Source organism: Cannabis sativa, chromosome 4, assembly GCF_029168945.1.
Source record: "Cannabis sativa cultivar Pink pepper isolate KNU-18-1 chromosome 4, ASM2916894v1, whole genome shotgun sequence".
In the NCBI taxonomy this organism is placed as follows: Eukaryota; Viridiplantae; Streptophyta; class Magnoliopsida; order Rosales; family Cannabaceae; genus Cannabis; species Cannabis sativa.
Window position 1 is genome coordinate 77715744 of NC_083604.1, and position 120483 is coordinate 77836226.

The 120483-nt window shown below is 31.2% G+C and overlaps 16 protein-coding genes across 23 annotated transcripts; 8 read left to right on the plus strand and 8 right to left on the minus strand.

The window, feature by feature from the left end:
- The first annotated feature begins 6053 nt into the window (after positions 1 to 6053).
- LOC115714088 (dehydrin Rab18-like) lies at positions 6054 to 7060 on the plus strand. The gene is made up of 2 exons (XM_030642621.2): positions 6054 to 6443; positions 6563 to 7060. Exons 1-2 carry the CDS (start codon positions 6183 to 6185, stop codon positions 6797 to 6799), a joined length of 498 nt encoding a protein of 165 aa, XP_030498481.1. The 5' UTR covers positions 6054 to 6182; the 3' UTR covers positions 6800 to 7060.
- A 9463-nt stretch (positions 7061 to 16523) lies between these two features.
- Positions 16524 to 18198, minus strand: LOC133037395 (uncharacterized). Its single transcript, XM_061114588.1, has 4 exons — positions 17524 to 18198; positions 17239 to 17430; positions 16826 to 17151; positions 16524 to 16746 (listed from the first exon to the last, which is right to left on the minus strand). Exons 1-4 carry the CDS (start codon positions 18025 to 18027, stop codon positions 16608 to 16610), a joined length of 1161 nt encoding a protein of 386 aa, XP_060970571.1. The 5' UTR covers positions 18028 to 18198; the 3' UTR covers positions 16524 to 16607.
- Positions 18199 to 18223: 25 nt separating this feature from the next.
- LOC133037175 (uncharacterized) lies at positions 18224 to 19693 on the minus strand. Its single transcript, XM_061114026.1, has 3 exons — positions 19627 to 19693; positions 18610 to 19472; positions 18224 to 18512 (listed from the first exon to the last, which is right to left on the minus strand). The coding sequence occupies exons 1-3, from the start codon at positions 19691 to 19693 to the stop codon at positions 18231 to 18233; spliced, it is 1212 nt and encodes a 403-aa protein (XP_060970009.1). The 3' UTR covers positions 18224 to 18230.
- A 1003-nt stretch (positions 19694 to 20696) lies between these two features.
- On the plus strand, positions 20697 to 21854 carry LOC115713016 (uncharacterized). 3 transcript variants are annotated; one of them, XM_030641482.2, is made up of 3 exons: positions 20697 to 20764; positions 21159 to 21385; positions 21529 to 21854. In XM_030641482.2, the coding sequence occupies exons 2-3, from the start codon at positions 21218 to 21220 to the stop codon at positions 21736 to 21738; spliced, it is 378 nt and encodes a 125-aa protein (XP_030497342.1). In that variant the 5' UTR covers positions 20697 to 20764; positions 21159 to 21217; the 3' UTR covers positions 21739 to 21854. The 3 variants fall into 3 exon arrangements, with proteins under 3 accessions (XP_030497342.1, XP_030497341.1, XP_030497340.1); XM_030641481.2 differs by lacking the exon at positions 20697 to 20764 and adding an exon at positions 20780 to 20971; XM_030641480.2 differs by lacking the exon at positions 20697 to 20764 and adding an exon at positions 20781 to 20971 and having other exon boundaries at positions 21174 to 21385.
- A 49-nt stretch (positions 21855 to 21903) lies between these two features.
- On the minus strand, positions 21904 to 24877 carry LOC115713015 (uncharacterized). Its single transcript, XM_030641479.2, has 7 exons — positions 24180 to 24877; positions 23891 to 24033; positions 23514 to 23785; positions 23255 to 23409; positions 22748 to 23010; positions 22603 to 22665; positions 21904 to 22499 (listed from the first exon to the last, which is right to left on the minus strand). Exons 1-7 carry the CDS (start codon positions 24436 to 24438, stop codon positions 22242 to 22244), a joined length of 1413 nt encoding a protein of 470 aa, XP_030497339.2. The 5' UTR covers positions 24439 to 24877; the 3' UTR covers positions 21904 to 22241.
- A 13795-nt stretch (positions 24878 to 38672) lies between these two features.
- LOC115714960 (uncharacterized) lies at positions 38673 to 44177 on the plus strand. Of its 2 annotated transcripts, XM_030643725.2 has the most exons (18): positions 38673 to 39154; positions 39477 to 39547; positions 39973 to 40064; positions 40163 to 40201; positions 40314 to 40373; positions 40545 to 40619; positions 40719 to 40784; positions 40963 to 41005; positions 41098 to 41143; positions 41701 to 41794; positions 41882 to 41934; positions 42073 to 42157; positions 42252 to 42354; positions 42427 to 42519; positions 42949 to 43015; positions 43116 to 43182; positions 43340 to 43393; positions 43785 to 44177. In XM_030643725.2, the coding sequence occupies exons 2-18, from the start codon at positions 39484 to 39486 to the stop codon at positions 43932 to 43934; spliced, it is 1251 nt and encodes a 416-aa protein (XP_030499585.2). In that variant the 5' UTR covers positions 38673 to 39154; positions 39477 to 39483; the 3' UTR covers positions 43935 to 44177. The 2 variants fall into 2 exon arrangements, with proteins under 2 accessions (XP_030499585.2, XP_030499586.2); XM_030643726.2 differs by lacking the exons at positions 38673 to 39154; positions 39477 to 39547; positions 39973 to 40064 and having other exon boundaries at positions 40157 to 40201; positions 40314 to 40398.
- A 1119-nt stretch (positions 44178 to 45296) lies between these two features.
- LOC115725583 (uncharacterized) lies at positions 45297 to 49616 on the minus strand. Of its 3 annotated transcripts, none has more exons than XR_009687516.1 (8): positions 49396 to 49616; positions 48980 to 49076; positions 48848 to 48898; positions 48713 to 48754; positions 48359 to 48478; positions 48195 to 48251; positions 47663 to 47748; positions 45297 to 45792 (listed from the first exon to the last, which is right to left on the minus strand). XR_009687516.1 is itself a non-coding variant. In XM_061114589.1 (7 exons), the coding sequence occupies exons 2-6, from the start codon at positions 49068 to 49070 to the stop codon at positions 48196 to 48198; spliced, it is 360 nt and encodes a 119-aa protein (XP_060970572.1). In that variant the 5' UTR covers positions 49071 to 49079; positions 49396 to 49615; the 3' UTR covers positions 47277 to 47748; position 48195. The 3 variants fall into 3 exon arrangements, 1 of the variants encoding a protein (XP_060970572.1); XR_009687515.1 differs by having other exon boundaries at positions 48980 to 49079; positions 49396 to 49615; XM_061114589.1 differs by lacking the exon at positions 45297 to 45792 and having other exon boundaries at positions 47277 to 47748; positions 48980 to 49079; positions 49396 to 49615.
- Positions 49617 to 56243: 6627 nt separating this feature from the next.
- On the plus strand, positions 56244 to 57974 carry LOC115715120 (peroxidase 72). Its single transcript, XM_030643933.2, has 4 exons — positions 56244 to 56633; positions 56760 to 56951; positions 57063 to 57228; positions 57371 to 57974. Exons 1-4 carry the CDS (start codon positions 56406 to 56408, stop codon positions 57784 to 57786), a joined length of 1002 nt encoding a protein of 333 aa, XP_030499793.2. The 5' UTR covers positions 56244 to 56405; the 3' UTR covers positions 57787 to 57974.
- A 2520-nt stretch (positions 57975 to 60494) lies between these two features.
- LOC115714598 (uncharacterized) lies at positions 60495 to 62321 on the plus strand. The gene is made up of 2 exons (XM_030643342.2): positions 60495 to 61268; positions 61899 to 62321. The coding sequence occupies exon 1, from the start codon at positions 60713 to 60715 to the stop codon at positions 61265 to 61267; it is 555 nt and encodes a 184-aa protein (XP_030499202.2). The 5' UTR covers positions 60495 to 60712; the 3' UTR covers position 61268; positions 61899 to 62321.
- A 4762-nt stretch (positions 62322 to 67083) lies between these two features.
- On the plus strand, positions 67084 to 70708 carry LOC115712150 (folate transporter 1, chloroplastic). Of its 2 annotated transcripts, none has more exons than XM_030640393.2 (11): positions 67084 to 67338; positions 67462 to 67538; positions 67631 to 67707; positions 67982 to 68075; positions 68226 to 68319; positions 68936 to 69009; positions 69207 to 69320; positions 69775 to 69846; positions 69933 to 69953; positions 70032 to 70099; positions 70421 to 70708. In XM_030640393.2, the coding sequence occupies exons 1-11, from the start codon at positions 67215 to 67217 to the stop codon at positions 70548 to 70550; spliced, it is 945 nt and encodes a 314-aa protein (XP_030496253.2). In that variant the 5' UTR covers positions 67084 to 67214; the 3' UTR covers positions 70551 to 70708. The 2 variants fall into 2 exon arrangements, with proteins under 2 accessions (XP_030496253.2, XP_030496254.2); XM_030640394.2 differs by having other exon boundaries at positions 67087 to 67338; positions 69210 to 69320.
- A 1635-nt stretch (positions 70709 to 72343) lies between these two features.
- On the minus strand, positions 72344 to 74334 carry LOC115714283 (uncharacterized). The gene is made up of 4 exons (XM_030642927.2): positions 73806 to 74334; positions 73524 to 73706; positions 73171 to 73409; positions 72344 to 72733 (listed from the first exon to the last, which is right to left on the minus strand). Exons 1-4 carry the CDS (start codon positions 74085 to 74087, stop codon positions 72481 to 72483), a joined length of 957 nt encoding a protein of 318 aa, XP_030498787.2. The 5' UTR covers positions 74088 to 74334; the 3' UTR covers positions 72344 to 72480.
- A 502-nt stretch (positions 74335 to 74836) lies between these two features.
- On the minus strand, positions 74837 to 77181 carry LOC115714654 (probable ubiquitin-conjugating enzyme E2 16). The gene is made up of 6 exons (XM_030643404.2): positions 77016 to 77181; positions 76782 to 76885; positions 76381 to 76483; positions 76185 to 76248; positions 75501 to 75589; positions 74837 to 75317 (listed from the first exon to the last, which is right to left on the minus strand). Exons 1-6 carry the CDS (start codon positions 77043 to 77045, stop codon positions 75222 to 75224), a joined length of 486 nt encoding a protein of 161 aa, XP_030499264.2. The 5' UTR covers positions 77046 to 77181; the 3' UTR covers positions 74837 to 75221.
- A 5438-nt stretch (positions 77182 to 82619) lies between these two features.
- Positions 82620 to 87440, minus strand: LOC115714984 (D-2-hydroxyglutarate dehydrogenase, mitochondrial). Of its 2 annotated transcripts, none has more exons than XM_030643759.2 (15): positions 87260 to 87440; positions 86774 to 87111; positions 86442 to 86543; positions 86227 to 86274; positions 85915 to 85985; positions 85452 to 85570; positions 85084 to 85179; positions 84894 to 85003; positions 84653 to 84733; positions 84243 to 84343; positions 84010 to 84118; positions 83576 to 83681; positions 83265 to 83350; positions 83064 to 83189; positions 82620 to 82937 (listed from the first exon to the last, which is right to left on the minus strand). In XM_030643759.2, exons 1-15 carry the CDS (start codon positions 87360 to 87362, stop codon positions 82848 to 82850), a joined length of 1686 nt encoding a protein of 561 aa, XP_030499619.2. In that variant the 5' UTR covers positions 87363 to 87440; the 3' UTR covers positions 82620 to 82847. The 2 variants fall into 2 exon arrangements, with proteins under 2 accessions (XP_030499619.2, XP_030499620.2); XM_030643760.2 differs by having other exon boundaries at positions 86774 to 87057; positions 87260 to 87439.
- A 2742-nt stretch (positions 87441 to 90182) lies between these two features.
- LOC115714068 (CDK5RAP1-like protein) lies at positions 90183 to 93374 on the plus strand. Its single transcript, XM_030642602.2, has 3 exons — positions 90183 to 90711; positions 91012 to 92069; positions 92663 to 93374. Exons 1-3 carry the CDS (start codon positions 90425 to 90427, stop codon positions 93172 to 93174), a joined length of 1857 nt encoding a protein of 618 aa, XP_030498462.2. The 5' UTR covers positions 90183 to 90424; the 3' UTR covers positions 93175 to 93374.
- Positions 93375 to 104061: 10687 nt separating this feature from the next.
- LOC115714852 (3-epi-6-deoxocathasterone 23-monooxygenase CYP90C1) lies at positions 104062 to 116189 on the plus strand. The gene is made up of 9 exons (XM_030643620.2): positions 104062 to 104871; positions 107713 to 108037; positions 108285 to 108434; positions 108886 to 109176; positions 113990 to 114085; positions 114216 to 114294; positions 114388 to 114494; positions 114618 to 114745; positions 115827 to 116189. The coding sequence occupies exons 1-9, from the start codon at positions 104519 to 104521 to the stop codon at positions 115918 to 115920; spliced, it is 1623 nt and encodes a 540-aa protein (XP_030499480.2). The 5' UTR covers positions 104062 to 104518; the 3' UTR covers positions 115921 to 116189.
- A 1169-nt stretch (positions 116190 to 117358) lies between these two features.
- On the minus strand, positions 117359 to 119762 carry LOC115715007 (uncharacterized). Its single transcript, XM_030643786.2, has 3 exons — positions 119402 to 119762; positions 118931 to 119052; positions 117359 to 117810 (listed from the first exon to the last, which is right to left on the minus strand). Exons 1-3 carry the CDS (start codon positions 119652 to 119654, stop codon positions 117646 to 117648), a joined length of 540 nt encoding a protein of 179 aa, XP_030499646.1. The 5' UTR covers positions 119655 to 119762; the 3' UTR covers positions 117359 to 117645.
- Positions 119763 to 120483: the final 721 nt, after the last annotated feature.

The window sequence follows — 120483 nt, forward strand, 5'->3', positions numbered from 1 at the left end:
CAAGTGCTAATCGAAGAACACATGGCCTTCTTCAAGCAAAGCTGTACGCCTACAACAGAGGCATTACAACGGCGACTCTACAACTAACACAGTAAACATAAAGCAGAACTCGAAGAACTCAAACACTCACACACCCAGAAGTCTCTAAGTGCGAACCCAGAAAACAAACAAAGTAAATGTAAGCATGTTATTATCTAAAGATGCAAGAAACTTACAGTTGATTGTTGAACTGGGGGTACTGGGAATGGTTGAGTGAGAGTTGAGAGGCACTGGCAAAACCGAACACTGGAAAATTAAAAGAAGTGTTTAAGTGTTAAAGCAGTCTGTGCTACTTCGAGAAATTTTCTCTCTGAGAAATTCGAGCAGAAATGGCAAGGAATGGAAAGTAACCGAAATGAAGGAAAGGTGGTGGCTTTATAGGCAAAAGTGCATGAGGAACAGGCGTCTTCACCTACCAATCGTACGGCGGGGGAAACGCACGATTCGAATTCCCAAAAGATCAACGGGCTAGATCAATCTACCATTAAGGCGGTGGAAACGTTTGAGTATCCGTCTGACACCATCAATGCGCCGCATCAATCATGGGGCGTGAAACGAATCGACCTCTGCAAAAGTGAATCACCGCATTTAATGCCATTATTAGGCACACCTTCACGCGCCCCCAAGTCGTATCATAAGACCGAGGAGGCGGCTGGAAACATTCCTGCGAACAAGCATATTGTCGCATTAAATAACATCATTTAATGTGCCCCCACGCGCTCGAGGCTCGAGCTAGGGAAACGAGGGGCCAACTGGAGACACTTGAACAAGCCTTGGTTTATTTTTACTAAGTAAACAAGGCTTGGGGGGTAAATGTTGCTCCTAAATTCGCCCAATATACGTGGACCAGTCAAGAGGGAACACGTGGATCAGATAACTTGGAAAGATTTGCTAAGTCTTTTTATGCCACCAGGAAGCGCTATTAACATGGGTCCCGGAGGAGACACCCGGAGTATAAGCTACTCCCGGAAGCTAGTATAGCGTGAAGGCTCTCCGGGATGTGTCAGGTCTCTCCCGAGAAATCAAGTCGCATTTAATGCTGCATGGGAGGAAGCGTGTTGGGACTGTAACACGCAATAAAGTCTGACGGCACAACCCCCAAACAGCAGCGCTACAGTAATGATCATTTAAGTCTAGCGACGGCTACTCTGCGAAGAGTCACGTCAATCATAAGACGAAAAGGACATTCTCCATGAAAGCCCTACAACACCTAGGGATTTGACCATGCATCACCCATGGTATATTCATCGGAAATGCCCAACTTTATGGATACTTACAGATACATGTGTAAGAACAATTCTAGGGATTACCCCACCAAAACACTATAAATACCCCCTCAAAGCTCATTTAATGAGGTGGGAGAATCTTGGTTGCAAAAGAGCAAGAAGAGAAAAACTCACCAAGAACACTCTCTGTGTTTAAGGAAAAAACATTCTCTCAAGTGTAAAATCTGTATTAAATACATCCATTAATAGCAGTGGCTCGTGGACTAAGGCTCATTAACGCCCCAACCACGTAAAAAGTCTTCATCTCGCTTTCTTACAGCTTATTATTAAAATATATTTTAATAGTTGCCGAAAATCTCGGTCAACAATTACTAATACATATATATATATATATGTATGTATACTATACTAACCAAATTATATACTACAATTAAAATATATATACCATGACCATTGTATATAATAAAATAAAAACTAATTAAATATTATTTAAAATAAATAATCATACAATCAAAAAATATAAAAATAATAATTAAATATATGTAGCATGGTACATTAAAATATTTTTATTATGCTAATAAAAGTATATACCACTATTATACATATCATAATAAAAAATAAATATCATCTAAGAATAATAATATACCATACAACAAAATAGAAATATACCGTACAACAAAATCTATATACCAACAACCCAAAACAACTCATAAAAAATTAAAAAAATTGACATAACTTTAAAATAAAAAAGATTTTAACAAAACTAATATAGATATACCATAATGTTTAAATAATTTGCTTCTAATTCTAAAAAAAAAAAAAAATGAAATAAGGACATTTACTAACATAGTCTTATGATTTAGGGTCATTTACTATATTTTTTGGAAAAGAGAACATAAACTAAGGGTCTGATTGGTTTCTAATTTGAATCCAATCTTTTAAATTTGAAAACATAAAATCTGTGGGCCCCATGTAAATCATTGATTGGTACCCTATTTTTGAAAATAAAATTCAAATTCAGATTCTAATTTATAAAAGTAAAAATGAAAACACCAAAATAGAGTTTTCTTTGTTTTGAGATACTCTATCCAAAAACTCTAAAAACATTTTCTCTCTTCTCCATCAGCTGCCGCCTCCTTCTCCATCCACTGCAACGCCTCCTTCTCCATCAGCTGCTACACGCCTCCTTCTCATCTTCTTCTTCTTCGATTCTCACAGTGATCTACTCCGAAATACAAGGTATACTCTTCTTCTTCTCATCTTCTTTTTAGGTGTATATTTACTTTGCCATTTTAGATTTTTTTTTTCTGCTATGCCTCTCAAAGAAGAGAACTTTTTCTCATAAATCAAAAGCACAGAAAGAAAAAAGCTCTAAAAATCAAAAAGCTTTTCTGTGATTTTGGAAAAAAGAAAAAAAGAAAAACTTGGAAGTAGAAATAAAATCTATTTGAAAGATGAGAAAGGATTTATTTATGAAGAGAGAAAAATAAATAAAAGAAAAAGTAAAGAAAGAAAAAGAGAATGTGAAGAGAAATGGTGGTAATAATTGAAGTATATTAATATGTGTTTGTGAGAATGTGAGTGTCAAAGTCTTTGAATCAAACTTATTTTACACAACAATATAGCTATCTAATAGGCGGTTTGGTTAGGACCAATTTAATAAAAATATATTGAGAAAAAAAAAATAAAGATGACTACTTTTATTGCTTATAAGTGAAGATGGAATATATATATATATACATAAATATAAGTGAAAATGATTTGTGGAGAGAATGTATAAGGATATATTGCTTAGGGATGATAATGTAGAAAATGTGAGAAATGTAAGTATCAATTCAACATTATGTCTTTTTTTTTTTTTATATATAGTTGGATAATTAGATCAATCATATATATGAACATATATATATATATATTTATTTTATTGTAAACACACAATAAATAGACATTTTTTGGGGGTTTGTTATCATACATTACTATTTAAAATTAAACTGTTTTCAAATTCAGTTAAACCAATCACATATTCTGAATTTGTTATATTTTCAAATTCTGTACCAATCACAGATTTATAATTTTAAAATTCAAAAACAGTTTACAAATACTGAACCAATCATATTTTCAGAAACATATTTTCAGTCACAGTTTTCAGATTTTCATTTCAGAATCACAGTTTTTAAAAATACAGTTTTCAAATACTGAACCAATCAGCCCCTAACATACTCTTATGATTTAGGGTCATTTACTATAATTTCCCATCAAAATAAATGGAGTGTTGTCGGCATGAAAGTGGGCCAAAAGTCATAGTCCAAACCGGTCAGAGAATTGATTACTATGCCACAAAAACTATCACATTATCATCAATATCATATTAGATCTCATCGACACTAACATAACATGTCTATATTATCTTTGTTTTTAATCTCACTTGACAGATAAATCTAGAAGAGTTGTTTCGGATAATACACATATATATAAATACTAGTGTTTCGCCACCACGTGCATAGCACATGTAGGAATTGTGTGAATGAATTTTTTTTATTTTGTATAAGATAATTAAAATAAAATAAAAACTATACATTTTTTTTAAGGAACTATAAAAATTAATTTGACTAAATATAAATAAATATTAGTTATTAAAAAATTAGAACAAAAATTTTAAATGAAATCTAATTTAATGAAATTAGATTATTAAAACAAATTTATATTACTTTGTATGAATACCTAATAATAATTATTATAAAAATAATATTTTATATTTAATTAAAATTGTATTTATTTAAAGATACTTTTGTTAAGCATAACAATAAAAAAAACATTTAATGATTTTTCTGTTTCTCCTAAATTAAAGAAAAGAAAATAAAAAAGAGAAAGAGAGAAAAAGTATTTATATTTTTAAAAAAAATTAGAACTGATTTGTAATTATGTTTTACAATATATAGATAAAATTTAAAAGTTCGGAAAAGAAAAAAAAACAGGATAAAATTAAAAATAAAGAAAGAAGTAATTGTTAGTCAGTCTCTTACTTTTTCACCATATTATAAGAACTAAAATTTGATAAATATAACTACATGACAAAGGTTTTTTGCCTTTTTCCTTTCTAAGCACCTCAAAAGGAAGAGTTTTATAAAAATGATTGATTCTTATTATATATAATAACTATATAATAAAGAGATATACAGATGAAGCTATAGTAAAATTTAATTTACACAATTTAATTGTATTCAATTTATAAAGTATAGATATTCGTATTTATATAAATATATTTATTAACATATAAAAGTAACCGATTCAATCTATTTACATATATTTATATAAAATTTTAAAAAATTATAGGCTATTTCTACAGTGTATCCCCTAAAAAGAGTGCACCACTACATTTTTTTATCTATTTCAGCATTTAAAAAAAAAATTAATCTATTTTTTATAATTATGTACGTTATAGTTATTTAAGGTATTTTGCAAAATTTCAAAAAATTAAAATAATTTACAATATATAGAAAGCAATGCACATAAAATAAAAGAGTTACGAGTGCAATAAATTATTTGAACCATATTTTCGATATGTTAAATTTTTCTAAAAGTCTCAAAATTTTGTAAGATATCTTAAATAACTACAACGTACACGATTTTAAAAAAAATTGGACTAAATTTTTTTCCCAAATACCAAAATAGATAGAGATATATCTGTATATTTCTTTTTAAAAGAGTGTATGGTAGAATTTTTCAAAATTATATATACCATCACTATTTTATTGTAAGAAAATTAGCCATTTAAAAAATTTAATACGTATAATATAAATATATTTTAAAATTTAATAAATGAAATGTATATTTTATACTTATATATAATTTTTCGTCTAGATACAATTTAAACAAAGTATTTTTTTAATATATAATTTTTTTCTTCTTTTAAATTTATTATTTATTATTTTATTTTTGATTTATTGTTAGAGATTTAAAATAATAATAATTTATTTTATTAAATTAAATTTAAGTTATTATACCGATTAAATTCGATCTAAAATATAAAATCAACAAAATCAAATACATTATAGCAAAATAATACACATTAAATTGGTCGTGTCCAACTTGAAATTGTTGAAATAATAGGCATAAAAAAACTTTAAGTTGGATTGCATATCATTGGGACCATGTTATTTCGGAAACGGATAGTTTGGTCTGTGTCCAAGCTATCAAAAGTAATTTTTCTATGGCTTCCCAATTTGGTCTACTTGTTCAAGATATCCCTAATTTATTTTTAGTTTTCTCATATATATATTAAATTATATTTTATTAAACGATCTGAAAATAAATTGGCTCATTAGATTAATTAACAAAACTTATGATTTTATTAAAAAAAAAATACACATTAGATTGGATATCAATAATATCGATCTCCACCCACGCGGCTTATCGATCCATCTTATTGAAGAAATCGCTCCTCGTTACCAATTACATCAGGAAGGCTCAGATTACGATAGTAATCCCAATCAACGACTCTGAATCCGCCACATATTTTCAGACAAATTTCTAACCATCGATATTTATACGCCCACTTATTATTAACATTATCTAAAACGAAAAGAAAGAAGTTTCAACTAATCCAACACGGGTTATGTGTCACCACCAGCTTTTAAGGGTCAAGACAAAGACAATGACCAATCTTATCGTGACCGACCTCAAATAACAAGTGTCAACACACCCACTTCGCCACGTGTCAGCCAAACCGACGTGTATAGTATTACCATAATAATTACACTTTAAATCGAACGTGTAAGAAGCTAGAGACATGCACGTAATTGAGCTCTTGAAGCCTATATATAAAGAGCCTAACCCAACTCAAATTTCAATCCATCACACTACAAAAACCACAAATATAATCATAAAATATCATTTTTGTTTTAAGAAGTTTGAAAAATGTCTCATTTGCAAAACCAATATGGGGCTACTACAGTAACACCCCAAACTGATGAGTATGGGAACCCAATTCAACATAGCACTACTACAACAGGTGGCCATATGAGTGGAGGCCATGGTGGGGCCTACGATACTACTGGTGGTCCTACCGGAGTTGGTTACGGTACCACTGGTGGTACTGGCACTGGCACTTTTGATACTGGTCTTGGCGGACACCAGCAACAGAGGCTTCATCGATCTGGAAGCTCTGGCTCCAGTTCTGTAAGTATCTTTAATCTCTTTCTTTTTTCTTAAAATAAAAAATTCTGTATTAATTAAATTAAAGTCAGATATATATATTATATATTAAATAATATTAATATTTTGATGATGTGATATAGTCTGAGGATGATGGGCAAGGTGGAAGAAGAAAGAAGGGACTGAAACAAAAGATAAAGGAGAAGCTGCCAGGTCATCATGATGATCAAGGTCAGCAGGGTCATGTTGGTCAAACTTATGGAACTTCAACAACTACAGCTCCCGGTGTTTATGATGAGACTGAGCACCATGAGAAGAAGGGAATTATGGAAAAGATCAAGGAAAAGCTACCTGGTGGTGGTGGTGGACACCATGAATAATAAATATGAACAAAATACTAGTACTTCAACATCTTATATATATATTTATATATATAAAGTGTGTTTGTTTGAGTTATTAATAATGATGATCATGATCGGTGTGTGAGTGATGAGTGTGTATGCATATATGTATGTATATGTATATGTATTGCTTATTCGATCGTCTGTTGTATTACCCAGCTGTAATAATAATATATATGTTGTGCTTTTATTATTATTACGTTTGATCAGTATTAATATATATACAACTGATTTCGTGAACCTTTCTCTCTATTTATAAGATTAAGTTTATATATATATAAATAAAAAAAAAAAAGTTTACTTTAGTACAACAAAATTGTCAAATGACTAAAATTATTAATTATTTCTGTAGTATCACTAAAAAACTGTGATAAAAAATATTAATCAGAAAAAATTATAATTTGTTTTTTTTTTTGTTTTAATTTAGTAAAACTAAATCAGTAATATTATATTTAAGTAATTTTATATATTTAATTACATAAATTTATATTTTAATTAAAAAATTATTAAAAATAAAATTTATGGCATTGTTCGTTGTAGTTTTAATATCATGTAAATTTAAAAAAATGCTCAAATAATTTATAATTTTAAAAATAAATTTAAAATTTTCTAAACATACTTAAAAGATTAAAATATTAAAAAAATTTATTTTTAACAATGAAAATTATTTAAAATGTTAAGAATAATATTTTAATTATAATAAATATTGCTATAATTTTTTTAAAAAAATATTTTATCATTTGATTTTAGACATAAAAATTAATTAAAAATTGTAATAAAAAATTATAATTAATACTATTGTTAAATTATTTTTTCGTGACCTCAGTTTAATATTTTTCGTTTGTCGGTACCCTTAATTGATTTGACAGTTATATATATAAGAGGCTCATTTTTGTCCTTTTGTTTTATTTTTTTCTATAAATATTAATTTTGTAAATATTATTCATGGGATCTCATTATTCATTATCGTTTTTTTAGTTAAGTCATATGGGATACTTATATTTTAAAGAGTATTTAAGTTTAATTTTTAATTATAAATAAATATTTAATTTTAATTTTCAGCGGTAATAATACTAATTTATAATGCTTGAAAAAATTATTCATAGTGCTTCTTTGTATATTTTTTTCTTTTCCTGTCATTTTTTATAAATACCTAGAAAAATACAGAAGTGATGAACGTAACAATGAAAAGGTTAAGGAATGTGAAGTAGGGATATAAAAATACAAAGCTGTAGTGTTAGTTACAATTAAGCATGTGTAAGAAGGATGAGTTGGAGTGAAAGACTGAAATGGATTGCCTAATTAATAAACACTTGTATTTAATTTATGATAAGATAAGATCTGCACGTGTGGTGGAGAATTTTACACCAGTCACCACGTAATTGTTGGCAGCAGCAATTTGAGGGTGTACTCTCATGTACAAGGTGGTCCAGAAGTTGAAAAAAGTGAAAGAGATATGTTATAGAAAGATCTAAATTAATAGGAAGAATTTTGATGATATTCAAGGCTGTACCAGCATTTGGTGGAATGTCAGCAACAATTGAGTAGGGATATCCTTTGAGTGCGCGGCTAGTTGATAAGGAAATGCAACTCAGACAAAAGAATAATGTTAATACTCACAAGGTGTTACTATCATTTTTGCAGCAAAAAGTTAAGGTTAACTGACTTAAACATGGAGATATGATAACACTTCCATGTTTTTATTACTAAAAATTGGATTTTTCTGACAATGCCATGAAAATGTGAGAAGTAAGAGTGGACGAGAGAGAGTGTAACGTCCCCGCTTTAAGCTTCCATTGGGTCCTTACACCCACGGAATGAATGGCTCTTATACACGAGTACGTCACTTTGGATGCTTCATGGACTAATGACTGACCCTACAGACCAACACGAGTGTTTCCAGCGTGCTTTGTCCTCACTCACACGCTTCTTGGGCAAACTTCCCAGGAGGTCACCCATCCTTGAAATTGCTCCAGGCCAAGCACGCTTAACTGTAGAGTTCTTTCGAGATGGGCTACCGAAAAACAAGATGCACCTTGTTGATATAGGTAGTACCAATCAATCCATTTAAGCTCTCTTTAACTGTGTAGTCTCATACCTACACAATCTCAGAATCATCCCACTTGACCTTCCCCAGGCGGTGTGGGATTGCACAGCTTATCCGGTGTTTCCCCTTACGGATCACGGGACTACTCACTGTCACAATCACCCCCCTTACGGGGTCCGACGTCCTCGTCGACCACACTTCCGGCTGGGTCAAGGCTCTCATACCATTTGTAACGTCCCCGCTTCAAGCCTCCATTAGGTCCTTACACCCATGGAATGAATGGCTCTTATACACGAGTACGTCACTTTGGGTGCTTCATGGACTAATGACTGACCCTACAGACCAACACGAGTGTTTCCAGCGTGCTTTGTCCTCACTCACACGCTTCCTGGGCAAACTTCCCAGGAGGTCACCCATCCTTGAAATTGCTCCAGGCCAAGCACGCTTAACTGTGGAGTTCTTTCGAGATGGGCTACCGAAAAACAAGATGCACCTTGTTGATATAGGTAGTACCAATCAATCCATTTAAGCTCTCTTTAACTGTGTAGTCCCATACCTACACAGTCTCAGAATCATCCCACTTGACCTTCCCCAGGCGGTGTGGGATTGTACAGCTTACCCGGTGTTTCCCCTTACGGATCACGGGACTACTGACTGTCACAATCACCCCCCCTTACGGGGTCCGACGTCCTCGTCGACCACACTTCCAGGCCGGGTCGAGGCTCTCATTACCATTTGTAACGCCCCCGCTTCAAGTCTCCATTGGGTCCTTACACCCACGGAATGAATGGCTCTTATACACGAGTACGTCACTTTGGCTGCTTGATGGACTGATGACTGACCCTACATACCAACACGAGTGTTTCCAGCGTGCTTTGTCCTCACTCACACGCTTCCTGGGCAAACTTCCCAGGAGGTCACCCATCCTTGAAATTGCTCCAAGCCAAGCACGCTTAACTGTGGAGTTCTTTCGAGATGGGCTACCGAAAAACAAGATGCACCTTGTTGATATAGGTAGTACCAATCAATTCATTTAAGCTCTCTTTAACTGTGTAGTCCCATACCTACACAGTCTCAGAATCATCCCACTTGACCTTCCCCAGGCGGTGTGGGATTGTACAGCTTACCCGGTGTTTCCCCTTACGGATCACGGGACTACTGACTGTCACAATCACCCCCCCTTACGGGGTCCGACGTCCTCGTCGACCACACTTCCGGCTGGGTCAAGGCTCTGATACCATTTGTAACGTCCCCGCTTCAAGCCTCCATTGGGTCCTTACACCCACGGAATGAATGGCTCTTATACACGAGTACGTCACTTTGGATGCTTCATGGACTGATGACTGACCCTACAGACCAACACAAGTGTTTCCAGCGTGCTTTGTCCTCACTCACACGCTTCCTGGGCAAACTTCCCAGGAGGTCACCCATCCTTGAAATTGCTCCAGGCCAAGCACGCTTAACTGTGGAGTTCTTTCGAGATGGGCTACCGAAAAACAAGATGCACCTTGTTGATATAGGTAGTACCAATCAATTCATTTAAGCTCTCTTTAACTGTGTAGTCCCATACCTACACAGTCTCAGAATCATCCCACTTGACCTTCCCCAGGCGGTGTGGGATTGCACAACTTACCCGGTGTTTCCCCTTACGGATCACGGGACTACTGACTGTCACAGAGAGAGAGAGAGAGAGAGAGAGACGAGGACGATGGTCGTGGTGGTGGACCGGCGTCGACGATGGATGGGCTCGTGGACCGTTGTCTACGAGAAAGAGAAATGAGGACAGAGTGGCTCATATGGTGGTTCAGTCACAGACAGAGGGTAGAACGAGAAGAGAGAGCGAGAGACGTTTGAATGAGATCTGAGCAAGATTAGGGGTTTTATATTAATAGGGGAATCCTTAAAAGTTTTAAATCGTCGGGATGCCCTTTAAAACCTCATTTCTTTTTTTGTTTTGTATCTCTTTTATTAAACTATCGAAAAAAGTACACAAGTGTTTAAAATTGTGGGAATAATCTACTATAGCTATAACTGACAGTTTTAAACACTCAATCAATTTTATATGCAACTTTCAAAAGAATTGAAATAAAAATGCATACAAATTAAAAGTTCAATTGTAAAATTCATAAGTAGTTGAGTAATAAGATAATATTAGCAATCTCTGTAATTATTAAGATAAAGATTAGAAAAGTTTGCAACTATAAATTTAAATAATTGTTGAGTTGATTGAGTATAACCGACTCATATTATTTTTTGGCTAATTAGTAATATTTCCCCTGAACTTTGACATGTAGTAAATCGTGTCCCCTAAATTTTTTTGGCCATTAAAAATTCCCACGAACTATTGACATTGTTAAATTTAAGGACTTTTATCTAATTTCATTCAATTTTACTGTTTCAGTGATTGTTTATGTACTAAATGCTCCCTAGACTTTGATATCTACCAAATCATGCCCCTCAAATTTTAATATGTACTAAATTATGCCTCTTGAACTTTCATCCTTGTTAGAATTTTTTTACTAAAATTAAACAAAAGTCTTTAAATTTAACAATCTCAATAGTTCGGAGGGAATTTTTAACGGCCAAAAAATTTCAGGGAGTACGATTTAGTACATGTCAAAGTTCAGGGGAAAAATTACTAATTAGACCTTTTTTTTTTTTTTTGCCTTCAACACCTAAACTATTATAAATAGGTGAAATTATGTAAGAAAAAAATGATCAATATCCCTCTCTAATTCAAATCTCTTGTTTTCTTTGTTTCACTATAAATTTTTCAGATAATTTTCTTGCAAAAAAAAAACCCTATTACACCAATCAGTCCAATCATGAGAGAAAAAGAGGAACTAGAGAAGGAGAGAAATCAAGGTATCAATAATTTGCAAAGATACACAAATCAATTTTTCGACCTCAACAATTATAATATACATTATGATAAAACAATTAATTTTTTTTTTTTTTAAAAAAAAAGAAAGAAATGATAATTTCTTAGTGATAAAAACGACAAAAGTAATAGGGAAATTTCAATTTTTGACCCTAATAATACAACCTATATCAAAATTTATACCCCTTTATAATTTGTACAAATTTAGTCCATTAATTACATGAACTTCCCATTTTACCCTTTTTTTTAAAAAAAAAAATAAAAAACAAAAGCTAAAATCTGAAAGTGTATTTCTCTCTCTCTCTCTTCCCTCTTCCCTCTCTCTCTCGTGCACCACTCTCTCTCTAGGAAAAAATTTGAAAAATTTATGAAAAACCGAAGCTGAAATCCGTCCCACACGATATTATTTGCTGTTGCATGGTTGTTTCTCGGTGGGTGTTGGTGGAAAACCGAAGCACAATACAACATCACTCAAGAATCTTACACCATTATAATGGGTAAGTTGCATTTTAAGCATTTTGTTTGACTTTATGTAGTTTAAAATTGTTATACGTGTGTTTATTGTTGGAACTGCTGTTTTTTGGTCTGAAATTGTTGAGATCTGGCAGATCTGGTTTTCAGTCGATTTCTGGGTTTTCCAGTGTTATCGATGATATGTCGATGAAATGTCGATGGTTTGTCGATGATTATGGAGGAAAGGTCAGTGACGACCATTATCGACGTTATGTCGACATGATGTCGACATGTTATCGACATCATGCAACCAACTTTGGGATTAACTATTTGTCGACATTTTGTCGACAAACATGTCGACAGAATGTCGACAACAAGCATTTTTTGTTGTTTTTGAGAAGTTATCGATATTTTGTCGACATGATGTCGACAAAATATCGATGCAATGGAAAAATACCGTAGATAAAACATAAACATAACATTGACAGAAAATAAACTTCATTAAAAATAACAAAAAAAAAAAACATAAAAAAAAAACAGAAAATAAAAGTTCATAAAAATTAAAAAAAAAACATTAAATAAAACCCACAAACCATAACATAAGAAATTATTTTTTTTTAAATTCTTTGGCTTGTGGGTGAGCCTTGCAATACTTGCATAATGTTCCAGGCTTCACCGGTTTACCGTTGAAGATGCCCAGTTTGCAACGACGGCATCCTTCGGGGAACCCAGGTGGTGGAGCCGGCCATTCGCCAGTTTTTGCAAATTCTCTTTCAAGTTGCATGAACCTGAACTCGTTACCGTTTCGCTCTCTTTCGAAAGCTCGAGCGGCGTCCAAAACTTTCTGCATTGCAGGAGTAACTTCGCCAACATCATCCTCCTGCTTCAGCTCCTCAGGAGTTAGGATGGGGTATTTGCCGTTCTTTCTTGGGGCCATATTTGAAACTTAAGAGAATAAGAGAAAATTTTTAAGAGTAAGAGATAGGTAGAATACAAGAGCACTTATGAATAAGATTTCCCTTTGCTTTTATAGAGCAGTAAAAATGTTGGGAATGTATGAAAATTTAATGGTCATTAAATGCGTAACTGTACAGGGAAAAACGCATGAAATGGCGTATTTATCGACAGAATGTCGATACTATGTCGACATCTTATCGACAACATGCCAATTTAGTGTCACTGCTACCACATTTGTCGACGACATGTCGACTTCATGTCGATATGTTGTCGATAGGACACGTGTCTGACATGCAACGTTTCAGTTGAGAAGGGTTGTTGGGAACGTATGTAAAATTTATTAACATTTAATGTGCAACCGTTTCTATTGTCGATATAATGTCGATGGTATGTCGATAGTATGTCGATGACGAGCATGGTTGTTTTTTTGTCGATTGTATGTCGATATTATGTCGACACAATGTCGACAATCAGTGCCCTAATTTCTGGTATTGTGCTTCTCGACATTATGTCTATTGATATCGATGGGATGTCGATGTTTATTTTTTTTGGTGTTTTTTCCTTTACTCACCTTGTTTTTTTGGTTTGCAATTGCAGGAGACAAAGTGTTCCTTGTTGTATCGTACGATGGTGTTTGGTTATGTGAGAATTATAATTGGATCTACAAAGCAAATAGCAGCTTGACGTTGACAGTTACAACCGAGACAACCCTACAAGAACTGCGACAAATTTTATATGAAGAGTTGGAAGTTGATCCGGTAGCGTATGATTTAAAGTTGGAGATTTGTTCCTTGTACATGAAGGGAAAAATGGTTGCGCCAGAGGTTATTAAGAGAGAACGCCAACTGAGAACGTTTTTAGAGATGAGGGCAACAATGTCAAATACAGAGTTTATGCCATTATTCGTGACCAAGGTGAGAAAAGTTGGGAATTCGGAGCCTACGCCGCCTACTAATCCTCTCCCTCGGAGTGTGGTAGGGTCTTGCGTTCCCGAAACAGATGTTGGGATTGGTGTGAATGAGGAGGTTCCGGCCAATTTAGAGGTTCCGACCAATTCTGATGTTCCGACCAATGTAGGGCAAGAACAAGAAGCGACAGGATTTCATCAGTTTGAAGAGTTCGATACACCCTTCTACAATAACGATCCTATTGTAGATTTGAATATGGACGATGAACATGATTTGGCAGTCGATGAAGCCGTAGCGGGACCATCGTTGAGGTTAGAGTGTGTACCGAGTAACCAAGGTACACAGCGAGAACGACAACCTCGTAAAGTGAAAATCGCACTACACTCGGAACTAGCGTAGTCGACTGTGCGGGCGAAGAACATGCTCGTCATGCAACGTTCTCAACGTTCTCCTCTTTCGAAGTTTGTACCAAGTTCAAAGCTCCCATGTGGACAAAGGAAGATATAATGGAAAATCATGAGCTAACTACTTGTTTACAAAGTAAGGAAGCAGGGGTGATAGAGCTTGGTAATTTTTATGAAAACAAGGAAGAACTGAGACAAGTTGTGGGTAGGTTTGCCCTTAATAACAATTTCGAGTGGATGGTGAAGAAGTCATCCCCTGATGTGTTGTACGTTACATGCAAGGCTCCAGATTGTAAATGGAGATTGAGGGGGAGGAAGAAGATGCATTCTGACAACTTTGAGGTCACTGTATTTCACAATGAACACACATGTAACTTGAATGCGAGACGTTCAGATCACCGTCAAGCAGCACCATGGGTAGTTGGCCACCTTATTAAGGGGAAGTACACCCAAGACGGAACTAAGTACAAGGCTAAAGACATACAGAGGGACATGTTTGACAACTACGGTATCAGTATGAGTTATGTGAAGGCGTGGAGGTGCAGGGAGATGGGACTTACGTATGCTAGGGGTACGCCTGAGTTTTCATACATGAAGCTTCCTGGGTACTTGTACATGCTGGAACAGAAGAACCCAGGTACCATTACTGACTTGTACTTAGAGGATGAGCGGTTCAAGTACTGTTTTATATCACTCGGTGCATGTAGAAGGGGCTTTTCTTTTGGTCGTCCTGTTTTGAGTATCGATGGCACCTTCTTGAAGACGAAGTACGGCGGTATAATGTTAGTTGCTGTGGCATACGATGCGAACAACCAATTGTTGCCGGTTGCTTATGGTATCGTTGACAGTGAGAATAACGACTCCTGGACGTATTTCTTACAGAAGTTGAGGGTAGCAATTGGCGTGGTTGAGAACTTAGTGTTTGTGTCAGATAGGCATCAAAGCATTGATCATGCTGTTGAACTCGTTTTTCCCGAAGCAGTCCATTGTGCATGCTATCACCACATTGTTATGAACGTGAACGCCAAATTCAAGACTGATGCTTTTCACAACCAAATATATAATGTTGCTTACGCATGGTCGAAGACTGAATGCGATAGAGAGTTCGAGAAGCTTAGAAAGATGAATCCGGCGATCGCTGCATATGTGGAGAGTATAGGGTTTGAGAAGTGGGCTCACCCTTATTGTTTGGGCGATAGATACAACATCATGACGAGCAACGCTGCTGAAAGCTTCAATAGTGTCACAGAAGAGTTCAGGAAATATCCAATAACTACTTTGGTTGAATTTATCAGGTTCACACTCCAATCGTGGTTCGCTGATCGCCTCGAAAATGCTGACAAATGTGCCACCCCTTTGGCCACGCTCTTCGAAAAAAACTTGGCAAAAACTCATGAAAATGCAAGGTACAGGCGCGTCCAACGAAATGGAGCCAATTTGTATAACGTTGGTAGGGGACCTAACGGTGAAAGAGGTGGTGATGTGAATCTAGTTGAAAAAACATGCACCTGCGGCGTGTTCACGTTATTGAAACTCCCTTGCCTTCATGCATGTGCCGCGGCATTGAAAACGAACACAAGTGTGTACACGCTTTGCTCACCTTATTATTCAAAAGAAACGTGGAGGAAGATTTACGATGATACCATCAATCTCGCTGGTGACGAGGATGATTGGGTTCTCTCAGAACACATCAAGAATATGAAAGTTGGGGTACCTGTGGAAAAGAAGCCTGTAGGTCGTCCAAGAAAAAGCAACGCTGGAAGAAGACGGGAGAACCGTTTCCCGTCTGGTGATAAAAAAGGTTCTGTACCACGAAACTGCAGCCGCTGTGGTGCTTCAGGCCACAACAGAGCAACATGCAAAGCCCGCATCTGAGGCGTCTTGTACGTATTCGTTGGGAAATTTGATATATTGTAATGACGCATATTTTGTCATAGTTATTTTTGTTGAGGTTGAATATTTTTCAAATATTTTAATTATTTTTAGGTTTAATAGTTATTTTTGTTGAATAATGTTGATATTTTATATTTGAAACCACGTATAATTATCAAAATTTGAACGAAAAGAAAATCTATATATACATAACTGTAATGTTAATTACACAAAATATACAATGTCCCAATAATTAAAAATATAATCAGCCGACATTTTGGTAAAATAAATCGACACACCACCGTTGACGAAACATGGCTATCCGGTCTGGCGTCACATCGGTCAATCCACGCTGCATCATGAGATGCTCCACATACTCAATGGAATACACGCCACAATCACCACTAAATGCAAAATAAAATGTAAAGTCAGTCTAACGTAAAACATATTTTAATACTATAGTACTTTTTTATCGCTATGTACCTGGTTGCTGACTTCGGAACTAAGTCGTGAGTGGCTCGACTCGCGTGCATTTTTGGAAGCACCGCGATGTCACCGTTAGCTAACGCCACGATCTGGTTGTTATGTGGAAATTCCCCGGTTGCAAGGATTAGCGAGGGCAGCAGTTCTGACCAAACCTTCAAGATGGGTTCCATGGCGGTCCAATGACAGACGCTGGAATCACAGTCGTAGACATTAATTTTCCACAGCTCTATGTCCACTTCAACTGTGACCCAGTGTCTTGCCGTGGGAAGGTGCAGAACGAAGTAAATAAACTCGTTACCCCTCCATCTCTCAAAGACTTGGGACTGTAATTACAGAGAACAACGAAACAATTAACAAACCATAATAATCTTCCCAAACAATTAACATTTAAAATCTTACTAAAACAATACCTTATGAAACCCTGTGCAGTAGTCCAGGATATATTCCTCCCATTTAAAGTTTTTCCTCGGACCCTTGTGGCTCGTCCATGCACTGCTGATCATGGCGGTCACGAATGTGGAGAGAATGATACCCTTCTGAGGAAATGTCAGTGGATAGTCGGTGCGTCGCCTCCTCAACATATGCATTGCTGCATCTATATGCTGCATATAAACGGAATGTCGCTTACACAAAAAAATATATTAATTGCACATAAAGTTGTAAAGTGAAGTAATATTATAAAATACTTTACTTACGTCATCTGTAAGCCATTCCTTTGGTGTGAGCATTATCCAAAAGAATCCTGGACCGTAATCACCACTTCTCAAATCCCGAAGTCGGTGGTTCGGAATGAGTCCAACACACCACTTTCGGAAAGTGGTTAACAATTTCTCGTCCGGTGGCTCCAGGGGATCAAAAGTCGAAGATGGCCTATGTCTCCTCTTCATCTCCGTATAGTCACCGAACCATACAGGAGGCTTTCTCTTCCTCTTCCGACTCTTAACCACTGCAGGTTGTGCCTCTATGGACAGAATCTCACCCTGCGACTCGGTGTCATGTACATGGATAAGAGGTTGTGCCTCGATCGGAGTCGCTGGAGCTCCCTCATAAGGATCGTAATCGTCGGGGAAGACCTCATCCTCTTCTACTGGGGGTGAAGCAGCTGGTGGTGGGGTAGATGGATCTGCTGGGGCCTCCGGTGCTGAAGCTGTCGTTGGCGGACGATTCAACATGGCCAATATGTGTCTGAGCTGCTCCATAATTACGTTCTGACCACCCTTCAGCTCTACATGGCTGGTCTCGTATGCCTTCTTCAGCTCGGCCTGAGCAGCATACAGACCCTGAGTGTCAGCCTCGATCCTATCCAACCGAGCCACTAAATCAGTGTACTCGGCACCCCGAACGCCTGATGAAGATGGTGCACTGGGCTGAGGTTCGAACCGGTGGCTCGAAAAAATATATATCAAAAAAATACGGTAAGCATACGATAATTCCACAATGTAACAAATATCACAAAACAAAAATAATAAAAAATGAAGACATAAAAAAAAGTTCCAAAAATTGGTACCTGAGTGTCTCTTTCCTGAGTGTCTGGGACCTGAGTTTCTGGTACCTGACTACCTGCCTCAGCCTCTGTGTCATCCACAGCATCATCAACCAGGTTCTCCACACCATCGTAAGAAATTGTCCTCACAAATGCCTCCTCCTCTGTCCGTGGAAGGAGCCCCTTCACCACTTCCAGATTCTGTTTATGGTTTAACAAATATCAAAATAAAACCATTTAGCATTTATTACAAGCATTTATGTTAAATAATTATTCAGAACATAAGTGAAAATCATACCCGTCTAGAAAATAATGCGCTGACGTCTTTCTTCCCAATATCGCCTTTGCTCGTCCGGCTAAGCATCCTGGGGAACCGAATCCCGTGGTTCGTGCCATACCTCTTGCCAACCTCCAAAATGGCCTCGTACGCCCAATATTGGACTGCAGGTGCGAAGCCATATGCTGTGTATTTGCACTCGTGCTGAACATCCGAACTCAGCTTCTTCTCGTAGTTGGCCTTCTGTTTCAACATGTCTTTCTGAAGCGAGTGCATGAGTCTGGCGAATGAGTGCTTCCCCCAAGGAATCCGGAAGAAGAACTCGAGGTCTTCCACATATCTAATGATGTGAGGCGTGATCAGCGCGTTGGCCTCGCGGCCCAGAAGCACTGACTCCACAAACAAGCACAAGCCGAGCTTGTACAAGTCTTCCGGGTTCTGGCAGTTTGTGAACTGAAGTTGGAGTGCTTCTGTCTTCACACTATCAGACCGGTTGAAATATTTGTTGATCAGTCGGTCTGACCCCGAGCGCGCGACCTGCGCAGCCTTCTCCTCTTCTGTTGGCCCCGAGGAGAAGTCCAAACCCGTAATGAGTGCAAACTCCAGCACCCCGAATCGGACCTCCTTCCGACCAACATAAAACCTCATCCTCAACTCCTCCTGAGCATCCACTTTCATTTTGTGGAGCATCAGCTGGTGAAATAACACCGAGGAGAATGTCAGTGGTACGGCATTCCAGAAGCTCCCGAAACGGCTTTCCTTCGCCGTGTTGTTAAGGTTGAACTCCTCAAACCGAGCTTTAATTTTGGCAAAAATTCCAGTGCCCCTATATGTGACGCGGCCAGTGAAATGCTGGGTGCTGGAATAATGAGTCTGGGAGCCATCTGAAAAAACAAAAACCAAACAAATTTAAATGTCAAAAAAGTTAAGAAATGTCGACATAACATCGACATCATGTCGACATTCTGTCGACATTAACAAACATTCATAACTGGTCGATAAACAGTCGACATACAATCGACATTCTATCGACATTACCATAAGAGCATTGACAAACTACCAACATCGACAAGTTATCGACATACAGTCGACAAATCGTCGACATTATACCAACAAAATGAACTGGGACTTATAATCGACAAACTGTCGACATACAGTTGACAAATTGTCGACATCCTAACAGTAAACTTGCAAAAGAATGAACTGCAACTTATTATCGACAAAACTATCGACATACAGTCGACAAATTGTCGACATTCTAGGGCAAAACTACACAACATCAAAACAATGGTAAAACCATCGACAAGTAGTCGACATTACGTCGATAACCTGTCGACAACAATGTTCAAGCACCAGATACCTACACATATCGACATCCTATCGACATCCTATCGACATTTCATCGACAACTAAGTAAAAACACAGAAAACACCATTGAAACATATCCAACACATACAACATGCAACTATTGACATCTAAATTCGCATATACAATCTAAAACACACAAAATCTGAAGCACATACACAAATTCGCATTGAAATTTCTAAAATTTAAACAGAAAAAAACTTACCTTTTCGTGGTTCAATGGTTCACTTCAGTGAAGTTCAGTGCTTCGTCGTCGTCGTGGTCCTGGATCGTCCTCGTCGTGGTTCGTGAGGGGTTGTGGGTTCGTGCTCGTGAGCAGAACAGAGAGAGAGAGAGAGAGAGAGGGGAAGTCTGGTTTGTGGGTTCGTGAGTGTGGGAGCGGGTTGTGGGTTCGTGAGGGCTTGTGGGTTGTGGTTCGTGCTCGTGAGGAAAACAGAGAGAATGAGAGAGAGAGGGAACGTCTGAGAGAGGGAAATGTGGGGGGGGGTTCGTGATCGTGAAGAGCGAGAGAGAGAGGGAGCGTCAGAAAGAGAGAGGGAACGTCTGAGAGAGGGAATTTTTAATTTAGGGGGTATTTTAGGAAACTTTTAAAATTATAGGAATAAATTTGTACAAATTATAAAGGGGTATAAATTTTGATATAGGTTGTATTATTAGGGTCAAAAATTGAAATTTCCCAAGTAATATTACCAATCTTGTATAATAAATATAATCTACTTAAAATTAGTATCATTGTTTGAATTGAAGTCATACAACTCGTAACACTAGAATATCAAATATACTAAGTGAAACTTTCTATTAAATACACTTGGTAAGAAAAACTTTCTTATATGCCACGTAAGTTAAATAAGTAGAGTGATAAAATTCCATATTGTTCATGTGACAAATCACGGTCTCCCCATTTCAGAAACCCCAAACTCCTAAGACAAACCCATCACTACTCCTCACCAAGTCCAACTACAAAATCCTTATCAATTCTTGGGTCTCCTTGAGTTTTGTCTACCCATTATTCAACCTTGTAAATATCTTTGTCTACTCCTAATTTAAATGTTTTTCTACTTTAATGGCTCAGAAATGACATTTGGATATAATGGCATTTCACCTGTTCGATGAAATGCCTCACTCACAATTATATATGCTTCGTAATATTTACATGATTGTTATTGTTAGTTACTGATCAAAGCACTCATTTTTATTCTTTCTAGTTTTGGTTTTTTCAGGTTTACTGTCTGTTCAAGAAAAAACAAACCGAGTGGGGGACATCATGTTTGGGACTGCAGTAAGGTATTTTGCCACAAAACCAAAGCCAAAAATGAAACCCATCGAGCTCAAAACCCCACCTGAGCAGACCCAGACAATCACAAGAGTCATCTTCGACATTGTTAAGGAGCATGGCCCACTCACTATTGCCCAAACTTGGGATCACGTTAAGGTATTTTTTGCTTTATTATAAACTTAAAACTGTTGTCTTTCATTCTATTTTTGTTTACTTTTTCAATACAAATCCTCAATATGGGGGTTAAGGATTCTTTGGGTCTCACTCTAAGTATCCCAAATTTGGTTTTTTATTTTCAGGAAGTTGGGCTTAGAGGACTGACGAGTAAGAGACATATGAAGATAGTATTGAGATGGATGAGAGAAAGACAGAAGCTCAGACAAATATGCAACCATGTTGGACCTCACAAGCAGTTTCTTTATACAACTTGGTTCACTAAACACAACACCACCACCACCACCAACCACAACAAAACAGTAAATGATCCTCCAAAACCCAAGTCTCTTTGAAACTTATCTACTATTTTTGAAACAATAAAGACTCTTGTTAGTTGTTACACACATTATATGTTTAAACTTGTTGTTGAGTGTTTGAATTTTGAATGTAAATTTGGTGTTTGGTGTTCGTTGTTTGATGCCACAGTACAGATTACTAAGAAACCAGATGCTTTGACATGGCTTTAACTTTCAAAGCACATTATATATAAAAATAAATAAATAAACCAATTCCACAAAGCAGAAAATTACAACAAAAACAAATGTCTACTTAGTCAGTCAACGCTATGCAAGAAAAATTTGTGTTACTTGTAGTTGCATCAACTCTTCTATCAACAGGCTACTGTCTTTATCTCTTTATATGTACATCATGTACAACCCTTTCAGTACAGATAAGAGTAGCCAACATGAAAGGACGATAATGGTATATCTGATTTCTCTGTATAATAGTTAACATTCCAGATGAATGAAACTAGTAGCATTCACCAGTCACCACCACTAGAATTAAGGGAAAAGAGTTAAGAATCTGTGTGGCTCTTCGACCTGCGCAGGACTTCCTTCAGAACAGTCGCAATTCTATCTGCCATGTGATGTTCTAAAAACCTCTCCTTCACCTTTTCGTAGCCTCTCTTCCCCATCGTAAGCCTTCTCTCGACATGGGTGGCAAGCTTGACTATATTTTTTGCAAGAGGAGTAACTCCTTCCTTTCCAGCAGGGTGTAACAAACCCGTTGTTCCGTTCACTACAATCTCTGTGGTGCCTCCTGCTGCAGTTCCCTGATGATTTTGTTTTTTAGGAAACAGGAAAAGGAAGTTAAATTGTTAGAAAAGTTGATATACTTTCAGATATGACAAAAGCTGCAAGTGGCAAGTCCATTACCAGTACAGGAAGCTGAAATGCCATTGCTTCAATGGTTATCCTGCCAAAACATTCACCTCGTGCCTACACGCATTAGAGTAAAATAAGTAAATAAGAAGATAAAACCGCAAGAGCTAAAATGATGCTACAAGCATAGACAGACTACCTGAGAATTTTGAACAAGAACATCAATTGCAGCTAAATATGGAGCAACTGTCAGAGTTTTGTTCACGAAATGAACACGATCTTGAATTTTCTTCTGAATTACATAGCTACGTAGTTCTGATTCGAACTTGGTCTGAGCATTCATGTCGCTTCCCACAATTACGGCATGCATCATTGGCACCTGCAGCTTTTTCTCTTGAATCATTTGCAAACTTTCGTAGAAGGAACGCAGAAATAGATCCTGCCCTTTTCCACGCGAAACACCTGTATTGACATACTATTAGTACTAAGTACTAACAACACAAATCCAAACTAGCAACAACAATAACCTTTAACATCAAATAATATCACTCTAGCCTTCATGTTCAATTGTGCAGAAGCCAAATTAACTACTAATGTCATCAACAAGACTATTTAAATTTTGTAACTTAACTAGTGTCTTGATCAAATTAACAGAAGTATGTTCTATGGCAAAGTAAAATAAGTGCTGTCAGTTTGGTATGCATACTGTTTATGATGGCAAAGACTATATCTTCACTTCGCACTCCAAGGGATTCCCGGACGTGCTCACGCAGAACCCTTTTCGCTACACGATCTTCAGCGACATCCATTAGTTCCTTGCTGTTTCCAAGGTGAACAACATATGTATGCGGCATTTTGATCCTGCAAAGAAAATATGATCATCTAACTATTGTTTCACCATTGATAAAAAGGAAAAACTACTAAGAGAAATTCGTTAATCCAATCTTAAACTATTTTATATGAACCTCAAACGCTCTCGGGTCCTGTTCTGCCAATATTCAGCCGTTACATGGGAATCAATCATAGCACCAGAAACTAAAGGCAGATGTTTGACATAATCTAATTTGAAGTAATGTCCTCGCATCTCATGGATCCACCATAAGACTTTCGGGAGAACACGGCCAACATGTTCCTTGAGAACTAAGTCTAACCATTTCCCAGAAACAGCAGTGTTCAAAACAACTAAGTCAGCTTTCAGAGCTGTATCCACAGCTTCTTGACCCCTTGCAGAAAACACCTAATCATACAAAATTACATAATAAAAAATATAAAACCAACTAACTTTTATGTCTAAAAAAACAGAGACAACCCTCAAATCAAAAACCATGTTTGAAATCATTACCTGAACTCCTCTATTCAACATCTTATGCTCTAAACTGTATACCACTTCACCTGTATCAACTGGCTTTTGAATTGTAACCCAATAAACTTCAGCACCAACACTTCTTAACAGAAATGCTAACTCCATCAGCAATAAAGGTCCTCCTGTAAGAACAGTAACCCATATATAAATATATATATCTATATATGTATATATAAATACGAAAGTCGTCACCTTTCCTAAGAACAAAATCATAAAACGAAAAACCCATAAAGATAAAACGCAAAATGCCAACGAATCGAAAGATTACCAGAAAGAGAGAGCTCATGGGAAACCAATAAAACCAGCTTAGATTTCATAAACTTAAGTGGGTTTGGACTAGCTCCCACGATGAAATCAGAGTAGGGTACCGTACTGGGCCTCTTATCGACGACATCAAGGTTCCGATCGCAAGTATCGAAGGCGGCTCTGATAAAGAAGGCGATCAAGGTAGAGACCGAAAGCATGACAAGGAATGCCAGAAGCCACCGCTTCTGCGAGGCGACCCAACCAACAGAGTGTTTGGCCATCTGTGAGAGAACTCGAAAACTGAACAAAGCTTCCTCCCTAAACTGAGTTTCCGCATTCTAGGGTTTGGATTAGGGACTGGAAATGGTGAGTTTTACACATTTGGCTAAATGGGGTGGTTTGAGATGAAAATGAATGACGTTTCAGAGAGTTTTGGGGTTAAAGATGGAAACTTTGCATTGCATTTGGGTAGAGACAGATTAGAATATATTAAATTTGATTGATTTTGATTGAACAGAGGAAGAAGAAGAAGATGCACCAATTTCAATTGGGTTGAGATTTAAAGGGCAAGGGAAGGCTCAGTGGTCGTATTCTCAGAGAACGAACATTCCTCTTTAGTTGAAAAGATGACAATTTTGTGTAATTCCATCATTTTATTTTAACTTTTTTTTCTTTTTCTTTTGTTTTTCTCGCTGGAATATTATACTTTCGGAGAACACTTTTCCTTTCTTTTCTTTTTTCTATTGTAATAAATATAAAGAAAAAGAAAAATGCTACTATTTTCTATTAAAATTTTTACATGAAAAATCCATTTTACACAATTTATTACAAAAATATTCCTACACGTCTACATTAACTTTTTTACTTACCATGTTTGTTTTATTACAAAAATACCACTTAGTCATTTTTTGATGCACATACACGTGTGCTATCCCCATCACTCATCAATCAAATCTCACTCTCTTCCCTCTCTTTTTTCATTTTCTTTCAATTTCATTTTCGATTTTTCCTTCTGTTTCTAAGTTGTTTTAAAGATCAAGTAACCTCCATTCATAAGCTTAACCACCCATTATTGATCACGTTTTTTCCCTCTCGTTTATTATTCATCCACAAAACTTCAACTCCCACTAAGCCCACAATTTCTCAACTGTTTTTCCCTCTCAGTTTCATTTTTTTTCAAATTTATTTATAAGATGGCAATCACTCGTTCATCATCATCGCCTTCTCCAGTTCTCAAACAAAAATCGAAAATGGGCAAGAAAACTTTGGCCAACAAATCCAAGGGTAAACGCCCGATCCTTGAAGACTATGATTCTGATTTTGATGCTCCACTGACCAAGCGTGGGAGGCCCCATTCTTCGAAGAAAACGAAGCTCAACGTGGAGGAGCACACGGTTCCAGAAATTTCTGGGAAAAAATCTTGTGCCTCTTCTGAAGATCGAACTCAGGTTGGTTTTAAGTTTCATTATCGTTTCCCCCTCTTCCAACATTTACACTTTCCCCAGATTTTGGCATTTTTTTGTTCATTCTGCTTTGTGTAATTTTAGGGTTTCATTTGCACATTTCGTTTTATGTTGTTTAATTTTTTAGTTCTTTATTGTTGGTTTTGAACAATTTATTTTGTTATTTTCTGGGTTTGGTTTTTAAATTTGATTTTGTTTTCTTTATTTTCAGTGTTTTTTTGTGCTTTAGGTTCTGTGTTTTGTTTTCGTTTTTAGTGTGTACAATCAGTCGTATGTAGTTTCTTATTATTTTTTTTATAGTTTAATGTTGGTATGTTTGATGTGTTTTCGATTTCCATTAGGTTTAGTTGTTTGCTGTTATTTTTTAGGTTTCAAAACGATTTTCAATGAAGACTCTTTATTTTTGTATAGTTGTATCTGTTTTGTAGTTTGTTTGTTGTTTGTATATAATTTTATTGTAGTTTTCCTATTGTATTACTCACTATTAATAATTTATTGTGTTGTTATGTTTGATGTGTTTTTCGATTTTCTTTAGGTTTAGTTGTTTGCTGTTATTTTTTAGGTTTCAAAACGATTTCAGGTCTTTGCTGTTTATTTTTGTGTAGTTGTATCTGATTGGTAGTTTGTTTGTAGTTTGTTTATAGTTTTATTGCAGTTTTTCATCTTTGTTTTATTCACGATTAATAATTTATTGTGGCCATTTTCGTTATGTTGCAGGTTTGGGACTACAAATTTAGTCCTTCTGATTTCGATAGATCTAAGTGTGTATGCACTAGTGTTTTTTCCGTGATAGATAATATTAAGAACACTTTATCTGTTAATTTGCTTTCTATGTTTCGTGAAACTCAGTTTGGCCATTTTCTAGATATGCCTGAGTTTGTTTTTCATCCGCAAGTTGTACATAGTTTATTACTAAGGGAAGTTTTCCAGCCCAATCCTAAAGAGTTTTGGGCTAAGGTTGCTGGCCGTTGCATACGGTTTAGTGCCGAGGAATTTTACTTGATTTTTGGAATTGATTGTTTCGGTGATTGCAACAAGTTGTTGTTTTCACAGGAAACAAATCAGTTGGTAGAAACCTGTTTCCGTGGTGTAAAAACTATTGACCACAAAACCATTGAGGATGCTTTTTTGGGTAGTCGGTGGGGTTTGGATGAGTCTCTTGGTTTGAAAATGGATGTTTTGTATTTTATTCAGTGTTTTCTTCTTAGCAATACTCCTGATAAAGAAGTATCTAGGTTTGATCTAGATGTTGTGGATAGCGGTCGGTGGGACGAGTATTGTTGGGGTAGGGAATCATTTGAATTGACAATTGATTCATTCAAAGGTAGAATTCAGCATGGGATTATTATGAAAAATAGGAAGGCAGAGAAGGGAGGCCAGTATGATGGCTGGTATAGGGCTTTGGGATGTCCTTGGGTTTTTACGGTTTGGTTTTATGAATGTTGTTGTTAAATGCTAAAATACTACATATTTTATAGTGTAAAAATACAAAATAAAATTAATTCTTTATAATATTTTCATGAAATTAATACAATATATTTTTATATTGAAAATAATTTATTAAAGATTAATTTTATCTTTGTTTATAAATAATAATTAGTATTTATGGCATAATAGAGAAAAGAAATAAAAAGTTAAGAAAATGCATTGTTTTTATTTAAAGAAATATAAATTAATTAGATTTTAAATAAATATTTTCATTAAAATTATTATGATATATTTCATGTTGAAAATATTTTGTTTGGATTTAATGTTGTTTGTGTTTGATTGAAAAAAAAAATAGCATTATTAAAAGAAAAGAAAAGAAATAAAAAAATGACAAAAATAAAGGCCAAAGCTATAAAATTGGTATTTTTGAAGCCCAAAAGAGAGCACAAAAGGACAAAAGCCCTATTGGCCCTCTTCTTCTTCCCCTGCCGACATCAGCGGCACGTGGCGATCGCCCATTGGCTCGGCAAAAGCAACAGGAGCAGCAGCTCCATTTGGCCCTCTCTCCCTCTTCACGCGCGTGTGAGGCACACGGCCTCACCCTAGCCGTGTGTGCGCCTCACGCCATGCCCCGCGAATGGGCATCGTTCGGTCCGTCTCCTTCAGCCACAAAATGCAATTTTTCTCCTTTATTCTGCAGCCGACACGTGGCACCGACTCATCAAAGGCAGCCAATCCGACAGTGCCACGTGTCACTCCGAATTAACTTTTTTGAATTTATATTTTTACCCACATGCAATTTGTAATAAGTTTAATTGCGCATTAGTCCTTTTACCCTTCTATAAATAGAAGCTTAGGTTTTTAGAATTCAGTTACAGTTTCAGAGTTTCAGACAGAAAAATCCAGAGAAAACGCTCAGTTAGTTTACCGCTTTTCTTAGTTAATTTTCTTATGGGTTTCTAAGTTCCCTTATTGTTAAGGTGGACGATGAAACCTAGTGTATTTAATTAAGTATTTATTTTTATTTTGATTCTCAGTACAATATATGCTTATGATTTTCGCTTCTTAAAATAATTTTCTTTCATCTTTAATATCACGTATTTTTGATAGTTAGAAATTATTAATGCTTGGTTCTACATTTTATTAAAAATAATATTCTTTGATTTTTTGTATTTACATTAAATTGTTTCACATTTAATGCTTAGAAGTTATAATTTTAAAGCGAAGGAAAATCTATTTTTTATTAGAAAATAATTGGTTTGATTACTGGTTAAATTATGAGAATCAATATAAACATAAATATTTTTATATACACTTAAGTGGATTTTGAACCCTTAATAATATCCCAAATATTACTGAAAATATCTGTTACTGTCATTTTTATTGTTTAAATATTTTATTTTATTTTGTTACCAAAAACCTCACCATTTTCGGAACTAGGTTAGAGTTTTATTAGCTTAGATTAAATAAGTATTTTCTTCGATTTCACGCAATTCCCATGGGTTCGACCTCGTTCTTCACAATCTCCATACTACAATAAAGATTCATGCGCTTGCGAGTTGATAAATGTAAAACTACCATTTCGGTACACGACAACTGTCCTGCTATGGTGAACTCTTTTTGTAAGAGAGTTTCATCTTCTATTCCAAGGATTCTGAACTGGAGCAACACCATTGTCACCAAAAATCCAACTCTTCGAGACTTGAAGGGCAAGATTTTTGATTTGCCGTTGGACAAGGTAATTTACAGTTTCTTTACTGTTTCTTTTCAGTTTTTTTTATGTTGTTAATTTTTAGTTTTTTCAATTGTTTTAATATTTTTCATATTATGTTTAATTATGCTGTTCAGTTGAAGATCAAAAACATGTGTCCTACTGATGAAGAGAGGCAGAAGCTTCAACTTGACGGTTTATTTCTCGATGAGTTTATTGATGACCGTGGTGTAGCGAAACAATCCTTTGAGAGTGGGTCATCTTCAAAGAAGTCTGATTCAGCGGATATTGATTTGATGAAATCTAAGTTGGAGATGGTCATTTCGAATCAATCATCATTGGCCGAAGACTTCATATCCTTTAGGTGTTTTGTTGATCTTAATTTCAAGTCCGTAATGACTGTAATTAAGGATATCCAGGAGAAGGTTAATGCCATTCATCGTCGTCCTTCTGATGAGGTATTTATTCATATTTTATTGTTTAGGTTTTTTCATATTTTTTTTAAGTTTCTTTACTGTTTCATTTAAGTTTCATTTATGTTGTTTGATGCAGGGAAAGTCATCGGATGAATTAGTAACTCAAGATTCTGATGATGATGGTGATGATGATGATGATGATGATGATGATGTTGAGGATGATGAGAAGCAACTGCCTGATCCAGAAAATATTGATTCCGACTCCGACGATGGTGGTGAGTTGGTTAAAGTTGGTGGTGATGCTGATGATGCTGACAAGGTTGTTATTGATGTTGCCCCTGCTGATGTGGATCCATCTGAGGCTGTTGGAGGGAGTGATAAAAATGCTAAGGATGTTGAGAAGCCAAAGGGCGATGAGTCTCGATTGAAGGGGGACGATTTCTTTGATGGGTTAAGCCAGCTTGAAATAGATGATGATCAAGTTGTGTTGGCTGGCTTGGAGGCTGTTGGTAAAATCCATGTAAGTGTATTTTTAATTGTTTGCAAGAAAATTAGGTTTCTTTTTGGTTGCTCAATAGTATCTAGTTTGTTTTGCAACTGTTTTAATGCATTCTTTCTTTTTTAGGTCCCCGCACCCAATCCAGATGTTGTTGGTCAAAAGTCAGATGCCCTTCATACTGATGAAGAAACTAAGGACACTGTCTCTGATACACTTCTGTTGGATAAGAGGAAGCGTGCTCCGGCCTTGAAATCTCCTTTTGTTGATTTCGGGTCTGCTGATGTGGGGAGCACTCCAATGGAGCTTATGTCCTCAGGTTCTCAATCAACTGGGGATGATAGGGATTTTAAAATGGTGACTTATGTGAAGGGTCTTTATGCTCTTAATGATGCGTTTGCTGATCCTGTATCTCCCGAGATTGAGGCAAAATTTGACGCTTGGATTGGTGAAGGATTTCTTAAACATCCAAGGTGACTGTTTTTATTAAATCTATTTTTGTATTATGTTTTATTTTTCAGTTTTATTCTGGTTTTAATGCTATTTTTTGTTGTATCTTTGTTGTTTTAGGCATTACAATTGTTATGAAGATGGCGCAAAGAAATTTACCCCGGGTTTTAGGCTAGGTGTTGATTATGTTGAGGATAAAACTTGGTTTTATCATTTGGCTACATGCGACATGTTTATAAACGACTCGGTAAAGTTTCCAATTTCTATTGTAGTTATGATAGTTTGTTTTCAGTTGCTTTATAAATGTTTTTAAGTTTTGATACTGTATTACAGTTTTTTAACATTTGTTCAACCTTTTCATTTGTGTTTCTATGTTGTTTTTTTTTCAGCATATGAACACCATATTCTATTACCTTCGGAAAAAAGGTAAATATTCTTCCGCTGTGACGTTAAATTTTGCAACAACTGATTGTCTCTTTGATGATTCCATCCAAGCTTTGTACCACAAATATAACAAAGCCAAGTCAATGAAGACTAAGATGTCACACATTCACGCTGCCCACCCAATAGCGCATTACATCCGAGGTATGCGCATTCCCTGTTCCAAGCCTTGGTATGAAGCCGATCATGTGTTATTCATCATCAATCTAAGAAGGGAAAGTCATTAGGTGTTTGGTCGTCTTGACTTGAATGAAGGGATTCTGTTTCTGTATAATTCTTTGAGGACTGCGAAAATGAATGCTGCAGCTAGGAATGCCATGAAGGCTTATTCTGTGTTGCTGCCTTTGTTTTTCAATTTACTTGGTTTCTGGAAGAATAGGTCACATGCTCCTGCTTCAGGTTCTGACCCTACAGCTCCCTTAAGAATCGTGGAGATTAGTGGTCTGCCGTCTCAGCAGAAAAAGTGAGTGTTTCTTTTAAGTTTATTTTATGTTGTTTTTTAGTTTCTAAACTGTTTATTTTTCTTCTGTTTTTATAGTGATTGCGGAGCATATGTTGCTGCATTTGCCGAGTTCTTTATCCACGGAAAGGATGTCCCTGCGGACTTTGATATCGAAGTTTATCGTACCCGGCTTGCTGCACTTTTCTTCTCATATGGCCAAAGGAAAATTGATGAAAGCATTGATAGCGAGGATGAGAAGCAAAGCAAGTCTTCTAAGGCATCTAAATTGAAAAAATAGGATCTTTTATTTTGGTGACTATTTTGTGTTATTGGTTGAATCTATTATCAGACAATAGTTAGTGTTATTGGTTGAATGTAGGTATTATATTTGATTTTATACTCTGGACCTGGTTTAAAACTTTTAGGATATTTGACATTTAGTCCTTATAATATGTTTATTGTATAGGTCTGTATTTCCTAAAGTTGTTTGTTTTGTTTAATTGTTCAAGTTTTTGTATACGGTCGCTCAACTATGGAGAAACTATTAACCAACTGAATACAAACAATGTTTTCATATTTCTAAATTGTGCTATGAATGTATTTTTATTCTTTATTTTTCCATTACTCCTTTTTCCTTCATTTTAGTTATGTTTTATCAATTCTTACCTAACTGCTTTTAAAACTGTAAAGAAGAAGTCATTCTGGTACTTAATATTTTCAAAGTGTCACAACTGTAACAAAACGATTTTGCAACTATTAAAAAACTGTTTCAAATTTCATTAAAATGAAATCCCATGTATTTAGAACATCACAGATCAACCTGTTTGAATTTGCACACAGAATTAAATAATTCAAATATTTCAGATGTATCTATTTTATTGCTTGATTGTTGCATGTCTTTCGATTGTGTCCGTGTTAACCACATTTGCTGCACCTGTTATGTTTTTTTGTATCCCATTCAGATAAAAACCTTCGTTTCCTTGGTCTTCCAGATCTTATTTTTTGGTTTGGTGGCAGAACAATGATATCTTTTATGTTTTGTGGCACATCCCATGTTGTGTGATTGTGTACCGGATATGTTGAGCCGCTGTATGTTTCAAGTCATGTTCTTGTGGTGTAATAACCTGAACAGTAGTTGTAAACATTCAAGTTCATCTCTTTTATAACAGTAAGTGCATGAGCACACGGTAATTCGTCAAGTTGGAATCTGTTGCAACTGCATGTTTTCTCCTTGAGGTTGATGACCCATGATCTGGTTAGTTCAACGACTTCGAACATGGTCTCGTTTATTGGTTTTACCTGCGTATTAAGTAAATTTATAAAATTATTATTATGTATAACAACGACAACCAAGCTATTAAGAAACTATAATGCAATTACAATATTAAACATTTCATTACATTTTCTGTCAATGAGTCCACAAAGTTGTCGACTAATTTCTTCTCTGTTGTAGGTGTTAAAAATGTTGTTATTTTCTGTGTTTTTTTTCCTGTTTGTGTATGTCCATTGTTGTATCAAAGCTCTCAATGACTCCATCAGTGTTGTGATTGGTAGCTCTCTAGCTGCTAAGTTTGCTGCATTTAGAGATTCAGCAATGTTTGAAGTCACAGTTGAATACATGTTGTTTTTGCAGTGGTATCTTGACCATTTGTGGTATCCAACTTGTTATAATATGGTCTGACACAGATGTCCAAGTTGTCCAACTCGCTCATATGGTATTCAAATTTCCTCTCTGTGTATGCTCTGGCTGCAGCGAAGAATGGTTTATCCAGCTTGCTTGCATTCTTCTTGAAGGTTGCTTTTAGGTTGCTTAACAGGTGGTATACACAATAGCAATGTGTGATTTCTGGAAATACTTGACAAACTGCCTTAATTATGCTCTCATGTCTATCTGAGATCAAGCACTGTTCCTCTCTAATCCCATATGTTTCTCTTACTTTTGTGAAAAACCATTGCCATGAGTTGTTGTTTTCTGAATCCACAACAGAAAAAGCTAGTGGAAAAATGTGCCCATTTGCATCTTGTGTACAAGCAGAGAGCAATGTACCTCCATATGTTGATTTAAGGAAAGTTCCGTCAACAACTATTATAGGTTTGCATTTCTTCCATCCTTTTATTGAAGCATCCAGTGCGACAAACAAGTACTTGAAGCTGTTGTCATCCTCTGTTTGCATGTGCACTATTGTTCCGGGATTAGTTTTTTGCAACATGTGCAAAAAACCGGGCAGCAGCTTGTATGATTCGTTGGCTTTTCCTCGTAATTCTTCTTGCGCGTGCTCTTTGCTTCTCCATGCTTTCATGTAGTTCATTCTCACCCCATACTTGTGTTTCATTTCTCCTCTGATGTCTTGTGGCGTTTGAGTTGTTTTTATGTTGGTAAACCGTGGCTTGATGTAGTTTCCAATCAATTTCGTTGTAGCTTGTCTTTTGTCGGCAAATCTTATGTTTAGATCACAAGTGTGTATCACCTTTCTGTCGTACTTTCGAATGATGAATGACTTTGTTGGCCCGTTTCTGGATGCTGTTAGTGCCCACTTGCATTTTGGATCCAAACAACAAATCTTGTATGTTCTTGCACATGATTTTTTCACTCTGAATTGGAAGTTGTTCCTAATTGCATAGAAACCAAGCACACTCTGCAGTGTTTCTTTGTCTTTGTATATTTGTGCTTCTTCTATTTCAGGATGTTGCGGATCTGTGATTAGTAGTTCGTCATAATCTGTGATTTCTAGTTCCTTTTTTTTGTTGTTTTCCAGTTGCTCAACCATCTCCTCTGCCACAAGTTTTGCATAGTCCATGAAGTCAAAACTTTCTCCCCCAAATTTCGGTACTGTAGCTTCAATTGTATGTTGTTGATTTGTTGAGTCTTCTGTTGTTGCTGCATTGTATTCGATTGGTTGGAAGGCGCTTGTATGTGTAATTAATGAATTGTCATTTCCCAAGAATGATGCATCGATGGTTGTTGTTGGGTTGTGGATGACATTCACACACAATGGGTATGTTGTGAAGTCGGGGTCCTTCAGTTTGAGTTGTATGTAGATATGCAGGCTTTGATCATCCTTTATCCTCAATGGTTGGTATTCTTCCTTCACTTGATATTTCAGTTGCAAAACAGTGTTTTCTTGGTTGCACTCCAGGACATCTTTGAGTTTCTGTTGCAAATCTTCATAGTTAGAATTGGCTGAAATGTAATGTCCACTGGCTTCATAATTTTCATAATTCATTCGATCATCGAATTGTCCATTGTAGAAGACTAGGAATGGAATGTCTTTCCTTTCTTGTGTTTTTGCAATGTTTATTAGTCCGAGGCAACGAATTTTAAAACTGGTTTGATTCTGTTATGAAATAGAGTACAAACTTACTTCTATCTCTGTCCCTTTGTTCAAGCATTGTATTTCCTGTCCTGATTCCTGCTTTTGCCATTTTTTTGTTGTTAATAAACTACAAAGAAACGAGAATAAAACTATTAAGAAACTTCATTAAATTTTTGGGAAACTAACCATTTCTCAAACTGTTTTGTCCTCTATCTTTTCCAAAATAAATTCCTGCAAAAAATGTAATGAAACTATTATTAAATGATTATGCAACTGTAAATCAACTTAAAAACCACAATTCTTTCCTCAAAATTACATAGTTCTTACTCATTGTCATTTTTCATCATGTTTATTCGAATCAGATCAATTTCCAACTATTATAAAACTAATTTGCTACCATTTACATAAATCGTACCTTCTATATATGCTAGCTTTTGGTACTCGTCAATTGACACTTCTTCGTGATTTGTAAACCATTTTAAAACGATATTGCAACTGTAAGGCAACGCAAAAAATTAAAAAAACCCTTATTAGTATCATGTGGTTCCTTAATTAGAATCAGTTCTTGTTTTTTGTTGTTAGAATATGACTTTCCTGTTGTAAACCGGTGAATCAACCAGAATGCAATTGTGTATGACGTATATCATTGTTGAAAAAAAAATTCATTTCATACCTTTTTTTGGATTTCAGGGGGGAGCTCCAGATCTGTTCAATACAGATTTACATTGCTTCAATCTGGATTTTCGACGCTCGTTTGAGTGATATTGCACGATTAAAAACCGAAATCAAATGTTTAATTTTAGTTTCTCCACGGTTTTCTGGTCTTTTTTTTTTTAAAAAAAATTTATGTTCAGATCCTTGGATTTGTTCGTTTCCTATCGAAATTCGCCAGAATTGATGGTTGTTCTACGCTCGATCTGGTTTCATTCTGGTTGCGTAGCCGACTGCATTGATGGAGGTTTCTTCATCGTCTCCGTTCGTGACGTGCGGCTGAAGGTATAGGTGAGGTGGTATTTTTGTAATACATTCGTAGTGGGCTGTACAAATGTTGATTGGGCCGGCCCACAGTTTTTTTTGTAATATTTTACCCTTTTTGGAATTTTCCTTTTTTTTCCCTTTTCTATTTTTGTAAAGACAATGAAATTCATTTTATATGGAAAATTTGAAGAGACAAGTACACTGAGTGAGATTTATATTTGTTTTCAATTTTTTTAAAAATTTATAAGAATAATATTATAATATAATAAATATTATTATGAAAAATTTAAAAGAAAATAATAATTTTAAACATAAAAATTGATTAAATAATATTTTAGACCTGTGTTTTGTAAAAGTTATTAATTAAAATAAATCCTGTATTTTTTAAAACTAAACTGATTTTTGTCAAAATAAAAAATCTGATTTATAGATATTATGATAAAACTGATTACATTTTTGTATCTATTCGGGTTAGAAATTGTCTTAAAGTTAGTTATATTAAAAAACAAAATTATTAAAAATTGAGCGTAGAGTTCTATTTTTACTATTTTGAAAAATATAAGGTCCATTTTATCATTTAATAAAATACATAATCTAATTATTAACTTTTGCAAAATACAGAATTGAAAATAATATGTACTCTTAAAAAATTATAATGAACACCTTTTTATTTGAAAATTTATTCCCAATTTAAGATAGATATTGATTTTCTATAATAAAGAAGGACAAAAGTACTCCTAAAATTGAAAATATATTCGATTAAAAAAAGTAAAAATATACATTAATATTTAATATATTTATTCCTCTCATAATCTTCTATCAAATTTGTTTTTTAAGTATATTTTCAATGAGTTTTTATTAGGGTTAACTTCACAAATGAACAAAACCAACAAAAATACGGTTTCACGGAATTTTAAATATTTTTACGATTTTTTTGATTTTATTTTCATAAAATACAGTCTTTTTATGTTGAAATTTTGTTCATTTGTTGTTAATTTTTTGTTATATGTATATTATTTTTTGTTGTTTTTTTGTTGTTATTTTCATATTACTTTTATGTTGTTTTCTTGTTGATTTTATGTTATTTTCGTGTTATTTTTTGGAAAACCGTAAAAATGTAAAAAAATATTCTTTGAACGTAAAAATGTAAATATTTTACAAAAAATGGTACTTTATGTAATTATTCATTTTTATTAAGAGACGTTTTCAACCTTTCACTACATGTATCTTAATTGGGTAAATACCATTTTGGACCTTGTATTTTGCAAAAGTTATCAATTGGACCCTGTGTTTTGTTAAATGACAAAATGGACCCTGTATTTTTTAAAATAGTACAAATAGGACCCTGAATTGATTTTTAAAGTTTAATTATAATCCGATCTAAAAGTGCTACGACAAAACTGTTTACATTTTTTTTGTATCCATTCTTATTAGGAATTGTCTTCAAGTTGGTTGTATTAAAAAAAAGTTGTCAAAAATTAAGTTTAGGGTCCTATTTTTACCATTTTAGAAAATACAGGGTCTATTTTGTCATTTAACAAAACTGAAGGTCCAATCTATAACTTTTGTAAAATATAGGGTCCAAAATGGTATCTACCCCATTTAATATAAGTCATTTCTTATTGATTTTCAACACACTAAATTGGTATAAAATTTGACTATTACTAATAATAACAAAAAAAAAAAAATAATAAATAATATTAACAGTGAAGTTTTGATGGGGTAATGAATCCAAAAGAGGTTCATTCCTGTAAATTGATTATTTTATTTTTGTGATTTGTGACTTGTGAGTACACAATGAGATAAAATAACTCAAGAAAAAAAAAAGTGATAAAATTAAGCTTCCAATAAATAAGTTAAAGCTTAATTATTTTACATATTTTTTACCTCAATGCAGGGTTGGCTCAAGGGTAGAAATAGTAAGGGCCACGATTAGGGCCGACTCTGAAATTTAGTGGGTCATAGGAAAAAAATATTTTTGGGCCCTCATTTAGAAAAAAAAATATGGTATTTTTCAAAATTGATAAAAAAATGTATAATTTTAAAAGGGGATAAATTTTTTTAGGCCCCTGAGCTAGGTGGGCCCTAAGCACAGGCCTAACCCGCCTATACTCAAGGCCGGCCTTGGCCACGATGAAGCCCCTCACTCAGGCCCAAAAAAATCATTTAACAAAAAGACTCTAAATTTATTTTTTTAAAATACTATATTTTGTAATTTTACTATTATTTATTTAAAAAAAATTATAATGATTTTCTAAAACAAATACTTAACTTATTTAATATTTTATTAAAAAAAAAAGTTCAATTATATTTTTAAAATACTATATTTTAGATTTTTCTCACTATATAGTATATATACAAAAAAAAAAATTTATAAATATTTTCATATAAAAAAACCTGAATTAGATTTTTTTGGCTTAAGACTCTCAATTGGCTTAAGACGGACATGTCTCAATAAATAGTGTTTAGCTAAATATAAAAACAACTATTCATTGAGGTAAAATTATTTTTTTATTATTTGTTTAAATGATGTAGAGAAAAAATAGAAAAATTAATATGTGTTGTGATGTAAAAATTTAAGATAAAATAAATAAAGTAGAATTTTGATAATTTATTTTAAAAAATAAAGTAAAAAAATTATTGGGAGGGCTCTTAAATATTGTTGAAGCTAATTTGCATCATCCTAAGAATACTTGCCATCATCCTTAATGTTTTTTTTATTATAATTGTAAAAGAGTGGTTACAAAGTTATTCTTTACAAAATATAAAATTTCTCTAAGTTATTCTCTAGAAAATATAAAATTTCTCTAAGTTATTCTTTAGAAAATATAAAATTTGCAAATAAGGATATAGAGAAAGAGAAGTATTAGGGCTCGTTTGGAACGCTGTATTAGGTCGTATTGTATTGTATTGTATTATATTGAATTGGATTATATATCATATTTTTATATAATACTATGTTAAACTTTAATTTATACTAAAATATTATATATTTAGGTGTTCATAAAAGTTAATACCACATATAGTTTTACATAAAAATATTGCATAAAATACAATTCAATATAATACAATACAATACAATACAATACGACCTAATACCGCGTTCCAAACGAGCCCTTAATGAAAAGAGTAAGATATATGAGTGTCCAATATATCCTTATTACCAAAACTCACATCACACTTTTTCTAGAAAGGGAGGCATTAATAGTTTCCCACTAACAACAGTGCTTTATTTTACTGTTTTGAGTAATAGCTCTGTCTTGTTTCAAGTGTGGTGACACAAGTCATGATGAAGATGTTTATTATTGTCACAAAATGACAGTCAAATAAGTTAGTATGAAAAAGAAGTGACTTTGCTTAAAGAATTCACTATTCAGGAATGATGAGGACAACTCTCTCTGAGGATTTCTGTAAAACCACCAATTTTCAGGCCATTAATGATAACATTTTAATCTTCCCAAAGTCCTAAAACTTCAACAAAACATAATTTTTGATTAGACGATGAGCTATTCTAGTTCGATGAGAGTTTTGCGCTAATTGCATATTTTTATATTGTAAATTCATAGGTGATTCTAATCACTATGTAAAAAAAAAAAAAACTTTAAGTCTCTATTTGTCAAAATTTAGTAGTTAGGGTCCAAAATGCAAATAAGGCACAACACTCATAAAATTTTCATGTGAATTACGCTTTTTCAATTACTCGTGTCTGTTCGATTTGGTCTTCTTCTTCTTCTTCTTCTTCAAAAATCAGTAATCACGTTTCTATCTCAAAATCACACAGAGAACCTAAAGCTGTTCCAGTTGGGTTTTCCTCCGCCCAACTCACTTCGCCGCTTCTCTCTCCGTCATCCTTACCAGGTTACAGCTTCTCTTTATTTTTCATTTCCACCATATCTTTTGATTAATCTATTACATGTATGTATGTATGTATGTATAGAAATGTAGTACTGAGCTTAGACTTTTGTAAGTGAAGTCAATTTTTGTTCCCCAAAGCATAGATATGATTATTTGTTTATGCTGGGATTTGTTATAAATTTGTAATATTCTAATTTGGATTTCAGCTTTTGTCTTTTACTTTAGATCCGAAAACCAATCAATTGCGGTCTTTTTTGTTCAATTTTTGCTTAAATAATGGGGGAATATTGCTGAAGAATTGTCTTCTTTTACAATTGATACATAGGAATCAAATGCAGAGGCTTAAATGCTGTTTGAGCTCTCATTCTTTACATTCCTGGTTTGTGATAATTACAGGTATAATTTCGCCCCCTTTTTTTCTTCTAATTTTTATGTAAATTATATATTGGGTGCTTCTACAATGCACTCTAAAAAAATAGTGCATCTATGCATCCCTTACTGTTTCGACATGATGAAAATTTTTAGTCCAATTTTTTTTTTCATTTCATATGGTCGTATACATTATAGTTATTAGAACATCCTGTTATTTTTTTTTTTTATAAACCCATCCTGCTAAATTTTACTAAGACTGAATTTTGTCTTCGGCATGTTAAATTTTTCTAAATTTCTCAAATTACTATCAGACACAACTATGAAAAAAAATTGAATTATGACGAAACAGATAGGGCTGCATGAGTACATCTCTTTTAGGGTGCACCATATAATTTTCCTTATATATTTGTTATGTGTATTAAGCTCTTTTTTCCTGCATTATTGTTCAGCTATTATATCACAGGCGTTCAGAGCTGCATCGGTTGTGATTCCGAGTTCCAATTGCTACGTTATCAACAACTCTAGTCGAGTTGTGGATTTTGTATCCTTTTTGTGATTAATACTAGTTATGAATTAGAAAACATTAGCCTTCAATGGACTTTTTTCTTGTTAAAATTAATTTCCTTAACTGCAATTCAGACAAGTTGGATTGGACATCCTTTTGAATATGATGCAGAGGTAATCTTCTTAAATAAATAAAACCATTTTATGATAATGAAAATTCAGTGTGAGATTTGATATGTGCAGATGACTTATGTTATAATGCTGACATAAGAGTTTGTCTTGATAGGGACATGGCTCAGACTTGGTAGTTCGATTTTGCAAAGATGTGGAAACTAGATCACAAACGGTAGTCAATGTCACCATGTTCTCATGTACTTTCTTGTTTTTTTTCCCTTCTTTATATGAGATTATGTAATAATTTATTTAATCTAAGAACAATGTTGTTACATGCACACCTCGTTGAATTTCAGTTCTGTGAACACTTCTTTCTTTTTTATCATTTATCATAATCATGCAGGGATACGTGGATTTTGGTCGCTTTGATAAGTTTAACTATTTTGTTGCTGGGGCAGGACATGTTGACTTTGTTCAAGTGAGATCTTTTTGTTTCTGAATCGTACTATTCAGGAGATTCTTTTATATAATCTGAAAACCTGATTGTCTTAGCTGTCTCAGTTTCTCAACTTTGTAGGGCTTTTACAATGGAGACCTGAGACAGTGCGAGGACAGTTTTGATAAGATGGGACGAACAGCACAGGTTGGTTTCTTGTCAAAGACCCTCTATGCAGTCTTCCCCACTCTCACCCTACTCGCACTCAAAAGAAGGGAGTTGGGGATGATATGAGAACATTGTTCAGTTTTTTATTTTTTAAAGATATTGTTTTCCCAGTATTCTGTGCTCTCAGCTCACTAGTTTGTAATTTGCATTATTTCAGGTAAATGTCATATGCGGGGCTTGTCCAAATGGAAAATGTGAAGGTTTGTGAGCTTATTTATTTACTACTATCCGGTTTGCATTGTCTCTTTATCCATGATTTGTCACTGATTTTTACTATATATCATGTTTTCAGGTTTACCTGGATGCATCTGCAATATCTCTTATGAATCTACTTGCAGGTTTACTCAGAATGCCTTGATTTTCATTTTTATTTGAAAGACCTCTTAAAATGAACATATAACGAGAATGCATCTCTGTTCGAGAAAGCTTAAAATAAGCTGTTTTTAGCTTATATAATTAAAAAAAATACACTTCTGAGAGTGTTTGGGTAAAAGAATAAAAAGACCTTATTGAATTTTGAAGACCTTTTTATAGAACCTAGGATTCCTAGCTTATGAAAAAAAAAAAGATCTTATTCTGAAGCCATAAGAGTAGCAATACTTTTGCCAAATAAAGTATGTAGGTCATATCAACCAATATTATAGCTAGCAGAGATGTAGGGGAAAATAGAAAATGTGTATGTACTAGTATAATGCCAAGCCATCTTCTATAAAACTCCTAATAAAACTAGATTTCAACTGAAGAAATTCATTCGTAGTTTCTCTCAATTAGCTTTGAGAAACAAAGTAATGCTCAGAAAAAATGTTCTTCTGGAAAATATGCCAGTAAGAGTGATACATGTGATATGTTTTAAATGTATTGATCTAATGAAATTTTATTGTTCATAACCTCTCAGAGTTTTACTTGATCTTGCCATTCCATGTGGGGAACCAGGTCCACGAGTATTTAAAGGCTTCACAGTTGGCTTCCATCCACGAACATGGGAAATTGTGAGGATATGTTTCATTAAATCAGATATGTATTTTGCTTATCAGGAAAGAAAATATGACAAAAGATTACATTTTATGAACATGTAGGTCAATGATGGCATGACTCAACTGGGTTTTGAAGAGTCTCACCACGAGTTCGGGTATGAAAACTGTACCGTGGATTGATTTGCTTTCTGCACCGTTCTCATCATTGTTTCTGTCTCAGTTAATGGAATAATGGTGAATTATTATGCTTCACATTCATTAAATTTACTTCCAACACTTCCTGAATTATGCAGCTTCGCAACTGAACAGGCTCATGTTTCCCTATACATGACTGCAATTGCTTCCCAATCAACTTTGGTGCAGAAACCTATTGTCAAGGTAGTTTGGTTCCCATAAGCTAGTATTTGAAAAAAAAAATTAGCAATTGAATGATATGTTTATATTTAATCTCTGTTCAAATAACAATAATCAGGTTTTCCCTGACAATGGCCTTGAGGTCAGATTATCAGGCTCAGGAGCTTCTGGAAAACCTCCCACAACTTTGTCACCCACAGTGTTGGCTATAGATTGGAGATGTAGGGTTCAGTTCCTTCTGTGCTATCTATATTCATTAATATTCAATATAGTTCTGACTTTTAAATTATCAGGTGAGAAGGCTCGTGATAGTCCATACAAAGTTAATGTCACTATCCTGGTTGAGGGTTATGAACCTGTGCAGTTCGTTCTTACTAAAATGTGTGGTATGTTCGCATTCATTGTGAAAAAAACTGCTCTCAATAAGCTTTACAGTCTTCTAATTCATAGCAAAGTATTAGCAGCAGTTCAAATTGTGTAAACATGAAGAGAAAGTACCGATTTTAGTATACTGACAGAGCCTATAGATACAATAAATTAGTCCTTTTTTTCTATACTACCACAGCCAGTTTTTATTGTTGGAGCATCCTTTACAATACTGGAATTAATCACTACTGCCATTTGCACAATTATATTGTTCTTTAATTGCTTTGAATGAAGAAGGCGGACAATTGGGAATGAAAAATAAATTGTCAGCTTAGTGGCAGTAGAATTATCAATTATATGCTATTATATCAAAAACCATTTTCATATTTTACTTCAACTTAGCTCCATTCCCCAGATGATACTTTATCGGTTTGTTCAAATTTTTACAGAATTCAGGCAGGATCAAGCTGGAGATGCTACAAGAGGATGGGCTACATTTGGAATTTTATCCTGCATGTATGGCCAATTTTATATTAAAAAATAAAAGTTCATCAAATAGTTTATACTAAAACAGTTAATGCATGCTGATATTTCTGTTTTGAACGGCTTGTGGCAGATTCATAGTCTTATCAACTCTGTTCTGTTGTGGAGGGTTTATTTATAAGGCTCGAGTTCAACACCAGGTAAGCCCTTATCTTTTACTTCTTTATTCCCTTTGTAAAAAGCTTCATTTATTTTATTCTTCTGTGGAATGTGGTCAGTGTTTTGGGTTCAGACCCTTTTATGTTCATTTGCAATTTAACCAATAAACTTTTTTTTTCTTTTAATAATCATATGCAGCGTGGAACTGATGCATTGCCAGGCATGACAATTCTATCTGCCTGTTTAGAAACGGTTAGCATACTTCACCATATTATAATAAGGAAATTTTATGGTCTCACTTGTCTGAGATTTTAGCATAGTTGGTATTACTGATTTTGTTCTTGAATAGGATAACCAATAATGTGCCTAAATCTCAGAATATAATCAATAATACTAAAGTAGGTTACCAAATTTTGGCAACAAAAAAAAGGGGTATTATTATTGCAGAGAATTAGAATGAATGATTGAATGAAAGATCATTCAAGTTCGTTATGTGATAATATATAGTATTTTATTACACAATTTATTAGGGGTCAACCTTTGTCACCCTGGTAGATCCAATTTCAAAGATTTTGACTAGCTTACAAAATCAAAGCTTAGATTATTTCAACAAAGGTAATTTTTTTTGTTGGTGTGAAAATAGGTGAGTGGAGGAGTAGGGCAAGGTTACACCCGAACGGAAGATTTGAATAACGCTTATGCTAGTGAAGCTTCATGGGAACGTCCTCCTGTCCCCGCCGCTGCCCAACAAGGAACGAGAAGACAAACCGAAAGGAAATACGGTGCAATTTAAACTAAACTACTCAATAAGAAAATGATTCAACTTTCAACAACCTTATTCTGTTCCTTTATGTAATATCTAAACTCATTTGAGTAGTTCTTGTAGTTGTAGCCTTTGTTGCATAGCCTAGCTCATTTGAACTCAAAATTTTCACCAAAGGTTTTCTATTTAAAAATATATATACAGTAGAACCTCTATCCAAGAATACACTTGGGACCAAGAAAATAATATTCTAATTGAGAGGTTATAACTAAATAGAGTTACACTTGAAAAAAAAAATCAAAATATCAAAAAATATCAATGTAACAAAAATACCAATAAACAATTCTTAATACTATATTATATTAAAATTATTTTCGAGTACATATAATATTTATATATGTACTATAATTTGAAAAAAAATTATTAATTCTACATAAGTAAATTTATAAAATATATGTATATATTTTTTTAAGATATAATTATTCTTATATAGGTATATTTTATTAATACGAGACTTAAAAAATGTATAACTAATTATAATATAGAGGTTATTCTTATTTATAATTGGCCCAAATTGGGACTTCATTTTTTTATAACAAATTAGAGGTTATTCTTGAATAGAGTATTCTTGAATAGAGGTTCTACTGTATTATAGATGCTTCATTATAGGGTTTTTGAGCGACTTGTATTGTACTCTAAATTTGTGGTGATTTTTTATTGGAAGGGAAGGATATGAAGTCTTTGAATTTACAAAACAAATTTACTCAGAAATTCAATTAATTCTGCACCACGTAAATTTTTAACAAATTATTTTAAAATTCACATATAATTATGTGGCTTTAGTTTAAGGCCGGCCCCAAATTTTATGCACTCTAAAAGCTCATTTGGTATGTCCATATTATATTACATTAAGTTATATATATATCCATTTTATATAATACTATATTAAATTTTAATTTATAAAATATTATATATTTATATACCTATATATATACAATTTAATATAATATAAAACAATGTAATGCAGTGTACTAAACTAACCCCAAATGGCTTCATTATATCTATTAACGAGGTTTCACGTTTTTTTATTTTACAATTCTCACCCAAGAGAAGAAATATTATTGTAATAAAAATATACACTGATGCGTTCATTGATAATATATGTAAAAAAGGAAAAAAGAAAATCAAATAAAGTGTTCTTTTGACAAATTTTTATATATACACTAGGTAGGAGTTACGTGCCGAGTCACGTAAATGCTAGTTTTAGGTGAAGTTTACTTTTTTTTTTCCTTCTTATTTAGATTGTATGTGAAGGTATGATTATACGAATGATTTGTTTTAGCAAATTAATATTTGTGCTATTATAATTGGTTGGTAAAATATAATTAGGTATATATAAATCAAAATAAAATGATACTTATTATTTACTTCTAGAAAATTGGGTACATGAAATACTTGCATACGATACTCCATGTAAATCCGTAGATAACAAGTCAATAGAAAGTGAAAGAAGCTCGGCACCAAGAAAAGTCTTAACACTAAATAAAATAAAATTACTGTAAAAGAAAAATGGCAACTTCTGCCTAATCTTCCATTGGTTCAACTGCTTGAATGGTGAACTGATTGTACTTTGAACTCATTGTTCGGTTTGAATCTACGTACAACTGAATTCTCCATTTTTTGGCTGATAATTGCCTTGTAGTTTTTTGGACAAACAACTTATACAATGAACACATAACTTATACAAATTCCAACATAAATGCTCAAAAGACATGACACAACATCAGTGAATTTGAGAATAATATACTGACCTGAAAATAGGTAAATTGACTTGAAAATGTTTGACACCCTGTGACTTGGTGATGTAATTGGCTTTCCTTCTTCTTCCCTGTAAATAAAATTACATTATAGATAAGTTGAACTATATGGAAACTAAAAGAATTGAGCTGAATGGTTATGATAGATGCCTTTCATTGTAAAGGGAAAATAGTGTGGTTGTCCCAATACTAAGAAAAGATAATTGTCAATCTCAAATTATATGATTGCTAATACATGACTTCTTCCTATTACACAGCCATGATATAACACTCTTAATAAAAAATGGCAAACAACATAAGAGACAATATTCTATTATTATATCTAAATGGATATCAAATACGGTAAGTCTCGTCCTTTTCTTGGTGTTTATAAACGCAACAATTATTTCAAATTCACACGTTATTGTCTGCAATTTGTCCTATACGATCCTTGACTATAATTTTTTGTCAAGAAGTAGCCATAGGATATCCATTATCCAAACACAATCACACACATTGTTCTTCTTCTTCTCCTCCTCTTTTCGTCTCACTCTATCTTCTAATATCATGTTGTCGTTTTCTTATATAGTCGTACATATACATAATACATTGCTGAAAAAATTAATGGACCAATAAAATTAGACTCATAATTCTCTTTATTATATTAATTCCCTCTCTGTTTCTCTAACCACTCAGTTTCTTTCACTCTCTCTCTCTCCCTTTCTCTTACGAATAAATAAATACCCACTATATCTTCGTCAAGTAGTCTCACCAAAAAAAGGAAAAAAAGCAGAAAAAAAATGGAGGTCTCATCTGTTTTTTCACTTAACAAAAAAAGTTCCAATACAAAAAAACAAAAATTCCCACCATATCAAAAACTTAAATTTAGGATCAACCATAAAACAAAAACAACCAGAAAACAAATTAACATAAAGACAGCTACAACCAACAACAACCCCACTTTAACCGCCTTTGTTTGGATCTAACTCTAGTGCTCAGAATTTAAAACGAGAAACTGACCGAAGCATGAATTAGAAAGAAGAAACAAAACAATGGAGCAGAATTTAAAACAAGAAAGCAAACACGATTTAATAGAGTACGGATAATTATATTTTATATTGTTATAATGTTTTGGTTCCTTGCTCATTTATTATAACCATATTAATAATGGAGGTTTTAAACATAATTTCATTCATACTTTTTGGCTGTAATGATTTCGTTTAATAAATAAATTATAAAATCGTAAATACTTAATTTGAATAGAGAATATTTTACTGTATAATTATTGTTTACAAAATTTAATTTATCTGAGGAGTTTTTAAGGTAAATGGCGAAACAAAAACTTTGTTAGAAATAGATAGGTATGTACTGTGATTCTTTTTATTGAATTACAAAACAATATCAGGGAAAAAGGATTATCATAGATTCATAGTAAACTAATTGAAACAAACCATTGAGGTCAGCACTGGTGGGTCGAATATAAAACGAGAATTATAAAAGGAAATTACACTATATATCTATTAATGTTTACTCTTTCTTTCAAAATTTATTATGTTTACTTTTTTTTTTTTTAATATTTGTACTAATTTTACCCCAACACAGAAAGACCGAGTCTCAGTTGTGTGTTTTTTTTTTTAATTTTCTCTTATAAAAGGCAATGACACACTCAGTGAGTTAGGCAATAATATAACTCAGCAGACTGGCCATCAAAAATACTTACACATATATAAACAAATTATTATTATTACTATTTTTTTCACAAAACAAATAACTTTAAAATATAAAAGGGCAGCAAAATCAGTACCCGCGCAATTGAAAATTCTAGAAAAATTGCAATAAACTTTAATTACCAGCAAACATAAAGTCAACGAAATTGGAAAGAATCCAGCAAATTTGAGAATAGAGTAAAAAGACGATAAGGTGTTGAGAAGTAAAAAGACAATGAAGACAGAGTACTCTTACCAGTACCAGTAGAAAGACAATGAGAAGAACTTGAAGTTGTCGAGGCCACGGAGCGAGTAAATTGGAGTGGAGGCTTCAGGATTGACCTTGATTGAGAAAGAAGAGGAGAAGACGATGATAAAGAAAGAGAGTTTTAGTGTTAGTTAATTAAATCTAAACATTATAAATATGAAAGTGAGATTATTAAAAAATTGCATTACAGTGAGATGGAATTCAGACCTGAGAGCAAATCTATGGAGAGAGGAGAAGAAGAGATGAGCCGGCAGTTTTAATTAAAAATTGCATTACAGTTTTAATTAACAATTTTCAAATTAAAACTGCTTCCTTATTTCATGATATTTATGAGCATAACTAAAAATATTCAGTTTCTTAAAAAAAAAATAAAAAAAATAACAATAATTTAAATAACATTCAAATAACTTTTAAATAGGAAACACATGTATATTTATATTTATTTAATATACACGTATATTACTTTAATTCAAATTCATATTTAAACAAAAAAAAAAATAACAATGAATACGTATATTACTTTAATTAGCAGTACGACTGGCCTCAACGATGTCAAGAAACTCAGAATCCTTGTGACCTACAAATAAGTTTAAAACAATGAAACCAATATGAAATCAAATTAATCGCAAATGTAAAACAATGAAGAAAGAACAGAAAGCGTATTGCTATTTCTGATGCTCATACCTTGAAGCTCAAAAGCCCAATCTCCTTGACCGATCTTCCAAAGAAAACTTTTGTCATCTCCACCCCCAGTTGCTACTAACAAGGCATCTGTTGGGCTGCAAGCAACCGAGTATAGCTTGTCTGCACACATAGTTGTCAAGGAAATTATGTAATATGCTCAGCACAATCATACCCAACAATCTTCAGATACATAAGATTCAACATATTGCTAAGTTAAAAAAAACATGGGAATAAACCATAAGACTAACCACACCAAACCCATCATAAGTTGCACAAAAGACATTATGAAACTCGTAAAGGGAATGAAGTTTCATTAACAAATGAAAATGAAGCAAAGAAAGTAATATGTATTACCAGTATGACCCGTGAATATGTGCATAGAATCATCAGGCTCATCTGAAAAAAGAAGAAGAGAATACACCAATCAATTCAACTTGGTATCAAAGCCATTAATAATAGACTTTGACATTCCTAAATTTGTAAGCATACCAGCCATTTCAGCTTCAGAGGCACCCTCTTCATCGTCCACATCAGGAAGGTCTGCATGGCATAAAAAATTAACAAAGGTAATTATGCAAAAGAGATAAATTTATATATATATATAGAGAGAGAGAGATATACCTTCATCATCTACATTAATTTCCTGGAGAATGTCAGACTCATCAAGGAAAACTTCACCATGATCATCATTCTCATTCTCAGGATTGTTCATCTTCTTCTGCTGCATCATAGCCAAACAAAGTCAGACTCAGTCACTTAACGTAAGCATTCAAAATGATCAGAACTAACACAACTAACACTTCAAAATGTCATTGTGGAATTATATCAAACACTTAATAAGCACGAAACTAACACATTTCAGTGAGGAATTTAATCAAACACTTTACACGCACAAACTTCATCACAACAGAAAAATCACAAAAACAAAAAATCTGTATTGATTACGCAAAAACATATTTGTTATGGAAAAAAAAATAAACACACAAAAATCTGTACTGGGAAATAAATTAAGCACTAAACTCAACCAAAATACTCACCAAGAATCCCTAATCTTTTATCAAAATATTCTCAACGATGACATTGAAGACTTTGGCAAAAGGGTTAGAACGAAAATCTTGAATTTAGACGAGAAACCAAGATATATAGATAATCTCAATAAGGCGATTACGTGAAGCAAAGAGCCTTATAGAAATTATACAGGCTTGATTGAGCAAAAGGTCTTCACGAAACCCTCTAATGAAAACACAAAAAGCTACGATTGAGATGAATTTTTTTTTATATATATATTTTTATAAGAAAAAAGTTAACGGCGTTAAAAGAACCCGTTTAAAAAAAATAAAAATTATTTATTTTTGGGGTTAAAAAAAATAAAAGAATCGTTAAACCAAGAATTCCCGTTAAACCAAGAATTGCCGTTAGATAGGCACTTTTAATATATAAAGATATATATTGAATAATATATATTTTTTTAATAATCTATTGTGGTTGCTCTACTAATATTTAATTTTATTCAAAGTGTAAATGTGTATTTCAATTTTTTAAAGGATTTTCTATTGTAAAAATAAATACTAATATTTCCTTTTAGAATTTTTTTAACATTCAATTACTTTTGAGCTTAGTTTTAGATTTTTTTTTGGGGGGTGTAGGCGTGTAGCATCACCTTAAATTATTTATTTATTTATCATATATATATTTTTCGAAATGGATCATCTATAAATATATATATACTAGTAAACAGTCCGCGCTTCGCGTGCGGTAATTAAATTATTATATAAATATTAATTAAACAATAAAATTAAAAACTAAACAATCCTTACACAAAATGGAGATCTAAATTAATAGAAAGAAAGCAATAAATCTATAGAAAACTCATCATATGATATCAAAACAACTATGATCACCGTATATCTCGTTACCACTGTATTTAAAGTTGATGTGATCGCCGTATCTTACTTGTAATCATTTTTAATACTATTTCTAATAGATTTGTTCTATACATAAAATAAATCAAACAATAATCGATATAGCACTTACTTAAATTATGTGAGGGGAGAAAGGGGGTGATAAACATAATTAAGTTTAATTTTTTTTTATTTATTTGGTATATTAGTTAATAATTTCTTTTATGTGAAAAAAAAATTGCATGTACATTAATTTTTTTAATACATATATATTTGTTTATTAGTTATTATGCAGAATAAAAAATTAAAAAATGATTGACAAATGTGAAAGTTATTTTTTTTAATAAAAAAGTAAAATTATTAGTCACAAAGTAAAAAAAAATTACAAAAAAAAAATTATAAAGAGTTTAATGGTAAAAAAGACTCTTACCAAGAGTATGCTGAGTATTGTAATGGTCTTCAAGGATCTTGGGATGATCATCAAAGAAAATATCAGATAGAATGAATTGACCACATGATCCAAATTTTATATAATAAAAATTTAAAATAATACATAATGAAGGTTATTGGTGCTGCCACGTCACCTCTTAACAAAGAGATTATATATATAGATTGTCGTGCTTGTATATTAAAATCACCCATAATAAAAACTAAAAATATAAGTGTGTTATGTGTATCTTTTTGAGAAAAAAAAAATACTAAAATAATTATATAGAAAGGAAATATATAATAAAGAATAGAGAGTATCACATGAGAATGAGAAAGAAAAAATTACAATAGCCTTTTAATCACATTTCATGAATCTCAAGAGCCTATAATTAAAAAAAAAAATCTACATCAAATAATTTATGCCAATGAACAAATCATGAATACTTTGAAGTCATCAATAACAGCAAAGTTGTCGAATTATGTCTCCAAATAATTATGGAAAAATTTTAATGAGGGAGAGAAAGATTAAGAATCTATCTATTTATATTTTTATATATAAATTAAAAAAAAAATAGAGTGAATATTCACAATACCAATTAAAAATTAAGGTCGCTATATAGTGAACATTAAAAATACTATCGTTGACAATGAAATTCGATTAGTAAATAGGATAAATGGAACATTACCATAGCATGCTCTCTTCACTTTATAATGCATCTTTTGATCAAATTATAAATAAAAATCAACTAAAGCATAGAAAAACACCATCATCACTATTATCATAAATAATAAATCAGATCCAATACTAACGTAACAGAAATTTAGTATACAAAAAATATCACTGAAATATAAAAGGAGGTACGGTATCAAATCGCAACTTTCCAAAAAAAAAAAGAAAACAATATACATAGGTTTAAATTTACATAAAATATCATTGAAATATAAAAGAAAGTACCTGGAGGTGTGAAATCGTAACTTTCAAAAAAATATATGTAGGTTTAAATTTACATGTATTTTAAAAATTAGAAAATGTTTAAAGTTAGATATTTAATTTTTTTTCTTTTAATTTATATAGAGAAAATAGAAAATTTATTATTTATATTTATAAATTTAATAAAAAAAATAAAAAATTGAGAAATTAAGGAGAGAATAAATAGAATTATTTAAAGCAATAAGTCACCCATGAATTTCTCATAATTAAACTATTTTATTTTTAATATAAATAAAAAGTGACCATGAATTTCTCATAACAAGAATTCTGTTATATAGGCATACTTTATATAGAATAAATATATATATATATTACATTATAGTAAAATGCTAGTTAATTTTTCTATTATATGACATTATATATATAATTATAAACAAACAATAACTAACTTTGAAACTATCAATGTCCATACGAATTTTATGAAGAAACAATAAATATAAGTTTTATTACATAAAAAATATATTTCAAAATATTATTACTTCTATTTTTTTTTTTCAAAATAATTTTAATCTAAAAGATATTACCATTTTTTATTAATTTGAATAAAAAAGTCTTGATTATTTTCTTATAAATTTATTCGTTATTTAAAAGATAAATTTTAATTTTAAAAATTGACTAAGAAAAGGCTAGGGGCGGCATCATTTATGTAATTAAATTAATGTAAATTATTTGACTGCTATTTTTTTTTATTTAACTTTGTAAGGTAATATGTCAAAGACCCTTGATTCATAAAATTCAGATTAAATTATACAAATTTCTAGTACGCGTTGCATGGAAATGATAATTAATTATATGTTAATTTTGTCGTGAAACTTATTTGCATTTAAAAAAATGATTAAGTCAATCAAACGATGTAAGCATCATTATCAAAAGCTAATATTAATTAATGGTAATATCTTTCAAAAAAAAAAATTAATGGTAATAAAAAGTACGAATAATAATTAAAAAAGCCTCATCAAAAGGGAGATACCAATTAATATTCTCTTAACTTAATCTTTCTCTCTTGCAAATTAAGATAATAATACCCTCTTCTCTTGTAATTGAAGAAATAGAGCCTAAAAAGGAGTACATTAGCTCTCCTACCCCACCAAGATTTTTTATATAATTTTTTTTATATATAAAGTCATTGTTAATTAATTTTTTATTTTTTAAAATTAACCTAATTAATATTCTCCTTTATCATGTTGTAGAATTGTATTTTTCCCTATGTCCCGACACACACAACAGATACCACCTAAAATTAATTTATTAATTAATTACCATGTTTTTAGATTGGGAGGAATTGAAAATGCAAAGGTCCATGCATGCATAAAGCCAAAATGTAAAGTTGATTAGAAAGTTTTTTCATGAAAAAGAAAAGACATAATTAACATAATCCCTTGATAGGGTGTATCATAATCATATCAAATCCCATTTTGTTGAGTGGACAACACTATAGAATTTGTGGAAATTAGACCCCATAAGAAATTCCTTTTCACATTTTGTCCACAACTTAATTATTTATGTTTAAATATATTATTAGGGATATGATTTTGTCCCGTAATGTACTTTCACAGAATGTATTCCGTGGTACATTAGATGGGTCTCAGGGTACATTAAATGAGTGTCAGGGTACGTTTCTACTTTTTGACCCTAATTACCCCTAGATCAATCTCAGCCGTCAGATCAAATAACTCCCTCATCTGACGGCTGCCGTACATCACGGATTACAATCCGTGAAAGTACAATAACGAGACAAAATCATATCCCTATATTATGGGGTTACATGAGACCTCAATAATAAATTTAACTTTATTATATTTTATTTTAAAATAATGTATATAAAACAAGTGAGTGTACTACAAATGTAAGACACGAACGATAAGAAATTCGGGGATGTGTCCCTCGAAACATGTGCTAGGGGTGTTGGGAGAAATTCCCTCGCCAAGTTAGAAATGAAGAAATAAGTATAATTTAGGAGCCCGTTTCGTACGCACTAAAGCGAAGAGAGAGACTCAGAAAAAGAGTGATTAAATGAGCCAATATATAGCAAACCAAAGGATTTATACAAGGAATCTTGTTCAGACTAATAACTAAATCTTATATTAAACCCTTCATACATATTACATCAAATAGTGTTACATATTACATCAAATAGTGTTAGACACCTTAGATACAATTCTTTGTTTTACCAATAAATATAAACCTGGTCAATATATATTCAAAATTAGGTAAAAACTTCAATTAAATTATTTATATGGTTAATTCAAAATTAACTTGATACTTTGTTACCTCTATTCATTGATTAAACGTGAGTTTTTGTTTGACAAGATATAATTTTTAAATATCAAGAAATGAAATAATAGAAAACGTAAGCTCATGAGTCATAATTTTGTTTGGCTTATTGTACTACTAAATAATACACACACCAATATAATTATGACGAGGTCTATAAGCATTTTGCTTAGGAATAACACAAACTAAAATAACTCTTTCTTTGTTTGACGAAATAATAATAAATTAATTTTGATCAACGACTTAAAAGGTAATTAATAAACAACGTAAAAAAGAAAAAGAAAAATGTTTTGGCAGTACATACATAGATTGATTCAATTTTTGTTTTTTTTTTCTTTTGAAGGAGATTGATTCAAATTTTTTTTATAACTGCCTCTAATATATGATACGAAACCGACACAAACACAACTTGGTACGGAAAAATAGGAATTTGGACAAATACAACACGATACTATAAATTGGCATGACATGACACAAAAAATAAACTTAAACATGATATGGTACGATCCGAAGACACAATATGCAAGTGCAAATGGACTAACCAAAAACATAACACGTTAAAAATTCTAATAAAAATAATAATAATACGTTTGTATTTACTAATGATATTCAAATTATAATCATTCTAATTAGTTTTTTTTTTTTTTATGATTATGTGTAAAATATTATTAAATAATTAGATAAAAATAATTGAAATTATAAAAAATATATATATATAATTATATAAAAAATAGTTGAAAAGTGAAGCACAAATTCGATCTCATATTAGAAAACGAGCTGACTCGTTTATGAAAAACGGACTAACACGTATAAAGCACGCGCGACACGAATCCGAATACGGTACAAAAATATGGACTTACAGACCATGCTGAGATTACCCTTTAAAATATTAGCACAATACGACACAACTTATATTATCACAAGCTTTCCAAAATATGAACCAGGTTGGGCCGCACGTATTTACCGCTGCCTCTATAGTATTATTAGAGAGCCAAAAGTTCATTAGCAAAATGCCTGTTATTGATGTAATTCATCAAATATGTGCTAATTTAATAATTGATTAAAAATAACTAACAACTCGTAAGGCCTTAAGCAATTAGTGTCTAAGGGCTTGTTTGGAACGTCGTATTAGGTCATATTGTATTGTATTATATTATATTAAATTGGATTATATATCATATTTTTATATAATACTATGTTAAACTTTAATTTAAACTAAAACATTATATATTTAGGAGCCCATAAAAGTTAATACCACATATAATTTTATATAAAAATATTACATAAAATATAATTCAATATAATACTATACAATACAGTGTAATACAGCGTACCAAATAAACCCTAAAAGTAATGATATATGCATTAAAATATCATACACAATAATAACTTAAGTTTAGACAAATATAAAATGTGATTAATTTAAAAATAATCACAATTATAATCTTTTAGCATTGTTATTAAGTATTTTAAGATACTCAATACTGTACTAATACGACATGTTGTATGTAATTATTTAAATTTTTTATATTATTTATTAAATTAAAATATGTAAAAATAATATTAAATTACACTAATAATATAACCAAAATTCTTAGCATTTCTCATAATTTGTGGGTGCCCAGAATATCATAGCTACTCATATAATTTATACATATCTTTTTACATATTCAAATGAGCATTTCCAGGTATTATATACAGTAGGCATTTTCCTAGTCAATCATATGTGATTATATTGTTATTTTGTCAACAGAGCAGGTGAATCTGTCTGCTCCCACTGGGCACCTTTTTAAAAGCTTTGACTATAAATTTACAAAATTAACACATCAAGAAATGGAACTAGTAAAACATTATAAACTAATAATAATAATAACAAAATTATTGATCATTGGTAATATAAACTTTGGTACTTATCATATCCACACGTTACCAACTTAAAAATTCAAACATTCATAACACTTAGTAGTACATAAATCTTCTATTATTGCTCTATTAATTTGTCGAAAAGACTTTTTCTCACTCAAATGATAGTAACAATAGACTTGGTTTTATTTACCAAGCACTTCATTTCTGTTATTTATTTGATACTTTAATTTCAAGTTAATTTTTTCTTGTTATTAATTAAAAAAAAAAAATTGGTAATTAAGACATCGTTTTGGACTAGTAAACCTTAAGCATGGAAATTTCTACCAACTCCAACCTGCCTTACAATTTGTAACGTTATGCCATATTAGTGTAAAAGTTATACTTAGCTATCTAACAACTCCTATTCTCTGTTCTATTCTGTTTTTATTTTTATTTTAATATATCTCCATAGACTTCTTCTACAAACTCATTCCTATAAATACCCTTTGAGCTTTTCTTTCAATATCATCAAACCAAGTCTTCACATCTTCTTCTTCTTCTTCTCTCAATCAAGTGTTTGTGTCCTTAGAAAAAAAAACATTACATTATGGCTAAGTTTTCTTTGAGTCTTTTGTTAGCTCTTTCTCTCCTTGCTTTTTCTCCACTTTGCTTGTGTCACAAGTATCAAGGCGGTTATTTGTTCCCTCAATTTTACGACCACTCGTGCCCTAGAGCTCAGGAGATTGTTAAGTCGGTTGTAGCCAAGGCCGTAGCTAGAGAGGCTCGCATGGCGGCTTCCTTGCTTAGGCTTCACTTTCACGATTGTTTCGTTAAGGTAATTATAAATGGTCGTGTTTGGCTGAACTTCTGCTTGTGATTTTAGCTTTTCTTTTTGAGAAAACTACTAACTATGTATTGTGTAATGTGATTAATCAAACATTTTCATGTATTTTTTTTTCAGGGCTGTGATGCATCATTGTTGCTAGACAGCAGTGGAAGCATAGTGACAGAGAAAAGATCAAACCCGAATAGGAATTCGGCTAGAGGATTCGAAGTACTCGATGAGATTAAGTCTGCACTTGAGAAAGAGTGTCCCAACACTGTATCTTGTGCTGATATTTTGGCTTTGGCTGCTAGAGATTCTACTGTTATTGTAAGTAGTTTACTTTAATTTGTTTGGCATAACAAATATTTGACTAGCTTTAGTGTGTGACATAATTTTGGTATGAATTTTAATTCTTTTTTTTTTTCTTTTGCTTTACAGAGTGGTGGACCCAATTGGGAAGTACCTCTTGGAAGAAGAGATTCTAGAGGAGCTAGTTTGAGTGGCTCAAACAATGATATTCCAGCACCAAACAACACTTTCCAAACCATTCTCACCAAGTTTAAACGTCAAGGCCTTGACTTGGTTGATCTTGTTGCACTTTCTGGTACATATATACACTTTCTTTCTTCACTACTTTTTATAACACTTTTCTCAAGGCCTTTACAGTCTTTTCAACATTTTTACTACATTATACTATGTTGCTGCAACATGAAAATAACGTTAATTTCTGTTAACACTGTTAACAGGAAGTCATACCATTGGAGATGCTCGTTGCACGAGTTTCAGGCAAAGACTTTACAACCAAAACGGGAATGGTAAACCAGACTTCACCCTTCACCCAACCTATGCTGCACAGCTTAGAAACCGATGCCCGAGATCCGGCTCAGACCAAAACTTGTTCTTCTTGGACTTTGTTAGCCCAACAAGATTTGACAACACTTACTTCAAGAACTTGTTGGCCTCAAAGGGTCTTTTGAGCTCTGATCAAGTCCTTGTGACAAGTAGTGAAGCATCTAAAAAATTGGTCATTCAATATGCTGAGAACAATGAACTCTTCTTTGAACACTTTGCTAAGTCAATGATTAAGATGGGAAATATTTCTCCATTGACTGGTTCAAGGGGTGAAATCAGAAAGAACTGCAGAAGGATTAACAATTACTAGATCAACACAATTAGAATCACATGAATTATTATGTTTTTTTCTTTTATTTTAAGTTGTCTTTGTGTTATCTTTTATTTTGATTGCTTCTTTCTTTTTCTTTTGTGTGTATTTCTTTGAAGTTTCAGAGTGTTTATTTGGTAACAATTTGAATAAGTGAATAAATGAAATTGAATTTTTAAAAGTGAATACATTTATAGTTTTTTTTATTATTATTATTTACACTAATCTTTTTCTCTCTTACTTTGACTTTTTTTTTTCTTAGATAAAATGTTATTATATTAAATTAAAATAATAATACAATAGTCATTAGAGTAGGTGTAATTCCTCTATCCAAATATATTCTTTATCCACGGATAGAGCATACTATACTAAAATATGAGCAAAAGTATTAGCAAATCGAAACACATGAGAGATCTGAACTCCAAGAAAATTAGATATGAGAATATAAATATCATGAAGAATACTAAGAAAATCAGAAACACTAAACTTAATAGAATGCAATCTTTTGACCACTAGAAGAGAGTCCGTCTCAATGTAGTGAATAGGTATATTCATGTATTTTAGTCATTGCAAACTAAACATAAGAGTCAGTTCTTTTTTAACTTCAGATTTGAAACAACCAGGATATGGTCTTGACATTGCAGCAACTACTTGACCATGAGAGTCATGCAAAATTGCTCCGAAACCCGATTTGTGATTAATAGCATCAACATCAGCAATTATTGTTATTGTTATCTTTATTTTTATTTAATTATTTATTTATTTCTAATGAAAGTTGAAAAGGACCTTCATATATGCAATCATGTTTGTAAGGAAAGAAATATATATTTATATAATCAACAACCATAGAAAGATCATGTACAAATAATGGACACTGTGATGACAGACTAAAATGTAGGAAATTTAGTCTTTTTCCAATTTTGCCCTACACCAACATTAAAATAAATTAGTAAACCAAGGTCACTTTCGACCTTTGCCAATTCCTAACTTTTCAAAGTCAGCAAGGTCAATACGACCTCGTTTTGGCTTTGGCAAAACCCAAAGAATCGAGAACCTTCCCAATCACTTTGTCTCAGCCTTAGGTTTTCCTCGAAACCCTAGCAGAGAGTTTCTCTCTGAGAAACTCAAAGCCAACCCTCAAACAACCCAGAAATCCCAGATCAAACACAAACACAAGATCAGATCTGACTAGATCTGATCTATCCCCAAACACACACACAAACAGAAAGAAATTAGGGTTAGAAAACACCAGATTTTTCCCGAAGTTCACCAAATAAATTGGCTACGTCTCCGTTGAGCTGCTCCTCAGATTGAGAGCTCGATTCCACTATGAAAATGATGTTCAGAGTTACAAGGATGAGATTCCAAGTCACAGGTATGATATTCGACTGGTAATCTCTTGATTTAATACATTTTAGTGTTTAATCCCTCTCTCTCTCTCTCTCTCTCTCTCTCTCTCTCACTATACTAACTCTCTGATTTTTCTTGTGAATGTGTGAGCTTCATCTCCTTCTTCTTCAAGCTTTCAACCCTTGGATCTTGAAGAATATCACTCAACCGTGTCTGGTTGTGACTGATTGCAGGTATATATAGATCTAGGGTTTCTGATTTTTACTTGTAATAGTTAGTTACAGAAATTAGTTAGGTGTGGATTATAACCTTATCCATTCTAACTAATTTCTGTTAGGGTTTTTAGAGGCCGAAGGCCAAAATAGGGATTTGCATGTATTTACTGTTTTGTCCTTGTAAATAGTTCATTATCAGTGTAAGTGGAGGTTTACTTCAACATAAAATAATTTAATTTTATTAAAGGGAAAAAAAAAGACATTTTTCTTACTAAATTAAGTGTTGTTAGCTGTTTGTAACATACATTTTTTATTTTAAAAAATATATATTATCATCTTTTTCTTTCTTAAACTGAAAAATAATATATTTTTTTAGTGTGAAATAAGAGCCACTAATTTTTTTTATATAATATAGTATTTTTATTCAAAGAAAAAGAAAATATTATTACGAAATTCTATAATGTACCCCCTTAAAAGGGATATATCGATACATCTCTATTTGTTTTAGTATCCAAAATAATTCTTTAGTCAAATTTTTTTTCATGGTCATGTAAATTATGGTTATTTAAGACATCCTGCAAAATTTTAAGAAATTCGGAAAAGTTTAACATACCGAAAATTGCGTTCAAGCAGTGTGTTGCACGCGTGACTATTTTATTTTATACGCGTGTAAAATAGATTGTTTGAACATTGTTTTCTATATTGTAAATTATTTCAAATTTCTCAAAATTTTGTAAGGTATCTTAAATAGCTATAACGTACATGAATATGAAAAAAAAATTAGACTAAAAAATTTTTTAGTAGCGAAACAAGTAGAGGGTGCATCAGTACATCCCTTTTAAAAGGGGGTGTATTGTAGAATCACCCAATACTATTTTTGTCAAATAATAAGGGAAAACGACAAAATAAGGGAAGACCTATTTTCTCACGAAACGACATTAAGAAGGATAAAGGACAATAGTTTGGACTTTTTTTTAACAAGGAAAAGAAAGACAAAACATATAAAGGGAAACAACAAGAATTTAAAGGAACGACAATTATTTAGTGAAAACGAGAATAATTTTTGAAAACGACAACAATAGACAAAAATATGTAAACGACATAAATAAAAAAGCATAGACGATAGTTTAGAGAAATTATCTAATGGGTTGGGCTAGGAGCCTAGAACGAGCCCAAGGCCCAAGTCCATGACCGGTCCTCGTTACCTTCCTCAACTCACTCAACTCACCGTTTAGGGTTTATGTCAGAGATCGGTTTACAGACCACCTGTTCTAACCTTCAAAGCCATGAATGCATCACCTTCACTCACCTTCAACAATCCCACTGCTACTATCACTGCTTAATCATAATCCACATAAAAAATGAGGTATTTCCGATTCATTGCCCCACAATTTTCCCGATTTAGTAAAACCCTAAACCCCCAAAACCCCAACTTCCAATGCTTCAGAACCTTACCCTACACCACGGCCTCGCCGGAGATAAGCCAACCTACGCCGGAGCGAGTTTCTGCGATCGCGGAGGAGATCTCAGGTTTGACGTTGCTCGAGGTAACGGACCTGACGGAGGTCCTCCGTGAGAAATTGGGCGTGAAGGAGATGCCGACGATGGTGATGATGATGCCTGGAATGGGATTCGGTGACCTAAGGGGCGCTGGGAAAGGCGGTGCCGGTGCGGCGAAGGGAGAGGAGAAGAAGGTGGAGAAAACGGCATTTGATGTTAAGCTCGATGGGTTTGATGCCGCTACGAAGATTAAGGTGATCAAAGAAGTTAGAACTTTTACGGCTTTGGGATTGAAGGAAGCTAAGGAATTGGTGGAGAAAGCGCCTACGCTTTTGAAGAAAGGGGTTACTAAGGAAGAGGCGGAGACCATTATAGCGAAGATGAAGGAAGTTGGTGCCAAAGTCTCAATGGAGTGAGGTAGTGTGATATTTTGATCAAATCTTTGAAATTTGATTCTGGGTAGTTGTTAGTTTTGGCATACAATGTGATTAGTATCTAATTTGATCATTGTTCATCTCATCTGGTTTTTTAATTGTGGATTAGATTTTGAGTTGTTTGTTTAATTCTGTAGCTTAGCTAATGATCTTGTCTCCATAACTAGCATGTGAGCTTGAAAAACATTTACTTTGGTGCCTAGGTACAATGTATAAGAAATAAACATTAAACACTGAATTAACCAGCATCTTCTAGATTTTTGGGATATTGAAAATCTTATGCACTTGTGCTAGTGTTGCTTGGTCTCTTCTGGGGCATGTTGATGAATGCTGCTACATATGAAATTGGCACTATTGAAAGTCATTCTGTTATCTGCTGGTCTAGTTGGTTCTTGGTTAAAAAACATCTGATTATGGTGACTCTGTTATTTTCTTTGATTCAACATATCATATCTAATGAACGGTACTAGCATTGCTAGAGGGAAACGATTGTTATCTATCTTCTGTTACCTTGTATGAGCTTAGTAGTGAATGTTTAAAGAACAAAAGATGTTAAATTTGTATAGATTATAATAGTTTATTACCTGATTTGTAGTTTAAATTTTTGGTGTAGATTTACAGCAAGGGCAAAAGGATAAAGAACAAGAAGTTCTGAACTTCTGAGGCTTGTACTATTAAAGATGAAGCTGTGAGTAGTAGGATTTAGAGAGGTGATGTTATGCTCTAATAGCCATTTCATCGCCAAGGAATCAGAATTCTCACTTTGGTTTCTTCATATTCATAATGCAAAGCAATCTTTGATACAACGCTTTGCTTTTATTTTTTTTTGTTTCATTGTAACTTTAGAAAGCAGATTTAAGGGTAGTTCACAGTTTTTGAATTCAATCTTTGAATCTAAGTTTCCTGGCCTCAATTATAAGCTGGTTTTTCCTTTTCCATGAATTAATAACTTGGGATTCATGCCAAGTAATTTGTTCTATTTTCAGTAGGCATGTTTCAAAAAAAAAAACCATGAAGATAGCAAAATTTATTGCAATTTGTGTTGTTGTTTATTGTTTCCTCAACCTCATTCGATTCTTTTTTAAATGGAATTTGAATTCTTAATTTGGACTTAAAGTTCAATGATTGTCGTGGTATTCTGTATGTACGAATCGGTAAAAATAGTTCTATAGATTTTAATATAATCAAATTGACCAAAGCTATGATTAAATTTTCACCTTAAAGATATTTTTTCATAATGAAAAATGAGTCACAATATTAAAATTATGACTGACAAAAAAAAAATGTCATGGAAAGATTATTAGACAATAAAATCTTTATATCAGAAAAAAGGACTTGTATACGTTATAGTGATTTAAAGTTAAACCATGCAATTTTATCATGTTGACTAACAATATGAACCTAATTAAATTTGATCAAAGGAGTCAATACATCTACTTAAAAAGTTGATATGATACTACACAAAACCAAGCCCCAACAAGGCAGTAGATGCATGAATGCTCTTGAGATGGATGTTTGGATTTGGAGTGTTTAGGTTGGCAGACAATTATTTCATATTTGTAGAGACAATTTAAAACTTCATTAGATTAATTTTTAAAATTTTATTATAATGTTTGATAATAATGATGGTGTAAATTATTCAACACTGTATCACATTATCGCGGTATGATTTTTGTAGTTTGAAGATCTCGCAGTGTGGTTGTGATTTCTTTACAAAAACCGGATATGCAATTTAGTAGGGGTGAGCAAAAAATCCAAGAAACCGACCAAACCGAGTAAACCAACCGTCCGAACACCGAAAAAATCGACACCGAAAAAACCGAAAAACCGAAAAAACCGCCTTCGGTTAAAATCGCTTTAATATGGTCGGTTTTAGTGTCAATCGCAAACTGACCGATTAAACCGAGAACCGACCGAACATATATATTATATGTAATATATATTATTTTTGTACATATTTAATATACAGTTTTATTAATCTAAGTTTACTTATATCTTTTTTATTTAAAGTTTCAATTATTCATTATTTTATTTTATTATAATTTGATACATTTACATATTACTAGCAAAAAATTACGTGCGAGGCACGTATATTAAATTTTATGTTAGTTTTTTCTACGTTATTAAAAAGTGATACAATTAAAAATAAAATATATATATATATTATTAGTTATTAGGTTCAACATCATTACCCTGTGTTCATTTTTAAGAAAAAAATATATATTTATGAAATAATAATTTATTGCAACGGGTGTACAGGAAAAATTCGGAAAATATAGTATTTATTAGTAGAGTATTGACAATTTCAATAGTAAATTAACTAATTGTATACTTTTTTGTCTGCTAACATTAAGTATTTGATATTTGAGTGGTGAACTCTTATTTGTCCACTTTTCAAATTTTTCTAACACTCTCATTTTATTCTTCCAACTTTCTGTAGTTGGAGTGATGTCCTTAATTGTTGTATATAGTGTAGTCATTTATTGATCACCTGTTTTCAAATAAAACAATAGATATACAAAATAAAATATATAATTAAGCTCATATTAAAATCAATCTCACCTTTCAATATAGTGAAAGGATTTTAAATTGATTCATTCTAATAATTGTGACAGACCTAACGAATAATAATATTATGTTACCTAATAACAAAATAGGAATCTACCAAACAACATTATCAAAATTTATTCCAAGTATAATTATATAAATCTATTACTCATTGAAGTCTATTAGAAACTGTAAAAAGCTCACAATACAAAATTTCACATCAAAAATCTAAAAATGATCAACTATGTAGCAGCAATGATAATACAATAACCAAAATTGCCTAGTCATATACAGTCTTAATTAAAACTTAAAAGAGTGGCATTATTCATTCAAGTTTCGACTAAGTGTTTATGAGTTTGAGTTATAATATTGTGTCCTGTGTTTATGTCCAAATAATATTGTGTGTGTCTGGCTAATCTAGTGGAGAAGATTGAAGTTTTGATTCTCAATAAATAGAATGAATATAAGTGTATACTTTGTAGTAGGTCATTATTGTGTCATTTTTAAGTTAATGTGTCAACTTGAAAACAATTCATTTAATAAACGGAATAGAGGAGTCAATCTGAAAATATTTTTCTACCTTAATAAGTAGAGCTATAGAAAACAAACTTGGTAACTTTTTCAGTGTTAAAAAATTGTAAATGGTTATAAATTTAGAGTAAGTAACTTGTGTGTGGCAGCTGGTTAAAGAAGCCAAAATTGAGGTTATGTATATGCTGACAACTCAGGTTCACATTTCAAGTTTTGTAAGACTATACTCTCTTCCCTGGCCTATTAACAAAAATTTAACGTACACATAACACATGAATATGACTTTCTGCCCGAAACCAAGAGATGATTAGAAAGTAAAAGCACCGCTAGAACTTTCCTTTGTTTGAAGTAATAATATAATAACCAATATCTTTTATTACATATTAATAATTAATTCAAGATGAACTTTCAAAAGTATTTTTGAAACATCGTGGGATATATAAATGCAATACTTTTGTATAATAGCATGTAGCATGTTGTCTTCATTAGTATTTTTCAAATTTTAATATGAAAATTAAAATTATAAAATATAGCTTAAGAAATTATAACTAAGGTTATAAACTGGTAAACGTTATGTTGGAGGCTGGGATTTTTGCTCTAGAGAGAAAAATTTGTTAGATTAAATTTTGGTAGGATTATTTATCTAAAATTAATCAATTATAATTAACGTTTTCTAATCAGAATATTCTGTCAAGTATTAGAATATTCTGTTAATATTTTGACAGAAAAATAAATAATAATATTAAACCAAGAATTCTGTTACATAGCCACATTTTATATATAAAAAAAAAAGATAATATTTTTAAAAAAAGTCAGTCAATAATTTCTCATAAACCAAAATTCGTTTATATAGCCACATTTTATATATTCAGATTTAGATGTGAAGGCAAACAATTATAACCTGATCGAGCCAAAAAAACAAATAGAAAAATTATTTAGCAATATATATATATATATATATATATATATAATATAAAGCAAAAACCCAATTGTATTTTTTTAAATTTAATGAGATTTATTTTATTTATTTCATTATATAAAGTAACCCATGAATTTCTCATAAACTATATTATTTTTATTAATAAACCATTTTATTTTTAATATAAATAAAAAGTCATCCATGAATTTCTCATAAACCAAGAATTCTGTTATATAGGCACACTTAGGTAGAAAATAGATATAACAATCAATTTTATAGATTATAATAATTATTATTGATATTTATTTTAAAATCTATAGAATAATTGTTTTAATAATATTCTACATATATAACCATACATATTATTTAACGTAGTTAATTTTTTAATAATAATATGCTATATTAATTAATTTAAAAACATAGTCATACATATATAATGTGAAAATATATACATATTCTAAAATAATTCTTAAGATAATTTGAGAAAAAATAAAAATTATATATTTTTTGAAAAATATCTTAAGTATAGTTTACATTTAAATTTAATTTAATTTTTTATTATCATAATTTTTTAATTGAATTATTGTTTTAATATGAAAAATAAGAATTGATTATTATTGTTTCAAAAAATATCTTAGCAGTATATGTTTTGAATTTTCATAGCTTCACTAAATTCATGCTCAAACTTTCTTTTTTTTCATTTTGAATTTTGTTGCTAAACTTGAAAATAAGATTTGACTTAAATTGTATTGAGCTTTGTTGTCAAAATCTTCATAACTAAGTATAAATTTCAGAGGTTAAGGTAATTATTTTACCTTACTCAATGAGTAACTTAAAGTATAATAATTAGTTTAATAAGACAAAAGAAAGAATACCTATACTATTTGTACTCGCTCTTTACTCAGACATTAATCGTCTATCGACCTCAAGTACATTGTTGCAAGAAAGCCACTACCACACTATCACTGAGATTAGTCAAGTCAAATACAAATTCAATATGTAACGACAACAATTTATAATAATAATAAAAAAGAATGCACACTATTATATTTATGGGGAACAATAAAAGATTAATCAGTGAGAGTAAAATATATGTCATTATATAATATATATACTTGAGACATTTAAATTCAGTTAAAAGTATAAGATTAAAGAAAACAAACATCAGAATCTTAAATATCAGTTCAAATATTAATGAGATTGGTTTTATTATTATTTTATTATATATAAATAATATTTTATTATTTTATTAAATAAAAATAAAAAGTCACCCATAAATTTCTCATAAACCAAGAATTTTAGTTATATAGGCACACTTTATATAGAATAGATATACACACATTCATAAAATAATACTAGTTTTTTAATATAACTCATTACCATATTAGTAGCACAAATAATTTGAACAAATTTAAAAAAGTTTATTTTACATTATTTATTTAACTAAGAAAGTTTTATTTTTAAATTATATGATATTTGATACAATACTTTAATTTTTTAGTTTTCAAATAATTATAAAAAATTTTAAAACTTATTTTTTTAAAAAAAAAAAAAATGAAGTTCGGTTTGGTCGGTTTAAACCGACCAAACCGTGGATTAAAACGGTCGGTTTTTTTATACTTTTATAATGGTCGGTCGGTTTTTGGATTAGAACCATAGAAATCGAAAACTGAATTTTGAATTTTTTTTGTGTAAAAAACTGACCAAACCGACCGTTGCTCACCCCTACAATTTAGTTTAAAATAAAGAACACAATTCAAACTGCTAGTTCAAATCATATGAAACGACGTCGTCTCCACAGTCTTTTTTTTAGGAAGTTTAACTAATCCAGTTCGAACTTCGAAACATATGAAACGACGTCGTTTCCCATTGTCTCCCTTGACTCGTTAGAATCCGCGCCTAAAATGTTGTGAGTGTCAAACTAAATTTAGTATGGCGGCGTCACAGCCGCAATCAGACCGGTGGCAATGGGAAAACGCCACCGCCGGTGCCCTCGCCGGATTCGCCACAGTCGCTGCCATGCACCCTCTCGACGTTGTCCGTACAAGGTTTCAAGGTATCTCTCTCTCTCTCTGATTCTCCAGATTTAAAACAATTACCGAGAGAATTCGAAATCTGGGTGATTGTGTTTTTTAGGTTTTTGTATTTGAATTTACTTATTATAGATTTGGTTGGGCAGTTAACGATGGGAGAGTGTCCAATCTTCCAACTTACAAGAATACTGTTCATGCTGTTTTCACCATTACCCGCTTCGAGGCAAGTTTTGGTTTTTACTATGTTCTAGCTTGACAATTGATAAATCGGGAAGGTGGTGTATCTTATCTCAGTGTTGTTTTTTCATCTTTCAGGGGTTGAGGGGGCTCTACGCTGGCTTCTCTCCTGCAGTTATTGGCTCCACAATTTCGTGGGGTTTATATTTCTTCTTGTAAGTTCAAGTGTTCGTGATTTGATCTTTGATTTTTTCTGTTTTGGGATTTGTAATCATTATTTCGTTTGGGCTTTCGAGTTTCCTTTGGTTTAAATTCTATCTTCTTTTGTATGCTAAATTAAAAATGCAATCTTTTCATAAACAGATAGGAAAATTTGCGAATCTAACAATATGAAATTGTTATTTGCAAAATAACCATAGAATTTGAAATTTATGGTCGTAAGGACTATTTTTACAAAACACTCAAACCGATTATTTCGTGTATGTGTAGCTACGACAGAGCCAAACAAAGATATTCTAGAAACAGGGAAGGCAAACTAAGCCCGGGTCTTCATCTTGCTTCTGCTGGGGAAGCTGGAGGTTTGGTGAGTCTGAAAACTTATACTGATTAGTAGAATGGAGCAGCCAGAGTTATTTGGCCTTTGGCATTTTGGCAATTGTTTGAGTTCAATTTCTTTATAATTCAAGTATTATTCTGCATCACCAGTTGATTATTGTGACATCTGTTTTGGTAGGTTTGTTTGTGCACCAATCCCATTTGGCTCGTAAAAACAAGATTGCAGCTTCAAAATCCTCTTCATCAAACTCGACCATATTCGGGGATTTATGGTCTGCTTCACATCTTACATTAACTTGCTTGTAGTGTGCACTCATTCCTTTCCCAGTGAGTCATTAACTTTGGCTTTAGAAATAGCAGTCAAATTAAGCTCAATCATTTTTTGTTTTCTTTTTTGTGCACTAAAGCATTTCTGTTTTACTCTAATAAAATGTTTTTTCAACGGTTTATCCATTAATGACTTTTATTTTGATTGTGAATTGGCCTCCCCTTCCTGTAAAATAATAGTATTGTTGCTGGAGTTATTATTTTCTTAGATGACAATGTGTTTTTAAAATTGAAATGGCACAAAAGCATATCAAACATTACTGATTGACTTTTTATTTCCGTAGAAAGATTATTACAAATTTTAGTTCTTTCTACCACAGAACCGTTTACTTTTCTATGATGTTATCTCTCTAGATGTTTAGTTGATTATCAAGCTGTATTGTAAGCATTTTTCTACATGCCTTCGTGTTATTGGTTAGTCAAGTTTGAAAGCTTAAAAACATATAATCACGTGGAACACAGGCTCCACAACTTTAGTGCTTATTTTATGCATAATGCAATAGTTTGGTCTTTGCTCTGGGCATGAGAGCCCAACTTTTACTATGTCTTTTGATATTCCAGATGCCTTGAGAACCATAATGAGAGAGGAAGGATGGAGGGCTCTTTATAAGGGGATTGTTCCTGGGCTTTTTCTGGTATGTTGTTTGATGTATGCTTGCATATCCTTCCCATTGCTCATTTTTTCTGCTAACAGCACAAATGGATACCTACAATTTACAACTGATAAACATGTGTATAAAAGGATTACGGGACTCTAAGGTGGAGGTCAAGAACATTTTAGGGATGGTTTTCTGTTTGAGTATGCTAATTGAATATCTATGGGCTGTTCCAGCAGGTTTCTCATGGTGCTATACAATTTACAGCATATGAAGAACTTCGGAAAGTCATTGTTGACTTTAAGTCTAGAAAGAGCACAGAGAAGTTTGGAAGTTCTGATGCAGTTTTGGTAGGTCGCCACTTACTAAAAAGCCGTGTATAATTGTTTGATATTAGGCTCATATAACAATGTTTCTGCATGGTTGTGAGAAGCTTTTATACAGATTTATATGTGTATAATTAGGCTTTTAGTTCTTTTTCTGGGGGCGTGAATATTTTGTTGTTTTGAGTGCATTGTATTCATGAAGATGCTTGTAAAAGTACGTCTAGCTATTTACGCAGCTGTACCAACTGAAAGTGAGCATTTCTAGCATTTAGGACAACGGGTTCTATTTCATGACATGTAAACTATCTTATAGGTCCTTGAGTTAAGTTATAACATACATTTCATTGTCGAGCATTATTCATTTTTAGTTTTAATTATCAAAAGTTGGAGAGGGGAAATAAGATTCTACTTGAAAGAAATCTCTTTTCATTTACACTTTAAATAGTTCTCACAATCTAGACAATTTCTTTTGGCACAGAATTCAATTGATTATGCTGCTTTGGGTGCATCCTCCAAAATTGCAGCCATTCTTCTGTCATATCCATTTCAGGTCAGCATTTTATCTTATAAGGATGTTTGTATGGCTCGTATTTGTAATTGATCATTGATTCTTATGCTGTCTTGGTCTTTTTTCAGGTCATGCGCTCTCGGTTACAGGTATGTTGTTGAATTTCAAATGTTTGTATCAACTTATGATGCATTGATATATTTGAAGTGTGTTCCTCTCCATTGCAGCAACGACCTAGTAGTGAGGGAATTCCAAAATATGTGGATACTTGGCATGTCGTCAAGGAAACTGTGCGGTAAGAATGAAACAAAAACCTTGCTGTATGTTCTTCTATGATAGTCTGAAATTTACTTTTTTCTTCTACTTTGCTGTATGTTGGATTCAAAGAAACAAAACCCTTTATTGATTGAAAAAAAAAACAAAACTACTATTCTTTTGTTTCTTAAAAAACTCGGAAGCCTGCAAGGCCTGCTCTGGGTAAATAAGTTGTTAAGAAAAAAATGTTTCAGGTCCTTTCCACTGGAAAATGCATTTTGAATTTTACACTCCCCCGCCGCCCTTCTTTCTTTCCCCTCTTTGTTCAATACTGATTCAAACTTCTGTCTCGGGCTTGCAGGTTTGAGGGTGTTCGAGGTTTTTACAAGGGCATCACACCAAATCTTCTGAAAAATGTTCCTGCTGCTTCAATAACTTTTATTGTATACGAAAATGTCCTTAAACTGCTGAAGTTGGCAAGAACAGACTGAAATTATAAGTTAATGTTCTCTACATTCTTTTTCTTAGCTCTGCTTTGTAATTGATAAAGTTAAGAGTATTTGGATTTTTGCCCATGACACAAAATTTATAAGTTCAATTTTATTTTAATAAAGTTATTATCCATACAAAATTAAGAGTATTTGGATTTTTGCCCATGACACAAAATTTATCCTTTAACTAATTGCATTTTTATAGATGAGATGGCATTCCATATTGGTAGGTACAAATGTAGTATTATTTTTCATTCAATTAGCCAAACTAACAAACATGCTTGGCGCTGAGGCGCTGTCCATGAAGGAGGCTTTGAGTTGGATTAAGTCCTGTTGGGAAGATAGCAGGACTGTCCATGAAGGAGGCTTTGAGTTGGATTAAGTCCTGTTGGGAAGATAGCAGGACTGTTGAGGGTTTGTGTCCTACAGCGGTTTTATTGGAGTCAGATTGTCTTGTGTTGGTTAATGCTATTAATAGCAAGAGCCATATTCTGTCTCCTCTTGGTCTTATTGTTTCGGATTGTATTTCTCTTATACAATCCTTTTCTAGTTTTGATATTTCAGTTCAATTTGTTAAACGATCTGGGAACCAAGCGGCTAACTGGTTAGCTCGTTCTTCTGGTTCATGTCCTGATCGTATTTCCAGTAGGGGGTCTGTCCCTTCTGGTTTGGAAGCTATTTTGTTAGCTGATTTGCTTTAATGAAAGTTGCAATCTTTGTTTCAAAAAAAAAAAAACAAACATGCTTGGTAATGTCAAGCCCTCATTTAACATTTTGCTAATGTGAAAGTACTTAAAGAAAAGGAATGTTTTCTAAGCTAGACAAAGAAATTTGCTGTGCTTTCTCTTGCTGAATATAATGGTGACCATCTAGAATAACAACTTCTGTGTTTGGAACAAGACTCCTAAAAGCTTCTCCTTTCACATATTCCCTTGTGCCCCATACCATAGAATTTAAGTCTTATATGTGCCATATTTAAAATAATAACATAGTCTGTATTGACGAAATTGAAAAAAAAAATTACAATTTTACAAATATTAGGTGCTTATACTGCTAAAAAAATTATTAAATTTATGCCGTTTACAAACTCAAAATTTTAAATAACTATACTTAAAAAAATAGTTCTAAACTTGGCCTAGATACATAGAAAGCAAAGCAATTGTCTCCACTAGTGAAAGAGAGATTAATTAATGAGAGTGAGTTTGAATTCAATGTCAAGATGAGAAATTTTACATTATCTGATATGATGACTAGCTAGGAAAGACAAAGACACTATGATTTTATTTTATAAGAGGATTGCTTGCTAGCCAAACTCATTATCTTTTAAGGCATACTTTTTTTGTTGGAAAAATTTCACTTATCGTGTGATTTTAGAACAGAGAAAAAATATATATAAAATTGTTTCTTATGGTATGAAAATATTATGGTCATTAGTTTCAAAAAGTTTATTCATTGAAGATTTGTTGAGGTTTCTCTTGGTGAATAAAATGGTGGACCATGGCCATGCTCTATAATAAAGTCGAAATTCTAACGAACTTTCTCACCCAATTGTAATATAGTGTTCTTAACCTTCACTTGGGATCTCACTTTGTGATATTACACAAATTTCTTGAGACGAGTAAAATATGATGTTCAATTCGAAAGAATTACTTCACTAAACACCAATTAGTTTCAAGTTAAAACCCGTTCCTTAAAAAACTTCTTCTAGAACGTAGTCCTTTCGTACCATTGAATCTCAAAATCAAATCTTTGTTGGAAAACTAATTTTTAATCCGTACAAAAAGCAATAAATATAAGTGCTGAAAATATGAGTGTCACTCCCTTAGAAAGTAAAGTTCATGAACACCAGTTTTTAGCATTGCAAACTAGAGATATTTCAAAGTACATCAAAATATGATAATGATACAACATAATTAAATTCTTGCTTAACTTAACCAACTGAATGTTTTTGAAGGAAAGAAAGTATCTCCTTGTTGACTTGTTGAGGTTTCTCTTGCTGAATAAAATGGTGCCCATCTTCTATAATAACCACTTCAATATCTGGAACATAACTCTTAAAAGCTTCTCCTAGAACATATTCCTTAGTACGATAACTCTCAAAACCAATATCTTTGTCACCAGCTATGAACTTTGTTGGAACTCTGATTATTGATCCTTGCCATGGTGCAAGAAGCTCCCAATTCCTGTTTTTTTGATCATTTTTACATAACGAAATCAATAGCTTTGTCGACTATGTTCACTCACTCAATAATTGATTAGCTCTTTCTTCTTTAACCAATAATATTCAGATATGTAAGTACTAAGTACTAGATTCAAAACAGGTCTCCTGACTATTTTAGAAAATTCCGAATAATTTACTGTTTCAAAAATAAAATTTAAATATTTTATTACTTATATTTTCTCTTAAGAACAATAAGTAATTATTTAAATTTATTTCAACATTCTAAATTATTCGAAATTTTTTGAAAACTTAGTCTTGAAAAATTACAACAAAGAAAAATGATTAGCTTTTTCAAAATTGATTAGCTTTTTCAATGATAAAGTTTCAACCTTTATCAACTAAAAAGTCTAATTTCTTAAAAAAGTTCAAAACTTTGATATATAGATAAGGCATACTTACAAATCCATGGCACGGTAGTAGTTAAGAGGACCAGTAAAACCAGACTCCTCAAACTTCTCAGCAAAGACCTGAAGATCCTCTTCGGTTATCCATGGCGGCAAAGACCAAGGTGTCCTCAAATAATCAATTATCTCAGTATCTGGAGGAGCTACAAAATCATCTTCTGTTATTGTAAAGAATTTCTTCATCACTGTCAAGTAATCATACCTTGCAAAGGCTCTTTCTGCTCTCCCTGGTTCCTAGTAACTCAAAACTCAAAATTCAGTAACAGAGAGTTTCATAGTCCAACCAACTAACCAACTACCTAACTACCAATCCAAGAAAGTCAACTTTTTGAAAAAGAAAAAGGGTACCTGAAACTGAATAATATGACAGCCATCTCCAATAGATTTTCTAAGTAATTCAGTATCTTTGATTGTTGAAGATCTTGGTCGATATGGAATACTTAAAGCTACAAAACCCATTACTCTATCAGGCCTAAAAAGACTCACATGCCACCCTGCATAAGCTCCCCAATCTATTCCAACTAAATATGCCTTTAAGAAGAAAATAAAAATCAAAGCTTTATAATCAGATAAGAAGAAACACATCAAAAAGATCAGATTTTTATAATGTGTTGTGTATTGTTTAAGAACCTTTTCTTGGTGAAAATGGTCCATGAGGCCTATGATGTCACCAGCTAAATGAAAAGTTGTGTATGAAGATGGGGTGAGAGGAGAGTCAGAGTCTCCATAGCCTCTCATGTCTGGTGCCACTACATGGTAACCATGGTTAGCCAAGAAGTTGATCTGATGGCGCCAACTGTACCAGTTTTCTGGGAAGCCATGAAGAAGGATAACAAGGGGACCTGTTCCTTGCTCTGCTACATGTATCCATATCCCATTGCTCTTGATTCTTTGGTGATTTACCTCATTCATGTTCCTCCTTGAACTTAGAGAGAGAGAGAGAGAGAGAGAGAGAGAGATTGTTTAATGGTCTGCTATTTTAAATTCTGTAATGGTGAATTGAATGTTGCATAATAAAAAATTAAGAGGTTGTTGGATTAGATGAGTTAGAGGGCTAGAAGAGTCATGTTGAGAACTTTGACATCATAGTTGAGTGTTTGACTCGCTTTCTTTTCTTGGCAATTTTCAGTCTCATAGAATAAACTCATGTTCAATGTTTTCTCTTTACTTAAATTCAACAATTGTATAAATATTTTAAATTTTTAACCCATTCACCAACTTCTTTAACCGGGTAATATGTTATATTGGCTGACAAACACAATATACTCATTTGTTTTCATTCCTTTGATTAATAGTAAATACCAAATAAACTTTTGAATCCCATATATTACTCTTATACTTTCAAAGAACACATGTATTGGCAAAGAAGGTAAGGTAGTGAGTGAATTCCGGCATTATTCAATGCCCCGGCCTGGGGCGAAGACCCGGATAGCGACCCGTAGAGCTCCATTTTGCCATCCGAATTTTATAATTTCACTCCATTTTTTCAATTGCAAATGGTACAAAAGTTCAAGTTGTGTAGAACTAGAAAATGGAGCAGGGTTTCAAAATAAGCAGCCTGCATATAAGTACTAAAAGCTTTTGTGTTTTTTTCTTAAACACAAATTTAACAGCAACAAAATAAATGGTAACCACAATAAAAAGAGAAACAACACATGAAATGAGGAATCCATTTGCTACCCATTAAGACCACAAAACATAGCAACATACTTACCAAAGAGATGGTTAACCATCTACAAGTACTACAATAGAAAACAAGGATCATGGAATGTAATTTATGAGCTTATATGGCAAGTATCTCTCACCTAGAATTCATCCTTAAAAAAACAAAAGAGCTTGAAGCACAAATTCTTGTTCCTCTTCCTTTACATGTTACCAGGCAGAGATTGCCAATTTACACAAGTCATTGCGAATTCGGGACTTAAGCCCAGCTGTTCAGAATGATAATAATATATTTTTTTTCTTTTACTTTTGCTTGTGTTCACATTCCTTCAGAAAAAGAAAAGCAAACTACCCTATATAACTTGTTGAACAATGTCAAGTCTATCATACTTTATCATCATGAAACCACCACCTCGTCTCTTTCGGTGATCGTCCATTTCTACAGTTCTTTACATAGCGGTCGTTATCTTCAGGGCGTTGCTGCAAGCATAATGTCGAAATAGTCAGAAAGATTAGAACATACATTACCCTGTTACACTCTACCCGATGAGAAACTCGCTTGTTAAAGAAAAGACATTAGAGACATGCCCACCGTTAGGCCAAAAATTATGTCATCGCTTATGCCAAAAACACACCGAAACTTAATTGAAATGAAATGCATACCTTTGCAGTTGAGCTTGACAGCATTGAGAGAATGCTAATACAGATGGAACTAACAGTCATGGCTGGTGACCATGAATCATACAGAATATCTACAAATTTCCAAAATGTACATAAATAAAATCAATAGCTGAATTCAGGTAAAACATATGACAGAAGCAAGGAGAAAAGTTGGGTTAGAAGAGTTTCAATTCAACTTCATTGAAAGGTCCCAACTCAAAAAGTTCCTTATTGAACTGAAAGAGAAAATATTTCATACAATTTTTATATCTAGCTAGCCAATTATAAGACCCAGTGTGGCCAGAATTGCCAACTACAAATCAAGGTTCCCAGCCTAAGACTCAAAAAATATTTCACCCACAAAATAAATCTGTCAGTGCAGCTAAGATCAAAAGAAGCACGGAAAACATTCTATTTGGTGCAGCAATGTACAAACAATACAATCATTAAAACCAAACCACTAGAAAATATAGGGAAAACTGTGATTTCATGATGAATATGAAAACCAAACTGAGAACAAGACAAGTACTTTTGAACAAATGAATGAATGTAAACAATGCAGAAGAAAAGCAACTTTCAACTATGTGACTACATATAAAGCAAAATGGTACACAGATAATTTAACTAAAAGAAAAGACAATAAATGAATAATTTCAGTAACTAGAAGAGAAGCTGAAATAAATTTACCCAAACAAATATGACCATTGCTGTATATATGAGGATGAAGGGGAGCCGGATGCAAAAAAATAACCTGTTCACCCCAACAACAGAAATAAAACAAAGACAACATTCACCAACAACATATGCATAGATAGAAACAAAAGAATGATCTAATTCTACCCAATAGGTACAAATTGCCAAAAGATCAAAGACAGTGACAAACCTGAGGGGCTTCCATTGGATAATGCTCAGGAAAATCAACTTGAAGCTGGTAAGTCTCATTTGAATAAAGGGTTCCTGGAGCTCCATTGACTTCAATCACCCACCTTTTGATCAAAGAGAAGACACACCAACCCAATAGAAATACATGATCAGAAAAGCAATCAAAAACAAAAACTCAAACCCCACAAAAGATAATTTGGTTGAACAAAAAATAGTGAAAAGAAACTGAACAAATAACACCACTAGCATAACAAGTTTCCATTAAATCGAATTGATAAAAATATTTGAAGAGAAAGGCAAAAAACACACCTTAAAGTGTAAAGATTTAAATTTTTTTGCTTCTTTTTACCAAAGGGAAAGGGTAAAAGCACAAAGCCCTAAAGAGAAAAAGAAAAAATAAACCTTTGAAGATTATCGGTGACTTTATGTTTGAAACCAGCGGGAGGATTGACCTGCCACTCCAACAACTCCTTCTGGAGCCGACTGCATGCAATCTTACTCAAAGCCTTGATTCAACAAAAACCCATATCGTAAATCAAACAAAAACATCATAGAAAGCATCACAAAAATCAATTAGAAAAAGATGAGATTTTTATTGGAGCGTTTGTAAATAGATGAAGTAAGAAAAGGAGCAACCTTTCGAGAAGTGGCAGAGGAGCTTGTCATGGTTTTTTCTGTAGAAAAGCACGGTGGTGAGGTGTTTGAGAAGGGGGAGAGAGAAGAATTGAGAAACCTGATTGAGGAGGTGTTGACGAAAGGGACAAAGGGGACCAGGAAGCCACGGTTTCATAACCCATCACCATATCTATTCCTTTTTCCTTTTTTATAATTTTATTTCTTTTTTTTTTTTAATTATTATTATTTAATTAATTAATATTAATTATTGCGTTGCCAATGTGGCCTTTCTTTCTGTCAAGGCAATAGCCCATCAAATAACGACGTCGTTTCGATATAATAAGGAATGGAAAGTATAAGGTATGTTTGGAAATTGAATTTTAGTGAATAAAGAAAATTTGCAGAAAAAATGTGGAGAACAAAAAGAAAAATTAATTTTTCAAATTTGAAATGGAAAATTATATTGAATTTTCTTTACATATCACATATGATTATTTATTTTTTTTATTTTCCAATTTTTTCTTGTATTTTTTTTTATTTTTTTTTCTTTCCTTACCAAAACTTAACTTCTCATCACAACCAAAAAGAATGTTGAAATATTTATGCAGAAACTATAAATTTAATGGTAATTTTTCAATCATTCAAACAGAAATATTAGCATTACTTGTAGAGTCTAGCTGTTTAGAGTTGGTTTTTGCTTTTCCAAAGCAATCCTCTTTTGTAATAAGTTAGGCTCTAGATAATATTGCTAGTTTACTTACTAGTTTTTCAGAGACATTTTTAGTTCATGTTCATTGTACAACCAATAAAATTAGAGAAATTTGAGAAAATATGCTTACATTTGGCAAAAAATAATAATCTAAACTAAAATTAAATTACTATTGACAATATAGGTTTATTATTCATATCTCTCCAAATTATCCCTCTTATATCAAAAACCTCACACACTCTCTCTTTCTTCTATAACATAATTCTAAGCACCTATTGGACCACCATCTAGGATTGTACATAAAATTTTGTAAACTGCTCAACTTGAACAACTCACCCAAATCAGACCGAGATAACCCGACGAAAAATATAAACCGAAAAACTCGACAAAAATATAACCCGCCCAATCTTTATATTGGACGATTGAAAATAATATCAACCTGCCCAATCAACCCAAACTAACCTGACTAACCCGATTAAGAGGAGTTTTTTTGTATATATTTTTTATATATTTATATATATCATATAATTTACATGACTATTTAAAAAATATGAAGTTGAATTTAATATGATTTTTTTTATGGTGGTTGATTTGAACTTTGAATTCGATCCATATATATTTGTCTTATTATTACAATTAACTATAATATAACAATTGAATGTAAAAATTAAAAAATTTAAAAAAAAAAATATTAGTAGTCGATTTGGACGGGTTAACCCGACTAAAACGACTAATTTTATTGGGCGGGTTACTATTTTCTTTTTTTTTTATTGGGTGGGTTGCACTTAGATGTTTGTAACCCAATCTTTATATTGAGTTGAATAAAATGTAGCATAAGCTGACCAAATCGACCGACGTCTTACTTTAAAGTAAGAGGTCATGGGATCAATTTCCCAACCTCTACTTTTTAATTTTTTTAAAAAAATATTTAATGTGTAGTTATAAGGGATTGAACTTTTGACCTCTTAAAGTCTTTTAAAATTTTACCATTACACTAAGCACTAGAACTGTCATTTTTATAATAGTTAAACTATATATATAAGGACCCCAAAATTTGATTTCGCCTTAGGCCCCATATACCTTAGGACCGGCCCTGCTACCACCATCGGACCACTATCAGACCATATCGTGTCTTTATCAACCATCGTACCACCATCGGATCACTATCGAACCTTCATCTCCAACCTTCAAATTACACTACCATCGTACATTATCGAACCACTATCAAACTACATACAAAAAAAATCACAAAAAATGCAAATTTCACCAAAATTCAATTTTTTACCAAAAAATAAACGAAGGATACAAAAAAAACTACAAATCGTTTGTCTGTCCGTTTCACGGTGGTGGTCGTGGGTTGACGACCCACGCACCAGAGAGAACTAGAGAGGGAGGGTCGTGGGTCGTCGGCCACTCATCGGAGAAAACTAGAGAAAAGGAAGGTCGTGGGTGGTGGTGCGATGGTGAGATTGGTGAATTTTGGGGAGGTTTGTGGTGGTCAGTTTGGTGAGAAGGAAACTAACAGAGCGAGAGGAAAAATAAAAAGAAAGTTTTTTTTTTTTTTTGAGCTTTTTGAAATGAGAGGGATAGTTTGGGGTATACTGAAAAGTTGGCACAGAAAACCTACACATTAACTTTAATTTAAGTGATTAATTTTAATCTAATAAATACATATTTAATCAAATTTTCATAAAATTACATAGGTGAATGCAGGGCGACCTTGATCATAGATGGGCTAAAAAAATTCCTTTTAGACGCATATTTTATTTATTAATTTTGAAAATACAATATTTTTTCTAAATGAGGACAAATTTTTTTTCTTTTTTATATAGCCTACTAAAGTTCAGAATCCATCCTGGGAATATTGAATTAGCTTGAATTGAGAATTATTCATTGTCTCTCATTTATATGTCTTAAACTCTTATTTTTGTTGATAAAAATTTAATTTAAAAAAAAAACTACTTTTATTTAAAATTATAAAATATTTTAAATAATTATAATATATACATCATTAAAAATAACACAAGTGTGCACTCCAAAATTTACCTAAAAAATTGTAAATTCTATTTATTTGTATAAAAAATTCTAATTTTATTTATTTGTATAATATATATTTTTTAATTTTATTTATTTGTATAAATTTTTTCTTTGGTCTATCAAACTACTTATTTTTGTATTATTTTGTTTTTACTTTTTTCTTATTTTATTTCCATTACCCTAACAAAGAAATTGGTAAAAAGTAATTTACTATTTTGTCACCGTACACACCTTAAGCTATTAAGTGTCATTTTGGATAAATTAAGTGTAAGGAGAACTTTGTTCTATAATTCGATGTTTTTTCATTTGTTTGATCATTTTTTTTTTTTTTGTGAGATTTATGTAGTTTAATTTCTGTTTGACGTGTAAATACATAGCAAATAAAAAAATAAATTCAAGACATAAGTTTGTTTGGAAATAAAAAAATTCAAGATATTGAGCAATATTTGATATTATGAATAATGGAAATGAAATAAAGGTATAATTATATAAAACATTAATTTTTGTAAAAAACTATATTTTTACATTTAAAGTTATTTATTTTTATATTTTTACAATATTTTATAAAAACACAAGAACATAATAAAAAAACCACATGAAAGTAATAAAAAATAATATATAAATAACAAAAAATCAACAATAAATAAGAAAGGTACAATATAAAAATATATAAAACGATTGTATTTTATGTAAATAAAATTTAAAAAACCGTAAAATTATTAAAAATTCTGCACAGACTGTATTTTTATATTTTTTATTATTATTTTTATATTTTATTGAAATTATCCCTAAAACAAATGAATGTATAAATTCAAAATGATTATAATATTTATTATATGTAGAAATAGTCATCCAGCACTAGAAGGTCCTAATGAATGCTAGTCTTTCTTTTTTTTTTTTTTCCTCTTTTCTTTCTTGAATATATAGGTATATTAGATATTGGTTAATTAAGATTTTTGCCTCTTAAATTTTAATATGTACTAAATTATGCCCCTTGAATTTTTCTGTTCGTTAAAAATTCTCTTTGAACTATTAAGATTGTTGAATTTAAATATTTTTGTCCAATTTCATTCAATTTTACTAATTCGGCAATTATTTATGTACTAAATTATGCTCTCCAAACTGACATCTACCAAATTATACCTATCGAACTTTGACATGTATCAAATTATGCTCCCTGAATTTATCCATATTAGACTTTTTTTACTAAAATTAGATAAAAGTCCTTAAATTCAACAATTTCAATAGTTCATGAAAAAAATTTAACGACCTTAAAAGTTAAAGGACATGAATTGGTACATGTCGAAATTTGGAGGATAAAAATCTTAATTAGCCTTAATAAAAGGTTTATTACGTACTCATAAATATATATTATTAGTATAATTAAATAGTACGTCTCTTATGGTATCTAATAGTAATACCTGTAGATTTTAAGATATAAAAAAAATTAAGTCAATGAAGTCATTCAACTCCATCATAGAAAAATGACTATTTTATAAAGTAAAGAAGCATACTTGATTGAACTGATATAGGTTTTGATTCCATTGTCATAAACCTATCTATTCTCTATGTTTATTTTATTATTTTTCATAGTTGGACCAATTATCTTTTCTCCTAATATTGGCATATCCTTTCACCACTTAAAATGACCACTTTTCACCTTGAAATAACATCACCTTCCATTACTCTCCTTTTGGGTTTCTTTATTGGGTGAAAAAGGCAATAGAGTTCAATGTATAGCTACTTAGTACAGCTATGAAATTTGCTTTATTATACTTGAAAATATTCTAAAAATAAATAATAGAAGCAAAAAAATGAAAAGGGATTGCATTATTTTATTTTATTTTCCTTCTCATTATAAAATAATAATGTATCCATTATAACTTATTATATAAGCACTACTACTAAAACAAAGCATATGCATCTTCAAAACACAGGTGGATTGGTTGGATATTTTAAAAAAACTATTAAGATTATATTTTTTGCATTTTATAGTTGCATGGCATGGCATGTTTAAGTAAAACATAAAGAGAAAGCCAAAACTAAACCCCAAACCCTACCATTTGATTTTTTTTCTTCTGTATTATCATCTCTTATTACAATTTTTTTAATATATATGAGGCAACTTGTGATATGCCCTTTGCTTTTTTTGAGTTGGATGATCTATCAAATGTTCCAATTCCTTCTTATCCAATACCCCAATTGAGTCAAAAGAAAAAGAGGTTTTTGCTTAGGTAGGTATTATTAATATTATGCTCCAAAAATTGACTTGACTTCTCTTCAAAGTATTACTCAAATAAAAATTAAAACTTAAAAATTCTACAGCTATAGCAGACTAGTTTTATAAGCATATTCGAACCTTAATCAATGGAAATGTTCTCGGCCAATTTGTCCAATTGATGTCTTTTTTTTCTATAATGATTCTTTGTCCATTTTCTCTTTTGTCTTATTTCCTTTTCATACAGGATTCAATTAGAGAAATTATTATAAAGTATAAAAACAATGTGACCCTCTTGATAAATACATAACAGAAGTATTATGGAGCTGTCTTCTTATAATTTTAATTACCATTTATTGCAAAATTTGTTTCTAGAATAAATAAATAAATAACTAAACTGACAACATCAAAAACAGAAGAGAAAATTCAATATTTTTGTGTGGACCACTTAAAGGATCTTTACAATCTTATAGGAGAAGAAATTTGCGGTCTTCAGAAAACTAGTTTTTTAGTTCCTTAATAAATGGTCCCCCTATTATTTAAGGAAAAAACCTTCTAAACCATATCTGTCATAAGGGAAAGAAAACAAAATTGATTCTAATACCAATTGCATACAATTCTCATAAACTATTTTGTTTAAGAAAGATAATAACACCATATATTCTAATGCTACCACCAAATCAAATATGGAATTAGAATATAACAACAAGAGTTTTATTTACTAGTAAACACCATTTTAAACTTACAACATGGTTTTATTTCCCACCTGTTATTATATTACATTCATTTCCAAGGGAAAGAAACAATTTTTCATGATAATCTATTGGTTCTCAGTTAGATGAGTAAAGGGTTTAGAGGAGAGAACCAAATTTCTTACTTTTAACTCTTATTAGGTACTCAAGGAGTGTGGTAGAACCTTATATGGGTTAAGTATTCCTTGGGGATCCAGCAATTTCTTTATTGAAGCCATTAGTTGAACCTGTCCAGACACATCATGTGAATAGAGTTGTGTTAAAGCAACTATAAAACTCAAGAAGAATGAGAAAGAAAGGAAAGTTAAGGCATTAACTCAGGTCCTATTTTTCGTAATCCATGAAATACTCACTGTATTCTTTGACTTGCTATAGTAAATCTTGTTAGCCTTCATGAGACCCACTCCGTGCTCTGCGCTAATACTCCCCCGATGTTTAGATGTCCATTCGTAGACAAAAGGTTCTATTTGCGCTAATATCTGTAAACTAATTTATTCACTACTTTGCCAAAACTCAGATTCAGTACAACAGCAACATGGAGAAAAATACTTTACCTTTTCGTCGTACTGAGGAGCTGAAATATTGAGATGCAAATTAGAATCTCCAAGATGGCCATATGCGACTACTTTAGTTGGGGCACCTTAAGGATTTCAAAGAAAATTAAAGTTCAGATTTTAATGTAGTTTCTACGATAACGTCTAGTCAAGCTGGTTATAAATCTTAGAAGCAAGTAATCATTAGATTAAAACAAAACTACTATCTCAAAGTAACATCCTGCAGTGTTGCACTTGCACAGTAGGACCCCTATCCTTCCATTGCACTGTTATTTTTGCTATTGAAAGTAACAACCATAAAGTTTGCTTACCAAGTCTTGTTCGCATCTCCTCTACAAGATCATACATCTGTTCAACAGGTATCGACAAATCATATTTGTAAACGGCCCCTGATTTTTGCAATGCTTCTGGTATACCCTGCATCAATATAGCATAAAGGTTTTTTGATTTATTTATATGTATTTAAAAAAACAAAATCAAAAGAAAAAAAAAAAGGCTCCCTGCCTAGCCCAACAATATTTGGGGACTAAGAAACTATACCAATTGCTATGTAGGTAACCAGGAGCAGGAGGGGTAGTTGCTCTTTTATTTTGAATGCAAAGTACATACGAAAACCATTTTGACAACATGTAATTACAAATTTCTAAGTAATTGAGAAGGAATCATGGCTAACTGTATGTTAAAAACAATGCAATGATCAACCCGTATAATAATCACTATTGACAAGCTGAAGGCAAAATGATACCTCACGTAAACGCCAAAATGATAATGCTTGGTTAATGTCTTGTGCTAAAGCACCATCAGAAACCAAGCCAATTTCCATTGCATGAAGAAGAAAAGCTTCAAGTTTTTCTCTGGAAATGCCCAAACAAAGCAGGAAAATCCTATTAGTATGAACATACCATCTGTTGTAACGAAATTCACGGCGAATAACATCCATTTTTTAAGAGAAAAAATTGCATGTGTAAAGGACACTACTTGTCAGAGGACTCGCTACTGCCTGTTGTTTCAATCAATACGTAGAAGTTGTGCAGTGAAGGAGGCAATGGATTTCGAACTCCTTCCAATTTATTCAGGGCCTACTGTGTCAAAAAAAATTAGTAAGACCCTCACATTCGAAAAAACAAATAAGTGAAAAACAATAATGTAAACTGCCACTTGAGCTCTTTTTATAGAGAAGAAAATTACATTGCAAGCAAGTACTTTGATGCCAAATTACCAACTAGATAGATTGGAGAATGTTATTCAACAATCTTCCTATTACAAATCTAAGCCAGTAACATAAATTATTAAGTGGTACACGAAAATCATGACCAAGAAAACAGAAAAAGAGATAGAACTATCACGGCATGGGAAAAAAGAAAAAAGAAAAACAGATATAAGCTTACCATATCCATTGCTGCATTATCCAAAAACTCAAATGCAGATAGGATCTCCCCAAGCTTCCTCTTTGCTTCTATGAGCAGTTTCTGATATGATAAATTTTGGCAACAAAGGCAAGACAAGTAAGTGAATTCTCAAAATTCCAGCAAAAACAAAAGTACAGATTTAGTAAATTAAGACTTTCCATACTTTGATTAAAAAAGAATGAAATAAGTTGGGAAAACATCAGTATGAAATTAATTATACCTGGCAGCTAAAATAATTTTCACAAGCCAGAAAAGCTATATTAACTGAAGATAGCTTTGGAGGGGTAAGTATGGAAACCTTGGTCACAATCCCCAAGGATCCTTCACTTCCTACATAAATGATAATTAACTTATAATATCTACACAAATTAATTTTTGCTGGCAAAACAACAAGAGGGTTTGGTAAATACCTATAAATAAATGTTTTACATCATACCCAGTATTATCTTTGCGTAAAGTACCAAGCATATCAAGCACATCACCATTTGCTAAAACGGCTTCAACACCTGTTGGAGAATTCAAAAAAGTATAATTGATATATTGTGCCTCTAAGGAAAATAAGATTTTATAAAGCGTACACCAATTATGCTGTGAGATCGTAAATTTTATGGCTCCTCTTAAATGGTTAAGAAATCAAAGTAGATATTCTTTGAAGAAAGAGAAGAACAAAATGAAGTAATTCTCTTTGATGAAAATGCAAAACTCAATAAACAGGAACAAAGTAAACAAATTTTGCACTACCAGAATTCAATACAATTGGGATAAGAACAAGCCTTACCAAGTATATTCCCATGAAGTGATCCATAGCGGATGAGTCGCAAACCACCTGCATTAGTTGAAACATTTCCACCAATCTGGCAGCTACCCTTTGCACCTAAGTCCAGCGGCATAACAAATCTGAATAGAATCATAGGTACTTTAACAATTACTATGCTCAGACTCATTTAAATGCATGCATCATGTCTTATGTAGGAATTATAGTCTTCAATATCACCAAAAACATTTATGAATTATTCTCATTTCTACAAATTTTTATCCAAATTCTTACAACAAAGAAAAATCAGTGGTGACTGATTAAAATGTTTATTCATGCCACATTACTGACAATAAACATATAGCGCAGAAATGAGTATCTCATTTTAACAAGATGAGCATTCATAAAAGTTGATCCTTTCATCATTGTAAAACCAAGTTATTCTACGAGAATTGAGGAGGAGAAAGTTGATGAATAAGAAAATTACCCTTGTGCGTCCAGGAAAGTTATCAAATTTTCCAGTATGCACCCTGCTTCACATACCAAAATACCACTGACCTGAAAAATATACAGTAAAATCACTATATATTTTAGACATATTCATAAAACCCTTGTCATTTTTACATTTACTGAAGAGAAATATCAAATAAGACAAGAATTAACAGTAGAATTTTTTAAAGCATACCACTCAATACTCTAATTACTGAAAAACCACACAGACATGGTTCCAAAAATATATTTTGCATGCATGGTTAATTGGTGAAAATAGGGGAAACTTGAAAATAATTAAAAGATATACCTTGTCAAAAGATATAATTTTATTCATCAAACCAACATTGATAATCACCTGAAAAATCATAATGCAGAGCAATGATTACCGTAGGTTCAGTCTTGAAAAATTTATACACAAGCATACATGTATAGAATGTTTAATTATACATACAAAAAGATAAATATAGTAATTATCCTGTATTCTAAAGGGTAACCAGCAAAGAAATATAAAAAGTACATTACTTCATCATAAACAGGAACACTTCCACCAACAAGGCCGGTATTTCCACCTTGAGGAACCACAGCCAAGCATCTGGAATTACAGTAATTAAGAATTTGAGATACCTGAAAGAAAAGTGGGGCAAAAATCCACAGAAGGCCTTAGTTTGATATAAAGCTAACTATCAATTACAATGTAGACCTTTTGAGAGTTCAAAATCTGGGATTTATAATGCTTTGATCTAAATCATACCAAATGATAAGCTATCAAAAAACTATCCACCCAAAAAGTCAAATTCAAAATTAACGAGTTGTTCAAGATTTCAAATCAAGAAAAAAAAAAAAGAATAAAAAACCTCATCAGTTGTCTTGGGCAGAAGCAAAAGCTTACTTGAACCTCTATACTTCTCCATCCAATCAGTATTTGCAGTCAAAAGCCTATCTTCATCCTGAACTACATTCTTCTCTCCCAATATTCCTTTGAAATACTCAATGTCATCAGAGCTCAACATCGAAAACGAAGGGTTTCTCTCAGGCACTGTAGTAGAAGCTGAGCCAAAACACCTAAACTGGAATCTAACTCCATTTCCATAAACACCCTTTCCCTTTTCAATTGAAGCTCTTATAGGAACTCTGTTACCTGTTAAGTAACGAAAACAATGGTGTAGCTTCCAATTTTGATAATTCCCAGAGCCTATTATAATTATCAACATTACAAAACAATTTCAATTACCTAGAAAGATTATCAGAATGAAATTTCGCATTTTTCAAAATTGTCATGTCATCACAAAATTGAAACGATGATTATGATGAATTAGATTGTATAGTAGTAGTAGCATTACCGGAAACATGCATGGGGATTGGAGTATGAGAATTAGGGTTAGATCGAGGGGTTGTGCATGAGGAGAATCTGAGAAAACGACGACCAGCTCTCCACTTCTCCATTTTCTGGCTTAGACTCACCTCTCTCTCTCTCTCCTTGTTACTATATTTATTAAAGATTGATTTTTTTTTCTTTTTTAAGGGATATAATGCATTATTGATTAGGATTATAAAATGGGATAATATTTATTTTCAATTAGATTACATAATGGATAATATTAAATAAAATAGTAATTATTATTTATGGATAGTGAGCTGTGTTTGTTAATAAATTAATGATTTTTTTTCTCATTTGTAGTCTTAATTGTTTTACACTTTCCTCACAATTTTATTTTGTTGAGACATTTTGGATGAGTTTTTAGTGTCTTAAAATATGTAACCATATTTATTTATTTATTTAAAGAAAACACAATAATTTCATTAAAATGCACAAAACCTGTAAGGTCTCAAATCACGAAACGAGCTTAGAAAATTAGACGACTAAATCTATAAGAAGACATGGTCATCTAACATGTAACACATCTAAAACAAGAGTTGGCTTTGCAAGAGAATGAGCAATAATGTCTTTAGATCTATTACAATGAAACATGAATATACTATTAAAAGATTTCTAAACACGAGAACTATCATTACGTAAAATATTAAATTTATTGTGTTGAATGTCTTTACTGTCCACAGCAAGAACAAACCGTAGACAATCAATCAGAGAAAGTTGTAACAGTCTTGTACCCAAGTAGGGGTACACATAAATCTATTCAACCCATCGATTCAATTATAACCGACCGTCAAGTATTAAATATACAATTGCGATCATATTAGATTGAATGTTATTTTTGAACATCTAATTGGATCTGATTGGATGTTTGATGGTGTATCTAAAAATCTAATACATTTAATATTTAATCGAAGTAATTAATTTTTTCATTTAATTTGGATGAGTAATTAGATTTTAAGCTGTTATAGATAAAGCATATATTAAAATTAACAATAAAAATTTACTTTTTTTTTATTAGGTAGATCCAATCCAATCAAATACATATGAGATCTAAAATATTATATGGATCTGACCCTATCTAAAAAATACTAGGTTTATAAGATTGGATAAACTCAAATTAAACCAATACATATACATGAAATACATCCAATGGATACAACCTATCCAATCCAACATCCAATGAGATCAGATCGGAGGGAAATATCTAATATCCAATATATGATTTGATCGGATCTGGATAGGTCTAAAACATTAAATGTGTTCCAATTAACACCCCTAACCTCAACTGAAGGCAAAAAGAGAGCCCATGAAGCAGAGCTTTGGCCTCTGCGATATAAGGCTTAAAAGTATCAACACTCGAAAAACACACCAAAGAAGAAAACATGATCATTGGGATCCGAAGCAACAACCCCATCCTTATTTCGCATTCTTCATCAGGAAGCCTAGCATTCATAAATAAATTGACCTCGCCTAAAGTCAGGTCTAGTTTGGCAGTGGTCGCATCACTTGGCCCCAGAGGAGAAGACTTATTAGACGAAGATCCAACAACACTAGCATCTTGGTACCTCCAAATATAGTTAATAGCTCAAGGACTGACCTTATTATGTGAGAGAATCTTATGATCATAAACAAAAGTATTACGTCTATGTCAAATGCACTAGCTAAGGACAATGAACTCCTCTAGTTCATGTTTACTCGAAATATCCATACAAGCCAACGAAAGTTCATAAAAAAGAGAGGCGCCCTTTAGAGAATCATGCTCTTTTAGGATTCAATTAAAGCGAATAGACTTGAGCGAAGGGCAAAGCTAAGAAGTATGAATTTAAATGAAAAAAGTGTCAAATAACCCTATCTTGCCTATCAAATAAGAAACAAAGAATAGACAATATAGCACTAGCTTCCATATTATCAAATAACTCTTTAACCAAAGAAGAGTTCCAGCAATCAGAATCAAGCTTGAGATCACTAACTGCTTGTAGATGAGGACCACCCGTGTAAGAATAAGTCCGACCAACATGGTCCTTAGGAATTCAAGCAGCCTCCCAAATTTTTATAGAATCTTTTGAACCAACAAGCCAACGACATCCTTACTTCGAAAGATCACGACCACACAAAATACTCTTTTAAAGGAATGAGGCCCGCTTCAACAAATTTATTTTTTGAATTTGTTGAAAGACAAATTTTAAAGTAAACTAATAGATAAATGCTAAAAAGCATCAATAATGCCTTTTATGGAATACCATTAACTATTTTGAGGCTTTTTCATTTTTACACTTCAAAATAGTTTTTTTTTTTTTTTTTTTTTTTTTTTTTGTATTTTTACGGAATTCTACATAGAAAACCCTATTGCAACTAGCGTAACCTAAATTGCAACAAAAAAATCGTCTTATTGTAACTAGCGCCGCAACTACTTTAGAAACCCAAACCGTAAATTTAAAAAAAAAAAAAAAAAAGTTAAAACACAATATATGGGGTAATTCCCCAACTATTTTAGGTGCCACCTTGTAAATGTGTTAAGCACTGCTAATACTTAATAACAGTGCTCAAACTGATTTGACACAACACATTTTCATATAAACCTAATAATTTACAATATGAGCTTACACGTGTCTTGTTTAAGATATTAACAAAATATATACCGATAAAAATTGACAAAAATTACAAATTTCTACTTACCCACTAACAAAAATTATTAAGTTTATTTGTTTACAAATCTATAACTTTAAATACTTATCTAGCTAATATCTCTTAAAGATATTACAATAATGAAGTGATCCTGCCCCAATTTGAATCCACAATAACATTGTAACAATTAACAAGAGACCACCCAAAGGTAATTTATTATTACAAATATGTACCTCTTTCCATTTTGGTCTTTGAAATTGTAAAGAAAAAAGAATTTTTTTTTTTCTCTACTCTTGCTTAAACGACGACAAACTTTAAAATAAAATTGGCAATGTCATGTCGTTTCTTGATCAAAAGAGTAATGGACTATAATCCGTTTCGTTTCATTTATTCGCTTACAAACGAAACGTTTCCTTTTATCCTTTCTCGCACCGTACTTCTTCTCTCTTATCCAAATGAACAAAACACATAAATCTCAAACGCATGCTCTCTCTTTCTATCATCAATGGCGGCTTCGCTCTCCTCAATCCTGAACCAGCCTAATTGCGGTCTCTTGCTAAAGCTCCACGGAAGATGCCGTTTCGGTCTCAGGCTTCGTAATTTCGCTTCGCATCCAGAGAGGCCTATTTCGCAGTGCTACCTCCGCCGCCGCACGCGGCAAGGAAGTTCAAGTCTTAAACTCTCCCGAAGCTTTTCTTCGTCTCAGTCTCCTCTTCTCAGCAAGCCCGAGACTCCAGGTCTCCACCACTTCATTGCCCAAGCAGCTCTCACATCTTCTGAAGCTCAACAAGAGTGAGTTTTCTACGATCCTATTCGCTGTTGAATTATTCGAATTTAGGTTTAACTTGGACAATTTTGGTTCGTTATAGTTATAATTAGAATTGGGTTGCAATTATTACACTGAGTAACTTCAAAGCAGTGATCTTTATGGCTTTTCATTTTGAATGTTTGTTGTTAGTAAAAGCTTAAAGACTCGAACTTTATATTTGGATAGTAAAAAAGATATTGAACTTTATTGGGATTTTTCACTTGCTTTTATCAGATGATAGTGTATGAATCTTATGCCCACTTTCTGTTTGATTAAATGTCTAGCCATGTAGCAGCTTCTGAAATTTCTTCAAAGGGTCGAATTTATCATGAGACTTATGGGTGTCAGATGAATGTAAATGATATGGAGATCGTTCTCTCCATAATGAAAAATGCTGGGTTTAGTGAAACTGTGGATGTCCCAGAGAACGCTGAAGTGATATTTATTAACACTTGTGCTATTAGGGACAATGCTGAACAGAAGGTTTGGCAGAGACTTAATTACTTTTGGTTTCTTAAGAGGCATTGGAAGAGCAATGTTGCGACTGGTAGGTCACAATCCGTACGTCCCCCAAAAGTTGTAGTTTTGGGATGCATGGCTGAGAGATTAAAGGACAAGATATTAGATTCAGATAAAATGGTTGATGTAGTTTGTGGCCCTGATGCTTACAGAGACTTGCCAAAGTTGCTTGAAGAGGTTGACTATGGTCAGAAAGGGATCAATACCTTGCTTTCTCTTGAAGAGACTTATGCTGATATTAGTCCTGTTCGAATCTCGAAAAACTCGGTTACTGCATTTGTTTCGGTGATGAGGGGTTGCAATAATATGTGCTCATTTTGCATTGTTCCTTTTACTAGAGGTAGAGAGCGGTCGCGCCCTGTGGAGTCTGTAGTGAGAGAGGTTGGTGAGCTTTGGAAAGAGGGTGTAAAAGAAGTAATGCTTCTTGGCCAGAATGTAAACAGTTATAATGACACATCTGGAGATGAGGAAGAAGTTGAAGCAGGAACTAATTGGAACCTTAGTGAAGGATTTTCCAGCAGGTGCAAGGTGAAGAAAGTTGGTTTACGTTTTGCTGATCTCTTAGATCGACTTTCTACTGAATTTCCTGAGATGAGATTCAGATATACATCCCCTCATCCTAAAGATTTTCCAGATGAGTTGCTATATTTAATGCGAGACAGACATAATATATGCAAATATATACATTTACCTGCACAAAGTGGCAACAGCACAGTGCTGGAAAGAATGCGCCGGGGATATACCCGAGAGGTATACTTGGATCTCGTGCAAAAGATAAGGAGAATTGTTCCAGATATGGGGATAAGCAGTGATTTCATATGTGGTAAGGGGTTTCCCATTTTGACAAATTACTATTCAATACTTTGGTAGCTTTGCTAATTTGAGGAGGAAATGTCGTTATCAGCTATTTTAATTGTGATTGCAGTACATAAATATGTTGTATTCTACTTTCTGTGACATCATGAACATAGGATTAGGAATAGAAACATAAACAAGTGTTGGGTAGTTGCAAAACATCTTGTGGGGTTAATATAGCTGTGATCAAAATATCTTGAAAATGATTCTCCCCCATTGGTTTTATCTCTCTTTATTTATCCTTTTAATACAAAAAATTCTCCAGTAAAGGGACTGAACTTTGTAACTAGTATTTTGCTTAAGCTTTTGATGCATGGTGCAACTCAATTCCATTCCTTGTGAATCAAGTGCCTATCTACAGTCGTTATTTGTTCTGTGTCATCGACACTTAGTCTCCAAAACATTCATGTGCCTATCTTCACTCGTGAATCTGTAATATAAATTTTATTGTTTCATACTTCGCCTTCATCAAACTTGGTTTCACAATCTTAGATTCTGTTATATGTAAAATGTATCTTGTTTTCTCGGAGCATTGACTTCATAATCTGTAAATTTCTACAGGATTCTGTGGAGAAACGGAGGACCAACATGAAGACACAGTAAGTCTTATAAAGGCTGTTGGTTACGATATGGCATACATGTTCGCTTATAGCATGAGGGAGAAAACTCATGCAAATAGAAACTACTCTGATGATGTTCCCGAGGAAGTTAAGCAGAGAAGGCTGACCGAACTCATTGAAGCTTTTCGTTCGAGTACCGGTCAGTGTTATGACTCACAAGTAGGAACTCTTCAACTTGTGTTGGTAGAGGGACCTAATAAGAGAGCTCCAGATACAGAACTTATTGGCAAGAGTGACAGAGGCCATAGAGTTATCTTTGTCAGTACTCCAGTCCCTCAACGAGATTGTGATTCAAATGGCACAAGGAAGCCAATGGTGGGTGATTATGTCGAAGTTCGTATATTGAAATCGACAAGAGCATCTCTATTTGGTGAAGCTCTTGCTATTACTAAATTGACATCATTTTACAACATCGAGTATGAAGAAGCTATTGCCTGTGGAAGCAGAAGTTGAGAATCATTTACTTATTGTTACCTCTCTTTACTTAAAAATTTTGCATACTATTCTTTTTCTTATTTTGACAATAGCTGAGCAGATTTTGCTGGGAATTATGATTACAAGGGCATTTCATTTGTATAAAGTTGATTAATTATCATCATGACACAACTTATGGTTAGAAATTGGAGAAATGTTAAAGGTAGTTATGGTGCTTACCACTTTCACAAGATATTATCACTAATACAATTCAATATCGGGTCTAATTTATTTTACTTTAATAATAATTTGAAAAAACCACTGACTATTTACATGATTTTGGTGTTGGGCATCATGGTGCCTAAGAATAGCAAGCAATGCTCTTAATTCAACTGAATCTTTATCTTTTTTCCATGAATGTGAATATGCTATAAAAACCTGTAAATAGGAGAAATTCTCTCTAAGACTCTAATTTCATCGGCTACAAATTTACAAAACAAATATTGGTAGTTATTCAAAATTGAGAATCCAAACGATTTATGTTGCTTAGAAAGTATAGTAAAGTGTATGGTAAAAAAATAAGAGATTAATCTTAAAAACTAATTAGTGAAATTAATGGCTCATAATTTTTTTTTTAATAAAAATGGCTTATAGTATTATAAAAAAACATTGATTATCAGTAGTTCCTAACACCATCATAAGGTGACATCTTGTGAATAATTAACAGTTTTTCATAATTATTTTTAAATTAATATACGAGAGTAGGTGATACATTTTTAAAAAATCATGTAATTTTATTAGCAATCTGCAACCCAATCGGAACATCTTTCCTGTTAGAAACACAATTAGGATTAGAATCAAAAAAATAAGTCAACTAATCAGCTGCTTGATTTCCGAATCGTTTTACAAAATAAACTAAAATAAACTCCTATAAAAAAGATTACAGTATCACAGTTAACATTAAGAACATTTATATTTAGTTTACTCCATTGCTCAAAAGACATAACAGTAAATCTGTTGCAACAAATTCATTCAACCTCTTAGCTTGAACATTTAACTATTGTGCAAGGTACGTAGCTGTACCCTTAACAATCCCTTCAACCGCAGAGAATTTGTTACTCCCAACCACTAACAGTAATTTGATGGCGAGACATCAAAGAACAAAAAGACGAACCAACAACGAAATAAAATAAAACAAAATCACATTATAGAGACAAGACTAATCACATCAACCTAAACAAAAAACACTCAAAAATATATGTCACATAGACAAGACTAATCGCAGTAGCAAAATCACAAAGTCCGATCAAACCACACCTAAGCTTAAGGAGTGCTGGCGGGCCTAATCAGAGAAAAGAAAACCTCAAATGTCTAATTTAGGAAAAGAAATTCTAGCCGACAATATAAAATATTTTAGAGGCGATACTTAATTACACCAACAATAATTTACTATTTGGTTATCATTAAAAGAAAACATATGGATCTATAAAAGTATAAACCGTATTTTAATTAACAAATAGGTTCTCATTATTAGATTATCAACATTAGACCCACACCACAATATTTGTATTAGTAGTGCGAAGTATGAACTTCTCTTACACCTTTGCTTTTAAAAATATAAAATATAAAATTCCTTTTACACTACCCCCACCATGTGTGGATGATAACATATTAGATTTTATATGTATAATATTGAAGAAAAGAAAAAAGAAAAAAAGAATGTATTTGTGTTTTGTATATATTTATTTTCTTTGCTAATTAAAAAAAAAGTGACATTTGTTTCTTTCTCAATATGGCTTGACAAGAATGTTTGCTTCTCTAGTGAAGTAAGAGACATGTATGTGTATATATTCATATAAGTTGGATTGAATGTAAGAAACCAAAACCGCCAAAAATTATGTTATAAGCTTAGAATAGAAGTTAATAATCATGTTGTTGAAACTTGTATAAAATAACTGAAAAAAATGAGAATCTTTACTATTTATGGATTCCTTACTATTTCTTGGTTGTAGTAATTCACATAGGTATAATACAATCTGTGAATCTGATACAATAATAAGCTCAAATGAGTCTGACATTTTTATTTTTAATATTTAAATCTAAAATATGACATATGAATGATTATAGTGCATTGACCCAAGCAAGGAAGCATGATAACTAGGTATATTTAAAATCAATAAATAAATAAAAAGGTGCAACCATAACAAAGTGTCTCTATCAAGAGGGATAATTTTGTTGTGAATAAAGTAGTCATTACATGATCATATTTTTTTTTAATATTTAAATATATATGGAAAATTTTATTGTACACACTATAAAGTTTCGGAAGATTCTTATTTGTTTATCTATTAGAGTTTTTTAATTTGATTTTTTTCATAATAGTATACATTGTAGTTATTTAAGATTACTTATAAATTTAAAAAAATTCTAATTAGTTGATGGTGCTCAAATGTAGTTTAAACAACTGTTTAATTACTACTCATATAAGATAAAATAATTAAGTGTGCGATAAAATATTAAAGTTTTATTTTCAACACTATAAATTATTTGATTTTTTTTAAAAAAAAAATTATAAGTAACCCTAAATACTATAAAAATTTTAAAAATAAAAAGTTTTTTTTGAATGCCAAACAAAATAAGAAGTCTATATTGTAACACCCTTTAAGATGGTGTACTATACTAGTCTATATTCTCTCTATATATGTATTTATATAATTGGGTGAGACCTACCTAACACTAACACCAATACCACATATGAAGGCTCACAATCAAAACTCTTTTAGATGGCTTTAAAGTGGTCAACTAATGATATGAACTAAAATAAGCTTAACAACTTTCACATGCAGCCATAAAAGAAAAATGAAAAAGAAAAAAGCAGAGGAAGAACATGATTGTGTAACTTGTGTTGTGTGGTGTCACCTTATTACAAGATTTCGTCAAAAAGAATGGGCTCACACTTACAAATGATATTAAAAAGAAAATATATAAAGTAATTAAAAACATGTGCATGCATGAGAGAGATAGTGTGTAGCATGATTGTATTGAGTAATCATATGTGGATATATATTATCATATTACATGTGATTGATTACAAAAAAATTGTTACCTTACTAAATAAAGTATTGTTACACTACAAAATTTTTTACTTTTAATTATAACAAAATTTATAATTAAAAGTAAAAAAATTGTAACTAATCATAAATTATCATTCATACATTGTAACTAAAAGTTCGTGGCTAAAAGTATTAGTCACAAAAATTATAATATATTGTGACTAAATGTATTTTTAGTCACAATATTTGTTGTGACTAAAACTAAATTAGCGACAACTTATATCTAAATAATATGTTTTAGTCACAAGTAATTTTTTATGGTGACTAATTAGTCACAAAAAATTTATGTTGTGACTAAAAAGTGTCACTAAAAATAGTTTTTTTTTACAGTGTTATATTTTGTGTACACATATTATATATGTCGAAGGATCATTGCTTAGAGCATTTGTAATTGAGTGTCAAAAAGTGATGTATTATTATATTTTAGTACATTTAAAAAAAATTACTATTCTAATAGTATTTTAAAAAATGTGTTAAATTTAACACAAGATATAACAATATGTCAAATTTAGCTCACAATAAATATTATTTTATAATTTTATTTGTCTCACTTGACTAACAAGCACTAATATAAATAGTTTTATTGGAGTTGACCTTAAGTACTGTTGATCGCGGCAAACAAATTATTATATAATTAGTAGTAATAAAATGCATTTTAGAGTGATGAAATTTTTTTACGTGATTGGGACGTTAATGAGTTTTAGTCCATGAATCATTGGTATTTATGTTGAAGATTATAACAATAGCATAATGCTTAAAGAATTTGATAATGTTTTGGCTTAATCTCCCAAATTCCTTTCTCCCCTTTACAGTGGACATGGAGTCTTATTTATAGGAACATGCATGAGCTTAATTGGGAAAACTAAAGGCCTGTTTTCCTTACAATTCCCTTTTAGATGTATCTGTGAAGGACTGCTTCCTTAGCGTGGAGGGTTCCCCTTCGTAGGCCTGTAGAATATGCTGTTAGGCTAAAATTAGTCTAAGTTTCGGGTCATATTTTCGGTTAGTTTTCACTCTTTGTTTCTAGTTTTAGGGCTATATTACGCTTGATTCTTTTGTTTCAGGTCCTCGGGCATTTAAAGAAAGTATGTACAAGAATTGAGGAAAAATGGTGAAAGAATCGAGAAGAAAAAACTAAGATTGGTGTCGCTGCCTGTTCCAGTCGCGACGGGGAATTTGCCAGTCGCGACGGGAACTGGCAGAAAGTTTTCAAGGATTCGAAGTTGAACTCCCGTCGCGACGGGGGCTCTGCCAGTCGCGACGGGGATCCCAGTGACGGGATTTTTGGGCAGTTTCGTAATTTCACGAATTTTAAAGATGAGAATTGGTTTAAATAGAGGGAGTTCGTGAAAATTAGGGTTCATTCAGAATTGTAACCCTAGAAACAAAGGAGGAGGCTAGAAGAGCCGCTTGTGGCGACCCGGATCAATTGCTTCAACTAGTTCTTTCTCTTCTCTTTAATTTTTCTATGCTATTTTCTGTTTCAATTTTAATTATGGATTTGATGATGGATGTTTTGAACTAAACTCCTATTTAGGGAGAATGATGAATGTTGTTTAAGTTTTTCCTAGTTAATCAATAATTGCCATTCCTCCATCTTGATTGTGAACACTATTCATATTTGTGTTTAATTTCCATGTGCAAGATTGATCACCTTTTACATGTTTTATGTCTCAATTCGAAATCTGAAAAGTGAGAATTGAGAATGCTAAAATTGGATAGTCTAGGTTTTGATGTGAAACGAAAGTATTTACATAGCCTTTGTGACATTTAGATTATTGCTTAATGCTGATTTCATGTTAGTTTTATTAAGAGATTAATTAGAGAGCATGAGATTTAGAACCTAGAAGATCTGAAAAGAGCTAGGTTAATTTATAATCTGTCATTCACTTCAAGAGAAGGATAACAATTAGACATTAACATTGGTAACTTAACAACAGGATTCGTCTCCCTATTCTCTCATCTTGATTAATATTTACTTGTTTCTTTAAGTTTCTTGAATTTCTTTATTCCTTTTGCAATCATAAATACTTTTGATTTACCAATTAGAATTATAAGTATAGTTTAGTAGTAATTAATCCAATTCCCTGTGGTTCGACCTCACTTGCGTGAGTATACTACTTGATTGCGTGCACTTGCGTAGTGATCATAAATTTAGCAACATATGCCCAAAGTAGGTGCTTGGTAAAAAAGGGCAGGACTTGTCCACGACTGATGTGACTATTAATGGCATGAACCGCATATATATACTGGGAAAGAGGCGTGTGAGAAAAGAGAGTGGGAAAATCTCCAAATTTACTTACTTTGTGGGAAACTTCTTTTGTTGATTGTACGAAAGAGATAAGCTATAGTGCTTTTTCTAGTTATGCGCTACAAAAGTTGGGGCCACACACATCAGGGGGATCTGTGAGGCCTTGACCCTCCCGGACGTTATTTTCCTTTTATATTTCACTTGAATAATTTCTCTGGACAGACACGACCCTCCTCGGGTGCCTTCCTCTCGGAGCTAACCATATCTCTTTCAAGAGATGATTACTATTAAGTGCCCTTTGGTCGGGTTCCACTTGCCACTTAGCTAACTGCTCGGGGGCTATGTGTATAGTCTAAATTTTGGAATAACAAGAACTAATAGTGTATAATACTACCATACATAGCACTTTATAAAGGGTAACACTATTTTATAATTTTTATTAAATTAAAGAGTATTATTATTGCACACTAGTGGTACCTAATACTTTCTATATGTGACGCTATAGTGATATTTCTTAAAAGTTATTTTTTTAAATTATATAGGACCCGATACTTAATTACACTATTAACAGTATAATATCGAAAAGAGTGCTAGACACTAACAGTACCTTTTAATAATTTTCTAAATTAAAATAGACTAATTAGAATTTTTATCCCCTAAACTTTAACATGTACCAAATCATGTCCCTTGAACTTTTGTCGCCGTTAAAAAATCCCCATGAACTATTAAGATTGTTAGATTTAAGGACTTTTGTTTAATTTCATTCAATTTTACTATTTCAGTGATTGTTTATGCACTAAACTATGCTCTCCAAACTTTGATATTTACCAAATCATGCCCTTCGAATTTTGACATATACTAAATCATGCTCCTTGAACTTTCATCCATGTTAGATTTTTTTTATTAAAATTAGACAAAAATCCTTAAATCCAACAATCTCAATAGTTAAGAGGGCATTTTTAACGACCTTAAAAGTTCAAAAGGCATGATTTGATACATGTCAAAGTTGAGAGTTAAAAATTTATAATTAACCATTAAAATACGTGTGATTTAATACTTAATTAAATTTTTCTACTTCCGCCTTTTAGTCAATATCAACATATATGACACCAATATCAATATAGGACACCAATATCAATATATGACAATTTTAAATGGTGTTGGATAGTGATGTTGTTTAACATTTGTCAATGGTGTGGAGGGAGTGAGAAATTGAGAATGGTGTACCCAAAAATTGATGGAAGACAAGACGATGGTTTTGGTTTGCGGTGTGTGTCAGAAATAGTAATAGTAAAAGAAGTAGACTAGAGAGAATGAAGTGTAATAAGTTGATATTATTAATAATAATCTTTTTATGGTAGGAGTGCAATAAAAAAATTAATACCAAAACTGACAATTTCGGCGCCCTGGCCCAATGGGCTTCTTTCGGCTCTAGATGGGCTCCTCTCCCTCCCTCCCTCTCAAAAGTCTAAAGATGTTAAATTGATGCATTTTTTATTTTATATAAAATATTAATCCATTAATAATGCATAGTTATTATAGAGTAATATTTAATAATAATTATTAAATTAAATTATGTAAAATCTAAAGAGAAATTACTCTATATACTATTTTTTTAACTTTTTTTCTTTTTCAAATTTACGGTTTAAGTTTCTAAAGTGGTTGCACCGCTAGTTGCAATAAGGGTTTCTGTACGATTTTTTGTTGCAATTTAGGTTGCAGCGCAAGTTGCAATAGGAGTTTCTCTACCTAATTTCGTAAAAAAAAAGCTGTTTTGAAGTGTAAAAATGAAAAAGCCTCAAATCTAAAATTTAATTTATATCAATCACCATATAATATTTTTAAATAGTATTAAACATCACATGCATTTTTAAATATTTTGTATATTTTTTATGTTTTTAATTAATATTCTATTTTCTTAAGTTAATTTGTTATTTCCTGATATTAAAAAAAAAGTAATAATAAAGTGTTGGAATGGTCTTTCCATGGAATGACTATTCCATTTTGAAATGGAATGAAAGACCATTCCAATGTATGGTGAGAAAAAATTTAATAATTTTTTTATTAATTTTTTTTTATGCATTTTAAATTTTATTTCATTCAATTTCTATTCTTATTCCTATTCTCATTCACATTCTTATGTTTTTATTTTTTCTAACCAAACGCCACCTAGATGTACACATTTTTTGAATGGATAAATAATTAGTTTGGTGGGACGATTTTCCATTTTATCTTTTATGGTGCTTAGTCCTTATAATTTATTAGGTTGTTGGACATTGATTTATTAATCGTTTAACTAAATTATTATGTTAAAGTTAGATACTTTAGTTTCATCAAATAATTATTTTAAAAGGATCCATTATTTCAATTATATTTTGGATCTCTATTAAATACATACTTTTTTTTTGCACTACCAATGTGAATTATACATTTTTATATTTATTTAACAAGACAATGTTCATGGTTAGGGTTTGAGATTTGGACACAAACCTAATTTATCCAATGGACCCCCTCGACCCAGACCCGAAAAATTTAGAAGTCTGAAACTCAAGATACAAAAGTTTTGGGTGTCACCCGATTACTATTTTAGCAGGTCTCGAGTTCTCATTTTAACACACTAATGTCATGAATATATATATAGGGACATGATTTTGTCTCGTGATTGTACTTTCACGGAATGTATTCCGTGATATACGGCAGCCGTTAGATGAGGGAGTTATTTGATCTGAGGGTTGAGATTAATCTAGGGGTAATTAAGGTTAAAAAATAGTAACGTACCTTGACCCATCTAATATATCACAGAATACATTCCGTGAAAATACATGACAAAATCTTATCCCTATATATATATATATATATGGGTAAATACCATTTTGGACCCTCTGTTTTACAAAAGTTACCAATTGGACCCTGTGTTTTGTTAAATGACAAAATGGACCCTGTATTTTCTAAAATAGTACAAATAGGACCCTGAATTGATTTTTTGTCAAAATAAAGTTTAATTATAATCCGATCTAAAAGTGCTATGACAAAACTGTTTACATTTTTTTGTATCTGTTCGTATTAAGCATTGTCTTCAAGTTGTTGTATTAAAAAAAAAAGTTGTCAAAAATTAAGCTCAGGGTCCTATTTTTACTATTTTAGAAAATACAGGGTCCATTTTGTCATTTAACAAAACACAGGGTCCAATTTGTAACTTTTGCAAAACACAGGGTCCAAAATAGTATTTACCCTATATATATATATATATATAAATAATCTAGTTTGAGTATTATTTATTAAGTGAAATTTTGAATGTAAGTGGAATTTTTGTAAATCCATGAGTGGGCCTAAACCCAACTCTGGCCACCCGAACCTGCACAAATCCATCTAGCTAGTCAAACATGATATTATTAATAACAGAAGGGTTTAGTTAGTTAGATCAAAAATGAAAGAAAGGCAAGTTTTGTTAAGTACAAAGTCAATATTTAAAAAAATTACTACGACGTTCTGGTAAAAATGAACAGCTCAATGTTAAATTGTCTTTATGGACTCATCAAGAATGAGAATACATGTCAAAAGTTTGTATGCTAATACAGTTGGAGCTATCAATATATATATGCATAATTCTGATAAAAGGCACTAATTTGCAACCAATATTTATATATATATATGGCAATTATAGAGGTTGTGAAAGTAAGCTATTTGACTATAAAAGTTTACTTGAAGATTTGGGTTTTAGACCAAAAGCACTCATCAAAGTGTATTGTGATAATCACAATGCAACATTTAGCAAATAACCAAATCGATCGTTCATGCAAGAACATATAAATGTCTTTTATCATTTTGTGTGGGAATAAATTGTTGAAGATTGAAAAACTAATGATCTTCCGAATATAATGACTAATTTTGTGACAAAATTCAAATTCAAATTCAAACAATTTTTAGATTTGATTAATATTTTGAAAGCCTGAATTGGCTATGGCATCGTTGATCTAAATATTCATAGCTTAGTTAATTGAGGTGTGTAAAATATTATACAATGTCATGAGGTTCAAATCTAATAATACTTTTTTTTAAAAAAAAATATTTTTTATATATATTTCTGAGGGCTCCAAATTCTAATTCGCCTTAAGCCCATACATTCTCAGGACCGACCCTGCATAAAAAAGACTGTATTTTCTGTAAATAAAATCGTAAAAATATTTAAAATTTTATACAACTATATTTTTATAATTTTTTTTTGTTATTTTTGTGTATTTATAAAATAATTCCTATTTTTTTTAGAAATTTCAATAGTATTATTTTATGTAGAAAAACTATACCCGATTTTCCCAATAAATTATTTTTTGGAGCATTATTATTTGACACATTAAGATGCCCAACATCATACCGATGTGGCGACGTCTTATAATTAATTAATTAGCAATTTTTTGTATTTTTTTTAAACCCAATACTAAAATGCACCAATAATAATATATTATCTCTTGTGGTACTTAACACCTTATTAAAATACCTCTTAGTATTTCTCTTTTTTTCATATGGTGATATTTATTGTACTCATTAAAACTCATCTTTTACATTTTCAAGAAAAAAAATAGAATTGAATAATTAACTTAAAGCGCTCTCATCAACTTTTTTACTCTATCTTTCAAAATATATCACTAAAAATTTATTTTTTCTATTTTACTTCAAACTTTTACATTATACTATACATTATTTTCTTTAAAATAAATCACTAAAATTTTACTTTTTCAAAAATTTTAATATATTTTATTCATTTCAAACATATAATATTAATATTTATTCATATTCTAAATTAAAGTTCCAAACAATTAATAAAATATATTTAAAGAAATGAATAGTATTATATAATATAGAGTTTGAATAGTAAATTTTTAAAAGAAAACTTTAAAATAGAAGAGTATAAAACATGATGTAGCATGTTTTTAATTTAGTTCTTTAAATATTTTTTTAAAAAAATTAAAGCGTCAAATGTGAGTGTTTTAAGAGCATCTCTAATGGTATAATTTTAGAAAATGATTGGTGAGGTGGACATATTATGTGACAAAATATTAAGATGCTATACTATTGGAGAGAAAAAGATCATTCTAGAAATTTGCATGAATGTTATGTTGTGTCATTGATGCTATTTATTTTTTTTAATAAAAAAGTGAATCTAAAAATTTATTATAGCTAAAAATCAAATTATATATTAAATAATAATGTATAAGATCATAATTATAGTATTTTTAAGAGTGCTATATATTGAAGTAATTTTAAAAGTAAGAGTGTCAAAAATAATATAGAAGAGAAATAAAATAATATATTATTAATTTAAATAATATGTAAAATTTTAACATATTTAAAGATGCTACCATTAGAGATGCTATAAGTAAAGAGGTAAGAGTGAGAGAGTGAGAGAGAGAGGGAGAGATTGGAAATGAATGAATATAAGTATATTTTGGTTTTGAGTTATTATCCAAAATGGAGTGGAGACAAAGTAAGCAAGCGTGTGGTATTAGTACACCCAAACATGGCCAACTCATTAAATGATACTACCAAAGCCCTAGCTAGCTAGCTAGCTATACCTACAATATCTCCTCAATCTCTCTCTTTTCTCTTTTCTCTTTCTCTCTCATATTCAACATTTATTTTTTCTATTTATTTATTATTTTATTAATTAATTAATTACCATATTTCCTTTTTCTTTTTATGAGCCACCAACACATTCATTTGCCACTTCTCTCTACACATTCAATTCCCCCTTCACCTCATCCCAATATATATATGTATCCCATCTCTTCTTCTCTCTATAGCTAATTTCTCTCTTAATAATCTCTTTATATATTCATAAATATGCCTATTCCTAGCTTAGCTTTGCATGAAGGAGTGAGAAAACTACCTATACATATCATCACTTGCTCTCATTATTTCTCTGAGTTTCTTCTTCTCAAGTTCTTGGTTATATATTAGGGTTTGAAGTGAAGAAAGAAAAAAGAAAGGTCATTATATATAAGTAGTTGATTTAATTATTAAGATGGGTGAGGAATTAGAATACTTATGGAAGGTTATTATTATTATTATTAGGAATTGTAGTAGTACTACTTGTTCATCAGCTTGGTGGTCAATAATAATAGGACTAATTATTGCAACGACGTCGTTTTGGTTGTGTTGGTTTTGGTATAATAATATTAATAATAATAATAATAATAAGCAAGTACTACTTCTTCATCATAATCATATTAATAATAATAATAATAATAATAATAATAATAATAATAAAGTTCCTAAAGGAAATAAGGGTTGGCCTGTTCTTGGAGAAACCATTGAGTTTATTGCTTCTGGCTTCACTTCTCAACCTGTCAGCTTCATGGAAAAACGCAGATCTATGTAAGCTTAATTATTATTATTATTATTATTAATTAGTAAATATTATTTGTGTTAATTAGTATAATAATAATAATAATAATAGTATTTATAATTGTCATCATAATGTATCATGTCTAGCTAGTTGTGGTTTTAATCATATATAGAGAATAATAAATTCTTGTGTATATATTATAGTGTGTGTGCTGTAAAAGTCATCATGTATATACTAATTAATCAGTTACTTTTTCTTTGCTTCTAATATTTTTATAAATTAATGAAGATAATCATCACGTTAATGTTTTATCACGTTATTTTTGTTACTTTACCATAATGATGATGAGATAAGTTTTAATTTTTGAAAAATTGAAAAATATTATTTTTTATAATGTTAATTAGCTTGCATGTATTTTCTTGATTAATAATTTTCTTTAAATTAAATAGAATAATTATTTCATATATGTAATAAACAATTTATATATTTAATTATTATATAAAAAATAAAATTTACTCATATTCTTATTTTATATTCTAATTTTAATATTCAAAATATATTTTATTTATAAATATATTTTTAATATATATGAGAATGTAGAAAAAATGAGAAAAAAATGTATAAATCAAAAAGGAAATATTTTATGTGAAATACATTAATATATTTTTAGATTATTTTCTAGTGCCATAAGAGAGTTGAAGAAATTGATTTTTTTTTTTAAAAGGATTAAATTGATCGAAATTAAAGTACTTATTTCTTTTTTAACTAGTAATTTGTACACGTAGAGGGACTATGTCAAACAGAGAATAAAAACATAAATATATATGATTTATAAAGACAAGATAAGACTGAAAAATGTAAGTAATAATATACTGCAATACATTAACTATTTATTATATTAATATAATACACACGTGTTTGAAAGTTGAAACAATTATATGGCAGAACAAATTTTTGTCCATTATACCCCAATTGTTTCAAACTAAAAAAAAATATTTTTTTTGACATAATAAAATATTTTAATTATCGTAAATTGTTTATAATTTTAAAAAAATTACATATAATTTTAATGAATTATAAAATACATAATTATATAAAAAACTAGACTTAAAAACTCTCTTAAAGGAAAAAATTTGTTTTAAAAGAAGTACATATTTATTATGTTGACACGGGTGCTATATTTTGGCATTAATCAAACTGGTCATATTGTATAAATTGTTTATACGGTATCATATTTCATAAAAAAAAAAAAATATGATTTGAAATTTTTTATAGTGTGATTGTAATTTGTATTTTTGTCGAATTATAGGGTGCGATACAGTTTATGGTTTTAAATTTAATAACTGCAGTTCGAACTACACTGTATTATAAAATATAATTTTTACTCTAGTTTTGTTTAATATTAAAACAAATATATGTAATATGTATATTACATTAATTTTTAGAGACAAATTAATATAATAGATCGATGATTAGTTATATATTATGATGTTAAATTTTTAATAATTTTTTTTAATTATAAAAACTTTGTTAGATTGATTAAATTTTTATTACAATATTTGATAATTATAATAGTATAAATTGCTTAAATTGTACCGCACCACACCATATTTTCACCATGTGATTTTTGCGGATTTAAGATCTCGTACTCTCGCGGTGCGAGTCTGAAAAATTACAAAACTGCATGTGTATTTTGATTTTAAAAAAAAAAAGACTACAATCTATACCACCCACACCGTAAATATTCTTATTTTTAATGCCAAAACAGTTAAAAAGTAGTGTACCGAAACATATTTTATCATATTAAAGTCTTAATGCCAAAATAGTTAGAAGGTATACTGAAAGGAAACATTTCTTCCCTTTGCGAATTAATAGAGTAATACAGATTTTGATGATATTATGAGTTATAAAAGCGTGGGTAGATGTGTGTGCCTAAGTAGGCCTTAGACTCTCTGAAACTCTATTGCGTGTGCAGACAGTAACCACAGCCTATTTATCTCATTCTCCCAATATTTTCAGTCTCCCCATGAAATAAATCAAAATATATTCCCCCATATACTAATAAATTTAATATCTTTATTTTTCCTAAAATAGGAAAAGAAAACATGTTTTCTCTTTATTTTTTATAATATATATAATAATAGAACTTAATAACTACTAATTAATTTTAAAACAAAATTCTCAAAAATACTTATTTTAAACAAAGTTATATTTAGGGGTGTGATTTACAAATCCTCAAAAATTAAAAAAAAAAAAAAGTTTTTTTATTTTTTTATGATCCCAGTAATTGGTAATTAAGGACCAATCCTAAATTAAGAATTTTTTTACACAATACACTAATTTTTTTTTTAAAAAAAATTACAAAAATATATTAACAAGAAAAATTACAATTTCAATTTTGTTTTTTACAAAAATACATTCTTAAATAAAAACAACAAACTCTTTGATTTTTTTTTTGTTTTATAATTTATTTATAATTGATTTATATTTATCATAAGCTTGATTTTATAGTTATTTTTTTGTTTATTTATAGTTGTTGTAAAGTTGATTTTTTTTTTATTTTCTAATTGTTTTCTTATATTTTTTTTTTTTTTGAGAAAATCGTATTTTTATAATTTTTAAAACTTTAAAATTGTATTTTAAAAAAATTAAATTATATAATTGTAAAAAAAAATTAGATGGTAATAATGCAAATAAAAAATATATATATAAAGGTGTTTATGAAAAATGTGTGTACATAAAATATAAGAACTCAAATATAATAAACGATGTTTTTTTTTCCTTAATAATATTTGATGTCTTGTTAGGCAATATTTTACATAGGTATATATATATAATGATTGTTTAGTTTTTTTGGGTAACTAATTAAGGTATGGGAAGGTGTTTAAAACACATATATTGGGAAGAGCCATAATAGTATCAACAGACTCAGAGGTGAACAAAATAGTGCTACAAAACCAAGGCAACACATTCATTCCAGCTTATCCAAAATCCATCACAGAATTGTTAGGTCAAAACTCCATTCTTCAAATCAATGGACCACTTCACAAGAGAGTCCATGCACTCATTGGTGGTTTTCTAAGAACCCCAATTTTCAAAGCTACAATCACCCAAGTCATTCATCATTCTGTTCAACTCAATTTGGCTTCTTGGTCCAACATCCAACTCCTTTACGTCCAAGACCAAGCCCGAAAGGTACACTAGCTCTCGCGTTTTCTCTCCTTCTATTCTCGAGTAATTTCGTATTTTTGATTCTGCTGCTGCTAGTTGGGTAACCAATAAATTTTAACTTTTAGCTCTAAAAAATTCTTTTAATAAAAGTCAATTTTAGTAACTAAAAGCAAAAATTCAGCCAAATAGAACCTATATCTCTATTCTAGAGTAATATATTATAAATCATTTATTCATACAATATAACTAACGTAAAAAAAATTATGTGTAGATTACCTTTGAAGTGTTGATGAAAGTGTTAATGAGCCTTGATCCTGGTGAAGATTTAAACTCCTTAAAAGAAGATTTTGAAGAATTTATAAAAGGGTTAATTTGCTTACCTATCAAGCTCCCTACAACAAGATTATACAAATCTCTCAAGGTAAATATATATCTATATATATATACATATTACTATATGGTAGACTCCTATATCTTTAGGTCTAAAATTTGGCCTATCTCTTAATTATTTTAGAACTACATATAAATTTTAAAAGATTACAGTGTCAAATATAAGATTGACACAATTAATTACCACGCGTAATTTATCATGCGTATAAAAAAACACAATTGCACGTGTAAATATTTAAATTTTATTTTCATTATTATAAATAATTTAAAATTTTTAAAAAATTTACGGTTAATCATAAATAATTATAATATCCATAATTATAAAAAAAAAATTTAAAAAAAATAGGGAGTCCACATAAATATGATTTTAGAAAGGTGGACTATAGTATAAATATATATATAAATGTATTATGTGTTATATATAAAAAGTTTTTATTTTTTGCTGAATATATATAAAGTTTATTTTTGGTGTTGGGTTTCAGGCAAAGGAGAGGTTGTTGAAGATAGTGGGACGAATAGTAGAGGAAAGAAAAGCAACGATGGAAATTAGAAATAATAATAATAATAATAAAGAAAGAGGTGTAGGGAATGATGTGGTGGACGTGCTACTACAGGAAAGTTATGATTCTGACGAGAGTCGACGACTGCCGTTGGATTTCATAACGGGGAATATTATAGAGATGATGATCCCAGGAGAGGAAACGGTTCCCATGGCCATGACCTTGGCTGTCAAATACTTGAGTGACAACCCCGTCGTTCTAGACCACTTGCGGGTACGTATACAATATATGCATACATAAATATAAAAGAAAGCTAAGTAGCATATTCATAGGTCACATATTGTTATTTTTGGTGTAGTTTAATATTAAATTTTATACATTTTAATTTAATAAATAATATAAAAAATAGTTAATCAATAGTTAACTAATAGTAACATCTCACTTTTAGATGGTACTAGGTGTCAAATAACAATACTTAATATAAAAATACTATCTAATTTAATTATTATGGTAGTAATTACACTTTATTTTAAAATATAATATGTGTTTGAATCTCAAGTAGTAATTACAGTAAATTTTTATTTTTATGTTTGACTAATGAGTTAGTAATAACATAATTTAATAATATTAATTATATAAAAGTAATAATATTATATAATTACACTCAATTTCTATAGGAACTATGTAAATTAGAGTGTGTAATTGAGACTTTTCAATTACCTTTAATTACATAATTAGTATGTAATTATTTAGTTAAACAAACACGCCAATTACACAATTAACTTTCCAAACACGGTCTTATAAACAATTTTTTATATTAATCATTTAAAATTCGTAAAACTTTTTTTTTTTAACATAAAATCCGTAAAATTTAAATTACATAAATATGTGCTATTTTGAATAAAAGCATTCCTATAATAGGTGGTGGAGTTTGGTTAGAGGTAATTAAATGGAATGGAATAGAAAAGAAATAATTTTTATTCTATTCTTTTATTTGGTTGCATTTAAAACCATTAGAATACCATTCTAATGGAATGACCTTTCTATTATTTTGGTGGAATGACTATTCCACTTTGAAATAGAAAGAAAGACCATTCCAATGCAAGATTTGAAAAAATTTAATAATCTTTTTTTCAATTTTTTTATGCATTTTAAATTTTATTCTATTTCATTCCTACTCCAATTTCCATTCCTATTTCTATTCCTATATTTTTATTTCTCCCAATCACATGTCAGTGTTTTGGTGTTTAACTTTATTTATAAATGATGTGTTAATTATGCTCATTGATAATTTTTTTTTTTCTATGCATTGTATATAATTTTTTTTTTTTTTGAAAATTATAAAAATTAGAATATAGTGTGTACATGTTTCTTAACTCTATGATTTGTGAACTTTATATTGCACATATAAAAGCATTTTTAACTCTATAATAAAAATTTGATAATTAAATAAATAGTAGGTGCGATTAGAATTTATTGATAAAAATTTGGTAATTAAATAAGTATGATTAAAATCTGTTAAATGATTAAATGTAGGAAGGGGCCACAAATTGTTTTTGTTTTTGTTTTTGTTTTGGAGGAATGCTTGTTTGTATTTTGTTTGTGGACAATTTGTAGCCGTACGATTGAGATTGGACGGTTGCCAGGTGAGGACCAGTACTAAATTGGACCACATTATTTATTGTATAAGAAATATTTAATTATATATATTTATTTTATATTTTATTGCTGCTGTCGGTATACTACTAAACTAGTAGTGAGTAGTGACCACGTTTTAGTTTTTTCTATGCTATTCCTCACAAATATCAAATATGGATATATATGAATGAATATCTTTATGTACATTTATTTTTTATATTTAGATTAGATACTTTTACTTTTAATTTTTTTATATGAAAGCGTAAAGTTATTTAAATATTTTGTATTTTTTTAAAAAAGAATTAGAATATTTAATCTCCTAAAAAATAATAAAAAAGGCTCAAACAATCTAAACATACTCTTAGCCTGAAATTGGCTTGAAAAAAAATTGCACATAAAAATTATTTTTTTTTTCTTTTTATTTAATATCATACACTGAAAATAGTCAAAAAGCCTCGTAACTATTTTTTATTACAGTTAAGTCCTAGTCAATTTTAAAAAAAATTACAAAATGTAATTATAATTCTTTTTTTAAAAAAAAAAAATAAACATAAACATTTTTACAATAATAAAGCCTACACAACAAAATCATTTTGAATCCGAAACTGAAGGTGAAGGTTTAAAGAATAGTGAGTAATATTCAATAATAATTATTATATTATTATATGAATACTTAATTATAAGTACCAATAATGATATGTCATATTAACATTTCTTTTATTATGTTATAGTTTGATGCAATTACATAACATATCACTAATTATTACCTTATTCTACTAACTTTTCTAACAATATATTTATGAGAATACAACAATACCCTTAAACTGAAATCAAAACTAACCTTTGAATTTATTCTATGCTCTAGCTAGTATAAATTTTTAATATGCATTTAAAATACCAAGATAAAATAAAATTATACTATTTTTTAGTCATAATTTAATTAATGAATAATTTTTCGAATGACTTCATAAAAGTCTTGTTGAAAGATATGATAAATCTTTAGTTTGGTAATATGTTATTTTAATGATTGTTATCGTTATTGTTATATCGAATCAAAATAGTTAATGTAATGTATAAAAAAAATATATATATGTACGAATGTTTGAACCTTATTTTTTGACACAGTATATTATTTTAAGTTTTTTGAAAAAAATAAATAATATGTATAATTATATAAAAAAAAATTGAGTTATCATTTTTTTAAGAGCACTGAAAATAAAGATATCCTAAAGTAGTATTCATAATTGAGAATTTTTTCATTTATAATTAGTTAAAATTCATGAAATAAAATATTATAAATTATATAAGTTATTGTTAATATATAAATATGTATGATGATATATAGGCCAATGTTTAGATTGAAAACTACAATACTTAGGACTTGTTAACAAGATAATGATTAAGAAAAAATGGTGCAATGATTGATACATCATACATATATATATGAATTAATTATATATATACACGAAAATAGTTGTGACAATAAATGTTAGACAAATTGAATTAGCAAACAAGTCACTATCCCCAACTCATATATATATATATATATACTAGTAAAAAGTTACGTGCGAGGCACGTATACTAATTTTATGTTAAGTATTTTTTACTTTATTTAAAAGATATAATTAACAATTAAAGAAAAAATATTATTACTTATTAGGTGAGATTATTATTATGTATATCTAAATAATGTAATTTATAATTTTGACAATTAAAAGTAAATACAGGATGTAATATATTATAGTGTTTAAGAAAACTTGATAATTTAAGTGTAATATGTTCTTATGATAATCCAAAAATAAACTAAAAAGAAAACACAACTTAAATGTGTGTGAAATAAAAAAAAAAAATTAAAAATCAATCTCTAAATTATTGATAATTGAAGATAACATCTATCTAAAAGTTGTAGATAAAAAATCTCTTTTTCACAAATTATAATGTGAAATGTTTTAGTTAAAATACTTTATATATATATGGAACACTTCTAAATGGGTAATATCCATTGATGGGCACTAAAAAAAATAATAAGGTAACAATCTAATAACCTTTTATGTCAAGTTTCTAATAATTATTTTTTTTAAAAAAATTATATTTATTTTTTATAATATTGGAAATAATAATTATAACCGATACTTTGAAAAAATTATAAATTATTTTTAAAAATTAATTGAAATTACTACTTTATAATTTTATGAAATTGTGAGTTTATTAATAATTTATTATTGTAAAACTAAGAATCATTTACATGTATATTAATGCGTTTTTTTTAATAGGAGAATAAGAGCTTGATTGAGGAATCTAATTGTCTTAATATTATTCATGCTCTTAAAAATAAAATGCAATAATACTTCTTAGTTTTTACTTAGGGTATCATTGTTAGAGAAATATTATTATCATCTAATGATTTTTTTGACATTACCATGCATCATTCTCCTAGAATAATTAATAAGGTGTTGTTCATTATTTATATTATTATGATTGGAAAATGATAATCTTGTCTAGGGATCAAGTATAATTTTTTATGCTGAAATTCTTGTGTTGACAATTGCCATTATTCAATAATGTTTATGATACTTTTTTTCTTCGTTCATTTTTTTTGTTAAAATTTTCTTCATTAGTTTTGTTCTTATAAATTTTGGTAAGCTTAAGTATTTTTTAAAAAATAAAAGCAGATAAATGATTAGCATCAAATATCAGTTCAAATATTAATGAGATTTGTTTTATTTTTATTTTATTATTTTATTAGATATAAATAATATTTTATTATTTTATTAAATATAAATAAAAAGTCACCCATAATTTTCTCATAAAACAAGAATTCAGTTATATAGACACACTTTATATAGAATAGATATATATATATATCAAACGAAAAAAAAAAAAGTTACAAAGAATAATTATAATAATCCTTAGTTATTGGAAGAAAAACATATACCTAATCCTTATGATACTAAATTCAATTATCCAATTTCTCAGATAACCCAAAATGAGTATAATAATTTCATAGTGTTGTCACTTTCATATGATCTATTTATATGATTATCTTTTTTTTAAAAAAAAATTAAGAGATAAGTACTTAAAATTCTAAGTTTAAAAGCAATTTAAATCAAATGATTTTTTTAGCGATATAAATAATCAATATTTGTGAAATTGTATTTTTTCTTAAATTTCGTCAGTACAAATTCTATTTTTGAATTTATTAAAAAACATTTAAAAATAACTAATACTACATCTTCATGTTAGACTCAATGACTTAAAATCCAGTTCTTATATCTTGTATAAGACAATAATAGAATTTGTATTAAAATTTACAGTTTTAATTATAAATATTAAGTACTTATACTACTAAAAAAATTTATTAAATTTATGTCACTTACAAACTCAAAATTTGGTGTTATTTAGTTTTTTATTTCTATTTTAGGAAAATTTGACTATGATTAATGGACAGGAGGAAAACATGGAGCTGAAGAAGAAGAAAATGATTGATAACTTAGGTAATTGTACATGGACTGATTACATGGAGTGTTTGCCATTTACTCAGAATGTGAGTTTTTCATTACTTTGATGAAATAACATATATATAAATATATATATATATAGATAAATTACTATTACTATATAGTACTATACGTACTCTTATATATGTGTCTATCTATACATGTACTCAATAATAGGTGATAAGTGAGACTCTGAGATTGGCAAATATCATTAATGGTGTTTGGAGAAAAGCTACTAAAGATGTAGATATCAAAGGTTATAATTAACTTATTAATTATTTTAATGGTACTCCTAATTATAAATATTATTATTTATGCATTTGATATTGTTTTGTGTTTTTTATTTTAGGCTATTTTATACCCAAAAACTGGTGTGTATTGGCATCTTTTATTTCGGTTCATATGAATGAAGAGAATTATGAAAAGCCATATGAGTTTAATCCATGGAGATGGGAGGTAAACATTTTTAGTTTGTTTGATGATCTTCATTAATTAATTACACTTAATTGGGTTAACTATATAATAATAGTTTCAAATTTATATTTCTGATAATTAATAATGTTTTTGATGATAATGCAGAAGACAGGTAATACCGTTAATAGTAATATGTTTACACCATTTGGTGGTGGACAAAGGCTGTGCCCTGGTTTGGACTTATCTAGACTTGAGCTAGCAATATTTCTTCATCAACTTGTCACCAAATACAGGTAATCTTACACAAAATAATTCTCTATATGCAATGTTTTATTATACATGCACACCAAATAATGGTTAACAATCATAATAATAATGCAAAAAAAAAAAAAATAGTGTAAAAGTCTCAAAAAGGATAATGTACCTATTAAAAGAAAATTTAATTATACTTAAAATTAATTTTTGATAGTAATAATAATATTTTTAGAACTTTCATAGATAATTAATCGTTATGTGTCTAGTTAACAGGCACATGACAATTTCTGATTGGTATAAGTAATTAAATTTTTATTTTTTATTTAATAATTAATTTAAATATACTAATAAAAAATAACATATGAATAATTATATGACACTTAACGATTATGTACCTATAGAAGTTCTAAAAATATAATTATTAAAATATAATTTAGGATATGCAAACAAGAGACTATAAACTTATTACTCTAAAAAATAGAAAATAGATCAGTAATACATTTCCTTTAAAATGATGTTTTGGTATATTTTTTATCTATTCCAGTATTTAAGAGATCTTTTTAGTTCAAATTGTTTAATAGTTTACAATGCCTAAATAAAAGTACAAATATTTTTTTTTTTTAGCATTGTTATTAGGCACTAGTAGTGCCTAGTACCTCCTCGACATGTCGTGTTGCGATTAGTTAGCGATACTCCGTAAAAGCTATTATATTAAACTATATAAGACCCGATATTTAGTTGAATAAATAGCGACATTGACACATAGAAGAGTGCTAGATACCACTAGTACCCTTTAGCATTTCTCTTTCTTTTTCTTGCCACACATACAAAAAAATAAAAAAAATAATTACAAGTGTAATAAAATAATTGAATCTTATTTTTAGTAATATAAAATAGTCAAATATATTTTTTTTAAAATTAAAAATAATTCTAAATAATTATAACATATACAAATTTGTAAATAAAATAAAATTAATACCATTGTACCAGAAGTAATATAGAATTACCTATACTTACCTATTAAGATAGATAAAGGTATGAAATGAGAATTAGCCAATAATAATAATAATAAACTGATGTTTGTGATTGTGATGATAATCCACACACACACATACACAGATGGATAGCAGAGAAGGATGAAATCGTTCACTTTCCAACTGTCAAGATGAAGAGGAAGCTGCCCATTTCAGTCACATCAATAAGCATGACTTGAAAAGTCTTTTGATTGACCCATCATGCATAACGTGTACAGATATATATATATATATTTATATACATATATACATATAATATATGTGTTTTTGTGAGTGAGTGTGTGTGTGAGAGAGAAGATATTTGGGAAGAAAAACATATCATTGTGTTAGTTCTAGTGTCACTGTCTTTGTCTTACAAACAACAAGAGGTGTGTTTTTAACAAAATTTTGAAGTAGGGATGATCAAATCAAACTCCCATATCTTATAAATCTTGTATTTTTTTGTTTCTGATGTGTTTGTGGCTTAGTTTGTGTACTCAAAATAAGGGTCACAGTGTGGTTTTGTCCAATCCATCCACAAGTAGTAGTACAATACAATTAATCAAACACTCAATAATATGAAAATTGGTGGGAGCCATTCACATTCACATTCAATGCAGCCAAAAATGGTCACGGTTACTTGTCCAACACCTCTACATATATCTACATCACCCTTCATCGTGCACATTTTTTTCACCAATGGAAAAAACAACTTGAAAATACAAATTGAGATATTTGTAACATCAGTATCTAAAATTTTCAGATTTTAAGCAACATAAACGCAATGGTTTTTTCAACGACACAAGTAGCCAATATTAATAAATTTTGAATTTATTGAAAAAAAATTAAAAGTTATTGATACTACGTTTCTATCCTAACTCAGTAATTTACAATCTAAGCTCAAGTGGCCATAGGAAGGTGCGTGTGTGTTGGAGGTCTTAGGTTCGAGTCCCAAGTTATGTATTGTGTAATATATAAACGCTTGAATCAAAAAATATTTAAAGCATTAATGCAGTATATAATAACAAAATTAGACGAAAATTATAGTTTTACATACATTGATTAATTATGCTGCTAAAAAATCATTATGTTTAAACGAGTTACAAACTCAAAACTTTAAATATTTCAGCAAATATCTCATATAAATTAGATAATCTCCAATGTGTCCCCTGCTTGAAGATAAGATGGGCAAAGATAAGTTTTGGCTATTGGCCAGAAAACTAAGCACATTTCTTTATTTGTTATCATACCAAGAATCAACCTCATCAACAACAAATCATCATTTTGGCTACTTGAGAAAACAATATAAGAAATGGATTTAATAGGCTGCTACCACCAACGCCATCACCACCATTGGTTTTTACTTTATGACTTGATAACTTTGATGTGTCTCCCATCACATCTATGGGAGAAGAGAATAGTTTATTAACAGCAGATGTTCTTACTTTTCAGGACTCTGTTTTGGATTTTGTGAGTTGATAATTTGATGAGAGGTCATCTGCCCATCTTTTTTTAGTTGGAAACTTAATAATAGAGCATGTGATGTACTATTCTTAACCCTATATATATCTCAAGTTCAAATGTACAAATAAGCTGTCATTTCTCAGAGAGGTGAAATCTGTGTCTACCAGCACTGTGTTTGACAAAGTCAACTTATATAACACATGAATTTGGAACAGTCAAAAAAAGATGATAGAACAAAATTGAACCTTAACTTTACAACAACAACAGCAACAAAATAATAAGTCCTTACCCTCCTGCTGCACAAGCAAGACTATTAGCATATAGAGAAAAATTGTTGCAAGGCAAGTTACTGATATTGATCTAGAAAAATAAATTCTCACATGCTCACTGTTAGTGAGAGTAAAAAAATAAACAAGAAAAGCAAAATTAGTTGCCTAATGCAGTTCAATGAGTAAATAATATCAAGCGGTAGATTTTTTCTTCTCTTCCTCGAGTCGCTGCAACTCTGCCAGTTTTTGAGCCCACTCTCTTTCCCTTGCCACCGCAGCCATTTTTCGCTCTATTTTCTTAATGTTCTTTTTCCTTTTAGCCTCTTGCACCTCAGCCTTCCTTTTCCTTTTCTCTGACTGCACAAGTTCAAAACCAAGTCCCAATTAGGGGAAGGGAAGATAACAACAGAGGCAGCTCCAAGCCAAGGTATAACACCAAATTTGAGTATGTGCCCAAACTAATGATGTCTAAAGCTAATGATAAAACTCACAACTCATGAATCTCATAAAGTTATCAATGAAAAGGGTTCATTCTATCACAGACGTTTTTGAATCAGACTCTTCCCCTACTTTTCACGCATCATGAGAATACAGAAACAGAATAAGAACTACAAGAGTAGATTTTATGACAATACAAGAACTTAAGCTAAAAAACTATTGACTGTGCATCCACAGCATGATATATACCAGAAATTCAAAGACCCTTATTTAAGAACATTTTGTTACGAATGTACAGATACAGTAAGTTAAAATTCAAGAAACTAAGGAAAAAAGACAATTTAACACCATTTAGAGCTTTCAGGATTATATCTAACATTTACATAATACAGAAATACGATACAGCTCCTAGTTTAGAGAAAGTAATAACAAGACTACCATTAAAAAACAAATCTCAATCATATATTCAATAATGAAATTAGATTGTCACCAAAAAAAAAATAACTGGAGGGAACGATTGATCTTGTAAGTGCTAAGATTAGTCCTATCGCAGACTCAAATTGCTTGCAAAATTCAAGTGAAGAAATGCATATTGATGAAAACTCGGATCTCTAGGCTTCTCCCAAGGATCCAGCCGTCTAAATTTAGTTTCCAAATTTCTATGATTCTATCCTTATCATAAATTACACCTACAAGCCAGTCAGTATTGCGAGGGCAATCAATCTAAGGGTAATGAACTCACACTAGTATTAGTGCTACAAATTTGAAAATATTGGCCTAACTAAACACTTTAAAATGTTATGCCATGTTTGGTGAAATGTAACATTCTCGGAGTTAACAAATTATATGAGAAGCTATAACTCAACGCTTTTTCAATCACATTCTTCCCAGCAAGTCTATCCAAAACAATTAACAGTTTCAATACAATAGCAACGACAACCCCTACAACCAGAAAGTAAGAAACAAAATTGACCACATTCCAAATTATAGTATAGAGAGACAAGTTAACACAAATGATAAAGATCAATGAAACACGCACCGAAATGAAAGCAAGACGCAGCCTAATACGCTTCTTCTCATTCCTTCTTTTCACACTTCCTTCATTGGGTCTGTTGGGAAGTATTGGTTCACCAGGAACGTACTGAACAAAAGCATATGGTCCTGCACTCAAAAAAAATCCCATAAGAACTATAATTTAAAATTCATTCGGATTCCATTCCAAATTTGAAACGTGTACCGCAAAACCCACTAAAACCCCTAATAATAAAATCTCAATGCACCACCAAAATCAAAGGCACTAAGTTCCCACTAAACAAACAAAACACAAGAAACTCATTTACATGATTGCACAGAATCTATATGTTAGCATAATACATTGTTCAATTTTGGGGGGACTCAGCCAAAAGATATCAACTTTAATATTAGAAATTAAACATTTTACAAATAGCCAAAAGGATCTATTTTCACAAAATCACATAAAGATTTAATAAAAAAAAAAAAGAAAAAAAACCTGGGGGTTTCATGGTAGCCCTCTTTCGACGAGACTTATCGACGGGTCGTCGCTTTGGGAAGCGAGTATCTGTTAGGCTGTGTAAATGGTTCACAATCGGAAACCATGGAGCTTGGCCGCGAAATGGACTACCGATAACTGATCGGAACTCGGAAGTAGCAGAAAACGGCGACGTTGCGAAAGCGGAGGTGCGGGATGCTACTAGGGTCCTTGACAGTGGTCGAATAATTGATCTTAAGGCTCCAAATCCCATTTTTCTTTGTTGATTTCGGCTTCGAGTCGAACAACAACTCAAAGCTCAAGCTTTTCACTGTGAAATTGAAGAAACTCGGTGACAGAAGGAATTGGGGGAAGAGAACGGCAGGCCGGGCCGAATATGGGCTTTTTGATACTATAGGTCTAATAAAATGGGCCTAGAATAGCCCAATATACTCATTTCACCCGGGCAATACTAATCTTAAAGTAGCCATTATTTTCTTTTTTATTTTTTGGATTATTTCACAAATACACCAAAACTAAAAAAAAATAAATAAATAAATAAAAAAATACGGTTTAACTGAATTATAAATATTTTGACAATTTTTTTAATTTTATTTACAGAATACAGTTTATGATGTATACATGTTAATTTATTGTTGATTTGTTATTTTATGTATATTATTTTTTGTTGTTATTCTCATATTATTTTTATAAAATTTTCTTGTTGTTTTCGTGTTGTTTCTAAAAAAAAATTAAAAAAAAAAAAAAATCTTTAAACTTAAAATGTAATTTTTTTTAAAAAATATGCCTTATGTAATTATCAGTTTTTTTTTTTAAAAAAGAAAATATGGAAAAAAAAAGTTTAATCTTATATTATCTTTCCAATAATTCTTTTAATATTTTTATAATTTTCCCATTGTTTTTTTCTTAAAAAAACCATGTTTTTATAAACTTGTGCCTAAAAAACCATAAAAATAAAAATTCTCTAAAAATATAATTTGGTACAAAAATAAGTAAATATTATATTTAGCATAAAGAAAATGTAATACATATAAAAAAAATGCATAAAAATTTAAATATCTGTTAACAATAATACAATATAA

Excerpts from the sequence above, each read along its gene's own strand:
- LOC115714654 (XM_030643404.2), bottom strand. The coding sequence starts at position 77,045 with ATGACAAGCTCCTCTGCCACTTCTCGAAAG. Across the intron at positions 76,484-76,781 it reads GTCACCGATAATCTTCAAAG|GTGGGTGATTGAAGTCAATG; the intron begins GTTTATTTTTTC and ends TTTGATCAAAAG. Across the intron at positions 76,249-76,380 it reads ATCCAATGGAAGCCCCTCAG|GTTATTTTTTTGCATCCGGC; the intron begins GTTTGTCACTGT and ends TGGGGTGAACAG.
- LOC115713015 (XM_030641479.2), bottom strand. The coding sequence starts at position 24,438 with ATGGCCAAACACTCTGTTGGTTGGGTCGCCTCGCAGAAGCGGTGGCTT. Across the intron at positions 24,034-24,179 it reads CCATGAGCTCTCTCTTTCTG|GAGGACCTTTATTGCTGATG; the intron begins GTAATCTTTCGA and ends CTGTTCTTACAG. Across the intron at positions 23,786-23,890 it reads TGTTGAATAGAGGAGTTCAG|GTGTTTTCTGCAAGGGGTCA; the intron begins GTAATGATTTCA and ends TTGTATGATTAG.
- LOC115714088 (XM_030642621.2), top strand. The coding sequence starts at position 6,183 with ATGTCTCATTTGCAAAACCAATATGGGGCTACTACAGTAACACCCCAA. Across the intron at positions 6,444-6,562 it reads GAAGCTCTGGCTCCAGTTCT|TCTGAGGATGATGGGCAAGG; the intron begins GTAAGTATCTTT and ends GATGTGATATAG.
- LOC115713016 (XM_030641482.2), top strand. The coding sequence starts at position 21,218 with ATGTTTGGGACTGCAGTAAGGTATTTTGCCACAAAACCAAAGCCAAAA. Across the intron at positions 21,386-21,528 it reads AAACTTGGGATCACGTTAAG|GAAGTTGGGCTTAGAGGACT; the intron begins GTATTTTTTGCT and ends TTTTATTTTCAG.
- LOC133037395 (XM_061114588.1), bottom strand. The coding sequence starts at position 18,027 with ATGGAGCAGCTCAGACACATATTGGCCATGTTGAATCGTCCGCCAACG. Across the intron at positions 17,431-17,523 it reads AGGAATGGCTTACAGATGAC|CATATAGATGCAGCAATGCA; the intron begins GTAAGTAAAGTA and ends GTTTATATGCAG. Across the intron at positions 16,747-16,825 it reads GTTCCGAAGTCAGCAACCAG|TGGTGATTGTGGCGTGTATT; the intron begins GTACATAGCGAT and ends TTTTGCATTTAG.
- LOC115725583 (XM_061114589.1), bottom strand. The coding sequence starts at position 49,070 with ATGAACAATCCTGAGAATGAGAATGATGATCATGGTGAAGTTTTCCTT. Across the intron at positions 48,755-48,847 it reads CTCTGAAGCTGAAATGGCTG|ATGAGCCTGATGATTCTATG; the intron begins GTATGCTTACAA and ends TTCTTTTTTCAG. Across the intron at positions 48,479-48,712 it reads CATATTCACGGGTCATACTG|ACAAGCTATACTCGGTTGCT; the intron begins GTAATACATATT and ends CTATGTGTGCAG.
- LOC115714960 (XM_030643725.2), top strand. The coding sequence starts at position 39,484 with ATGCAGAGGCTTAAATGCTGTTTGAGCTCTCATTCTTTACATTCCTGG. Across the intron at positions 40,202-40,313 it reads CTTTTGAATATGATGCAGAG|GGACATGGCTCAGACTTGGT; the intron begins GTAATCTTCTTA and ends TTGTCTTGATAG. Across the intron at positions 43,183-43,339 it reads AGGCTCGAGTTCAACACCAG|CGTGGAACTGATGCATTGCC; the intron begins GTAAGCCCTTAT and ends AATCATATGCAG.
- LOC133037175 (XM_061114026.1), bottom strand. The coding sequence starts at position 19,693 with ATGTCGACGATTTGTCGACTGTATGTCGATAACTTGTCGATGTTGGTA. Across the intron at positions 19,473-19,626 it reads AGTTTGTCAATGCTCTTATG|ATGGCTCCCAGACTCATTAT; the intron begins GTAATGTCGATA and ends TTGTTTTTTCAG. Across the intron at positions 18,513-18,609 it reads GCGCATTATTTTCTAGACGG|AATCTGGAAGTGGTGAAGGG; the intron begins GTATGATTTTCA and ends AACCATAAACAG.
- LOC115712150 (XM_030640393.2), top strand. The coding sequence starts at position 67,215 with ATGGCGGCGTCACAGCCGCAATCAGACCGGTGGCAATGGGAAAACGCC. Across the intron at positions 68,076-68,225 it reads CTGGGGAAGCTGGAGGTTTG|GTTTGTTTGTGCACCAATCC; the intron begins GTGAGTCTGAAA and ends CTGTTTTGGTAG. Across the intron at positions 70,100-70,420 it reads GTCGTCAAGGAAACTGTGCG|GTTTGAGGGTGTTCGAGGTT; the intron begins GTAAGAATGAAA and ends TCGGGCTTGCAG.
- LOC115714283 (XM_030642927.2), bottom strand. The coding sequence starts at position 74,087 with ATGAATGAGGTAAATCACCAAAGAATCAAGAGCAATGGGATATGGATA. Across the intron at positions 73,707-73,805 it reads ACCATTTTCACCAAGAAAAG|GCATATTTAGTTGGAATAGA; the intron begins GTTCTTAAACAA and ends TTCTTCTTAAAG. Across the intron at positions 73,410-73,523 it reads GTCATATTATTCAGTTTCAG|GAACCAGGGAGAGCAGAAAG; the intron begins GTACCCTTTTTC and ends TTGAGTTACTAG.
- LOC115714598 (XM_030643342.2), top strand. The coding sequence starts at position 60,713 with ATGAGGTATTTCCGATTCATTGCCCCACAATTTTCCCGATTTAGTAAA.
- LOC115714068 (XM_030642602.2), top strand. The coding sequence starts at position 90,425 with ATGGCGGCTTCGCTCTCCTCAATCCTGAACCAGCCTAATTGCGGTCTC. Across the intron at positions 90,712-91,011 it reads TCTTCTGAAGCTCAACAAGA|CCATGTAGCAGCTTCTGAAA; the intron begins GTGAGTTTTCTA and ends TTAAATGTCTAG. Across the intron at positions 92,070-92,662 it reads AAGCAGTGATTTCATATGTG|GATTCTGTGGAGAAACGGAG; the intron begins GTAAGGGGTTTC and ends AAATTTCTACAG.
- LOC115714984 (XM_030643759.2), bottom strand. The coding sequence starts at position 87,362 with ATGGAGAAGTGGAGAGCTGGTCGTCGTTTTCTCAGATTCTCCTCATGC. Across the intron at positions 86,275-86,441 it reads GTGTTCCTGTTTATGATGAA|GTGATTATCAATGTTGGTTT; the intron begins GTAATGTACTTT and ends ATGATTTTTCAG. Across the intron at positions 85,180-85,451 it reads ACTTCATGGGAATATACTTG|GTGTTGAAGCCGTTTTAGCA; the intron begins GTAAGGCTTGTT and ends ATTCTCCAACAG.
- LOC115714852 (XM_030643620.2), top strand. The coding sequence starts at position 104,519 with ATGGGTGAGGAATTAGAATACTTATGGAAGGTTATTATTATTATTATT. Across the intron at positions 114,086-114,215 it reads GTTTGCCATTTACTCAGAAT|GTGATAAGTGAGACTCTGAG; the intron begins GTGAGTTTTTCA and ends ACTCAATAATAG. Across the intron at positions 114,746-115,826 it reads CAACTTGTCACCAAATACAG|ATGGATAGCAGAGAAGGATG; the intron begins GTAATCTTACAC and ends ACACATACACAG.
- LOC115715007 (XM_030643786.2), bottom strand. The coding sequence starts at position 119,654 with ATGGGATTTGGAGCCTTAAGATCAATTATTCGACCACTGTCAAGGACC. Across the intron at positions 119,053-119,401 it reads GGCTACCATGAAACCCCCAG|GACCATATGCTTTTGTTCAG; the intron begins GTTTTTTTTCTT and ends TTTTGAGTGCAG. Across the intron at positions 117,811-118,930 it reads TGCGTCTTGCTTTCATTTCG|TCAGAGAAAAGGAAAAGGAA; the intron begins GTGCGTGTTTCA and ends GAACTTGTGCAG.
- LOC115715120 (XM_030643933.2), top strand. The coding sequence starts at position 56,406 with ATGGCTAAGTTTTCTTTGAGTCTTTTGTTAGCTCTTTCTCTCCTTGCT. Across the intron at positions 56,634-56,759 it reads TTCACGATTGTTTCGTTAAG|GGCTGTGATGCATCATTGTT; the intron begins GTAATTATAAAT and ends TTTTTTTTTCAG. Across the intron at positions 56,952-57,062 it reads CTAGAGATTCTACTGTTATT|AGTGGTGGACCCAATTGGGA; the intron begins GTAAGTAGTTTA and ends TTTGCTTTACAG.